This window comes from Papio anubis, chromosome 19, assembly GCF_008728515.1.
Source record: "Papio anubis isolate 15944 chromosome 19, Panubis1.0, whole genome shotgun sequence".
In the NCBI taxonomy this organism is placed as follows: Eukaryota; Metazoa; Chordata; class Mammalia; order Primates; family Cercopithecidae; genus Papio; species Papio anubis.
The window spans coordinates 21929030-22073208 of NC_044994.1; the positions used below are offsets into that span (position 1 = coordinate 21929030).

The window sequence follows — 144179 nt, forward strand, 5'->3', positions numbered from 1 at the left end:
CAAGTCAAGATTGACTCCTTAAAGGGAAGCATACCCTTCCAGTCAAAGCCTTGGTAAAATAACCACTTTCTCCAATTGTGTCCTGTTGCAAAGGAAAAAAATAAATGGATTCTTACTGCACTCATACAAACAACTACACTGCCATAAATTAAGAATACTCACATATTTTCCAAATTCTAGAGGAACCAAGCAGAGAGATATAAACATGCCCCAAATCTTGTGCATAGGAGTCTACCTTAATTAATTATTAAAGGCCATAAATAGCTCAAAGTAAGTTTCCTTGACTCTGAAAAACAAAACAAGGACCAGCAATATTCCAAACAAAAGTCAAAAAGGCTTAAATTTTCTGAGTTCAGTCCATTCGGTTAACTCTGGTTTTGTTTAGTATCCATGAAAATTTCAACTCTTCATGAGTCTTGCACATTTTCCTTTATTCCAATATCACAAACTTCAAAGTTATCAGAAACCTGATTGTCTCAAATACAATCAGAAGTTGTATCTGAGAGCACCTGTCAGAGTCTTATAGTCTATTATAAACTATCTTTTGAAAAGGATCAAAACGAGACAATTGTCTATGAAAGCAAAATATCCAGGATGGTTACAGTTAGAAACACGATTGACAAAGAAGTTTGTTTATCTCTGTGGTTTACAATAACTTAACATAAAAATCTTAATTATGATTTATAGCATATACTCGGACATTAGAATTTTACAAGTCCTGTACAATTTTGGAACATATATGAGCATTATTCACCAAGATATAACCTAAAGAAGACTGAGCATCATTTTGGCAATCCCATGACCTAAAAAATGTCAAATAATTCTGTTTACCTCTCTTTTCTGGACATTTCAGGGGCCCCCTGAAGTATTCAAAAATCCAGGTGTCAGGAAAGACAATTTTGAAACTAAAGTTTTATTTTGGGAAGGCTGTCAAATGTTTGAGGTTTAAAACACTTGATACTGTGAAATAGAATTCCAGATTATGATTAGTTATTTGTTTTGCCAAAATGATGACTCAGAAATTTTAAAAGAGCAAAACCTTTTATAAATTTTGCCTAAGAGCAGATTAGCATTTTAAGAATACCTTGTTGTGCTTTTATTTTCATGCTAAATTTACAGGAAAAAAAAGAAAACTTATAATACCATTTTCTGAATTTAGTCAGTATGTTCACACAGAGAACTTCTGCAAGATTAATTTCTACAATTCTTCCCTCACTTATTTGAATCTTCAGCTTTTTCCTAGTTTAAAACAATTCTTTAATCCTAGGCAAAAGTTTACTTTTTCATGCTTTCTTATAATCTTTTACTAAAAATCAAATTTTACTGTTCTTACACACCTTGCAAGTAAATCTAGTTTAAGTCGTTTCAATTACACATTATGATGGTAACTCCCTGCAATTTTTAACTTTAAGGTAAAACTTTGTAGGTTGCTTTAATTGTGTGCTAAGTGCAGCCAAGGCTTGCCTTCTTTATTAAGGGTGTGGTTAGTTCCATATGTACCCAGGCATTACCAATTGTGAAGCAGGCAAGTCAGACAGTTCTCAAAACCCAAAAAGCAGTTTGTAACCTCAAAACACTTAGCAAATCTTGCATCTGACCTGCATTTTACCAATAGTCTTTAAGGCTGTTTTTATTTCTCAAAGATTAAAGTCATGTGAACAAAAAGGTACCACAGCTTGTATCTTCCCTTTAAAAAATATTACATCCAAGCACTTGTCTTTCTTTAGGCCAAATTAATTAGAGCTCTCTTTACAGACATCACACACAATGCACACACAGACAGGCAGAATAAAACCCAGTCACTAGGTGGGATTCTATAAGAGACAGGGCTAGGAGAACATGCAGATATCTAACCTGAGGGGCTACCCCCTATGGCAGTATTGCTAACCGAAGCCTTGTCAAGCAGATACCAGCCATGCCCCCAGGATGTCAAACAAGATGGAGGCTAGATTTCACAACCAAACCTTTGCAGGGAATACTGTGATAGTTGGTGTGTGGAGGGGAGATCTAGCCTAGTAAAAGATCTTCTAAATGAAAAAACATTAAACGTTAATTTGCTGATGGGGTACAGAAGGGGAAAGAAAAGAAACAGTTTAAAAATGGCTGGAGAAGAACCTCTTATTCTTGGGCAAGTGGTTCCTCCACCAGGGAGACAAGTTTAAGCTTAATTACTGTCCCATAGAGTTAAACCCCTTGGCCAGGTAAGGGGAAGGCTGTGTCAGCAGCATGTGGCTGGAAACCAGCCAGCCAGCTGTGCAGGAACCTTGGGCCATGCATCCTAGCCCCTGCATGGAGGGACAGGGTAGCAAGGCGTCCCTGCTTGCCTGTCCTTCTTAAAAAAAGAAGGAAAGTGCCTTTCCTTCAACCCCTGGGAGTAACAGGGTTTGGGGCATGTTTCCCCCACCCTCAGATGTCCAAAGATGAAAATACTTAGGAGCAACAGTGGAGAGGTTTTGAGTCCCCATTTCACTCACTGCTTCTAGGGCCCCATATTGGGTGCCAAAAATGTTGCAGGACTCTTCCTTAGTTCAGCTGAAGATGGGGGTCCTTGTCCATCCCACGGCCATGAAAATTTAGGCTCACAGATGGTTTGAACACTGAGTAAAGCAGGGTTTTATTGGGTGAAAAGGAAGAAAAGGGGAAAACAGGGACTCTTGCTAGACCAGAGGCCCTGCTAGAGCACTTCCTGCCCACATTCTGAATCTCAGGTTCCACACAGGAAAAGGAGGGGCCAGCCTCAGGCTTCTCCCTGCTGCAAGCGTCATGAACTTCCAGAGGCTCCATCTCAGGGGGCAGGCTGGTTGGAGTTTTCTCCAGGGACTCCCCTCCCACCTGGATGTCTCAGTGGCATAACTGGATTTTTAATTAAAAACAAAATACAGCAGTAATTATAATAGCTTATATTTATTAAATGATTACAATGTGGCAAATCTTATTCTGAGCACTAAACATCCATATGAGGCTAGTGCTATTATGATTTTTATTTTGTAAATAAAGATACTAAATAGGAATGCAGTTGCTCTAGATGACATACAGTAAGTAATGAGGTAAAGATTTGAAACTAGATCTCTTATAGAGAACAGATGAATATGTGCGCAAGATTGAAGGTAGGGAGACATTTATATAACTGTAGAAGTTATTCAGACAAGAAACAATCAAACAAAATAATAATAATAATGAAGAAAAACATTCTAAAGCTTAAACCTGATGAATAGATGCTTAATTGCGTAAGTAAAGAGAAGAAAAATAGTATAAATTGTATTTCACGGGTCTCTAACTGAATAATGTGTCAGATTTAACATCCATTTTAAAATTTTGTCAGTTACACAATGGTATTTTCAATTTGAATGTGAAAATATTCAAAATTATCAGAAATTACATAAATTTATTGATATCATTAACAATTTAGGAGGTTTTTAAAATTGGTATGTTGAACTTACTACAGATCTCTCCATTAAAAACTGCAAACATAATTTAATATAATTTAATTTGAAAATATTGCCTGATAGAGCTTCACAGTGAAAAATGAAAGGAAAAAAATAGAAAAGACTGTTAAATTTGGATTTAGCTCAATCGTTAAATTAATAAAGTTGGGGTACATGGTACTGGGCATTTGTGATAGCTGCCTTATTAGATCTGTGTCATTTAAGTATTTTAAAAGCTAATTAAAGTAGCTACTGTACCTTGTTATCTCCATCACCATTTTACCAATTTTGTAGGACAATCCTATTTTCATCCTCAGCATTAAATGCTTAGCTAGCTCTTGCCTTCCTCTGAGGCAATCTAGGATTTTTTTGTTGTAATAAAATTAAAATGGGTTGTTAATGAATACTTTAAAAAGTTTTAACTTTTAGAGTATTTCTTTTTTTCTACTCCTTTTCCTCCATATGGTGGCATGCAAACTGATTTACCCAAAGATTGCCTAAATATTTATTATTAGACCTGAAAAAGCTCATTCTTTCTTGTTTTTTCCAGTTGAGAATACTACTTGCTCTTCATACTCACATATCATTAAAAAATCATGTACTCCAAATAGGTACTATTTTAAATTTAGATACTACTTGAAGGCCAATAGTGTATACACTCTTTCTTCTTTCTTTCTAGAACTCCAATGATAAAAATGTTGAATAATTTGTTATTGGTCATTGGGTTATATTCTCTGTTGGTTTTCAGTCACTTTTTTCTCTGTTGTGATTATTAAATTATATTGCACTCTCTTAAAATTTACTGATTCTGTTTTCTATTATCCCCACTCTACTAATGAGCTCATCCAGTGATAATTTTTTAATATATTTTCCAGTTCTGTGATTTCAATTTGTTATTTTATATAAAAATTTTCTACTGACATTTTCCTTTATTTAAACATAATTTGTCATTTTTTCTATTATTATATATAATGGCTGCTTTAAAATCTGTGTCAGAAAATTCCAACATCTGATTCACTTCAGTTTTGTTGTCAGCAGATTGTCTTTTCTCATTCAAGTTGTAAATTTCTGTTTTTAGTATGATGGGCATTGTATTCTAGACATTTGTTTCTATTGTTAGAAAACTCATGATCCTATTTAAATTGGGTATTTTAGCCAGTAGTAGCCGAATTTAGATTTAGCACAGGAGTCTTGCTTTACTTTTCTGGACTCCTTTGGTTCTAATACTTGTTTACAATTTTCAGAATCTTTGTGGTGTTATGTTGTTCTGCTTGTTTTATTTGGTTCAACTAAGCCTCTCATGATTCCATACTGGTGTTGCTCAAGGGGGCACAAGTCATTTACCCAGGATGGACTACCTGTTTCCTCCAAGTGGGAGAAGGGAATTTCTGGCCCATGGGAAAGAAGAGTGCTTTATGAGTTGGATCAGTTGTCATGATTGGATCCCATTTGTCAGTGCTATTTGGTGTTCCTTCCTTACATTCTCACTAAAGAAGATATTTGAGACTTATTTTAAACCTCTTGTGACCAGTCCTAAAACCAACAATCTCTCCAAAACTTTCCTTTTCTTTTCAAGGGTTTTAGACATCAACATCTGAGCAACAGCTGTGTTCATTGCTATTCAGGTTTCTTTGCTCTTGAACCTTTCAACAGATGGAATTGGAAAGTAATACTTTTATATACATAGCTACATATACACATTCGTAATACAGATTCATACCTATATGACACAAATTCTTGCATACAAATGTGACAATAAGGTTATATATGTGTGTGTATACACACACATATACATATGGATAAATAGATATATAGATGCATAAATCAACAACTATAGAGAGATCCTAGACAGGTTATTAATTGTCTCTGTCTCTGTTTTTCTCTGTCTCTCTCTCCATGTGTATTATATATATAATTGTATATACTATAGGCATATCAGAAATAATGAATTTATATGCATAACTTCATTCATAATTGCAACAGAAAATTCAGTGTTCTTTCTTGCCCTCTACTCCATATTTGTGTTTCTCTTCTTCTATAGTGCAAACTCCTAACCACCTCAATACATTTGCTCATTTTCTCAGTTAATTATTACACTTACTATAGTTTCAGAATTGCCGGAACCATCCTAATACAAATAAATAAGCATAATAAAAAGAAAGTTCATGTTTCTTTGCAGGTCTCTCCCATCCCCAAATCTTCTTAGGAGTTAGAGTATACACTTAAACACTATGTTCTGTTTTACTTTGCACTTCTTTCAGTGGGTATAAAAATAGACCTTATCTTATCTTATAATAAGATAAAAACAGCTTCCTGTAGAGTTTCTTTTTAAAATTTTATCAGAACAGTTTCTCTCACTTCGTTCATCTTTTTAAAAGGATCCACAGTTTCAAGTCTCTAATTATTTCAGTATTTTATTTGAATTATTTATCTTTTTCATGTAGTGGTAAACCAATATGTATCACTTACAGAAAAAATAAAAGCATAACACTTAATTTTCTATTCAGCATAAAGTCACTCAATTGCATTTATTCAAAGGGACCATTGGAGAGTTAATTTAAATGTTTTTGCCCATAAATTTAGATTACAGCTTACAGGACTTCTGATTTTCAAATTACCATGACAGTCTTCTAATCTCTCACCATGTTGACCTTCCTTCTTTCTGTCCTCCTCTGTTCTTAAAATTGAATGGTTGATTTCAAGTTCAACTGGAGCAGTGATTCTATTTTTTCATTTGGATGTAGTGTGGTTAGAGGAAAAAAATAAAAGCCCTTCAGATGGACACAGTCACAAAATCTGGAAAAGTGCACTTAGGACTCTGATGTGTGATGAGGAAATAGCATGGAGGAAAGAACCAATCTTGCTAAGTACTATAAAGCGTAATTTTTACCTTCTTCTCACACCTCCTTCCAATTTTGCCACTACACCTTGATTACTGAATTAAAAATTGTGGGTGAAAACCAAGTTGATGTCGATTTGATTCATGCAGCTTACAGAGAAGCTTTGGAAGCATGCAGTGAGCTATGAGTGTGAGATATGAAAAGTTTTCAATCAGAGCTGATTCATAGACATTTGACTGATCCGTGCCATTCCACAAGACCTTGTGCTATGATGTGCCCTGCACTTGATTTAGCGTTATGCTGTTGTCATCCTAAAATTTTTAATCGTTTTTGAACAAAGAGACCCACATTCTCAATTTGCTCTAGGCCAAAATATTATATAGCGGGTCCTGCTTTCAGTGATACCAAATTTTGGTGAATATTAAAATATAATTTCTGCATGTGATCTATTATAGGTGTTTGATCTATGGATTACAATCTAACAAAGAATCATAATTATAAAATTAATTATATTTGCAAATTCTCTTTTGCCGTGTAATATAACATATTCACAGTTTATAGTATTAAAACTTGGAATTATTTTCATGGGATATGGAAATAAATAAATTAATCTACGTACCACAACTAGTCTAATTTTTTTCAGATGTTTTATCAATATTAAAATTTCCAGTCACTTGAAATTTATAATTTCTACTTCTACACAGAATTTTCCTATCCTTTTATTTATCATGATCACACTTTACATTATAGCACTGATGATAATTAGGATTGCTACTTTAAAATTATTTTCTGGTAAAAATTCTCATGATCAATTTCTGTTACTTGAATTTCCTTTTGTGGATGGTCCTACATATAACTGGAAATTCTAATTGTATCTTTGACAATGTAATGGAAATACTGGCAAAATATTAAATTCTGCTTTAATCTTTCAAAATTGCTAGATTGTTTTTGTTTAGCAGGCAATCTTCTTGGTTGAACGTAAATTATATTGGCCCATAGCTTATATTTTTGTTCAATTTCTGTAGCTCTGATTCACGTGCTGGCTGTTTGCTAGAAGAATACATGTTTCAGGATTTAGTCAGACAGCGAAATATGCAATATTTCTGTATCAGTTTATACAGAGATTTGGTGTTCTCTTTCTTTGTCTCTTTATTATTATTATGTAAGTAATAATAATACATAAGTAATATTGTTGTATAAATTACAACATTAAATAAGTAACATCTATTATTTTTGTCCCTTTATTAATGGCTGTGATAACCACAAATTTCATTCCATTCTTTTTTTGGACCTGAAAGATTGCAGATTTTCTACCAAAGTTTTCAGTCACAGAAAAGAGCAATGGCTGTGATCTATCCTCTGACTAAAAGATAAAATAGAAAATAGGAATCTCTGCCAATGCCGAATCTGTCTGATTTCTTCTGCTTTGCATTCAGGTAAATTTTTGTTTTGTTTTTGCATGTCACTTAGATTTTACGGTTGTTACATATGTGAATGTGTGAAGGTCTTTTTTTTTCTTTTTTTTTTGTAAGAGTATTCTCTGGCAGGCCAGTAAAAGAACTCCCGTATGGTTAGGTTTCTTGTATTAATTGTATTCATGTATGATTCAGGTAAATTAATCTACATTCATTTAAAGTGTCTGATTCAATGCCATTGGAAAGATATACACACCCATAAGCCACCACTGGAAACTAAATAATATACAAAAAATTTCCATTAACTCCAAAGGATTTCCCATGCCTCACTGGATTACATTCTTATCCCCATACCCGGCATAAAGCAAACACAGATCTTCCTGATATAACTAGAATTTAGTTTGCATTTACTAGAACTTTCTTTTTCTAATATTTGCTTATTCACTTATCATTATTTTGGATCTGTCTTCTTGCATATATCAAAATGATTTTTATCCATTCATGTTGTTTTCTGTATTAGGATTATTATTGCCTAGTAATTTTATTCCATGGTCAATTATGTGTCATTTGTTTATCCATTCATCTGTCAGTGTTTATTTGAGTTGTGTTCAGTTTTATGCTATTATGAATAAAGTTATCATGAACATGTGTATAGAATTCTTTATTGGATATATGTTTTATTTCTCTTAATATAGCTATAAATGGAGTACAGAAATTAAAACATAGGTGTACACAGGTTTTTTTAAGAACTTGAAACTTTTTCAAAATCATTGCACCATTTTGTTTTCCCATCAGCAGTGTATGAGAACTCTAGTCCAACACCTCCTCAGAGTTTGATATGATCCAACGTTTTAATGTTAGTCATTGTAGTGGTTATGTAGTGGTATCTCACTGAGATTTTAATTTGCAATTCAAGAGTGACTAACAATATTGAAAATGTTTATGCGTTCATTGGCTATTTGTTGGTCTTCTGTTCAAATATTTTGTTCATTTTTAATTGGGTAGGTTGTCTTCTTTTTTTATTTTTATTTATTTATTTATTTATTTACCTTCAGCCAACTCACACCAGGTTATCTTTTTATTAATGAGTTTAGAAGCTTATTATCTAATACTATATATGATCTCAAAATGATATACATATGATCTTTCCCCATTCTGTAGTTTGAGTTTCACTTTCCAAATGATGTCTTTCAAAGAGCAATATTTTTTTAAGTTTCTATAAAGTTTAATGTTGCACTTTTTTTTTTCTTTAAGGTTTGTGTTTTTCTGTGAGCTACATAAGAAATCTTTGTATACTCCAAGTTTGTAAATGTTTTCTTCTAGGTGTTTTGTAGTTTAAGCTCAGGTTAATTTTTATGATGATAGCTGAGTTCTTTAAAATGCAGTGGGATATATATATATATACACTTGTTATATCACTATTTATTTTTAAAATATTTCATTTTCCTTTTATTTGTCTTGGAAGCTTTGGTGAAATTTTATTACTTTTATATACGCAGGTCTATTTCTGGAGTCTGTATTCTGTTCCACAGAATTGTAGGTCTATTATTATACCAACACTGTCGTGATAATTGCACCTATATAGTAATTCTCAGAATCAATATTCTAACTTTTTATATTTATACTTTTAAAAATTATGTTTCTCTCATAATTTGTAAACATTTATATGAATAATATAATAGGAATAATATTCATATTTGGAGGAAACATGATTTCTTATCATGTTTGTGTACTACTATATTTTAAGTTTTCTTTCATCAAACACTGTGCTTAATTGGACAGCTGAGCAGTGATGGCCTTGGAGAGGGGAGGGGGTCTTTCAGAGAAGTAGGAAGTATATTCATTTTTCCCAATAAAAATAGTAAGAATTGTGCTTCTGTGGAGGAGTATGGAAGATACTCAAGGAGTGGATGCAGACAGCTTGAAAACAATCTCTCTGTCCTTAATTATACTATAATTTAAAAAATTATCATCTTAAAAGCAAAATATTGTTCTATTTTCCAAACAAATATTGTCTATTATACATAATGTCTTTAATATTGTATTATGATTGCCTGATATGTGATTACTAAAAGTAGACATTTCTTGCAGACAGACAAAGTTCCATCTATTTTGGCAGAGTGTTTGTGTCATGCTTCTATGACAAATCAAGGTTATGTTTACAGACTTTCAATGTACTTATTAGTGCTGTTGATTCCTGAGTTGCTCTTCACTCACCCTTGCCTTCTAGCCCCCTATTTAATTGAGATAAACATAGAATCCCTTGAGTATTTGATTGCAGCAATTAGAATGGGAAGTTTAATGTAAATAAAGAAAAGATAATAACTATAAGTACAAAAATGTTCCCTAGAGACCCTTTTAGTGTTTTTGTAATGCCGAGGGATATAATTAATCAGTGCATACTTCCAGTAGAAGGAAGAGAGAGGTTAGAAAGAGGCAATCTCTTCATATATCAGTCAGGGTTCTATCTTCTCTTATCTCTTTCTTTCTCTTGCTCAAGATTCTTCAGGCACAGATGTATTTTATTTTTCCTTTAACAATGTAAAGTTCATACTTTCAGCCAAGGAATATGTATATCAGATATTTTGTAGAGATCCTTATATTTCATTGAAGTCTCAACTAAAATGATAACTATAACTGCTTGTAGAGAGAGGCCTTTTAAAATAACTCAGTATAACATAACCGGAAAGTGAACAGAAGTCAAGAATTGGGGTTTGGAAACCTCCACCTAGATTTCACAGGACGTATGGAAATGCTTGGATGTCCAGGCAGTAGTTTGCTGCAAGAGTAGAGCCCTCATAGAGAACCTCTGCTAGGGTAGTGCAGAAGGAAAATGTGGGATGGGAGCCCCTACACAGAGTCCCTACTGGGGTACCACCTAGTGGAGCTGTGAGAAGAGGGCCATAATCCTCCAGATCCCAGAATGGTAACCGTACCGACAGCTTGGACCGTCCACCTGGAAGAACCACAGACACTCAATGTCAGCCCATGAAAGCAGACAAGAGGGAGGCTATACCATGCAAAGCCACAGGGTTGGAATTGTCCAAGGCTGTGGGAGCCCACCTCTTGCATTAGCGTGACCCACATATGAGACATGAAGTCAAAGGAGATCATTTTGGAACTTTAAGATTTGATGCCCTGATGGAATTCAGACTTGCATGGTGCCTGTACCCCCTTTGTTTGGGCCAATTTCTTCCATTTGGAATGACTGTATTTACCCATACCTGTACCCTCACTGGATCTAGAAGTACCCACATTGTATCTAGAAGTAACTAACTTTCTTTTGATTTTACGGGCTCATAGGTGGAAGGGATTTGCTTTGTCTCAATGAGATGGGCTGTGGACTTTTGAGTTAATACTGAAATGAGCTAAGACTTTAGAAGACTGTTGGGAAGACATGATTGATTTTGAAATGTGAGGACATGATATTTGCAAGGGGCCAGGGGTAGAACGATACAGTCTGGCTATCTCCCCACCCAAATCTCATCTTGAACTGTAGCTCTCACAATTCCCACGTGTAGCGGGAGGTACGTGGTTGGAGGTAATTGAATCACGAGGGCGGGTCTTTCTCTTCCTATTCTCATGATAGTGAATAAGTCTCATTAGATCTGGTGCATTTATAAAGGGGAGTTTCCCTGCACAAGTTCTCTCCATTTGTCTGTCGCCATGTGGGATGTACCTTTCACCCTTTGCCATCATTGGGAAGCCTCCCCAGCTAATGTAAGTCAATTAAACCATTTTTTTTTTCTTTTTGAGACGAAGCCTCACTGTGTCACCCAGCATGGAGTGCAGTGGTGCAATCTCGGCTCACTGCAAGCTCTGCCTCCTGAGTTCACACCATTCTCCTGCCTCAGCCTCCTGAGTAGCTGGGACTACAGGCACCTGCCACCATGCCTGGCTAATTTTTTTCTTTTTCTTTAATTTTAACATGTTAGCCAGGATTTTGTATTTTAACATGGGGTTTCACCATGTTAGCCATGATGGTCTCGATCTCCTGACCTTGTGATCCACCTGCCTCAGCCTCCCAAAGTGCTGAGATTACAGACGTGAGTCACTGTGCCTGGCCCATTAAACCGCTTTCTTTCGTAAATTGTCCAGGCTTGGTTGTACCTTTATCAGCAGTGTGAAAGTGGACTAATACAGTGCTCAAAAAGTTTCAGATTTGGGGGCACTTTGAGTTTCAGATTTGCAGATTAAAAAGCAGAAGTACCCCATTGTAACATGAGGGAAGATTTAAAAGTCATTTTAAAAAAGTAAATATAGGCAATATCTGTTTATCCTTGTTATATTTATATTCTCCCTTTAAAAATCTTACATTAATTTATCTTTAAATATACAAAATAATATAGTCTACATATTATAAATGTTTTACAAAATATTAAAATAATTTTTTGTCAGAACACAAACATTATTAAAATATTTTAATATTTTTCTTACACACATTTTAAAATAGTCCTGATATTTATTACTACCATTGCAACTGTAGTTTTATTTTTTCTGTTTAAACAGTAGAATTTATATAACAGAAGAAAACTAATATATAATTTTAAAAACACTTTTTTTTTCTTTTTTTTTTTTTTGGAGACAGAGACTTACTCTATGACCCAGGCTGGAGTGTGATCTTGGCTCACTGCAATGCAACCTCCACCTCCCAGGTTCAAACAATTCTTGTGCCTCAGCATGCCAAATAGCTGGGATTAGAAGAGTCTACCACCACATCCAGCTAATTTTTTTATAATTTTAGTAGAGACAGGGTTTCACCATGTTGGCCTGGCTGGCCTCAGATCCCTGTCCTCATGTGATCCACTCACCTCAGCCTCCCAAAGTGCTAGGATTACAGGTGTGAGCCACTGCACCTAGCAAAAAAAAATACAAAGAAAACACATATTTTCCTATGTGTTATATTTTGTACACATTTATATGTGTTACATATGAAAATATGTGTTTTTGAAATTATATATGAATCCCTTCTATTACATAAATTATCTTTATATATTCTACTATTTATTACACATTAAAACTATACAACAAATAATTACATGTATATGTGCATAATGAATAAAAATCCAGGCCTGGCATGGTGGCTCACGCCTGTAATCCCAGCACTTTGGGGGCCAAGGTGGGTGGATCATGAGGTCAGGAGTTCAAGACCATCCTGGCTAACATGGTGAAACCCCGTCTCTACTAAAAATACAAAAAAATTAGCCGGGCATGGTGGCGAGTGCCTGTAGTCCCAGCTACTCAGGAGGCTGAGACAGGAGAATGGCATGAACCTGGGAGATGGAGCTGGCAGTGAACCAAAATTGTGCCACTACACTCCAGCCTGGGCGACAGAGTGAAACTCTGTGTCCAAAAAAAAAAATCCATTATACATTAATAATATATAATCTGTTATCATAGATAATTATATTTTAATACATAATAATATATATTAAAATATAGTAAATAAATATATAAAATATGAAAGAAAACTCATTATACATGCATATATAATTATTTGTTACATATTATAGTGTTAATATATGATAAATAGTACATTTATTTTACTATTTATTATATAAAATTACATTTTTATTATATATAAAGTATATATAATACACAGTAAATTTATTTTACTATTTATATTAAAAATCAAAAATATACAAAATAAAAATTTATCATATACATATATATAAGTATTTATTATACATTATATTATTGTTTGTTGGGCAAGGTTAAAGCATGACTTTGTCCCAGTTTGGAATCTAGAAAGTTGGTCACCCTACTTGAAATTGACACTGCAATCAGAGTAGCTCTTTTTCTCCTCTTTTTGGACTTGGTAATATTCATTCAAATGTCCTAAGAGCAGAATTTTTCACTTTTATAGATATTTATATTTTGCATGTCATTATGACTTGTGATGGTTAATATATGTATCAATTGACTTTGTTCAGGGCTACCCAGATAGGTGGCAAAACATTCCTGGGTGTGTCTGTGTGGGTGTCACCATAAGCAATTAACATTTGAATCAGTAGACTGAGTAAAGATCTGCTCTCACCGACATGAACCAGTATCATTCTATCCACTGAGGATCCTACTCAACAAAAAGGCTAAGGAAGTGCAAATTCATTCCCTCTTCTTCAGCTGAAACATCCATCTTCTCCTGCCCTGGGACATCAGTATTCCTAGTTCTCATGCCTTCAGACTCTACTGAATCATATCACACGGTTTGCTGGCTCTAATTTGCAAAATGCAGGTGGTGGAACTTCTCAGCTTCCATAACAATGTGAACCAATTTCTATGAAAATATCTTATATATTATAGATATATCCTATTTATTCTGTTTCTCTGAAGAACTCTTGTATAAGACTCTTGAGGTCGAAAATTCTCCAAACATACTAAGGTTCCAAATGCTAGGCAACCTAAACAATATTAATAACATATACTACAGAAACCATTTTCAGGTTTGGTAAAGAACCATTTATCAGAAAAGTTCACCAAATTCTTCAATTTCACATTTTTAATTACTTATTTCAGGTAAAATTCAAGTTAATAGTTTTAAATTAAGCATAATATATAAAATGTTACCATTTTAAATAATTTGTATCTAGTCTATTACTTTTTTTTAATGTATGAAATGAGTGAAATTAGAAATATCTGAAATAATACTTGCTATGTATTTAAACCAATTATTTCTAAGTGAAGGAACTTGGGGCAGGTTTCTTTTTCTCGTACTCTTTGCATTTTTTATAATGAATATAGATCATAGTTATGATAAAAGTCATGAAAATCAATGATATTAAATAAAAATTTTGAAAAGCACTAGAGTCACAAATGTTGAGATTTGCTAGAACTAGAACTGCTATAAGTAGTAATGTTGACATAAATTAAAATATTGTTATCCTTGACTCAATCTCACTTGTAGGAATGTAGCCTGCAGAATTTAACAGAAGTACATTTTAAAAATTCAAATATACATTCACAACCCCATGGTTTGCAAAAGCAAAATATTGGAAAATTCCTTTATGTCATTCAACTAGAGAACAAATGTATTAAATATGATAATTTCCTACTCTGGGATACTCTGCAGTCATTAAAAATAATGAAGTAGATCTATGTGTACTGATTTGGAAGACTATGATAGATTAAAGAAAGAAAAAATAGAAGAGGATGAATTTATTAAATATTTCAAGTGTGCTAGAAATTGTTCTACCGCTTTGCATGTATAAATGTAGGAACTTCTTACTGCATTCTGATTAGTTTGATTGATTTTTAACCGCCATTTGCAGATGAGCACAGTGAGTCACGGAGGGCTTGACTTATTGCTTGACTGAAATGCTATGAGTTTTCAGACTCCATTGCTGTTCTTTGTACACTTTGATGTATCACTTTTCACATTAGGGCTAGTGAGTACAGCATAATTCCGTTTTTGTACAAGAAAGAAATCGGGGGGCATGTTTAGAAAGACACAGAGATAGAGAAACATACATCAAGAGCCAGGTCCAGTACATCTACAAGAGAATCATTCAGTATTTGCCTCCAGTGGTAAAGATAATTATCTTAACTGGAGAATAATTTTACTTCTTTCTATAGGATAATTTTTTTTTTTTTACTTTTCTTCAATTTCCAAATGAGAATAAATCATTAAATAAGGATTAAAAATATCTTTTCAGGGGTTTTACTATCCACCTGAAGTTAAAACTATTTGGTTAGTAGTATAGCAGCTTCTGGCTGATTGATAGATGATGTGTGTGTGTGTGTGTGTGTGTGTGTGTGTGTGTGTGTGTGTAACACAGTTGGCAAGTAATGCCTTGCTTAATCCTTCAACTATGTTGAGTAAGAAACAATGTGTATTTTCTTTAGATTTTATTTACAGTGTCTCAGTCTTAGCTCTGAGCATTTTCTGTCTCATTTAGATAAGGCCTTAATGCATAATAGTGAACTACCTCTACCTTCACTCAGTCTCAAATGAACTTCAGAGGAAAGACTTTTAATATATTTGCCTTCCTGAAAACAATACTTAATTTTTTCTAAAGTACTCTTAGGAATTTTGAAAATATTTTATTGGGATAGGTTTCACACATTCTACAAAGGCATTTAAAGTTATGGCTCATAATCCATCCCAAACCGCTCAAAAAGTCAAAACTTTTTCAGAAGAACATTGTGCTCATTTATATGACATTGTAAGTTTTCAAAACATAGGTTGTTCTAATCATATAAACTTTCATTTGAGTCGCTAATTAAAAAGCTCTTTAAAGAAAAGGCTAATTCAGCGTCAAAAAGTAAGGACGTGATAAAAATAAACCTGCATAAATGATGGGAGAATATCAAAGGGATACAAGAGCCAATTGAAAAAGCTCACAATGGCCATATCTGGAGCATTTGTGGAACAAAATAAATAACAGTATTGGTTTATAACCCACAGTATTAAATAAATACCCATTCATTCATGCTGATATGAATACAGATTAAATAAATAATTAGGAGAGAATATACAAATCTCCCTGAATAAGAGTTCAAAACTTTTTAAGTGGATACTCTTCCTTCAGGGAAATAGAGCATCATTCTTAACCCTTAAACGTGGGCTTTGTAGAGGGACTGCCCTCCAAATAGTACAGTATGTAAAGGGAGAAAAAAATAACTACACAATGAAGAAACCTGACAAGCACTACCTCAGAAAGGTGATCAAGGTCACATGGACCATTTTAAGCCATCTTGAGTACATGTTACCTTTATATGATATAATGAAAATGGCAGTGTACATTTGTCATTTCCTCCTCCCTCCCCTCCCAAAAAGCAATAACCCTAGTCTCATCATAAAGAAAACATCAGAAAAAAAATACCACCTAAGCTACAGTCTCCAAATTATTTGACCAGTATTGCTTCAAATTTTCATGATCATCAAAAATGTGGAAAGACTAAAAAACTGTCACAGCCAAGGGAAGTGTGAGGAGACATGACAACTAAATGTAATGTGATATTGTGGATGGGATCCTAGAATTATAAAAGGAAATTAAGGAAGACTAAAAAAATACTAAATAAAATATGGACTTTAGTTAATAATGATGTATTGATACTGATTTTGCACAGAATGTACCATACTAATGCAAGGTGTTAATAATAGGAAGAAATGGGTGCAAGGTATATAATAATTCTACTATCTATCTCTTTCATATGAATCTAAATCAATTCTAAAGTAAGATAGTTATTCAGTAATAAGAAAATATATAGAGAGAAATTATATATAATTAAATGTAAATTATATTTTATAAATATATAAATTAAGTTATATATAATATATATAAATGTATATATTTTATACACACAGAGACACATATGCAAACCTTCAAAATGAAAGATAGGAAGATCAGACTTCATTCCTGTATTTTTCTTTTGTTTCATCATCTCAGAGCAACCATAAGCCCAGTACTGGCAGACAACCAGTTTTGAAAGAGATTCAACAGCAGAGCTCCAGCTCCAGCTCAGAGCAGGAAAGATCCCTCTGGTTGCAGTTATGTAGTTTTTCTTCCCAACCCTTTGGATCAAATAGTCAAGCAGATGATCATTTGAACCTCAGGGGATGTTGTCACATGCTGGTACAGGCTCACGACTTACCATTAGAAATTATTTTTTTCTAACGACAATGACACAACAAACTGTGATTCTCATTCAGGAAATGCTTGACTGTACTCAAATATCACCTGAATAAACAACTTGTGATTATAAAGATTGTGATCATTAACATAGTGATTTATACATACAATGTATTGACAAATTGGCAAAAGTAAGAATTTAATGGGTCACTTAATTTGGCTTCAGTGATCTATATGCTACTTTAAAATATTTTTTAAAGCACTGCTTTTTTCTTCTTAGTCAGTCAATATTTAATAAAATTATGTATTTTTCAATGGTAAAAAGAAAAAGTAACATGGTTGCAGGAGAAAGAGCTAAAATAAGAAGCAGTGTAATACAGTGGCTCACAGCTTGGACTCTGACCATGAGCATGCTTGCAAGCCAGCTCCAGCCCTGGTCTCATTAGCCATGAGACTTTAGGCAATTTACATAACATTTCTGTCTCAGTTTCCTCATCCTTGAAATAGACATAATAGATTATCTCCATTAGTTTTTTGTGGAGCTTAAATGAGATTATTAAATGTCTCAGTGCAGTCATTAGCTTTATTAATGATTTTCTTCATACAAAGATGATGATGCACAAATCATTTATCTATAAGCGTCTCTACCCCCTCTCACCCCGACCACACATACATAATTAAGAGATTATGTCTAAAAGGAAGCAGCGTAGTGCAGCATGTTCAATCATTCCTTCACTCAACAGCTTCTGCTAGTTACTGGAGGAGCTCCCAGAGCTGTGAGTGACATCACCAATAAAGAGACATATGCAAAACACTGTTAAGTGTGTTAATAGGGTCATGTTTAGAGCAGAACCAAGGAAGGGACCACCCTAGACGGGAGTGGTTAGAAAAGACCTCTTGGGGCTGCCAGTTGCAGACAGCCTCAGAACAAGCAGAACTCTAAAGCAGGGAAAGAGGCATTTCACACAAAGGAAGCAAAGATGAGAAAGGGCATGAATGCTCAGGAAACTGGACATAATTTGGTTTGACTGGAAAGTAAGAATACCTCTCGGAAAGATGCAAGGGAAGAGGCAGGAAAAGTAGACTTAGGCCAGAAGGCCAAGGGGCACTAAGCAACATTGTTATTCCCATTGTTTCTATTAGGCTATGGCGGGCCGGGGTAGTTCCACAAAAGCCAAACATATCCTAGCACTCTGTGAGGCCCAGGCGGATGGATCAGTTGAGGTCAGGAGTCAAGACCAGGCTGACCAACATGACGAAGCCCTGTCTCTACCAAAAAATACAAAAATTAGACATACGTGGTGGCATGTGCCTGTAGTCGTAGCTATTTGGGAGGCTGAGGTGGGAGAATCTCTTGAACCCAGGAGGTGGAGGTTGCAGTGAGCCGAGATTGTGCTGCTGCACTCCAGTCTGGGTGACAAAGCAAGACTCCATCAAACAAAACAAAACAAAGCAAAACAATTAGCAAAATATTTTAAGTAATTAACTAGATACTTACATTGGAAGGGTCTCTGAGGAATAGTTGCAGAGGTCATACTGAGATCTTAAAATCCACTGGGGAAACAAGAGGATTCAGAAGTCTAAGGGGTCAACTTCTAGTCCTGGTTTACACACTTTCCAGTTGCATAAACTTGACCAAGTTTTTCTCTTTTTTCTCACTCAGTTTCATGAAACTCTGAGAGAATATTGAACAGTTTACAAATTCTCTTAAGCATTAATTTTTGTATGTACTGTTGTAAAACAAAATTATTTTTTCTAATGGAAAATTCGTAATTCAACTAGCATTTCCTTAGTTATTCGGGGTGTTAGTTGTGTTACTTTTATATCATGTTATTTTCTAATGTTGAAAAGCAATAAAATCAGTTTTGACAAAACTCAGCTAGCTTGAGAAGAATCAGTGAATCCAGTTCAAGTTTATGTAACTAGAAACACTCAAAGAAGAAATTCAGAATAATCAGATGGAATAAACCTGTCATAAATAGGGTCTATTTATTTCAAGGCGTGTTTTCAAAAGTAGATAGGAAAAATGCTCTTTTTTTTACATTAAAATGTAAATATTCCATTTACACTGAGTTGCAAAATATTAAAGTATCAATGAATATGTACACAATGAATTTTCATTTATTATAGATTTTATTTTTGTTTTTCCTTTGTTAAAGGAAAAATTTCAGCTTAATTAATTTTAAAGAAGTTTAATTGAGCAATGAACAATTTGCAAATTGGGCAGCCCCCAGAATTACAGCAGATTCAGAAAAATTCCATTGCAGCCATGTGGGGGATGATTTATGGGCAGCTTAAGGAAAGTGATGTACAAAAAATGGAAGTGAGGTACAGAAACAACTGGATTGGTTACAGCTCGGTGTTTGCCTTATTTGAATACAGTTGACTACATTTCATTGGACAAAACTCAGTGATTGGCATAGGCATTGGCAACTATCAGTTTACACCTCCACGTGTTATAGTTCACGATGTACAGAAAAGCCTGTAGGCCGAACTTAAATATGTAAGGAGGCAGCTTTAGGCTAAACTTGATTTAACACTTTTTAAATATCTGAAATGGTACATAATCATCATCAGAAATTTGTGACTAGTATCTTTTATTAAGTACTGAAATAGTGTACTGTTAGATATATATTTATAGAGAATAATGATTTGTGGAATTATAATTAACATGTTTAGGATATCAGCACTTTTTAGTTAATTGACAGTAGCCCAAATTCTGTATGTCATCAGTTTCATAAAATATCATTAATTTATATATGTAGTTTCACTGTGAAACAATAATTCAGCATAAATTTCTGATTTGTAAGTTATCAAATAATTAATGAAAAAAGTTTACCTCATGGAATTTTTAGCATACAAAAGCCTGTATTGCATTATTCAAAAACAACAGTATTATGAATTTCCTTTAACTTTTACTTGTTAAATTTTTGCACAGAGAAAGTCAGGCGAAGCCATAAAAAGCCTTATTGTTTTATATTAAATGCATGTGGTTCATATCTGGCTGGCACAAAAAGGAGATCCCTGATTTGGGAGTCAGATCTTTGTTTTGGAGCTTCTGTCTTATACTCTAATAATCAGTGATCTATGTGAAGGCAGTAAATTTCTGAGGTTTCAAATTTTTCCAAGTAAAATAAGCATTGACTGCATTTTTCCCTAATTATGCAAGGTTTATTTTAAGGATCAAATGCAATAATATGCTTTATAAATGCTAGAAATTATATATCACTCTTTGAATACATGCAATTATTTTTTCTGAGTTATATATTTTAATTGATATATTTTGGTTTTGTATTATGGTATGTTAATATTGAGGTAGAGTTAATACTGCCAATGCCAAATGATTTAAGTATTTTCAAAAAGTAGAAAATATTCTGGACACCTAAGAAAATAATTCAATAGAGATATCAACCAATGGAGGAGAACAAAGCCCTCAGAAATAATACCGCACATCTACAACCACCTGATCTTTGTCAAACCTGACAAAAACAAGAAATGGGGAAAGGATTCCCTATTTAATAGATGGTGCTGGGAAAACTGGCTAGCCATATGTAGAAAGCTGAAACTGGATCCCTTCCTTACACCTTATACAAAAATTAATTCAAGATGGATTAAAGACTTAAATTTTAGACTAAAACCATAAAAACCCTAGAAGAAAACCTAGGAAATACCATTCAGGACATAAGCATGGGCAAGGACTTCATGACTAAAACACCAAAAGCAATGGCAACAAAAGTCAAAATTGACAAATGGGATCTAATTAAACTGAAGAGCTTCTGCACAGCAAAAGAAACTAGCATCAGAGTGAACAGGCAACCTACAGAATGGGAGAAAATTTTTACAATCTATCCATCTGACAAACGGCTAATATCCAGAATCTACAAAGAACTTAAACAAATTTACAAGAAAAAAAATCAAGCAACCCCATCAAAAGTGGGCAAAGGATATGAACAGACATTTCTCAAAAGAAGACATTTATGCAGCCAACAGACACATGCAAAAATGCTCATCATCACTGGCCATCAGAGAAATGCAAATCAAAACCACAATGAGATACCATCTCATACCTCTTAGAATGGTGATATTAAAAAGTCAGAAAACAACAGATGCTGGAGAGGATGTGGAGAAATAGAAATGCTTTTACACTGTTGGTGCAAGTGTAAATTAGTTCAACCATTGTGGAAGACAGTGTGGCAATTCCTCAAGCATCTAGAACTAGAAATACCATTTGACCCAGCAATCCCATTACTGGGTATATATCCAATGATGCTACTATAAAGACATATGCACATGTATATTTATTGCAGCACTATTCACAATAGCAAAGACTTGGCACCAACTCAGATGTCCATCAATGATAAACTGGATTAAGAAAATGTGGCACATAGACACCATGGAATATTATGCAGCCATAAAAAAGGATGAGTTCATGTCCTTTGTAGAGACATGGATGAAGCTAGAAACTATCATTCTCAGCAAACTATCGCAAGGACAGAAAACCAAACACTGAATGTTCTCACTCATAGGTGGGAATTGAACAATGAGAACGACTGGACACAGGTTGGGGAACATCACACACTGTGGCCTGTTGTGGGGTGAGGGGAAGGGGGAGGGATAGCATTAGGAGATATACCTAATGTAAATGATGAGTTAATGGGTGCAGCACACCAACATGGCACATGTACATATGTAACAAACCTGCACATTGTGCACATGTGCCCTAGAACTTAAAGTATAATTAATAATAATAATAATTCTTAATTTTATCTAGTTAGATATCCTCAGTAACATTGCAAAATTGTGAAAGTAGCCATCAGGTGGCAATAAACTAGCAAATTAAAATTAATTATGAGTCAGTCGATGTCAACCTGATCAGAATGAAATGAACTTTGAGATCATAATAATGTTTAGGGAAAAAAATTTGTCTCCAGCTACTCTTAGATAAGTTCAATATTAAAGAACTTTTCTTAAAAATTTTAATTTGATATGATAATGATTTGGGCCAAACAGTATTACATACTTATGCTTTGTATTTTAATGTTTATTATTTTTAGAATGTATATAATATGGAAAGCACTAAACCATCAAATAAAAATGAATTAGAAATGTATAACTAAATACATATATATAACAACCACTTTGCATATTTATCTGCAAACTTATAACATGCAGATATTTACCCAATCTTAAAATAAAAACATGTGCTCATTATCTTGTGATAATTTGAGAAATTCAGGATTGTTCTAAAGAGAAAATAATAATTAATATCATTATGATGTCTCTTTGAAAGCTTTTCTAAATTAATGTTGAAATAACTAATATTTAACTATAGTTTATATACAGTGTTAGGAATACTAAACTGGTAACAGGATATGTAATGCAGAGTTTGATTTGCTGTTTTAGATTGTATGTTTATGATCAAAGGATTGTTGATAGAAATGCATTATCTAACTATAAGCAATTATAATTTACCAAGTCAAATATATTAGTCCATTTATGTTAGAGCTAGTAATAAATGAGGAATCTATCATTCTAAATAACTAATACAGCACATGGGCAATTTTAGCACTCAATAATTGAGATTCAGTAAAATCAACTTGCCATTTGGATAGAGATAGATGAACAGCATGGAGTTTATGTTTTAATTACTTCAATATCTCACTGACATAAAATCCTGTTGGCAAAGAATAAGGCTTTATAGTGCATTTGTAGTAGCAGTCCGTGAGTTGCAGAGCCAGTGTTTGGACTGAGTCTAGTTTACAAGAATGAATGCTATAGTACTTTTCAACAAGGAAGCAAAGATATTCTTACTTAACTACTTTCCCATCTGCTAGACGCTTGCCAAAGTTGAATTATGTATTTTTTGATGAAGAGACTATCTTCTTTAGAGATTTTGCTCTTTGAATAGAAAGGGAACAGACACTTTATGTATCCATTCGTTAGAGAAAACATTGCTAACCACGGAGTGTTGATAAAGTGCCGGTCTTACACTATTCTCACCAAAGGCCTCCTGCGTACATCCTATGAGCACTCACTGCAGTGTTTCATTTGAGCGTTAACTCTTATAATTAATTATAGGAGTGATTATAAGAGTTAATTGTGAAACAATTTGGCAATGATGTTTGACTTGCTATTCACCATGTATTATGTCAAAATATTAATAAAAGTTTATCACAAAAGTTTTAGCATAGAAAATTTTGCATAGACAAGTATTTGTACAGGATAAATTTACTGTACATTTTTATACATTTCACAATAAAATTAAAGGACAGAAACAAACAACTCAAGTTATTAAATGGGAAAAAGATATATAGAGACAGAAGATACATACTGGCAATAGACAGAAAATGAAATAGTAATATAAAAAGATAACCTCACACATAGTAAGACAAACGAAATCTGGTAAAACACCATTTTTACACATCATGTTAGAAAAAACTCAGAAGTTTTTATTATGCATTTGGAATCGCATAGTATATATTCTTTTGAGTTTGGCTTCTTTCCTGTCTCATAATATTTTTGAGCTGCATCCATGTTGTTGCCTGTGTCAGCAGCACATTCATATTTTTCCAAATAATATCCCATTATGTGAGGTACCACAATTTGATTAATCACCAAACGTTTAACTTTGTGCCATTTGCAAATTCTAGAAGTTACTTTAAAAATCTGATAAAAACATTCAAGTACAATTTTTTCGTATGGACATATGCACAAATACTCATGAATGGGATGGCTGGGTTGAATACTAAATGTGTATTTAACTTTGTAAAAACCTGCTGACCTGTTTTTCAACTCTTTTCAAAGTGACTGTGCTATTTTGCATATTATTTGAGCATTAAACAAGAGCAATGTAGGAGAACAACTGATGCACTGCATACTTGACAGATATTGTAAGATTTTGTTGTGATGTTGCATTTATATGTAAAGAACTTGTAGTAAAATCTAATTTTTTAGATTGTACTGTTTCTTTAATGACTAAAGGCTGTGTGTATCTCTTTATGTACTTATTTGCCATCAGTAACTATTCAGTAGTGAAGTGTCTATTCAAATCTTTTGGTCGTTTATTTATTGGGTTGTTGATTTTGTTATAATTGAGTTGTGAGTGTTCTTATATTTAGAACATGGCTACCTGTGTGTTTTATTACATTTCTCCTAGTCTCTGTTCTGTCTTTCCATTTTCGTTTTAGTGTCTTTTAAAGAGGAAAATGTTAAATTTTTATACAGCTCGATTTATTTTTAAATAATTATTTATAATATTTGAATCCTATATAAAAAATCTTGACCTAATATAAAGTCACAAATATTTTCTACTTTGTTTTATTCTACAAACTTTATAGTTCATGTTTTATATTCAGATCTATAATACATTTGGAATTAATATTTATGTAGGGTGTGAGGTGTGAGTCAAAGATTTATTTCTGGCATATGGATATCCAATTGTCTCAATGGCATTTTTTGAAAATGGAACCAAAATAAACAAAATGAAAAAAGGGTCTTTTTTTCCATTTAATTTTCTTTGCAAGTTAATAGAAATTTAATTTCCAAAACAATTTTCTTTTTGCTCTTATAACTTAAGTCTGAAGAAAGTATGTGATTTTGTAGTTTTTCTATAATTTCCTCTGTTCTTTGGTAGGAGTCATGCTCCTTCCAGCTTTCTGCACCCTAGGCAGAATCAGATCCTCCTCCGTGTTTTATTTTCTTAATATTTGTTCCTACCTTCTGAAAGAATTCTGATCGTTCTTCCAGCTTATCAATTTGCTCTTCCACTGTGTCCAGTCTGCTATTCACCCTAGTTGTTGAAAATGTTTTAAAGTATTATTTTTATTTTAAGGTATCTAGCTTCTGTTTGGTAATATGAGTTCAATATCCATTCCTTTTCTGTTTTTCTACAAATGCTTAAAATTTTGTTTCACTACCTTTGGTTCTTATTATACTCTATTTCATGTGTAGAGTACTCCATAAATATCTGGTGATTTTATAAATCAATTCAGTTTTAGAGTTAAGCTAGCCTACATAATCATATAAGCTATGACAGAAAGAGAATCAATGCTTGATGTTTATGATATATCCCTTGATATTCAAAGCGTTGTCTATGAGCTGGCATTAACATCACCTCAGAGAGTTCTAGAAATGCAGAATCTCAGTCCCTGGCCTAGACCCACCAAAAACAGAATATATGTTTTAGCAAGTTCCCAGTTGATTCATACACACATTAGTGACTGAGAAGTACCAGTCTATCCTATTTTCAATAAAAGTTGAAAATGGGAGAAATATGTGAAATTTGCAAACTCTTCTTGGAGGTTTATCTCCTAATCTTTTCCTTTTTTCATCATTGACTCAGAAATCAATGCAATAACCTCAGTTTAAGGTCATTGAACTTCATAACTCCAGGAAGTCGTATTTGTATTTCAGTCTTGGGGTAGTGTTTCAGAAGGTACACAAAGAAAAATGTATTGTAAAGTTGTGAAATGTGGAGACATTGAGCTTTTCTGTAGCATTATACCTTTACAATAATTAGTGACTTTTATGAGATGGGAATTACATCAAGATTGCTGCTGCCTTAATAATCTACCTAATCTAATGATCTGCTCCTTGGCATTTTATTCCCATATTCTTCCAACTCCAGCTGCAACATACCTTTGGAGTTTGCCACCTACATTTTAAGTGTGCTCTTTTGCACATCTTGAGTTATAAATCTTCCTCTTGAGTGTGACCATTTCTGCTCTTAGTTGATTTCTCTAGGAATTTTCCTTCTCTTAAAAAATAATTAAAATTTTATTTTTTTGTATTTAATATATATTTTTAACTTCACTAATCATGAATTTTTGTTCAAGAGAACTATAGTGTAGCAGATCCATTTTCAAACCAAATGCAGAGCTACATCTTTCCTTTAAATCTTTACAGACAAGTCTTGCTGATTCTTAACACCTTTAAGGAACAAGGGGAGCATTTGTTTCTAGATTTTTCATGATGATTTTATTTATACGTGGTTTTTCATGCCCATTAAGTTCATTATGATCTCATTCTTGTTCTTGTTTTCTTCTTTTCTCCCCCTTCTTTGTCTCTTCCTTCTTGTTCATTTGTTTTTGTTTTTCTTTTTTCTTTCAGTACTGATGGATAGATCTAGATATGCTGGTTCCTTTCTGATTATTGTTAATGCCATCCTGCTACTTGCCTTCATATTTAATCTCTCTAATTAGTTATCGCTATATAAGCAATTAGAAAAGTGTCAATTTTCTTTAGAAAAATCTCTAACATTTTCCAGAACCGAGAGGGCGTGTTTATCTTTCTCACTTCCATTATTGATTAAATGCTAGATTGATAGAACATATTTCTCTACATTTGCACATTTGTGACTTGTGACTTTGCTCTTTTTAAATTAAAAATGGATACTTTTTCTTTTTTTTTTGGTAATATTCAATATTCTCAGTGGTTTAGAATAAGAGGAAAGTAAAATTGCCTTATTCTGTCATCTTTAAAAAAAACCTCCATCAGTATCTTTTGAAGACTCACATAAATATATATGTAAGATACTCACTGAAAAGAGACCCATTGTCTTTATATTCAAACATGGCCAGTAAGACAAAGAAACTAATTTTTTGTGGATTTATTTTTGAAATGCTTTAATTGCTTAACATTAAAACTGTAAGATATATTTCTAATTCTTAGGACAACTACAATAATTTTAATATGCATAATAATTGAATTATTTGTATAATTCAATATAAAAATAGTAACTGTAAATGTATTGTAGTAATCTAATTGTTTTTATTTTTATTTTATTTTTATTTATTTATTTATTTTTTGAGACGGAGTCTCGTTCTGTCGCCCAGTGGCGTGATCTTGGCTCACTGCAAGCTCTGCTTCCCGGATTCACGCCATTCTCCTGCCTCAGCCTCCAGAGTAGCTGGAACCACAGGTGCCTGCCACCACTCCCAGCTAATATTTTGTGTGTGTTTTTAGTAGAGATGGGATTTCACCATGTTAGTCAGGATGGTCTTGATCTCCTGACCTCGTGATCTGTCCGTCTTGGCCTCCCAAAGTGCTGGAATTACAGGCATGAGCCACGGGCCCAGCCAGTAATCTAATTGTTTTATGCTATTTAAACATCAGCAATTTAGAAGTCTCAAATAACATGTGAACGATGTGAATATAAGGTATATAGAAAATAAAGTATTTTCTTCCTTAATAATATCATAAGAGAATGAAAAGAAATGGAAATGGTTTCCTTTTCAGAAAATTAGGAGTAACAATATAGAAGTTTAAATAAGTAGCAAGATGAAATAGTATCTTATACCTAGAAACTACTTTCTGACTGTATTTTTCTCAAAATATTGATTTTTCTAAGGTGAACTAGAATTACAGAACAGTCCTCCCTTAGTATTTGTGGGGAATGAGTTCTAGGACTCCCCCACAGATATCAAAGTCTTCAGACGCTCCATTCTCTGACATAAAATGATATAGTATTTGCATAGAACATATACACATTCTCCCATATACTTTAAATTATCTCTAGATGTTGATGGTACCTAACACAATGTAAATGCTATGCACACAGTTGTTATATTGCATTTTTTCATTCATTTGTATTATTTTTACTGTTACATTGTTATTTTTTATTTTATTTTCTCCAAATTCCACAGATGTGGAACTCACAGATACCAACAGATATAGAGAGAAGACTGTAGTTATTTGCAATTTGTTCATCTAACTTAATACTTCCACTAATAGAGGAATTCACATTTTAAATATGCCATATCACAAAATATTTGTATAAGTATAGAAAATTAATATAAGTATATAAAGTTATCAGTAAAGAGTGAGTCAATTTAAATGTAAATGCTTTATATGCTTTGACTCTTTTAGGTACTATTTTTCAGAATTGCCAAACATATGGATACACTGAAACAGCACTGGGGAATATATAAATGAGTACAAAATGTATGAAGTGCAATTGGCCTTCTTTTATCAAATTCATTAAAATGTGTATATCTATTGGCTGAGAAACTGGTCTTCCAGGAATTTAATCACGGAGAAATACTTACAGCTTTATACAAAGATTTGTCTACAAATATGTTTATTACAGCATTGTTTAGACTAGCGATAAATTGTAAACAAAGTATCTATAAATAATTAATTGGCTAATCATTATAGAATACATATAAGATGCAATACTTTTCAACCATTATAATATTGTAGAAAGGAAGCATACTTAAATATATTATTAGATTATAAAATATTTTGCTTGTCAGGATTTCATTTTATAATGAAATTATAAGTTAAAGATATTAATTGAGCACATAAAAAACACCAGAAACTATCTTTAGTGATAGGGATACAGGATGCAAAACAATTAATAATAATAATAAAAACTACAATGAAAATGAAATTTTTGCATGCTTTCATATCACATATTTTTGCATTTTTTGAGAAGACAACTATTAATAAAATAATCTAAAGAAGGTATCTATAAACAGATATTGAATTTATAAGGAAGTGAATAATATCCCCCTCTCATATAAGAGAATCTTAACTATGACCAACCTAAATCCATATTTTCAGTCATACATAGCCACAAAGAAGCAATATGATATTTTCAGATTGAATGTTTTTTGCAAAATCTATGTAATAACCTTAAGGGTGAAGGACATGCCCTCATCTCTCCCTATTTCCCAATTTCTGGCGCAAACAGCAGGATGGGAGGGTAACCTCTCCAGTACCATTAAAATAAGAGCAACCCTGTAGATATGAACAGAAGTAGGCTAAAAGGTCTTTGGCCTGACGAGTGGTTTAAACATCCAGCCATTAACTTCTGATATCTGGACTGATATGTGAGAAAGACAAGCTTTTCTCTTGTTTAGGTCCTGTCAGTTCTGCTTTCCATCAAACAGTCAAACTTCCATGTTAAGAAATTTAACATACAGATTATCTGTTGCAAAATAGAGCATTCCTCATTTGAAGTACTAGAAGGACACCCTGGCGGAGACCAAAGGGGAGAACATAAGCACTGCATTAAAACTCAACAGGTAAAAAATTTTCCCAGAATCCCATCTAGGAGTGTCTGATCATTTGAACAAGACCTAATACCAAGTATTTCACTGAGTCAGGAAAACAGAAATAATTCCATTTTTTAGGTTTCATTTTGAAATAATTTTAGTTATGCAAAAATGGTAATGATAGTACAAAGAGTTTTTGTTTATTCTTCACCCAACTTCTTCTCATGTTAACATCTATGTAACCCTCGTGTGTTGATCAAAATTAAGAAATTAATATTGATACAAAACACTGTTACCTAACTACCGACTATTTTTAAATTTCATTAGTTTTGTTCCCTGCCCACCACTGACGTCATTTTTTTTTTTTCTCTTCCATGATCCTATGCAAAATACCACATGGTCCTTAGCCATGGATCCTTAATCTCTTTCAACTTTTAACATGTTGTCAGTGTTTCCTTGTTTTCATGACCTTGACACTTTTGAGGAGTACTGGTCAGTTATTGTGTAAAATGTTCCTCAATTTGGGTTTGTCTGACATTTCCTCATGATTAGATTGGGGTCATGATTTTTGGAAGGATACAAATTGTTACGGACCTTTTTACAGCTTTTTAACAGGGATACATGATATCAACACAGTCTGATGATGTTAATCTTGATCATTTCGTAAGGTAATGTCCACTAGGATCGTGCACTGTAAAATTACCATTTTCCCCTTCCATAATCTCTTAATATATAATAAAAGGAGTTCAACTGAGAATCAAAAAGACGGGAATTAAACCTCACCTGCTAAAACAAGAATGTTAAAGAATTTGTAAAACTATGTTAAAAGCAATCACAGTCATTAATAAATAAGCATCTTGAATGTAACAAGCATTGCAGTAGATTTCTAAAGATGATTTTCTAGTCTTTCTACATTTTTAGGAGAATTTTCTGTAAGAAAGATTTGTTCTTTCTCACATTTGCTAATTTATTCATATCAATGTGAACTCATAAATATTTATTTTTGCTCAAGTAGTTCAAATATTGTTAATTGTGATCTCTTTCAGTTTGCCATCCATGCCTTTCAGGCATGCCCCTTTATGTATGTATGTATTATTTTATCATGTCCTTATTTTTTACTGCTATAAGATGTTTCATTCTTATATTGTGTTTTTCGGCTGCAGTCCTAGATCCAGCTATTTCTCCTTGGAAGCATGGTTTTTAAAACTCCTTTTATTCCATTTTTTTATTTGGTAGAAGCTGTTAGGTTTATGTATATATTTAAGTCTATGATTTATTTGGGGTTTACTTTTGTATAATATGTGAGATATATATTGTGTTTGATTTTTTATATATTTGTTTATTTTTGCTAATTTCCCTTTCTTAGGCTAAAGATATTTCCATTCATTCCTAATTTGCTGAGATTTTTTTTTAAATCAATGATCGTTTAATTTTGCCAAATCCTTTTTCTTCATCAATTGAAATGTGTGTGTGATTATTTTTAGTCTGTTAAAATGGTGAACTATCATCAGAGGAATGACTCATCTGATTTTCAAATGTTGAAGTTGTTTTGCATTCTGCAAATAAAACCCAAGTGGTTGTAATATATTATTTAGTTTATGTTTTGCTGAATTTGATTTAATAACATTTAAAATATTATGTTAAAATATGTTGATATTAATGTATTATAAAATACATTAATATGAAAAAATAAAAAATATTTAATATTTTTAAAATATTTGAATTTTTTTGAAAGTTAAAAATCTTTGGTGTTGAAGATTTGTCTGTTTTCATTTGTTTAATTGTATAAGTCTTTTCAAATTTTCTCTTATTTCTTGAATGTCATTTTGGAAGTGAATGTGTTCAAAGTTTTGGTATATTTCATCCAGCTTCTCAGGTTTACCAGCATGGAGCTGAGTTGTTCATTATATCTCCTTATCATGTATTTGCATATTTGGGATCAGTAGTGCTTTTTCTTCTGTCAAATCTGATACCATAAAATACATATTTGTTGGTGATGGTGGTGGTGGTTGTGGTAGTGGTCGTGTTGGTATTGTTAGTCAGCCTCACTAGATGTATATCAATTTTATTTGTCTTTTCTAATAATTAGTTTTCTGTTAATTTTCTCTATTTCTTTCTGTTGTCAGTTTTATCTATTTCTACTCTAATTTTTATCCTCTTCCTTCTGCTTCCTTTGGGATTAATTTGTTCTCCCTTTTCTCATTTTTTAAGGAGAAAGTTTTGTTTAGTAATTGGAAATCTTTCTTGTTTCCTAACATAAAGCACTTAATGTTATAAATCACTTTTTAAGCACTGATTCATACAATGTGTTTCAATATGCTGTGTGTTTATTTTTATTTAATTCAAAGCATTTTGTAGTTTTCATTAGATATCCTTCTTGACCTTGGGTTGTTTAAAGTGTATTGTTTAATTGCCAAATATTTTGGAATATTTCAGGTATTTTTAATTTCTAGTTTAATTATTTCATATTCTGATAAATTATTTCATTGATTTTTATAATTTAATACATATCCCGTTTTCATGGCCCAGAAAAATCTTGGTTATGATTACACATACACTTAAAAATAATATATATTCAGCTGCTATGGGGTACAGTCCTTTATTCATGTCAATTCAACATATTGGTTGATAATCTTATACAATTTATCTCTAGCTGTACCTATGTTTTGCCATGTATTTTATCAACTGCTCAGAGAGATGTGCTCATGTTTTGAGCTAGGATTATCCATTTGCATGTTTCTTTATCAGATATATTAGCTTTAGTCTCATATATTTCGAATCTTTCCTGTTAAGTGTATAGAGATTTCGCTAGGTTGACCCTTTTATCAGTATGAAATATACCTTAATATTCCTGATAATATTACTTGTCTGTCTTCTTTTTATGACATCAATATAGCTACCCAAGATTTCTTCAATTAGTGCTTGCTTGGTGTATCTTTCCCCATCTTTTGCATTTAACATCTCTATGTCTTTATAGTTGAAATGTATTTCTAGTAGATTGCATACACGTGAGTCTTACATTTTTATTTAATCTCAAAATATCTGTGTTTCAACTAATGTATTTAGAGCATGCACATTTAAGGTACTCTTTAGCATAATTATATTGAAATGTAGCATTGATATGGACAGGAGGAGGTAAAATATTGGGTAGAAGAGGGGAGTCCCCAGCAAGGGCCACACCCTCAAGCCTGGACCCACAGCCCAAACTGAGAACATGCATTCCTGTTTTCCCTCACAAATGTTGCCTTTTCCAAAACCACCCCGGCCTGTTCCAACCCCATCCTGTACCCATAAAAACCCCAGGCCCTCTTTTCCAAGAGACAGGTCTGACACTTTTCCAAGAGACAGATCTCTCTTTCTGCCACTTCTGTCTTTCTTTTAGGTGAAAGGAGTGTTGACTTGGTTTCCCTTCACAAAGCTTTAGCCATCATGTATGACCAGGACAAGGTCCTAGGGCAACTGGAACAATTGGCCAGGACTCCCAGATTTTCCTATAGTACCTTTCCTTCCTTCCCTCATAGTTTGCAGTGGCTCCTATCCATTCTTTATAATGTTAAGGGATTTGCTGCAAACTGCAGAGGTATTAAGTAGAATGAGTGCTTCAGCAATCAGATATGCAACTCAGAACAATGTGATTTTCATTTGTTTTTAGAGGTGCCATCCCCACAGCCACCCCAACAGCCATAGGTGCACAGGGCAGACAGCGGCTCCCTTTCTCATCCCCTCCCCTCCCAACTTGGGTGCCAGGGCATGTCTGCCACACATGTGCACTGTGCCCAACGGCCAAGTGGGGTGGGTGTAAGCTGCACATGCTGCCCAGGCCCCAGGGCAATCTCGGAGGCTGGATCACCCGTGCGGACAGTTGGTCGGTGTCTCCCACACACCACCCCCTCCTGCTACATGCACACAGAGCTTTTCCTCCCCAGGCCAAGGAGTTCAACTAGGTCTGAACTGGGAGAAGGATACAGTGATTAAAGAAACCCATTTGGACAGAGCTATGGGTTCTTCCCACAGCATCCCCCAAACTTTTTGCACTATAAGCTTTCTTTTTCCTTTTCTAAGTGGGAGGGTTCTTTTTCTACCTCAGCACTCTGCTTATGATGGGAAGGCAACAGAGGAGAGACCCCTGCTTGCTCATGACTGCAAATTTGGAAAGCCCTGTCTGGGACTTAATCTAAACGAATCCATGAACCCCCTTGAGCCAACTTTTTGTCCCAAACTCAATTCTAAACTTCAGATTGCAGCCCTAGAAAGGAAAACCAGATCTCAGGGATTCAAAGCCAGGCAACAGGCACAATGTAAATGGGCAGGACTACTTCCTGCCAACTCAAACCTCACTTCATGAAAGGAGACCATGCTCCATGGCATAGATAAGGCCCAGGGAACTCAAAAGTTGTTAACAGTAGGGAGGATGGAGGCATAATATTAATACAGATAATTCCTTTTCTCTAGTCCGTTCCTGCTTCATGGGTGCAAGCCGCATTGACACTCATGGGTGGCACCTGTCAAGGCTGCTGAGACTCAGGGACAAAAAGACAGAAGAGAAAGTGGGGACTCCTGCCTTCTCATTCCCTTGCACCCCTAGTTTTCACTGAGAGAAGGAAGGGAAATGAGGAATGCCTGTTTCCCTGTCTTTCAGAATGTGCAACCAGCTATCTTCACCACCCCCAGTTTATACTCCTCTGAAGTGTATTGAATCACTGAGACTGCTTTGGCCCTGAGACTCTGGAGGAAACATGCTTCATAGCCCTCTGCACAAAGGTTTTGCCAAAGTATGAAAGATTGGCTTGGCCTCAGGATGAAACCATTTATTTCAATACCATCCAGCAGTTGCACCTTCTCTGTAAACGCAAACACAAATGGTCTGATGCCCCATATGTACAGGCTTTCATTACCTTGCAGGGCAGTCTAGACCTTTACTGAAAATGTAGAATTGATGCAGCCCTTCTGCTGGCCATCTCAGGAGAGGCTGCAAGGTGCAATCTTAAGGAACTAAAGAAAAAAAAAAACCCCAGAGGCACCTCTGGTGGGTGAGCCATGTCCCTCTAGCCCTGCTCCTCCAAGTTCACCCTGTCCTCCCTATCTAGTTTCTCTCTCTTGCTTGCCCCTTCCTGGAAATCCTCACCCTAGGTAAGACCCAGTCTGACTCTTGCCCCTCCAACAGATGCCTGGTGAATTTGACCTCAATGACATCCAATTCCCTTTTCCTCTACAGGACTTAAGACAAATTAAGAGGGATCTTGGCAAGTTTTCAGATGACCCTGTCAGATATATAGAGGCTTTTCAGAATTTAACTCAAGTATTTAAACTCTCCCGGAAAGATATGTTACTTTTGAATCAGACCCTGAGTAACACTGAGAAGCAGACCTCTCTGCAAATGGCAGAGAGATTTGGGGATGAGCTTTGTATCATATATAGTATCGGGGAAGGGGCCAAACTTTATCTAACTGGAAGAGAAGCAGCACCAGTGGATGACCCTAAATGGGATCCCAATGATGAGGTGGAAAAATGGAAGAGGAGACACTTTTAAGTTGCATAATGGAGGGCTTACGTAGGACTAGGACCATGCCTCTCAATTATACCAAGCTATCCATGATAAACCCAGGGATTGGATGAGAATCCCACTGCCTTCCTGGAAAGTCTGAGAGAGGCCTTGTTAAAGCACACCTCTCTATCTCCTGATTCAGTCGGAGGACAATTAAGCTCAAAAAATAAATGTATTACTCAGGCAGGCCCTGATATTAGGAGGGAGCTGTGGAAATAGGCCCTGGAACCAGGTAGTACTTTAGAGAACCTCCTGAAATTGGCCACTTTGGTCTTTTATAATAGAGATAGAGAGGCAGAAGCTTTCATGGGCACCTTGCAAGTCCTCAAACCCCAGAATTCCCAGGGTATACCTGTTGACTGATATAGATGTGGCAAGAACAGTTATCACTCTTCTAAAGCTTAACTGCTCCCATATCAGTTTTAATTTCTTTCACCAGGGTGAAACATCTTGGGGTACAATGTTGTTAGTATATTTCAATTCTTATTTTGGTAATCTTTGGCACTAGATTCTTCCCTTGTTTAATACACACTTAACCCATGCATATTTAACCTTGTAAAACTTATTTTTTTCCTATCTTGCCTAGAGGTCATCAAATTCCAAAAGGTCAGACAACCAGAGCCTTGGACGATGGCTCCCTTTGCCAGGGACCAGTAGAGTAGATCTCTGGGAGGAATCTGACTGCCATTTTCCCCAAAACAATATGACCTTGTCAGCAGGAAGTAGCTAATAGTGGTTGTCATCCATATTCCAATAGCAGTTAGATGTGCCTTTTTAAAAGAGTTAAAGAGACAAACAGGAGGCAGGGAAATATGGGTAGAATAGAGTGGTCCTCATCAAGAGCCAAATCCTTAAGCCTGGACTGGTGGCCCAAAGTGAGAACATGCATTCCTGTTTTCCTGCCCGGATGTTGCCTTTTCTAAAACCACTCTGGCCCATCCTGCTCCCCATCCTTTACCCGAAAAAAACCCAGATTCCAGTGACAGAGCAGCAGAGTGGCAGAGCAACAGAGGGGAGAAGACAAGAGGCAGCTGGGTGTCAGAGAGAAGCAGCTTGACTTCAGAAGGATGACTTGACGGTGGGACCTTAGAGAAGAGTTCAGCTGGGGACAGCCCAACTCCAGGGGAAGACCAACTTCCCACTCTGTCCCCTTTCCAGCTCCCCATCCTGCTGACAGCCACTTCCACCACTCAGTAAAATCCTTCACATTCAACACCTTTCAGTGCTTGACTTGATTCTTCCCAGATGCAGAACAAGGACCCAGTGTGGGTGCAAGAGACTGTAACATTGACACACTGACCCTCCACTGTTTAACTCTTAACTCCATGGATGGCAAAGCTAAGAAAGCACGCTGTAACACATATCCTCTTGGGCTCTTGGGGTTGCAGGCAACCCATAGATGCTGCTGCAGGTCCACGTTGAGTTCTGCTCCTGAGGGTTGCCCTGAAGCACTCCTCCTAGTCTCTGCACTCATTCACCTGCATGCTCCTTCTCCTGCAAGGGGTTGAGAGCTGTGAGCTGAGGAAATGAGTCAAGATTTTTGTGAGTCCCATAAAGGGGTCAAAGGAACTATCCCATTTCAGCATCTTGCCAGGCATTTTTTTCTTTGCTTCCAACTGTTCTTTGTTTTATCTTCTTTGTCTGCCTTCTCTGGGTTTACATGAACATTTTTTATTATTCAATTTTCTCTTCTCTATTGATGTATTAATATTTTCTCTTTTAGAAAACCGTTTAGTGGTTGCCCCTGGCTTACAATATACATTTTTAAATAATCTGTGTCTATACTTCATCAGTAAGGTAAGATCTTTATAAAAATATATTCTCTTTTCCTCTCTCCTCTTTAAAATTTTTCATACTTTTCACTTTTACATATGCTATAAACACAAAATATACTGCTATAATTTTTGTTTTAAACAGTTATCAAAAAATAATAAGCCCTTGGACCCCAAAATCACTAAGCCAAAGAGAAGAGTCAAGCTGGGAGCTGCTTAGGGCAAACCTGCCTCCCATTCTATTCCTAAAAAAGATAACTACTAAGATAAAAAAAAGCAACATACCTTCCTCATGAGGAATTTCCTTGTGGACAAAGGACAGACAGAACTCAAAGTCATCCCTCTGCTCACTGAGATAAATGAATATCTGATTGCCTCCTTTGGAAAGGCTAATCCGAAACTCAGAAGAATGCAACCATTTGTCTCTCACCGACCTATGGCTTAGAAGCCCCCCACAATTTCACTTCCAGTTGTACCACCTTTTCAGATGGAACCAATATTCATGTTACATATATTGATTGATGTCTCATGTATCCCTAAAATGTATAAAACTAAGTTGTGCCCTGATCACCTTGGACACATGTCATCAGGACCTCTTGAGGCTGTGTCATGGGTGTGCATCTTTAACTTTGGCAAAATAAACTTCCTAAATTGATGGAGACCTGTCTCAGATATTTATGGTTCACACAGTATTTGCTTAGAAAAATTTCAAAAAATTAAGAAAAATAATCATATTTTATAATCCAGTTTTCTGAATATATTGTTCTTTTTTTTTTTTTTTTTTTTTTGGTCCAAGGAACTTCCTTCTACTCTTGTAGTAAAAGGTATCCTTCTGCTGCCAATAGATTTCCTCAGTTTTTGCTTGTCTGAGAAAATCTTTATTTCTCCATCTTTTTTTTGTTCAAAATATTTTCACTAAGTATGCAATTCTGGATTGCAGGGTTTTTTTCTTAAGCACTTAAACTTGTTACTTTGTCATCTTACTTGAGTGATTCCTGAACAAGAAGACTGCTGTAGTCCTAAGCTTATGTAAACCAAAGAGAAAACCCTAAGCCTCCCAACTGACTGAACAGACACCCTCTTGGCCAAAAGAACCATGCAGTAGCCTGAAAAACTGAATTCCTGGCCAGGACTGAAAGGCAGGTTAGATACACTTCATTACACTCCCCTCTTTTCAGAGTTTAGGCACAACTGACAAACATTACAATTAAAATAGAGATCATAAGACTGACAAAACAGACTGTTTGTGACAGTAATATATCAAAATTATAAACATGACCTAAAGTCATGCAAGGCATGGGTTCAGTCATGCTTTACAAACTGTAAAATTTCATAAAAGGTTTTTGTTGTTACTGTTGTCCTTTTTTGTTTTTTGTTTTAATTAGCATGGTATAATGTGGCTTACTTTTCAACCTGACCCCAGTATAGCATCACATGACAGACAGCAGACCCTGAAAGAAATTAAAATATGTTACTCCAAAACATATTTATTTGAAATAGCCCTGTAAAACTGCTATTTGTGGGGGAAGTTTGCATTTGAATCTGTAGAGACTCTCCAATAATGCAACGAGGTCTTCCTTTTCTAGAGCTTTCTGGGATCTAGGAAAGATTAACTGAGAACCTGACACTTTCAAGGTCTGAAAAGAGACATTTATCTCTGCTCTCCCTGAGGGCTGTTACCTATAAGGCTTCATCTACATAACAAGTGCCTTGACCCCCACAACTTGCCTTATCTCAACTCAAGCATTCCTTTCTACTGACTTCAAGTCTTTTTTTTTTTTTTTTTTTTTTTTTGAGACAGAGTCTCGCTCTTTCACCTCGGCTGGAGTGCAGTGGTGTGATCTTGGCTCACTGCAAGCTCTGCCTCCCGGGTTCACGCCATTCTCCTGCCTCAGCCCCCCAAGTAGCTGGGACTACTGCCCACCACCATGCCTGGATAATTTTCTGTATTTTTAGTAGACACAGGGTTTCACCATGTTAGTCAGGATGGTCTCGATTACCTGGCCTCATGATCCACTGCCTCAGCCTCCCAAAGTGCTGGGATTACAGGGGTGAGCCACCCCGCCCAGCCCTGACTTCAAGTCTTTAAACAAAAGCTCAACTTTCTCAACCAATTAGCAGCTAAAGAATCCCCAAACCCACCTTTGACTTGTAAGTTCTCCACTTTGAGATGAGATGTCACACCTTTTCAGGTCCAACCAATCTATACTTACCATGTATGTATTTATGTCTTTGCCTGTAACTCCTGTCTCCTAAAATGTATGGAACCTTGGACTGCCTTGGAACCTCTTGCTCAAGGCTTCTTGGGTTTGTATTTGGATTTGTTTCATTAACATTTATTTTTCTCTGGGTAATATGTTTTTCTTTCTTTGTTTGCCTTCAGTATTTTCTTTTGTTGATTTTCATCTGATTGAAAGTGACATGCTTAGGTTTTAGTTTGTTTATTTCTGTTTATGTTTTTTTTGAAATTTTTCTTCTTTGGTGTTTTCTGACATTTAAACATATAATCTGAAATACATCAATAATTTAGAAAACATTTTTGGCCACTATTTATTAAACATTTTTTCTGCTCACATTTCTTCTTTTCTGGAGTTCCAATTATACATATATTATACAGTTTGATATACATATCTTGAATGTGTTGTTTTTTTTCCCACTTTTTTTTCATTTTATCTGTTTGTGTAATTTCTGTTGATCTAACTTTCATATCTCTAATATTTTTCTCCATGATGTCAAATCCTCTAATGATCCTGTCAAAAATGTTCTTTATTTTCAATCTTGTGCAGTTTCTTTGTGTTTGTTTGTTTTTATTTCTGACATTCCCATTTGATTCATTTTTTAAATTTCCTTCTCTATGATAAAAATACGTCTCTGATGTTGCATGTTGTCTACTTTTTTGTTTTATAGCTTTTAGCATATTAATCTTGACTATTTTAATTTCTCTCTCTGATAGTTCAGATTTGTATCATCTTTCAGTCTGGTTTGATGAATGCTTTGTCTCTTCAGACTGTGCTTTATGTGCCTTGCTTTTTTTTCTTGGAAGTCAAATATTTTTTATGAAACAGTCTAACGTAAACATTGTTGAGACTTAAAAACAAGCATAGCTTTTCCCTTGCATGGACATTTTTGGGGGAAATTGTATTAATGCAGAGAGAAAGTGTCTTGCTTGTCTTCTTTTAGAGGAATAATTTTTCGTTTCATGCAGGGAAGACCGTAATGGCCAAGATTGCCTTAAGCTCTCCTCAGTTTGTCTAAACTTTAAACAGTTCTCTTTCTGACTGTAGGTCCCTGACCACCCCCCCTTTTTTTAGAGAATTTAGTTTAGAAAACTTGCAACTGTAAATTCTTTTTTTCTCCTTTGAGATCTAAATCTCCCAGACTCTTGCCAGTTTTATAACCCAGGAACATGTTTTCAAGGATCTAGAAGGCATTTCTTTGAAATGTAACCATCAACAAAGGTAGTAACTTTATCCCCCAGTTTCTCTTGGAGGTTAGGAGCCTAACTTCTGTAAGCACCAATTAGCAATCAAAAATAACACAATCACATTGAGCAACCTTCCCTCTAAAATCCTCCAGATCTTTTCTATTTGCTTATCCAATGTTTAAAAATCCTTCCACTTTTGTTTCAGTGGAGACGAATTCTTTTGTTCTCTCTTGTTTTAATAGTCCTGATAAAGTCTTAATAAATAGCTCCGAATAAAGACTTTCTTGTCATTTTTGACAAGGATCATAGCAATTTTCTTTTTGACAGCAGGGAATATGAGTCTGGGTAGAGTTCTGATAGTGGCAATGTTTTGCTTCCTTAGCCAGAGCTAAGCTTTCTGGAGAAATGTTACTAGGATTTCATGATTATTTCTGTGAAAACCTGGAAAATTTCTTAGGGGAAGAGTTTGCAAGAGCATGTAAATCCCCTAGAAATATGACCCCTAGCAACTTCGCATTTTTACGCTAATCCACACCTAATATTTAGCAACTTATTAATCATCTCTTCCTGAATCTTTTTATCAATTCATGTGGTGTCCAGTGACTGGCTGTCTGAGATTATCCTATGCTCTTAATATGTTTTTCTTTACAAGCATCTCTCTCCCTGCAGATTTCAGCATTGTTTTTTGCCCTACAACCTCAGTTCTCCCATGTGTCCAGAGAAGTCTCTGTAGCTCAGCTTGTTCAGCCATCGCCTGTTACAAGGGCTGGAGAGACTCTCTTTCCAACTCTCTACAAATCCAGTCAGACATAGAAAATAATGTAGATAGAAAATAATATGATAATTTTAAAAATTGAAATTAAAGAAAAGCAAGTAGAAACGTTGAGGCAACAAAAGGCAATGACTTCAGAAAATAGCTTGTGCATCTAGGGTTCAGGGAACAAAAGGAAGAGACTGGGGTTATTAGAATCTAGATTCTAAATTGGGAAAGTGGTCTAACAGTTACAGGTCTCAGAGCTAGGAGTAGAAAACAGCAAGTGCTGTTTTCTGAGCAGCTGAGAGGAGTGCCCATGTGGAGACTGAACTTAAACCTCTCAGGACAAGGACCTTGCTCACTAGTGCTAATGCAGAAAAAGGGTTGTACTGAGGCTGGCTAGAAGTACAGGAAAAAATAAACAGAAAGCTGAAAAAAACTGCTGCCATTTTTACTAACTATTCATGGCACTAGGGTGAAGCTAAGAGAGTAGTGAGCAAATGTTATGGTCACTCAAACCCTCCAGATTTTCTGTCTCTGTCAATAGCAAAAAAAAAAGAAAAGAAAAAAAAAGAATCCTCACCTCAGCATCAACAGTGTTAACAGACGGGCATTACACAGAAAGAAAATAGCTCAATAATCAGCACAAAAATGTCTTTGTATTACTTTGAAAAGTAGATTTTATGCTATGCCAAATTATTATATACATATATTAATTTTTTTTTTTTTTTTTTTTTTTTTTTTTTGAGACGGAGTCTCGCTCTGTAGCCCAGGCTGGAGTGCAGTGGCCGGATCTCAGCTCACTGCAAGCTCCGCCTCCCGGGTTCACGCCATTTTCCGGCCTCAGCCTCCCGAGTAGCTGGGACTACAGGCGCCCGCCACCTCGCCCGGCTAGTTTTTTGTATTTCTTAGTAGAGACGGGGTTTCACCGTGTTAGCCAGGATGGTCTCGATCTCCTGACCTCGTGATCCGCCCATCTCGGCCTCCCAAAGTGCTGGGATTACAGACATATATTAATTTTATATGTATTTAAAATATTTAAAATAATGCATCATATTATGTAATGAATATAGCTATTTTTAATTGTAAAAGTACATGAGAAAGATAAAGAGACACAGAGAGAAATGACTAGTTCTATTGTAAATGCTGTTTTTTTTCTTGCTGCTTAGTTTTATTGTTTGTTTGTTTCAGCTTGATAGAGGAGATGTATTAATATTACCACTATAATCTACAAATCTAAAATTTGAAGGCTATTAGAATGACCTATCCACTTCCACAGATGCATTCTCTAAGAGCAGGACTCTCCATGGCATAATAAAGACAGCTTGGAAAAGCATATCATTAGAAATGTAATAACATATTTTCAGTACATCATGTCATATTATGGGCACATTATCCTTCTGCTGTATGAGTTTGATTTCCAATACCACAAAGAGAAAAAAAAAAAAAAGAAAATGAAACGTTAAGAGTTGGCTTTGCTATAGAATTTATGAGTGATCATCGCTAACAATTTTTAATCAATATTACATGGAAAGAAAAGATAGAAATTGTGTGTTATCTATTACTTTTAGATTTTTCTATACACAATGGATTTGTAATAGTTATTTCTATAATTATTTTATTAGAATTTTCTTTTTCCCTTATGAATAGTTTGTTCCTATAACAGATCATTTAAATGTTGCTATATAAAAAGTGATAAACTTTCCCAAAATTAATACTGTGAAAGTCTGTCTATGATGGTACTTAATGTTTAAAAAAAAAAAAAAGACAAATACACACTTACCCAGGAAATACATAGTTCTTGAGTTGCATAGCCAGGTGGTACTTTAATAGCTGCTTTTGCTCAGGACTTTAAGATACTTGTAGATTATTTACAATTTGTTTGATACATAAAACCAGTCCACACTGTCTTTAAGCCACATCCATGACTAGGTGAGTAATTAGATTGCTAAAAAATGGACATAAAGGAGATACAAATAAGGGATTTTAACCAAAAGTTGTAATATCACAGTTGGAAATCCAACTGTGCTTATATTCATATATCTGTTTATTATACCTTAAAAATTACCATCTGTGTGAATTCTTATGTTTCTATATGCACGTAAACCTGCATACTAGATGTGTATAAGCCGGCATTTGTAATTCGAAGACAAAAACACAATAAAAAACAAAACCTCTTTGAATATTTTGTTCTGGTGGTGTTGGTGTGGATGAGTAATTTTGTTTGCATTTTACATATATAAGCTTGATTACTTTAAGTTTTGTGAAATAATTTTAGTGACACAACATTAATAATGAAAGAAAAGACAAATCAGTTTTTTCTCAATTCAAGTGGAAAAAAGTAAAATAACTTTGAATTATTTTATAAAGTATGGTGAACTTTCTTTTAAATGATATGAGATCTTAGATTTGCTTTTGGAGTTGGGAAGAGTTAAATAGAGATATTCATTGTGTTAAACATGTCATTACACACAATTCATTAATTATAGTATGAAAGGGATCAAAGATTGTGTGTAAGTGTGGATGTGTGTAACAGTGAAGTACCTTTCTTGTATTACAAAAGTCTCATTAACTGATCTATTACCCAAGAGATTAACTTCTCAGAAATGCAGAGTATATACATACGTTTTAAATTCTAAGTAAATGGTAAGTTTAAATGGGTTAAAAATGCTAAAATTATTTTAAAATATATATGATAAAATGTAGAATAAAACAAAAATTTTGAAATAAAAGAATAAATAAAAATATTTTCACGCATATAGAAAAAATCATGTGTTACAGTTTTAAAATTGCTTTCCAATATATCCAATATATGCTGTGTATTTTAAGATGTATTATTCTACATTGTTGAGTACACAGTATGCATTCAACACATGCTTCATATTTTGTGGTCGGGTGTGGTGGCTCATGCCTGTAATCACAGCACATTAGGAGGCCAAGGCAGGCAGATTACTTGAGCCAAGGAGTTTGAGACCACCCTGGGCAACATAGTGAGACCCCATCTGTACAGAAAATTTAAAAAATTAGCCAGCCTGTGGCATGCGCCTGTAGTCCCAGCTACTGAAGTGGCTGGGGTGGGACGATCACTTGAACACAAGAGGTCAAGGTTGCAGTGAGCCCTGAGCAGGCCACTGCACTCCAGCCTGTGTAACATAGGAAGACACTGTCTCAAAGATAAAATTGGATATTTTTACACAAGAACAATAATGAAATTGCAATATCTAATAGGATGTGTTTCAAAAGAGTAAAACAGTTAATATTAGAAAATAATGGTGGGGCCGGGCGCGGTGGCTCAAGCCTGTAATCCCAGCACTTTGGGAGGCCGAGGCGGGCGGATCACGAGGTCAGGAGATCGAGACCATCCTGGCTAACACGGTGAAACCCCGTCTCTACTAAAAATACAAAAAAACTAGCCGGGCGTGGTGGCGGGCGCCTGTAGTCCCAGCTACTCGGAGGCTGAGGCAGGAGAATGGCCTGAACCTGGGAGGCGGAGCTTGCAGTGAGCCGAGAACGCGCCACTGCACTCCAGCCTGTGTGACACAGCGCGAGACTCCGTCTCAAAAAAAAAAAAAAAAAAAAAAAAAAAAAAAAGAAAATAATGGTAATTTTATTTCTGGCATAATGGTTTTGAACCCTCATTTGAAACATTCTCATTGAAAGTTAATTTAGCAGAGAAGTTTATGTTAAGACTGCCAGGTGAGGTAGAAGGGGAGGGAGAGGCAATATATGCTGAACCTCTAAGAAAATTTCAATGCAATACAGTTATATTAATGTATGTATTATCTTCCATATTTTCATAATTACTGTTGTAAAAAACCTTCACTTAGCTTTATTCTTGCTCTGAAACGTTGGAGATAATAGAATTAGAGAAGATCTCTGGCCAGTATACTCAGAAAGTTATAAGAAAGCGGCACATTCATCACATTATATGATAACAATTGTCACTAAATGCTTGATAGCTATTTCATAATCATGGTCAGCCCTGCACTGTGTAATAATGAAACAAATGTTAACAAAATGATGAATACATTTTCTCATACAGCATATAAATGGATTTTGCATTTAATATTAATTTTTGATATCCATTGAAAATAATCAGTGATCATATGGAGTACTAAATTTGAAGTGTTTTTCTCTTGTGTTTCGAAAATCAGCTTTAAACAAAGTCTATTGGTTGGGACCAAATTTCCCCACATATTCTAGTTTTCCAGCATACTCCTTGTGCCCCAAGTACGTAAAATATTAGAGACCCTGTATCACAGACCACTTCTTCCAAAGTCAACTAATACCACCTGACTTCTACTCGGCAACTGAAATCTAGTACCTTGCTTTTCTGCCATGTGAAACTAATTATATATAACCATCCTTGCTATTTTAAAATATGGCTTCAGTATCTACATGCATGATATCTTTGTGCCTTTTCTTCTTGTCCTCTGGGTTATATCTCTAAAACTATGTATCTTCCTGCAACCACTGCCCATATAAAGTGAGATGTGTTGCCTTGTTTCAGTTAGTCCCCATTCAAAACTAATGTTTCCCGTTTCCTGTGAAAGACCTTTATGCCATTCTTCTCTTCCCTGCCATTATGAAAAGCAGGAAATATTCCGTTTAAGTAAAAGTAAGATATTTTTGAAGAAAAATTGCATAACTCAAGTGTCTATTGCCTGTGGAAGTTGTTCAGCTGCAAGATAGCAAAAGTGTGGTCCCTGGAAAACCAATGACTTCAAAAAGTAAGTTGGGTAGAGTGAAGGGCATGGATTTCAAAACAGAAAGTTTAGGAATTTGAGTATTAGTCATATATATCTTTAGATTAGAGATATTGTTGGATGATGATTTTAATGTTATAGCTTGTTTTAATTCTTATACGTTAACTCAGTATACAGAGGAAAACCTACTCATTTTAAGAATTATATATTGACAAATTATAGTATGTATGTTTACAGGGTACAAAGTGTGTTATGACTTTGAAATACAATGTGAAGATATTAAACTAATTACATTAACATATCACCTCAAATATTTAATATTTTTGTGAGGACACTACAGGTTTACTCTCTTTGTGATATTGAAATGTACAGAACCCCATTCTCAGCAATATTCACCATTGGTAATAGCCATTCTAATAAATGTGAAGTGATATCTCATTGTAGTTTCAATTTACATTTCCCTCATTATTAATAAGGATGAGCACTTCATTTTTTCACATATCTGCCATTGAGCTTTTATCCTATTTTCTTCCAGTACCTTTAAAGTTAAAAGTCTCACTCATAAACTTTTAATCCATTTTGAATTGATTCTTGTATATGGTGAGAGATATCCAATTGGATATCCATATGCAGAAGAATGAAATTGGACCCTTTTACTGAAGAGGGTCCAATTAAAGAGACTGTCTTTTCTGCATTACATGTTCTTGGCATCTCTGTCTAAAATCAATGGATTGTAAATTTGTGGCTTTATTTCTGGGCTCTCTATGCTATTCCATTGGTCAGTGTGTCTGTTTTAATGTTAGTAGCATGCTGTTTTGATTACCTTGGTTTTGTAATATGTTTTGAAGTCAGATAAGTTGGTGCCTCAAGCTTTGTTCTTTTGACTCGAGATTGGTTTGGATACTATGGGTCTTTTGTGGTTCTAGATAAGTTTTAGAATTGTTTTTCTCCATTCCTATTAAAAATGACCTTGGAATTTTGAATGAGATTACATTCAATCTATAAATTGCTTTGCTTTGGGTATTATAAATACTTCATATATATACACACACACACACATATATATATGTGTGTGTGTGTGTATATATGTGTGTGTGTGTGTGTGTGTGTGTATATATATATATATATATGAATGTGTTAAGTTCTGGGATACCTGTGCAGAACGTGCAGGTTTGTTACATCGGTATACACGTGCCATGGTGGTTTGCTGCACCCATCAACCCATCATCTACATTAGGTATTTCTCCTAATGCTATCCCTCCACTAGCCCCCTACCCTGCAAAAGGCCTCAGTGTGTGATATACTCCTCCCTGTGTCCATGTGTTCTCATTGTTCAACTGTCACTTAGGAGTGAGAACATGCAGTGTTTTGTTTTCTGTTCCTGTTAGTTTGCTGAGAATGATGGTTTCCAGCTTCCTCCATGTCCCTGCAAAGGACATGAACTCATCCTTTTTTATGGCTGCATAGTATTCAACTTTTCACTGTTGAGGGTTGTGTTAGCTGTGGACTTCTCATATATGGCCTTTATTGTATTGAGGACTATTTCTTTTATACTTCATTTGTTGAGTGTTTTTATTATGAAATGTTGAATTTTGTCAAATGCTTCATTTTCAAGATGATGACATAATTGTCTAGAAGTTGCAATGGAAAGCAAAGAGTAGATAAACTAATGTCACTCAAAGATGCACATTTCATAATCTCCAGGGTCTGTGAATACATCATCTTAGGAGACTAAACTGATTTTGCAGATGTACTAATTAAGGATCTTGAAATGGGTAAGTTTTCCCAAATTATTGTGGTGGGCCAAGTCACAGAGGTCCTCATAAGGGAGACAGGAATGTCAGAGCCTATGAAGGAGATATGATAACAGAAGCAAAGGTCAGAGTGATGAAGCCAGAGTGAAGTGGTGGTGAGTTAAGGAGGGCAAATTGGCCTTCTAAAAAATAAACACATTTGTCTATGGAGTCTTAGAGGCAAACCGGGGTGGGCGAAGGGAGGGTGCTGTTAAATGGGACATCCAGAACTCTCAGGTTTTCTTCTTATTACTCAACTATGAAAAACTCTGGGACTTTATCTTCATATCTGCCAGTAGAGGGCATAAAAAATAAAAGAGAAATGATAAAATAAGCAATGCATAGGTGCCAGAATCTGAGGAGCATAGCCTTAGCGTCTGAGTTTCCAAAGCATCAGCTTAACCTTAACATTTGAGTTTAAAAGAAAATTAAGAGATGTTGTGGGTTTGGGGAGAAAAAAGCATGCTTGAAGAATGGCATGTCGTATTGAGTCTTATATGTGGGCAGCCTCTAGAAGCTGTAGAAAAAGAAAGAAACTCTCTCCTTGAGCCTCAAGAAGGGATCCAAACTTGCCAACCCCTTTTTAGACTTCTGACCTGCAAAACTACAAGATAACAACTTTGGGTTGGTTTAAGCCACTAATTTTGTCGTGATTCATCATAACAGCAGTAGGAAACTAGTACAGCCCCACATCCAAATACAATGGAAAACAATGTGAGGGAGAAAACAGCAACTGTCTGCAAAAGAGTTATTGGGCTTCAGTGAGAGCTACTTCTCAGTTAGAGCAACAACATGAAGGTTGAGGTTATAGAGCACATGGGGAGAATGTTGGGAAAATATTTCAGGAGCTTGCAAAGAAAGGGAGAGGGGCTCACGAGGATATACAGACCTCTATAGGAGAAATAACTCTGGAGGAAGAGAGATGAACTGGAGCCCTGGGCTTCTAATAATTTCTCACCAAATGAAGAATAGAGGGTACATGAAATTAGTATTGAGGGTCACAAGACACTCAGTGGTGGTGAGTTATGGAAGGCAAATTGTCCTAAAAAATAATTACATTTGTCTGTGGAGTCTTAGACACAAAGGGAGGGTGCTGTTAAATGGGACATCCAAAACTCTCAGGTTTTCTTCTTATTACTCAACTATGAAGAATTCTTGGACTTTCTCTTCATACGTGCCAGTAGAGAGGATAAAAAATAAAAGAGGAAATGATAAAATAAGCAATGCATAGATGCCAGAATCTGAGGGGCATAACCTTAGCATCTGAATTTCCAAACATCAACTTAACCTTAACATTTGAGTTTGAAAAGGAGAATTAAGAGATTTTGTGGGTTTGGGGAGAAAAAGGTTTGCTTGAAGAATAGCATGTCATGTTGAGTCTTGTAAGAAGTGATAGATATTTCACATTTATATTAAATGTATCTGTCTGAATTTAGGAGAGAAAAAAGATTATATGAGGTGTTGTCCATAAGGATAATATGAAATGGTAATTATCCATAGTAACGAGAAACTATGGTTTTTCCTTTCCATCTTTAGAGTCAGAACTTTGGTAAAAGTTGAGGTGTTTCTCCTTGACTTTTTGGAAGCTTCAAATAAAAGATAGTGTTAAAAGAGATTTAAGTGACCAGACATGGTGGCTCATGCCTGTAATCCCAGCACTTTGGGAGGCCGAGGCAGGCGGATCACCTGAGGTTGGGTGTTCGAGACCAGCCTGACCAACATGGAGAAACCCCGTCTCTACAAAAAATACAAAATTAGCTGGGCGTGGTGGCGCAGGCCTGTAATCCCAGGTACTGGGGATGCTGAGGCGGGTGAGGCAGGAGAATCACTTGAACCTGGGAAGTGGAGGTTGCTGTGAGCCAAGATTGCACAATTGCACTCTAGCCTGGGCAACAAGAGCAAAACTCCGTCTCAAAAAAGTAAATAAATAAATAAATAAGAGCTTTAAGTAAAAAACCAAATAGGTTAAAGTAAAATTGCACTTTTTACAATAATGATGAAACAAGAAAAATTATGTCTGATGATATCTCATATTCTTTTCTATTGAAAAATGAGTGCCTTATTTTACTGTGTGCTTTCAGGACAATATGTTAGTCCATGAATTTTGCAGAAGATGAATCCATAGGAAATTATCAGAGCAGCAATATAAGTCCCAAAGCCTAAATTCAACAGCAGTTGTACATGTATTAGTTCAGCGAGCAGTACTGGATTTTCACAAACATGCTGACTTATGATGACCAAAATGAGAAATGAATAACCAGCAATGGAGCCTGAATAGCAATAAGTGGAAGTCGGCAGATGGTGTGTGAATATCACACTGGTGCTGGAAAATAGCAGAACAGACAGCCATGCTTACTATGATGACAGATTGACTTGACTAGAAAAAGCTTGAATGCACTCGTGGCGTTTTCTCTAGAGTTTTAATTGGAGACATAAAAGTTCAAAGTCAGCTTCATACCAGATAGAAATGATAAGTCAAATTCAACTTCGTGTAGCCTTGGTGTATCTGTTCAATCTTTTTTTTTTTTCTGTAAGGAATCTACATACTGACTAATTAGCAGAGAAAAATGAATTATGTTTCCATTATTAATAGATACTAATGGTTTTGGAGGACATTCTTCAAAATAAAACAAAGTGTCCACAGAAGAGCATGAACGTTATACTACTTACTTCATATGATGTACTGCTTATGACAAAGTTGATGTTTAATTATTTTCAAAGAAATTATAGCCACTCAGGTTGTTTAGGGAAAAGCATAGCTCACCTCTACCTTACTTCAAAAGGTTGTACAATATCATCAAAACAGTATCTATCTTTATAGTTAATGAAGTGTCAACTTGTTTATAAATTTGTAGGTGAGTCAAAGGTGAATTAAGAAATGTAGGCTTCCCGGGTAAGTACGTGTCATGGTGCTTGAATTTAAATAATCAATGACAAAACAACATATATTAGAAACTTGAGGTAACACTCATTTAGGGAATACGTTAATAAGATGATTTGAAGATATGATATTCAAAGATGGAAACAATCTCTCTTAAGAGTTTTTAAATATTGTCATTTATATTCAAAACTATTCAAATAATTGTGAAATAAATGTTTAGCATTATACATTTATTGTTTAAGGTCTTTTCTGAACTACATGTATGAACAAACTAAAAAAAAGAAAGAGAAAAGCAGACCTTCAAATGCGATCAGATTAAGTTAACAGAATGTCAATATTATATATAATGTGTTGTTACAGTGTAAGATCTTGCCTATATGAGATAGTAACCAAGTTACTGCTCTTCAGCTTCTTGATCTATTCACAAGTCACAGAAATAATTATTTTCAATAATTATGTTCTAATTTACTTTGATAGATGTATATTTAATAAAATTTAAAAAATATTTCTAAAGAAAATCATATAATCAAACTCTAAGTGAGTTTTTAAAATCGTTTATCTCATAATCGATTGCTAATCTGGTACTTTTTATTCCTTTGAAGAGTGTGCGCAATGCTTCAAATTTCAGCAAAAAACGTGTGTTGAGTTTACTGTTCTCCTGGGAAAAAATATGGTTTTGAAAAGGTTTGAGATTATTTAACAAGATTTTCATCTTTCACGGTAAAAAATATGAAATCTAGTTTATAACAAGGGATCTATATTAAATTGACTAGTTTCTTTGACTAGCATGTTGTTCATCATTTTTCTGGATCCCAAATACTGAATTATGTGCTCATAGGCTTGGATAAATCAACAAAATCAATTTAGAAATATAATAAAGGGATTTAGTAGTTGACCATATCTCTGTGATATGGTTTGGTTCTGTATCCCCACTCACATCTCACCTTGAATTGTAATAATCCCCACGAATTAAAGATGGGATTGGGTGGAGATAATTTAATTATGGGGCAGTTTCCCCCATGCTATTCCCATGTGGTAGTGAGATCTCACGAGATGTGATGGTTTTATAAGGGGCTTCCCCCACTTTGCTCCGTACTTCTTTCTCCTATTGCACCATGATTGTAAGTCTCCTGAGGCCTCACCAACTATGCAGAACTGTGAGTAAATTAAACCTCTTTTCTTTATAAACAACCCAGTCTCGGGTATTTCTTCATAGCAGCAAGAGAACAGACTAATACACTGGTCTTTCTGTTTTTAAAGACCTTTGTATCTGCAATCTGTAGATAACATCCAATATACTTGAACTGGCTATGCAAGAGCTGCCTTTTTGTTGTTGTTGTTTCTTTTAGCAATTTAGAAAGAGAATGTTTAACAAAGCAAATTTAAAAAAGGAAAAGAATTAATTTTATAGAGCAAGAATCAAAGTGGTATGAACTGCTCACTATTTACTTGTGGAGAGATAAAAGTTGTAACCAAATATGCTTGTCATCTTATCACCCTCACAGTTTAAAAAAAGGATGTTTTGCCAACAGTACCTCCTGTAGAATCCATCTGTCCAATTGTCTTTCTGTGAGTTGCAGTTTCCAAAAGATATTCATCTATGTCACTTTTACTAACTGAATAATCATAGTTAAGGCAGCAGCTACATGTATTTTAGTTAATTTTAAAGTAATATCTGGTATCACTTAGCTTTTATGTATTTGGGACATGTCTTATAAAGAATCAGTGCAATAAAATACTCAAAGCTTTCCCAGATAGAAAAAGTGGTCAGATGAGTTACTATAAAGATGTGCTAAATGTGAGGTGGAAGAATGTCTCTTTTGATTATAAGGCTTTTAAAGTAGCAACGAGATCAAGGAAATACCCTCTAAACTGAAATCAAGTGACTAAAGTTTCCGAGGAGCAGAGAGAGATGCCTTTCAGGAAATATCTGAGAATTAACTATCAATCAATTCTCAAATCAAAAGTAATTTCTGTCTTCATTAAATAGAAAAGGTAATTTTAAAAAAGGAAAAGAAATGGAAGAAATGGAAAGGGGAATGAAGAAGTAATGCTGTATCAAGTATTTTAGTAAAATTATATCTTATTATGTCGTTAGTAAATTTTGTCTTAACTGAATAAAAATAAAACAATATAAAATATAAAATATATTGGCTTACACTTTGATTGTACCTATATATAATATTTTACATAGATATATAATATTTTACATATATAGATACGAACTAGGAGAGCTAGTTTCTTCCCTTAGATTAGGAAGATAAATCTAGAGATGATTTTTAACATATTTAATGAGCTCTTTCAGAGTTCTTCAAGAACACCGGAAAACAGAATATACAGGGAAGCAGGATGCAGAATTACCCATGCTGATGGAGGAATAAACTTCATTTGCCTGATGTTCAGGTGGGTCCCAGGGAGGCACAGGAGTGACAAGGGTGATAAATTGTAGCTATTCATCTAAGTGTATGGAAATGCTTCAGTATTTTTACAACTGGTCCTGTCAATTAAACCCAAAAGGGAGAAAAAGTTTATGTTCTTCTCCACTTGAAGAAATGTCCATATGTATAACTTGGGAGTTGCTTTCCCGGAGTCATGTTTTTGGGTATCTGACAAACGCCGTGTGCTCTAAACGGGAATAAATAAGGAGAAAGTAGATAATGATAAATTTATGATGCATGCCCATGCTTGTTTATAGTTGTTCCTGTAGCTCAACTGCATTCCTACCTTTCTTTGGGGTTTCTGTATTGACTCTCTCCTTCAGTCACATAATGTATGCAAAAGTCCTTTCAAAATGAGGACAAACTAGAGCCTAGGAGACTGGCTAAAGTATATTTGTTAAAAGAGAGGATGAGGCCAGGCGAGGTTGCTCATGCCTGTAATCCCAGCACTTTGGGAGGCCGAGGTGGGCAGATCACTAGGACCGGAGATGGAGACCATCCTGGCTAACACGGTGAAACCCTGTCTCTACTAAAAATACAAAAAAATTAGCCGGGCATGGTGGCACGTGCCTGTAGTCCCAGCTACTCGGGAGGCTGAGGCAGAAGAATCACTTGAACCTGGGAGGCAGAGGTTGCAGTGAGCCGAGATGGTGCCACTGTACTCCAGCCTGGGCGACAGAGTGAGACTCCATCTAAAAAAAAAAAAAGAGGATGATGATAAAATAGTCTTAGACAAATGAATAAGTGAATAGGCTAGCAGCATTTGAAACAAAGAAATGGAGGATATACTGAAGTTATTTTGAACATGGAAGCAGAAGAATTCTCAACCAAATTGATATCAGGGAAGGAGTTGAGTAGATATTAATATTTGCTTGGTCACCAAAAGAACAATGAGATACAAAAGCACTTGCCTTATTACAAAACAAGTCATTGGGGTAGTTAACAAATACCACTGTATTAAAACAGGATAATACCAGTTGTGAAAAAGAACAAGAAAAAGGTGTGGTACAGTTAAGTCAGAGGTAATAATATAGATATAATGTATAAACCAATTTCTTGTATTGCTTAAAACTGATCAAAATTAACATGTATTTGAGCAATCAAATAAACAAATTATTTGATTTTAAAGGTCTGAGTATGGAAAGAAAGAAAACAGATTGTTTACTTTTCTAATGAAGCATTTTAACAGCCTAAGGTGTTGGGAGCAAGCCCCCCAAAATCTGGCCATAAACTGGTCCCAAAACAAGCCATAAACAAAATGTCTGCTGCACTGTAACATGTTCATAATGGCCTTAATGCCCATGCTGGAAGGTTGTGGGTTTACCGGAATGAGGGCAAGGAACACCTGGCCTGCCCAGAGTGGAAAACCGCTTAAAGGCATTCTTAAGCCACAAACAATAGCAAAACCGCTTAAAGGCATTCTTAAGCCACAAACAATAGCACTAGCGATCTGTGCCTTAAGGACATGTTCCTTGATGCAGTTAAATAGCCCAACCTATTCCTTTAATTCGGCCCATCCCTTCATTTCCCATAAGGAATACTTTTAATTTAATATCTATAGAAACAATGCTAATGACTTGTTTGCTGTTAATAAATACATAGGTAAACCTCTGTTCGAGCCTCTCAGCTCTGAAGGCTGTGAGAGCCCTGATTTCCCACTTCCCACCTCTATATTTCTGTGTGTGTCTTTAATTCCTCTAGCATGGCTGGGTTAGGGTCTCCCCCACCGAGCTGGTCTCCGCACTAAGGAGCCAACAGGTCATGGGAGAGTGAAAAGGAATTTTGCAAGAGCTCTTACCTCAGATCTTATAAACATTTTGAGGGTATGAGGCGTATGTGATACTTTTTGATGTGTGATAGATTGCATAAAATGTAATCACTAGGTAGAGCACAGTGGCTCATTCCTGTAATCCCAGAACTTTGGGAGGCCGAGGTGGGCAGATCACCTGAGGTAGGAGTTCAAGACCAGCCTGGCCAACGTGGTGGAAACTCATCTCTACTAAAAGTACAAAAAAATTAACCAGCTGTGGTGGTGTGCGCCTGTAGTCCCAGCTATTTGGGAAGCTGAGGCACAAGAATCACTTGAACCCGGAAGGCGGAGGTTGTAGTGAGCCAAGATAATGCCACTGCACTCCAGCGTGGGTGACAGAGTGAGGCTCCATCTCAAAATAAATAAATAAATAAATAAATAAATAAATAAACAAACAAATAAAATATAATCATTTCTATTAGAGACAAAGAATAGCAAAGTAGCAAAGTAGGTGCCAAGTATCCCCACATCCTCAAATCAAATGTTGGATCACTTAAGTAGTATATCCTCAAAGAATATAAAAAACAATTTGACATGTATTAATTAGCTTATTCATCACCTCTTATCTTCTTTACAACAAAGTTAAAGATGCTTTAAGGAGAAAAAAATAAGTCATGAGAGAATTGTTGTGGTGTTATATATTTCTGTGTAATCTATGTCTATGTGATAAAGAGGTTTCCCTTCACCTTATAACAAGTGTGTATGAGTAGGGCATGCACATAAATCATCCAGAGAGCTTGGCATGTGCGCCCGGGAATAATTTGGGGGAAATGAAGAAACATCTAAAGGGAAGAGACTCTGGCAGGGTTAGTCTCTGTCTAGCTACTTAACAAGGACAGGGCTACAGTGGGAATGGCTAGTGGTTAATATATATTTGCTATTAAACACACCAAAAAGGAAAATAAGACAGGGAAATTAATGTCAAATCTTAAACAAGCATAACGAGCAAATCTTTAAAAAGTAATTTTAGCAAGTCAACTTTACTACTCTGATGACAGAAAAACATTATGACCAGTTTATTCTTGGACCATGGGGCCAGTTCATTGTTAGAAAGTTGATTAATGTAAATTTACAAACCATTTCTATAGAAACGAAGTAGATAGAACTCTTTCAATACATGCAATAACACTTTCTGATAAGTTGAAACAAAATGTTATATTTGTCTTTCTGTGCTTGGCTTATTGAACTAACATAATGTCATCCAGTTTTATCCATGTTTCCACAAATGACAGGATTTCATTCATTTTTATGTCTAAATAGTATTCCTTTTTTTGCATATTCCAACCACATTTTCTTTTTCTGTTCATCTGTTGTTGGACACCTAAGTTGATCCCATACTCTAGCTATAGTTATAGTGCTGCAATAAACATTAAGGTGTAAATGTCTTTTTGATACACTGATTTTCTTTTTTAAATTTTGGATAAATGCACAGTGGTGGAATTACTGGATCACATCATAGTTTTATATCGTTTTTTAAGAAACCTCTATCATTCTATACAGTGACTATACAAGTTTATTCCTACCAACAGTATGTAAGGGTTCTGTTCTTTGTAAATTCTCTCTTTTTCTTCGTTATAATTAACCAGTTCCAACTGTTTTTCTTGTATAATCCATTCTTTCCATCATTGAATTGTATTTACCCGTGTATTAAATGTCAGATTTTCAAACACAAGTCTGTTTCTGGCTTTAAATATTCTATTGGTTAATTGTTTCTGCCCATTTAGTGGCACACTATCTTAATTTTCGTAATTTCCAAGGTAGTCTTTCTAGGCAGACTCTCTCAAATAATTTTTTAAAAAACAACTTGGCCCTTGTTAATCTTCTGCTTGTTCATATAAATTTTAGAATTAATCAATTTATAAGAAAATCCTGGCTGGGCGCAGTGGTTCATGCCTGTAATCCCAGCACTTTGGGAGGCCAAGACAGGTGGATCACAAGGCCAGGAGATTGAGACCATCCTGGCTAACACGGTGAAACCCCGTCTCTACTAAAAATACAAAATATTAGCCAGGTGTGGTGGTGGGCGCCTGTAGTCCCAGCTACTCGGGAGGCTGAGGCAGGAGAATGGCATGAACCCAGGAGGCAGAGCTTGCAGTGAGCCAAGATCGCACCACTGCACTCCAGCCTGGGTGACAGAGCGAGACTCTGTCTCAAAAAAAAAAAAAGAAAATCCTTATAACAATATATCAGAAATGATATTTTTTAATAATTGAAATTTTCTACCTGTCAATGTCAATATTATATTTCACTTATTGAATACTTTCAGAAAAGATAATTTTTTTCTCCTTAACAGTCATAAATTGTATTTTACTTATTTTCATGGGCATTGTGTTTTTGTCACTTCATAAATGGAATTTTAATTTTTTAAAAAATTTTGTGTATAGAAATGCAATAAACAAATTTTTATTTTTACTTTTTTATTTGTTGAGACAGGGTCTCACTATGTTGCTCAGGCTGGTCTTGAACTGCTGGGCTTAAACAACCTTCTTGACTTAGACTCCCCAGTAGGTGGGATTACAGACATGAGACACTGCACCTGATCAATAAATGACTTTTAATGTTGATTTTATGCTAGAAATATTGGTGAAATAACTCATTTTTTTCTTATTTCTTTTCTGTAGACATTTTAGTGATTCTCATCAGCATTTGTTATTGTTTTGATAATAACAAAAATTGTCTTTTTGTTAATAGCCATACTAACTAGGAGGGAAGATGATACCTCATTGTGGCTTTGATTTGCATTTCTCTGATGATTACTGACATTGAGCATTTTTTTCACATATTTGTTGGTCATTTCTATGTCTCCTTTGGCCTACTTTTTAAATCATATTACTTCTTCTTGTTTTTTTTTTTTTTTGGCTGTTGAAATGTTTGCCTTCCTTGCATATTCTGTATATTAATCCTCATTAGATGAATAATTTGCAAATATTTCCCCCATTCTGTAGGTTACCCTTTCATTCTGTTGATCGTTTCATTTTCTGTACAGAAGGTTTTTAGTTTGATAAAATCTCATTTGTTTATTTTTGCTTTTGTTGCCTGTGCTTTTGAGGTCTTATTCATAAAGTATTTTCCTGGAGCATCATCCTTATGTTCTAAGCATCACCCTTATGTTCTAAGCATCACCCTTATGGGGGGTTATTGGTCTCACTGACTTCTTGATTACATTTCTTACTAGGCATTTTTTTGTGTGTAGCTTTTGTCAGTGGGGTTGCTTTCTTGATTCTTTTTCAGCTAGTTTGTTGTTCATGTATAGAAATCTACTAATTTTTAAGTTGGTTTTGTATTCTGCAGTTTTATTGAATTTGTCAGTTCTAAGAGGTGTAATGTAGTCTTTTGGTTTTTTGATGTATAAGATGATGCCATCTGCAAACAGGAAAAATTTTACTTTTTTTCCTCTTTTCCACTTTGGATGCCCTTTATTTCTTCCTCTTGCCCAATACTGTCTAGGACTTCCAGTACTATGTTGAATAAGAGTGATACAGGTGGGCATTCTAGTCTTGTTGCTGTATTTAGAGAAAAACTTCCTAGCTGTGAGTTTGCCATTGACAGCCTTTATTTTGTTGAGGTACTTCCATAAATCAATAAGAAATAGACAATCCAATGGGCAAAACACATGAATTGGCATTGCCAAAAGAGGAAACAAGAATGGTCCACAAACATAACTAAGATGTTTAATCTCATTAATAGGGAAACACAAAATAGCTTAAAAATATAATTTTAATTATTTTATTTACCACATAGAAATAAATATTGGCAAAGATAGAGAGCAATCAGGATTCTCATCTACTTTTTGTAGGCATATAAATTTGTGCAAAACCTTCGGAAAATAATTTAGTTTTACCTATTAAAATTGAATACATGCAAACCTAACAATCAGCAATTCTCCTAAGCATATTCTTTATATAAATATTAATTCTCAATACAAATACACTATATAAATTCACCAGAAGGCATGACAAAATCATTAACATCAGTATTGTTGCTATGGTGAAATAAAGTAAAATAAAATAACACAAATGTTTATGAAGAAGACAATGACTAAATAATCATACCATGTTCAAATAGACAAACATTATATGATAGTGGAAGTGAATGAATATGATATTTATCAAAATAAAGTGGAAACAAATGTTAGAAGAGTATGTGCATTAATTCATTTATGAAACATTTAAGATAGGCAAAACTAAATATATATGTATATGTGTGTATATATCATATATCATGTTGAAGTCATATGTCATTACCATGTCATATAGGAATATAGATACAGACATGTTAAAATAGGTAAACATAGGAATCTTTGGGTTGGCCATGCAAGGATCAATATTTAATAAGTTTTCTATGTGATTCTGATGGCTTTCAGATTTTAGAGCCAGGCTGTTATTTTTATGGAAGTCTATATGTTTTTCTTTCTTATTAAATCATTATAATACTCCAAATCTAGTTGTTTGTCTGTCCTGGTCTTTGCTCATTTATAATTTCACCTAGAGAACTAAAAGTTAAGATTTCAAAAAAATATTTCTTTTAATAAGTAGCCATTACATAAAGACTCAAAAAAAGCATTAAAATTATTATCTTAACCATTGTTTATACAGCTATAATCTTAGATTTCAGAACTGTTTAGAGAATATTAAGAATATTATTAATAAACCAACAGTAGTCTTATTATTTCAGTTTTAAAATGTTATACCATATTGTGCTGCATATTGTTTACACAACAGCATTGATATTTGTAATGCACTTGTTTTATTTCAACAAATATTCTATATGATAATAATGCATAATAAAAATACTTTGTAAAGTAATTGCCTTCAAAATTACTCATTATTGGTTTTATCACATTACATGCATCAGAAGCCATAATCATTATCTCGATTTTCATTACAGAAATATATTCAGTTTATACCTTGGCATTATTCTGATTACACAGAGTCCTATTAAAATTAGTAATGGAGCAAAGCTAAAAATGTATATGTATATGTGTGACAACTTTCCTTAATGACAATGTATTCAAAATATGTAGCTCTTTCACCCAGGAAGTTGGTAAACATTTTCTGATTTGTGAAATAGGATTTTATATTTCAGTTTAGCTTGAGAGACAACTGTTATTTTACATAAAATGAGATTACTGGTGTATAAGAAATTGCAGTAATGCTAAGAAAAATCAAAGGGACGTTTTTATTAATGGACTATCAATCTCGAGAGTTTTTTATTATATTTATTATGTCACTATTTTTATATTGTATAAGAAAAGTTGGTTTCTCTAATTGTTTCCAAAATTCTTAAACCACCAGCTTATGTAGGCATTACATGAGAATAAGTTTAAGAATCATTTTACACTGCTCTGCTGTTGTCTAAGAAATCCAGAAATGTCTGAACAAATGAGTGTACACTCATAAATGTAAGAGCCATAGGGAATCCACAGATGCCTAGAGAATTTGTTTCTCATCTAGAGCTGCCTTCAGTCGCAGAATCATACTAGAAAGCATCAATTTTATTTCATCCCAAGACAATACACTCTAGTCTGGAAAATGAGTTAGGATCACATCACATTCAGATGTCAATGGCCAACTTTCAATAAACAATATATGAAGAAGCTCAGAAACCAAATGGAGAACATAATGAACTCTCCTGTTACATAACTCTACTTTTAGGACCAACTCAAAATCACACACACAAAAAAATATACAAAAAAACAAAACAAAAACCAAAACAACCCTGCCATCCCTCAAATTTTGTGTCTTCTCTCTCCAAGGTAAGAATTTTCAGAAAGGAAAGACAAAGCAGTATTAAGCACATTTTATATTCTAAGGAATTGAGCTGACACAGAGAAGAAAACAAAAGAAAACATTATATATTGAATGAAGGAATGATGAATGAATAGATAAATTAATCTAGTTGTTTAAAATTACACCCAAGTGTTATAGAGAATTCTTTGTCAAATGACTCTACTCTGAAGACAGTGTTACAGCTTCAATTAGTGGGAAATTAATGAAGCTTTAGAAAAAATATGTTTATATACACACACACACACATATAGCTTCAGTTTTTAATTTACCTTAATGACATTCCATTATATAACAAATCAAATTTGAAGAGAAAAAATAAGAGATCTTAGTGTTTTCTAGAAACGATCCTTGAAGTATAAAAATATGATAATTGTATAACAACATAAATGAGCAGAATTATATCTTTGTAAAATATCTTGAATATACACATTTGTAATTTACTATTACTTCTATTTTTTAGTTAATTAGAGTGAATGTTTCAAGCAATAACCTTGGTTTATCTTTTACCAGAATACCACATTATTGGGCATTGACTTCGATTTAGCATGTCTTCTAAAAGACAACGAACACTGAACAATTGCTGGTGAAATGAATAAATGGACAGGCACATGCTAAGCACACTCTTCCTTTAGACAGTACTGTAGGCAAGTTCTCCAAGATCAATTAGATTGACTGTTTACAAGTTTATCTTCAAGAAATCAATTCACTTGAAAACGAGGTGGGTGATTTACACCTTTTAAACTACGTAGATAACTGCTAATTGAATCAGACAGCAAACATGATTTAATACCTGAATATTATGATAGATTAGCTAACCAATTAGACATAAAAACTGATAAATCAACAATAACGTATGCTTATATATTTATATAGTTTATGAAAGGTTTACATCTATTATTCCACTTTTTCAAAATAAGTAACTAGAATTAAGCAAGCATGACTTACCTCTGTTAAGTCTGTAAAAATTAACAAAGTCAGAACTTAGAATTTATGTTTCTGTCTTATTTATTTATTTATGTCTACTTTATTTTTACCTTATGTGAATTTTTAATTCACAAATAAAAATTGTATATATTAATAATGTACACACAACGTTTTGAAATATGTATACAACGTGGACTGGTTCAGTTGAGTTAATTAACATATTACCTAACATACTTATTATTGTTTGTGGAAAGAACACTTAAATTCTACTTTCTTAGCAATTTTCAGAATACAATATATGTTATTAACCATAGATACCGTGTTGTACAATACATCTCTTGAACTTATTCCTCCTATGTAACTGAAATTTCATATACTCTGACCAACATTTCCCCAGCCCCTGATAACAAACATTCTAATTTCTGCTTTCGTGAGTTCGACTTTTTTAGACTCCACATATAAGTGGTAACATGTAGTATTTGTCTTTATGTGTGGCTTATTCCACTTCACATAATGCACTCCAGGTTCATCCATGTTATCTCAAATGGCAAGACTTCCTTCTTTTTGAAATTGTTTTAAAGCTGAGTAATACTCTTGCGTGTGTGTGTATCACATAGATATGTGTGATATGTGTGTGTATCACATATATATGTGTGATATGTGTTATATCTATAAATGTTATACATAACAATAAACATGAAAGTGCAAACATTTCTTCGATATACCGATTTCCTTTTCTTTGAATAAGTGCTCAGTCGTGGTTTTACTAAATTACATGATAGTTCTGTTTGTAGTTATTTGAGTTCTCCGTAGTGGCTGTTACTGGCTAATATTCCTACCAACAGGGTGTAAGAGTTCCCTTTTCTCTACATCCTAAACAGCATTTGTTCTTTTTTGTCTTTTTGATAACTGCCATTTCAATAAGTGCGAGGTGATACCTCATTGTTTTAATTTGCATTTCTCTAAAGATTAGTAATGTTGAGCATTTTTTCACATACATTTGTATGTCTTTTTTTGAGAAATGTCTATTTAAGTCTTTTGCCCAATTTTAATTGGGTTATTTATGTTTCCTATTGAGTTGATTAAGTTCCTTACAAATTTTTGATATTAATCCCTTATCAAATGATTTGCAAATTCTCCCATTCCATAGGTTGTCTCTTCACTCTGTCGATTGTTTCCTTTGCAGTGCAGAAGATTTTTAGTTTGATGTAAATCTATTTGTCTATTTTTGCTTTTGTTGCCTGTGCTTTTGGGGTCATATCCAAAAAGTTGTTGCCCAGACCAAATGTCAGAGAGCTTTTTTCTTATGTTTCTTCTAGTAGTTTTACAGTTTAATGTCTTATGTCTAAAATTTTAATCCATCTCGAGTTGATTTTTGTGTGTGGTGTGATATAAGGATCTAATTTCATTCTATATGTGGATTTTCACTTTTCTCAACACCAGTTGAGAAGAAACTATCCACTGTGTTTTCTTGGTATCTTGATAAAAAATAAACTGAACGTAAATATGTGAGTTTATTCTAGACTCGTTATCCTGTTTCATTGGTCCATTTGCCTGTTTTTATACCACTAATATGCTTTTTTAAGTTACTGTAGCTTTGTAGTATATTCTGAATTCAGGTAGAATGAAAACTTCAGATTTTTCTTTTCTCAAGATTTCTTTGGCTATTTGGGAGCTCTGTGGTTCCATGTGAATTTTTGGATTGCTTTTTATCAGGTTTTCATTTTCAAATTCAATGTGATTTTTACTACATGATAACCTATGAAATATTATTTCAGATATAGATAATAAAGCCATATACACACATGAATACACATATAGACAAAATTATATAGAATTACACTGAAATACTATGATACTTAATTTGCCATGTGTAATATTATAAAAATAGAAAATTTGTGTAACTGCTAACACTATTATTTTCTACATTTTACCTTTTAGCTATAAAGTAATCTCTCATTACACAGACCATATATTTGAAGATATTTCAATGGATTGAATTCTGACTTCCAGTAGAGTATTTTTTCTTTCAGATGAAATAGAACAACAATATCAAAAATAAGTAAAAAAAAAAAAAAAAAAACAAACTTCAGAAAACTTAAAAGGAGGAAAGACATAGGTAATTGGGGTAGCTGATTTCAAACATTTTTAAAACATTTACATGAACGAAAAGGAATTTGTTCTCTCTTTCATCAAATTCTGTCATTAAGATAAGTAGACTTCATGAGATGTCATGTTTTTTGTGCAAGCAAGGTTTATCTAGAGTTTTGGACAATACAGGACTGAGGGAATATAAGCAGATGCTTATGCCCCAAAGGAAAGTTGAGCCTTCATCTCTGTAGTTACATTTGATGTACTTATTGGAATGCTGTACTTTTCATCTCAAAAAATTCTAAGCTAAATAAGATAATTTGATCATCAGAAAGAAATAATTCCTTAGGACAGGCTGTTTTCTTAAAATCTGAGAATTCTAGTTTCAGAAATTGACATACGAGTACAAATAACTTGTGAGGGGTGACATATGTGAAAGGTAAAGGGAGGAAGCATGATTTGGTAGGGGGAACTATTGGACGTCATGATTTTAATTTGACAGTTGCTATCCACCAATAAGAAGATCCAGAGCAAATGATTAAGTCCCTGCACAATTGACTCAGTTTTTAACTGGGAGCTATTTTAAGTACAATGTGCCCATAGCAACATCATCTTACACAGCTATTGTTCTTACTTAGCTGGGGCTACGCTGACCTTGGCTTGAAAGCTGAAGCAAGCCCCAAAGGAACTAGCAGTTGGAAACCATAAACTAATTATATTTTTCAGAGGTGGGTTGGATTTATTTTCTTGAATAGAGACCCTAGAGCTTATATCTGTGCCTGCCAACTACTGATACCTCACTTTCATATCTCCTGTATGATTTATTAGTTAATTCTGTTGGTTCTACCTTCAGACTCTCTGTCTCACCATATCAGGGGAACCCACCCCCAATATTTCAACGTAAATTCTTTCTATTTTCCGTAAGTGTCAGCCTGTCTGAGAAATGAAGAGAAAGAGTACAAAGAGAGGAATTTTACAGCTGAGTAACTGGGGGTGATATCACATATCGGTAGGACCATGATACCCACCTGAGCAGCAAAACCAGCAGATTTGTATTAAGGATTTCAAAAGTGGAGGGGGTGTAAGAACAGGGAGTAGGTCACAAAGATCACATGCTTCATAGGGCAAAAAGGAGAACAAAGATCACATGCTTCTGAGGAAACAGGACAAGGGCAAAACAGAATTCCTGATAAGGGTCTATGTTCAGCTGTGCATATATTGTCTTGACAAACATCTTAAACAACAGAAAACAGGGTTCAAGAGCAGAGAACCAGTCTGACCTCAAATTTACCAGGGCTGGGTTTTTTTCCCCACCCTAATAAGCCTGAGGGTACTGCAGGAGACCAGGGCGTATTTCAGTCCTTACCTCAACCTCATACATTTATTCTTTACACATATATCAAATCACTGTTTTGTTCTCAAATTTTCTGTCCTTATCCCCAAGTCATCTCCTATCCTTCATATCTTTTAACTCTCTGGTGGATTACCATCTTACTGTTAAGTTTAAACAAACCCTACATTACCTAGTCCTCTCATTATTATTATTTTACTTTTGTCCTGAGTCGTGACCTTCCCTTTTTCTGTTCCAAGGTTATTATTACCTAAATATGACCTTCCGGCCTTAGGGCCTTGAATGTGCTATTCTCTCTTCCCTTCAGATATATACAGGTCTTTGATAAAGTGCCACCTTTTCAGAAAGCCTTTCTTTCATTATTTAAAAATGTAACCCAAAACAAAATTCCGCATTGGAACAAAGCACTACCCTTTCTCTCTTCCTGCTTTATTTTTCTTTATGTAATTTATCAACAATTGTTAATTACTATCTCCAGAGCCTAGACATCCCTTGGCATTTGGTAGGTTTTCAAATTAATACTTGTCGAATAAACAAACCATCAAAAATTATCAAATTTGTATTTTCAGTATCTGCTGGTAATGAGAACTGAGTTTTTACATGTTATTCTGTATGGAACAATGTGTAATATGGATACGTATTATACTAATATGGATATTATTGAAAGATTAGGTCAAACAGATAGAAAAATAGCCAGGAGATTATTGGTAACAAAACCAGTATAAAGTGATTGATAACATAAGAAATATTATTCAAAGTAACATTTATATTAAGTGCTTACATTGTGGCAGGCATATGACAATTACTTCATTTCTTTAATTCAGACTATGTCCTTAAATGGGCATTAGTATCATGTAGCTTATTAAAGGAAATAGATTTAGAAAAGTCAAGTATGTAATCAAGTTTTTGTTCACATGGAGAAGCAGGGATTGTCATTCTCAAGCCTTTATTATTTCCACTACATTGTAGGAATTAAGGATAAAAATATTTTATAGGAATTATGCAATGATTTAATAAATTTAACCAAAAATTATTAATTTCTCAGTCTCATGGATGTCCCACAGCTTGATATAATATTTATTCCAGCCTTGTATTAAAGGATGTTGTTGACCAGAAGTCTTATCAATTAGATAACCTGTCAATTAACACATATTTTGTATGACATATGGATTATATACTATATTCTAAAGTAAATGTTATTAAGAAAATTATAACAAAAGAGAAAATATATTTAGTATTCACTAAGTGGAAGTGGATTATCATGTCTCCATCCTTGTCATCTTCCCATTGAGTAGGCTAAGGGGAAAGAGGAGGAGCAGGGGTTGGACTTGTCTCAGGGGCATCATATGCTGAAGAAGTAGGAGATGTCAAAGGGAAGGTAGGAGGGACACAGTCAGTGTAATTAATGAAAATACATTGCAATTTCTGTCTTTTTTTTTTTTTTTTTGGTTTGCTTTTCTATTTCTCTAAAAATGTTTTTATATGATGGCCATCTTTCTTCCACTGTTTGCTTTAGGTTCAGTGCCCATATCATAGAAGGACTCATGTCATAAAAGAAGTCAAATGCAATCTTGAATGATTGGAACCCTTTTGCCAGATTACTGAATGTCAATTTCTTTTCCGGCCCTGCTGCTTCTACCTCTTCTTCCTCATTATCTGGCACTGGATTGGAAATGCCCATTTCCCTCAAGTCGCCTTCTGTTATTCTTCTAGTGTGCTGCCTACTAGCTCTTAGATTTCTCCAAGGTCCATATATTGAAACCCTTCACCATCCCCACACCACCTTTTGTGGGTTTTTTGTTTGTTTGTTTGTTTGTTTTGTCATATCGATGATCTCTTTTATGATTTCCTTAATTAGCTCTGTCATAAATCCTGTGAAGTCATGCACAACATCTGGACACAGTTTTTCCAGCAGGAATTTATTGTCTCAGGCCTAACGGCTTTTATGGCTTTTTGTATGACAATACTGGCATCTTCAATAATGTAATCCTTCCAGAATCTCATAACATTCTATCAGAGTTCTCTTTCACAGCACTGATAATCCTTTCCATAAAGTACGATGTGTAATGAGACTTAAAGGTCCTTATTACCACCTGATTTCAAGGCTGAAATATATATATATATATATTGGTGTGGGGCAAGTTGACCACTTTGACATCTTCAATATTGAGTTCACAGGGTTCTGTGTGCCCAGGGGCATTGTTCAATATCAAAAGCACTTTAAAATGCAGATCCTTAGTGGCAAGGTATTTTCTGAATTCGAGGACAAAGCAATGGAACCAATCCAGAAAAAAAGGGCTCTTGTCCAGGGCTTCTTTATGTGAAACCAAAAGACTGACAGCTGGTTATCTTTTCCCTTCAAGGCTCAGGGGTTAGCAGCTTTATAGATAAGATCTGTGCTGATGGTAAATTCAACTGCATTTGCACAAACTATCCCTTCCTCTGTTAAACTGTGATACTCCTTCTGTTTCTTACTAATAAATACCCTTTGTGGTGTTTTTGTTTGTTTGTTTTTTGTTTGTTTTTGTTTTTGTTTTTTTCAGGATAGGGCATTTTTGTCTGCAATTCAAAACCTCTTCAGGCGGATATCCTTTCTCCTCAATGATTTTCTTAATGGCATCTGGGAACTCTTTTACTCCCTCTTGGTTCTCCTGCTAACCTTGACATTTTTAAAGCCAAACCTCTTTCCAAAATTATCAAACCAGCCTTTGCTGGTATTGAATTCTCCAGCTTTAGATCTTTCACCTTCCTTTTGCTTTGTTATATAATGCATTTCTTTTTCTTGAATCATATTAGAGTTTGTAGGTATGCCTTACATATAGCAATAGTATACCCACATAAATATTGCATATTCAATATAAGACAAACAATTGTTTCACAAAAAGTGCAGGTTTTGTGCCTGCTGGTGTAGCAGCAGCAAGCCTTCACAAATTTCCTCTTCTTTGTTTTACAAAAGTGTATATGCTAGATTCACGTATTTTAAAATGATGGGGAACTGCCGTGGCAGACCTCAATCCATGGTACATGTCAAGCATTTCAACTTTTTCCTGCAACGTCATGATTTTGTTTCTTGAGGGCACTTCCAGGCAACACTAGGGGTACTTCATATGAGTCCCCTGGCATTATTCAAGGTTTGTGGTATTGGACAAAGCATGATAAAAATATGCAAAAACTATAAGAGTTCACTTTTTACTGTAATATGCAATTCATTGGAGAGATGAGCGGCTCTTGCAGAGATGATCAACATCACAGGGACTTTTAAGTGTATATTCACACTTGAAGTAATTGCAATAGCAACAGGCGCTGGCTACAAAATTATTACAGTGGTATGTTATATACTACAATTAATTATATGCAGTTATAATTAATACTGCATCTTAACATTTGTTTACATTTTTTTCTACTGTGAATGACACCATGTATGGTTTGTGTGTGTATGCATTCATTTTGATATATTCTAACTTCTTATAATAGAGTTGTGCATATTTTATGTTAACAAATGATAAACCATTATCTACATATATTTTATGCATTCATAATATATATTTTTTATATTTCTATGCCATGTGATTAATTTGCAAGTTTTTTCAAATTGTTGCAAATCTCAATAGAATTTTCCAATATATTTATTTTAAAAGTCTGCATACAGGTAGAACCCACACAGTTTGAACCAATGTTGTTCAAAACTCAACTGTGTAAACAATTAATATAAACTAAGTGGCAGGTATTAAAAATAAAATTTTAGAACCAATGGGTAAAAATACCATGAGTGTATTAGTCTATTTTCATGTTGCCGATAAAGACATACCTGGAACTGGGAAGAAAAGAGGTTTTATTGGACTTACAGTTCCACATGTCTAGGGAAGCCTCTGAATCATGGTGGGAGGCAAAAGGCACTTCTTACATGGCAGTGGCAAGAGAAAAATGAGGAAGATGCAAAAGTGGAATCCCCTGATAAAACCATCACATCTCGAGAGTTATTTACTGCCATGAGAACCGTATGGAGAAAACCAGCCCCGTGATTCAAATTCTCTCCCACTGGGTCCCTCCCACAACACTTTGGAATTATGGGAGTAAAATTCAAGATGAGATTTGGGTGGGGACACAGAGCCAAACCATATCAATGAGGATTTTTTCTAATTTAGAGATTAACACATGTACACACAAACATAACAACAGCAACATCTCTAAAGAATGTGGTGTTTTAACCAGAGTCTCCATGGAGAAAATGAACAAGAATTTAAGAATATTCAGCCCCAAAAGAATAGTATGCATGGAAGGCCAGAGTCAAGAAAGAATGAGGCATAGCTGAGTGGATGTATTTATGCTGAGCTTATTTTTCTAAGGTAAGTGGATCTTATCCTGAGAGTAATTGGAAGCCATTTAAGTATTTCAAGCAGGGGACTGAAGTGATCAGAATTGTAGTATCAGGAAATTCCTTTTTTGGTTATGTTGGAGGCCAAATTGACAAGGAGCATCTGCTGATATGTAGTCCCCCATGCCTTGATAGTTGACTGAAACTATTCTCACTAACGTTAGCAATCACCGGCTTGTTGCTAAATATAGTTTATATTTCTCGTCTGTTATTTTCCTTGACTTTCTACTATCATTACATATATATATATGTATATGTATGCACGTGTGTATATATAGGTATATATATGTGTGTGTATGTGTATATATAGTGATGGAAACTATCAATGACTTTATATTGACCCAGATCTGGATTATGTCATTTTGTCCTATTATTCTTAGCTAAACCAATCAGTTCAAGAGTCAACCCCTGGCCATGGAAATTTATATCACATTCTCGATAGACACGTACAAAGGAGGGATAAAAAGGTAAAAGAGTTTGGTGTACTGACAGAAGAGTGGCTGCCATTTGGGCCATAGCTCCTCATAAAGTGAAGAAGTATTTACAAGAGTTAAGTTGAAAATTATTGAATGGTAAATGTTGCTCTACGTGGCCATGTTTACATTCAACAAAGTGAGGCTAATAATGTTATCAAGTATGTATGTTTCAATCTTTTTTTGAAAGCAAAGTTATTTAACTAAATTTCTGAAATTATTAATTAACCTGTGCTTTAACTTTGTCATTCCAATTGTTTTCAGGCCTCATGGGCTAAATTCAGTCAACATACCTGTTTTTGTTAGGTTGACAGAATGCTCTAAAAAAAGTGTTCCAAGATATTTAGTTCCAATGCCTCCTACCAAACTATTGCTTCAAATAGCCTCTTTATCTATAAATGAAAACTGCCTAATCCTTAGTGGCATTTGAGTTTAAAGCTCAAATGAAAACAAACATATATGTAAAACATGAAGTATAAAAACTAAATATCAACCTACAGTGTTTTCATTCTTTAAATACCATTATTCATATAGCTCATAATCTTGTGAGATATATTTTCAGGCAAACATAAAGTATTGCTTTAAGCAAAACATTTTTTTAAGATTTGCAGGTTTTTGTGTTTAAACAAAGCAGTTTCTTAAATTATTAAGAAATAATACAAATGCAACTCTTTCTTAGGCATATGTAACCAATCCCTAAGGCCTGCTCTTAAGAATTTTGAGGTCTTCCAATGACATGGAAGTGAGAAATCTAAATATCGTAACTACTTAGTGCAAGTATGCCCTTGTGTTATATATTTGTCTTCTCCACCCACTCCAAACTTCACACCTCATTTCACACTACCCTATATACTTGAAATAGCATACTGATTAATGTTCACTCTTTTCCCTCTTTCTGAAATAATTTTTTCTTTTTCTCTGCACTCCTTCCCAAGCCCATCTGTTTAGTGGCAAACCCACCTGCTTCAACTGCTCCTTTGTCTTTCCCCCCCGCCCTTAGCAGTTTCTATAACTGCTGATAAAGACTTTCTCCTTTGGAATTGTGAACTCATTTGGGTGAGAATTCTAAGGGGCTTGACCTGTTTTCCTTTCTACCCATTTCCATATGAAAGCCGGACACTCATAAATAATGCTTGGGGTAATAATATAACTTGGAATATTAAAAGATTTATCTTCTCAAACCAGTAGAGATGCATAGAAATCTGAAATGTACACTTTTGATTTACAGCTTAGGTGGAAAATATATAAAGATTTAGCACTAGATATATAATAAAGATTTTACACAGCTTACCTAAAAAATAAGAGTAACATTTGTGTTTTCCTCTAAAGACAACTAGAAAAGAATTTCAGAGAATAATTTTTAAAATTCAATATTTACAATGTATACTGTCGACATATATATTCTGTTATGGATACAGATGGATTGATTTACAATATTTCCATTTTATGTTTGTTTGCAAATAATTTTTCTGTTAAAACTATAAAAATCGATCATCACTTAGAATACTGTCACTTTTTCTCCCCATAATTTATAAAAATTTTAATATAGCAACTCTTCCTTCCTGAACACATACACACATATCTTTTACTGAATATCAAAAAAGGTATTATTTTTAAAATAATAAAATCACCAGGGCCATTTATCATTGATACATATCACTCCAAAAGACTGATGTTTCTTAATGAGAACAATGCAGTTGATGATAGGGTAGCAATTTCTTCAAAAGTGGTTATTATACTTTCCAGTAGTTTTGTGTTTATAATATAGTACAAGTCTTATGTATATCCTAAAATTTCTATATCACAACCATCTGGAATAGGATATTTTGTTTTATAGGATCCATATAATTCTATTCTCATGATGTACAAATATAAAACATTTATTAAATTAGAGTACAAATAATATATAGATAACTTTATTTTTTCCATAGGGGGCCTACAAAAAGGAGGCTTCTTTGATAAATTTGTTTTATGTGGATATTACTTTTTCCCTTTTCTGTGCTCAAGTAGATGTTTGTGCTTCTATGATAACTCTTATCATCTTATTTCTTGTATTCAGATTATTTGTGCATTTATCTGCCCTTTAAAGTGTATTTTTAAAAACGAGAGGTAGAGGATTTTTTTTCACTTTCTCATAGGCTATAGCACCTACCAGACCATTTTTGTACATTGATACATATTTATTTAAGTAAATGCTTAAGAAATATATTAAATTTCAGTTTTATATAAACCTACCATATGGATTTTAAAATTCAATTTTATTGTGTTTTATGCTAAAGCTTTGTTGTATAGCAACCTAGTAGTGCAATACATTATTTAGATGTAAAATTGATGTAATTACTATGGAAAAATATTAATATCTATGGTAAACATAACTAATATATTAAAATGTGTAACATTTATATGTAAATATATATATATAATTTTTTTGAATTTTTCAGTAAGCTACTCAACTCAGCTATTTCAGCATTTTTCTATTAAAACAATCATTTCATATTTCAAAGGCCAAAACAGCCATTTAGATGGACATGTATTTAACTTACATCAAAATTCTGAAGCTCTCCTGGTAAGAAGTAAATCACAAAATGAGAAGAAAACTACACTCACACTCATTTTCCTTAGCCCATAACATAAGAGTTCAAAAGGAAAGAAGCACTTTTCATCAAGAATGGACTGTCAAATGCACCGGAGGTTGCTGTAGACTGTGCCAGGAAATTTGTAGAAGCAAGTACACAGAGCCTCACAACAATTAGTGGTTAATTCAGATGTGACCTAGATCAGCAGTGACTAAATGCCGTTAACATTACATCAGCAAAGCAAAGTGCAAAGATAGCCATCCTCCATTTTTCTGTGGAGAATGATTTCTGCTTAAAGAATATGATGTATAAAAGTCCTCATCATAGTAGTTGCTGCTTCAGAAGTAGGTGAAAGAACACTTGCTTATTTTTTACTGCAAAGAGTGCTGTGACAATTGTGAGGTCATCAGTTCAAAGGATAGCCTGAGATCAGTTTCCAGTCAAGAAAACAAGACAAAGAAGCAAACTACAAAATGTGTATAATATGAGTATGTGTATGTATACATATTATTATATATAATCTATATATATTATATTTTTCTCAATTATTGAAGCTGAAAAAATTGATCAACTTACATTTCATAATCTGTTGGCTATCACAAACTCAAAATAATACTTATGAGATTAGAAGTAATCCTTCAAATTTATGGTCAACATATTAGTGAAAACATTTGAAATTTTCATTTTTGTACCTTGAAAATGGTCACAGATATGCAATTTCATATGGATCATCATAGATGTATATAACTTCACAGAATTTCAGCTGCAGTCATTCATGCAATGTGAAGGAAAAAACTCATTAACTATATACAAAAATGTTATTCACAGCATTGACCACATATAAATACACAAATGGAATATTTGTTAGATATCATCAATGAAGTAAGTTGGTTATATTTTAAAGTTGCATAAAATAATCATTAGATTTATCAGTAAAAATATGGTTGCTACTCATCAAATTAGGCACTGTTAGTCTAATTTAATGAGGAGATTTTTAGAAAGATATTCTTGTTTATCACTAAAATATGAAAATCGACATCATTTAATAACTCACAGGGGTTAGGTTGTATGCCAGTATTTCAGAACCTGACCTCAAATGTCAATTAATTTTCAACATCAGTGTAACCTTCCATGTGGAACTTTCCACTACTGCACCATTACTCAGATCTTTGTGATTTTTACTTTATTCTTCATTCTTTAAGTGATTATCAGTTTATTACGTTTTATTACTATTAAAATTAAAACAGAAATTGATGAAAAAATAAAAAGTAGTTGACTAAGGAGAATTGTAGCATGTAGGCATGTTATTCAGTAATAACTAGTGAGTGCCTAACATGTGACTAGGCTCTGTGAGATGCTGAGGATAGAAGACAAAGTGTCTGCTCACTGGGTCAAATATAGTTAAACAAGAGCTAAAATTTTTTTACTTCATTTAAATTTTCTATTTTTAATTTTTGTGGGAACATAGGTATATATGTTTATTTGTGTACATGAATGCAATGAGCAATAATCACATTATGAAAAATTGGGCCTCCATCTCCTCAATCATTTATTACATTTATTAAAATATCACTAGTGCCAGTATTAAGGAGGGAAATTTAAATTCCACATGAAACCAAATAAAAATAAAAAATATCTTTTACCTGTAGACAATTCCCTTAAATGAATTAATTCACAAATGGAAATCTGGATAAACCTTCATAAGACACCATTGTTATGGTTTAAATTATGACATTTTGATATGACCAAGTACGATATCTGAGGGAAAAAAAACAAGTTGTAAAACTAGTTTATAAGCTTTCATTTTCAAGTTAATATTTTCAGTGGTATATTAAATCTACCACATGAGTAGATATGTGTCTTGAATGTTTAGATGTTTCTGCCATTAAGTGTATCCTCAGACTAGAAAATGAATGGATCAAAGGTACTCACGTTACCTCTACATACAGACTCAGGAGTTACTCTCTAAGTTATAAGTTATTAAATAGTTTCATGTGGCAAGCAGTCCACAGCATAACTGTGAAATCTGAAAAATCCCTTGAGAAGTTCACATTTAAATTTCTTGTTTTTACCAGAGCTGAAAGCAAACTATGTTCAGTAGAAAAATATTACCATTTATGTTTAAGGAAGGAATACGGTGGGCCGCTACATTGCAGAAATTCTATGCCAATTAAGTATTTGGTAAATTAAGCAAATAAGGATGTGAAAAATTAGTTTCACTTTGAAATTCATATGCATAGATTTATATGATACTAAAGATGGTAAAATTTGAAAATGGATGGGAAATTTTCCAATCATTGTCAGCAGTTTTGATCAGGAGAGAGGAAGTCTCAGTATGTGTTTATGTACATTATCATCCAAAACATTGTCTTCATCATCATCTTCATCATCATCCCCATACTCATTTTCATCATCACCGAAGCTAGTTGCCAAGTATTATTTTAATAATCACATGTATGCTAACTCAGATTTTCCAAATAATAAATTAGATTTTTATGGAAGAGGAAATCACTGTATGGAGATATTTCAAATGAATTGCCCAAGGTCACATAGCTGGGAAATGGCAGTTGGGATTTTAGCCTGTGCTGTCTGGTTTTATAGTTCTTCCCTTACATTGTTTAAAAAAAAAAAATTATATTATTACTTTAAAGTGTTGGAGTAACAAATTTTCTAGGGTTCTTATACATGAGAAGGTTTAAAAAAGAGACTCAGAAGACCAATTTTTCTTATAGTTGGATGGCCTTTTGCAGACACTATTTTAGAAGCAATGGTTCAGAGACAAAGGTGCTCCTAAGCATGGAGACACAATTAATGGGTTTTGACTGACTGACTGACCAACGGAGGTAGTAACACATCAGTGAAAGTAAACTGTTGTAACTGTTAACACTATTTGTTTACAGTGAACCATTCCCCTGATATTTATGCTTTATATGGTACCTTTATGCATTAACTTTAGGTTTAGTTATGTGGCTTTCTTTAGACAATTTAACAATCGTAAGCATTACACGAATAGAAATCTGATAAACACTTGCAAACTGGGCTTGTTCTCTTGCATTACAGTCTCCATTTAAGGAACCCAAGCTATCTATATACAGAAAACACAGGTAGAGATTGCAGTGCTGTACCCTCCCAGATATTTATAACAAGGCTCCAATCGTGTGCGTGGAAGTCTGTTTAGATTTTGTTTTAGTCCAGCTCAGCATTTGAGTGACCCAAATCACCCAAATCACCTCCCCATGGAGCAAAATTGTTCAGCTGAGTCCAGCCAACTCACCTAATTATTAGAAGTAATAAACTATTGCTATCACAAATCCTTACTTATTGGTATGGTTGTTACACAGCTACAGGCAATTAAAACACAGGGCATCTTGTTGACCAACTTTGCCAGGACTCTCCTTTCGGTGAAGAAAAATAATTTATAGGAACATACTGAAATCTCATCTGACACTGTGATTATTTTATACATATATTGAGTAGGCACTAGGACACAATATACCATCAAGGACCTTTGTAATTCTAAGCTATTTTGGTGGCAAATACGCCATATATTAAATTTTTCACTGAAATTTGATGCTACATTCTAGAAAACCATGATTTCTTTCGAAATATCTTCCATGGATATATATACATATGCATATGTATGTTGTATGTAACCTTGTATACATATATGTATATATGCAAATATACATGAAAAATATACATGAATTTTTTTGAGAAAAATAAAGGTTTTCTTGACTGAATGACCCAGTAGATATTTAAAGGAGAAAAAAATCACTAGGTTACCAAGATTACAGTGATTCTATTCATGGATAAAACAATAACTTTCCCCATGAGATTATCATACTTTCAGATGTCAGTGTTGCAGAGTCAGGGATAAAGTTGTTTACATTAGAGAGTTAGCCATTTACAGAAAAGGGTTCAAGGTCTGTCAATTTGGAATACTAATGCTAGGTAGAATCTTCTTCCTCATTTTTACCATACTACCTTCTTTCCTGTATAAACTATATCTTTGTGTATTTTTAAAACACTGCCATTAATAAAAAATAGCAATAATGTCATCAAATAATACTAGAATATAAATAGAATAATTTATTATAACTAATTTTTTCATTTTAACAGAAGTTACTAGTATTTTGGAAGTTTTTACTATTCACACATGCCACCTGTGCATTTATAAAAATAATAGTATGTGGAGACAATAGCATCTTTTTATTAATCTTATTTTAATGTTTCTAATTTTTTCAGAATCAACTTTTGCTATCTTAGTCATCTTGTTTTCATCAGAAAAAAAAAATGTCTCTTTTATGACTCTATGAATAGTCATTACAATTTTGGCTATTTAGATGATCAATGAGATGAAAATTTTATTCAATTTTAAAATATATAATAGTCCATTTCATTAAATTTCCACAGATTATTTATATAATCAATTATTAATGAATATAAAATTTGAAATAAATCCATTTCTATTCACAAAATTTAAGGACACAGATAGAAAGGAATACAGTTGGAGAGATTTTGTTTAATTCCAACCAAAGATTTTGAGAACTATATAAATATTTCCTAATTCTAACCAAAATCCATATATGCAATAAACAGTATAGGATATCTTTAAAACATGTTTACAAAAAATTATTGTATTTTTCTGCCTTTTAAAAATTGAACTCTTTAAAAATCACATCATATATTAAAAAAAGCTATGCAAACTTTTTTCATCAAATTCATTTTGTAAAATAAATATTCATTAATTTATTGATTTTTTTGATAGAGCATTTATTATTATTATTATACTTTAATTTCTAGGGCACATGTGCACAACGTGCAGGTTTGTTACATAGGTATACATGTGCCATGTTGGTTTGCTGCACCCATCAACTCTTCATTTACATTAGGTATTTCTCCTAATGTTGTCCTTCCCCCAGTCCACCACCCCCCGACAGGCCCCGGCGTGTGATATTCCCCATCCTGTGTCCATATGTTCTCATTGTTCAACTACCACCTATGAGTGAGAACATGTGGTGTTTGGTCTTCTATCCTTGTGATAGTTTGCTTAGAATGATGGTTTCCAGTTTTATCCATGTCCCTGCAAAGGACATGAACTCATCCTTTTTTGTGGCTGCAAAGTTTTCCATGGTGTCTATGTGCCACATTTTCTTTAATCCAGTCTATCATTGATGGACATTTGGGTTGGTTCCAAGTCTTTGCTATTGTGAATAGTGCCACAATAAATATACGTGTGTATGTGTCTTTATAGTAGCATGATTTATAATCCTTTGGATATATACCCAGTAATGTGATGCCTGGGTCATATGGTACTTCTAGTTCTAGATCCTTGGGGAATTGTCAGACTGTCTTCCACAATGGTTGAACTAATTTACACTCCCACCAACAGTGTAAAAGCATTTCTATTTCTCCACATCCTCTCCAGCATCTGTTGTTTCCTGACTTTTTAATGATTGCCATTCTAAGTGGTGTGAGATGATATCTCATTGTGGTTTTGATTTGCGTTTCTGTGATGACCAGTGATGATGAGCATTTTTTCATATGTCTGCTGGCTGCATAAATGTCTTCTTTTGAGAAGTGTCTGTTCATATCCTTTGCCCACTTTTTGATGGGATTGTTTGATTTTTTCTTGTAAATTTGTTTAAGTTCTTTGTAGATTCTGGATATTAGCCCTTTGTCAGATGTGTAGATTGCAAAAATTTTCTCCCATTCTGTAGGTTGCCTGTTCACTCTGATAATACTTTCTTTTGCTGCAAAGAACCTCTTTAGTTTAATTAAATCCCATTTGACTATTTTGGCTTTTGTTGTCATTGCTTTTGGTGTTTTAGTCATGAAGACTTTGCCCATGCCTATGTCCTGAATTGTATTGCCTAGGTTTTCTTCTAGGGTTTTTATGGTGTTTGGTCTTACATTTAAGTTGTTAATCCATCTTGAGTTAATTTTTGTATAGGGTGTAAGAAAAGGATCCAGTTTCAGCTTTGTACATATGGCTAGCCAGTTTTCCCAGCACCATTTATTATGATTGATTTATTGTGATTTATTATGATGATGATGATTTTATTTTTATGTTTAATATTTTAATGTTTTTATATTTTGTTTTATGCTTTATTTTGTTTTATGATTTATGATTTTAATGTTTTTCTGATATATTAAGAACATGTAAGATATCCAGCAAAGTTATAGATACATTACATACCTTCATAAACACTATGTCATTCTCTCATTTCCTACTGCCATGAGACATACAATTATATAGAATTGGCAAATACTTGTTGAAAGTATTATTGTAGCTCTTCTATTCTCAATGGAGATGAACAATAGGGAAAAGTAAATAAAATTATTGTATTTTGGAATTAGTTTAATAATATGGGGTAAGATTGATAATAATAGGCAATAATCTATTGTAAATTATTTTTAAAGTTTGGACTTTGGGGTAAACACACATATGTTTTCTTGTATTTTTACTCACGCATTTATTCATTCAGAAGCTACTCTGTGCAAGCCCTCTGGAAGAACTTGTTGGAAATAGCTATGATTCCTGCTATCAAGAGCCATGCAGCAATAAAGGGCAAGAAAAACAGGGACACAAACGTGTTTACAGGACAAGGTCCATGAAACATACATGAATGAAGTGATACATAATCGCTTTGCTTGCTTAGAGTCCAAAATGCTTTCCTGAATGGAAATTCTCTGCTAGATTTGTGGGTAATATAGTAAAGAACTAAGGGCAGAGCAAAACAACTTTCTGACAAATTTTTGTCAGAAAATTGTGATGTTTTTCAAAATATTGTTATGCATATATAAAGTGTTGATGATAGCAGGCAGGGAAGGAGTAATTTCCCTTTATTGTTCAGCAAATGGTTGCCCCTCATAGAGAACGAATAATAAGTGATTCTAGTGTCTGAAGAAACAGACGTTGTCATGGGGATAGACATAGCTTCTCAACAGTAGTTCATTTCTAGTACCGGAATTATAGTGAATTGAGAGTCTAATTCGAGTCTTGGGGCATCTTCTCTTTTCCCTCTGTATTAATTCTTCCAGATGAATTGTTTTTATTTTGGCCATCGGGGATGATTGTATCACTAGCATGCCTCACCGAAAGCAACTTGGAAAATTTGTACATGAAACATTTTTAGCTCCTTAGTTTTAATAGAAGTGGTACATAATATATTCAATATTCACTTAATGACAACAAAGTATTAATAGTCAGAGAGAATATAGAACATTCACATTTTGATGGAGAAAATTAAAAATATTTTATCTTGGAGGAACATGTTTCAGAAAGATTTTTTTCTTTTAGAACAGTGTTAATGCATACAAACTACAATTAAAGTAACTTTCATTGAGCAATGTTGCATAAAGTAAACAATAAGACTTCTTCATGGTATTTAAGGTTGTCTTTTTGAACTCTCACATTATGTTCTACACATAATGTGGTGTCATGTGGAGTGATCTGACATCAGAAAGCCCCAGTCTCTAGTAGGTGAACATTTTCCTCACTTTCATGCCTAAGAAAAAATGAGCTCATGTTGGGTTTTCAGAGACCAAAAAAAAAAAAATGGCAATGCGTTTTTCACTCAGTTTGTTCTAATTCCAAGAGACTAAAAGCTTAGTTTTGAAGAACTAGATATCAATTCTGCTAACACTCTAGGGTCCAACTTCCCAATCCTGAATGTAATGTTAACATCACTGAATTTGTTTATTTAGTTTTTATTGCACATTTGTGTTTTATGATTGAAGTCCTTTGAAACAACAATTTTAGCAATATAACTTAATTATTTAAACCTTAAAACATCCATATTCTTGTTATGATCATTCCAAACTCATATAAATTAAGTCATGTAATGATTTAATATGAAACTTCCCATGCACTTAAACAAATTGTTCTTGTGTTAAATTGATAGGGAAAAATGAAAATGTCATAGCTGATAAGATATTGATGTAACTATACTACATTCTGAGTGTCCTCATTCTCTCTCCATCTCTTGCTCTCTCATATGCGCTCTCTCTCACACACTATTTGTTTAAAACAGAAAACTGATTACTTCTGTTCCATATTCGCTCATGTAGTAACTCAGTAAAGCTGTGAATGTCAGTCTATCAGCTTAATTGGAGAAGATGAGAGATAAGAATATATGAATCACCTGTGGAGTTTGCTAAACTATGGAATTCCTTTTTCAAAGGTTCTAATGAAACTGAGCACCAACTCTGATGTAAATCGTGTGTGCACTGCCATTTATGACTTTTAAGCTATAAAAACAGTGGACACTTTATTTATACTTCAATGAAAGGAAAATCTGAAAAAATTATTCCTTACTGTGGCCTAAATCATTAAGTTAAAACACAGAAAAATAGAGGAACAAGACATGCAGTTTTAGCACCTTATGACATATATAAGACACGTAGGATAACTAATAGGCAATCAATTAGCCTAGATAAAATTATCAAAATCAAACCAGGCATAAATTTCTTCCAAGTTTAGATTGCATTAGGAAAATACATGGAAAGATTTTTAAAACTGTCATTAAGGCATTCACATTCTTAATCCTTAAATTTGAAAATCCTTTCTAATCTCAATTAAAATGTGTATGTTCATGAAAGTTATTATTTGTTCCAATGTTAACATGGTACATATAGTTGTTAAAGACATTCTTTTTTTTTTTTTTGAGATGGAGTCTCACTTTGTCGCCCAGGCTGGAGTGCAGTGGCACCATCTCGGCTCACTGCAAGCTCCGCCTCCCGGGTTCCCGCCATTCTCCTGCCTCAGCCTGCGAGTAGCTGGGACTACAGGCGTGCACCACCACGCCCGGCTAATCTTTTGTATTTTTAGTAGAGACGGGGTTTCACCGTGTAGCTAGGATGGTCTCCATCTCCCGACCTCGTGATCCGCCCGCCTCGGCCTCCCAAAGTGCTGGGATTACAGGCGTGAGCCACCGTTAATATATGTGTCTATTGATCTTTTCTTACGTTTCAATATTCTTTCATTATAATCAGGAGTAGTTGCCATTTATTGAGCATAAGCTATATGATACATTCTTCTCATATCCTGTCTCAGTTAATTTACACAAAACTCGAGATATTACTTTGTCAATTTTCAGTGAGGCTCAGTAACATTCTGAAGCCACATTCCTGGAAGGTATCAGAACAGAACATAATCCCACGATGTTTCTCGCTCGCTCGTCCTTTTTTTTTTTTTTTCCGGCAACATTACTTTCCTATCTACTTACGGGAAATCATTCTGCTGTCTCCATTGATATCAGTTTTGGCAATTAATTTTTTAAATGATAAGACAATGTTTACAACAATGAGATGAGTGCCCATTTCTGTATAAAGTGGCAAGAGAAATACATGTCTTTGAGACAGAAATATTTTTGTCGGCTTGCTTTGTTGTATTTGGCATTGGGGAAATATTAGAAGTAAGTGTCCATTTTCTTTTGGCAAGTCTTGTCACTGTCATTCACATGGTACTGCCTCGAGGAAGTAGTTAATTTCTTATCATAGTCTAATATGTCAGTAATATATTAATAAACTTTATACTTTGTACATAGTTTTAAAATGTTCATAAATATATGAAAATATTTAATGAGTATGCTGCTCTTCATTTAGAGGTTTTAACTTTTATAGGAAGATACAAGTAATCCAGAAATAGCCTATTATCTAGTGAGTAGACAAAGGAGTACCTGGAGAATGAGAGAATTTTAGAGTAGGAGAAATTAAATGGTATAGTGTTGTCCAAAACATATTTAATATGGGTAATTTGAACATTTATGGTAAGCCAGGCATCATCATGTAACTTCTTATGTGGAAAGTGTGTGAGGATGAATGGTATGGTGCACGTATGCTGTCTTATAGTCTAAAGAAAGAAGAAATGTCTTCACTAAGAAAGGTACTAGAAATGTATTTAGAATCATTTATTAGGAATGAGTGAGGTAGGATAGTAAAAAGAAAATTAACAAGTTTAAAACACAGACTTAAGCTAATTTTATTAAAAAAAAATGGTGAATGACCTTCAAAGAAGATAATTAAGGTGTAACTCTTTTAGGTATACAATGTGTTAGCAATATTTTTTCAAGAGGCATTTTGCCTTCTAGAATAGTCATGCAAAGTTTTTCCACCACTTGTGTATATTAGCTATATTAGTTCACCTTCTTTTATCTCATTATGCCGTATCCAAGATTGAAAGAGAAAATACAGTTTAGAGGTGTCCATGCCGAAGCAGAAGTTATATCCCAAGCTTTTACAAACCTGTCTACACTAATGTATATTTACGATCCAAATGGCTTATTTGCATTTTTGTAATTTGTTTTTCTTTTTTCCTGTTAAATGGAATTGACCAGAAATTAGCTTTTGACTTTAACGTGAACACAATTAGAATAATGTATACATGTAATCAATTTTGAAATAATCCATTGTCTGGAAATAGATTTAGTAATAACATACCTATTTTTAAAAATGGCAACATTTATCCATAACTCAACACTAAGATTCCACAGAGGAACTTATATACCAATAGATTATAAAAGATCACACAAATTGATAATACATTAAAAGTAACAATTTATGAGGCATTATAAATCTTATTTAAATATGATATTTGGCCATTCAAACTTTTTCATATAGTAAAATATGATACTAATGACAGTTTTAATAGTATTTTATTATCTAATATCTTAAAACACAAGGGCTAAAAAGTCTATATTTTGGAAAACAATTTTGAATGCTTAATGTTTTAATTTAAGTGGCTTTCCGATATTATTTTATTATGAAGTGAAACAAAATAAAACAAAAAAAGAACACACTAATGCCAGTCCAATTGCTAGGCAAAATATATATGACAAATTCCTGGGACTTCCTTATACTCTCTGTTAAGTTCTTGTAAGGCTGTCAGATGGTATTTTCTTATTACCGTCTTTTTACCTATCCGCCTCTATTAGACCTGGGCTCTTTAGGTAGGTCACATCTTCACTGATTTTAAGTTTTTGACAATATGCTTACTTGAAAACATAAAATCAATGGAAGTTAAAAATGAGTCTAACATGGTTCTGAAGGCTGTATCATTATGAAGTCCAAGAGAAAGACTTTTCAAATCTTTCTAAGAAAGCCATTTTAGAATTTAATAAATTTTATTGCTTAAATTTTAAAATATAATGTTCCAAATACATATTTCATTAAAAATCAGTGACTGTCCTTTCAATGTGTCAATATTTCTATTAGGGAAGGGAGGTGTTTACCTACATTTTCATTTTTCAAAGTATGTTCCACTTTGGATACTCTAACGTTGTATGCCTTACCTGATCTAGAATTTGTGGAATCTGGGATTGATTTCTTTCTTTAAAGTGCTGAGATTACAACCCATACTATAAAATGAGGCCAAAAGACAAAGTGCTTGTCATGTCTGTGTTAATAGGAAAAAAAAAAAAAAAAAAAAAAAGGAATGTAAGTGAATGGCTTTCTAATTTGTCTTCTTTCATTAAAAAAAAAAATACAAATTCTAACATTTGTAAACGTATTATTTCTTACATTTTTCTTAAATGGTGGTAGTTATCTGTTAAACAGAAGTGGTTTACTACCTTGAAAAAAAAAAAAACTAAAATGACAAATGTTAAATTTCTATAAAATCATTATATGGATATTTGTGACTTTATGTAGTTTACTTTCCCTTTGTAAATCTTACAGTACATTTGATATTGGAGCAATGAAAGGTTAAGTCTTAAATGCTCAAACACATATTCCAAAAAGTAAGAAGAGAAATAATATTTCTGTCAATCACAACATTAAAAATGAATGTATATTAGTGAACTCTGGTAAATGCAAAAATAGCAGCTGGAAATTATCCACTTTTCTTGTGTCTAGTTATTAAACCCAATTGCACAGTATAATCATCCTACAAGCTTACAAAAATACTGCTTCTTTGATACCATCACAAAACTATTAAAATATCTAGGGTTGAAGCTTGGAGGATAGTCATGTTTTAAAGCTACCCGTGTAATGCTAATGTGTGCTATTTGCCAAAAAAAAAAAAAAAATTGAGGTGAAGATGAATGGGTGGTGCATTTTTTCACCGTAGGGGGTACATTCTGGAAATAGAATGTATAGTGGCATAGAATACAATAGAATGTACATTATAGAATACAATAGAATTGTATTATATACTATATATAATATATATACAATATATACTATATATACTATATATACACAATATATACAATAGAATTGCATTATAGAATACAATAGAATGTATAGGTGGCATTATACATTCTGGAAATAGAATACAGAATACCATTTTTCCCTTGGCTCCAGCAGGGGCTCTATTTTGAAAATGGAGTCAATATGTCATGTCACAGTTTTTACCATATATATAAAATTTGTATTAAACTATTATAAATAATCAAATTATTAACTTTGTAAAGTGTCCAGAATAAGAAATACACATGTATCTTAAAGAAAACTAGGTTTCCCTAAAAAGACTCAAGAAATAAAAAATAAAACTTTTTATTAACATTTTACTGATATGTATAAAAGATATCTGTGACAGAATTTATATAGCAACCCATTTCCTCACTTATAAATTGCTCTAATAGACATCATTACATTGCAATTGCAACTTTCCAGCTCACATGTTGCATAGATTCCTTTCTGGAAAAAATATTAGTCAGGCAGACAAGTTTAATTTTTTTTTATAACAAAATGATCCTAGTTTCACTGGAATATCTGTTTACAAGTTAATTTTCAATTACTTAAAAGCCAAAAGAGAATTGGATTATTTCCCATTAATTGTAAAACCATGTTATTTATTTAAACTTTACTGAAAAAATGTCCAATATTTTTCAAACAATTCTGTAGAATTGGGCAAATAACTATCACTGAGTTTTATGGTTCGTATTTTATAAATTACATATGTGTTAATTTGTGAATAGCATATTAGGATGCTGTGGATTCACCAGGTTTTCATTTGAATTCATTTAGAATCTTCTTTGATAAGCTGTCCATTTTTTTTCAAGTATGTCTTAAATAGACAACCCATGGTTTAAGGTTTCCTTTTGACATTTAAATGAACTGATGTATTAATTTAGACATTTGACCTGTCTAAAGTTCTTTGCATAATAATACCTATAATTTAATCAATAAAAATAAATTATTAGAATTGAGGCAGGACCTTAAACATTTTCATAATTTGACAAATGAACTGCAGAGGTGAATAATAATGCCTTTGTCTCTATCCTTATCAGCTTAATTGTAGCTCAAACCCTGTGTCTTTTTCTAACTCAGAAATGTATAGAATCTTTCCAAAGGTGGAATTAGAAGGTGCACAATTCAAACACATTGTATTTATTAGTATTTATTATGTATCTACAGAAGACTAAATGGTAACTTTCCAAGAAAATATGATGAAAACTTTTTGTGTAAGTATCAATTGTAGGATCATTTGGAGATAGATAGATAGATAGATAGATAGATAGATAGATAGATAGATACACACAGATATATGCTTTTTTTTTTTTTTTTTTTTTTTTTTTGAGACGGAGTCTCGCTCTGTCACCCAGGCTGGACTGCAGTGGCCGGATCTCAGCTCACTGCAAGCTCCGCCTCCCGGGTTCACGCCATTCTCCGGCCTCAGCCTCCCGAGTAGCTGGGACTACAGGCGCCCGCCACCTCGCCTGGCTAGTTTTTTGTATTTCTTAATAGAGACGGGGTTTCACCGTGTTAGCCAGGATGGTCTCGATCTCCTGACCTCGTGATCCGCCCGTCTCGGCCTCCCAAAGTGCTGGGATTACAGGCTTGAGCCACCGCGCCCGGCCAGATATATGCTTTTAATAATTATTTGTAATATAATTGAATTTTAAAATTTGTCTTTAAGCAATACTATGCCTTTAATAAATATATTATGATTTAGTTCAAATGAAGAACTAAAAATAAATCATTTTTATTTGTGTAAAGGTAACCAGGCTAATATGTTTCTCAGCAGGTCAATGTCCAAGTACAGCTATTAGATGGCATCCAGAAATAAATACTTGCATCTATAAGTATAAAGGTGACAGGTGTGTTGAATTGGTGGCTCGGATAGTATGAGTGACCTTGTTATAAGATAAAAAATGTTCTAAAGTAGTCTATAACTCTGAATCCCTCATCCAAGGAATTTTAAATGCAAGTATGAGTAACTCGTATTCATAGTTTGTGTTCATGCATATGTATTTTTTTTCTTTTTCTTTTTTCTTTTTTTTTGAGGTAGAGTCTTGCTCTGTGTCCTAGACTGAAGTGAAGTGATGAGATCTTGGCTCACTGCAACCTCTGCCTCACGGGTTCAAGCAATTCTCCTGACTCAGCCTCCCAAGTAGCTGGGACTGCAGGAGTGTGCCACCACACCCGGCTAATTTTTATATTTTTAGTAGAGCCGGGGTTTCACCATATTGGCCAGGCTGGTCTTGAACTCCAGACCTTGTGATCCACCTGCCTCGGCCTCCCAAAGTGTTGGGATTACAGGCATGAGCCACCATTCCTGGCGATATTTTCTTTCTTACCAGTATAATGGAAATACTGCACAAAACTTGACTCCAGTCTTTTCATTTTGTCTTTTGATAATGCACACAGACTACCAATGTTCTCTACCTTAGGTTTACTAATGAATATAGAAGGACTAAAGGAAAAAAGAAATGGACTGGCTTCTTTCCCTTTCTTTCTATGTCATTTTCAGCATAAGATGTTCTGTTACTGAAACACCAGGGTTTCAGGCTAAGTCCAAAAAAGCCAGTGACTGAGATGATGAGCATTATCAAGGAAGAAGACTTTAATCGGATGCTGCAGCTGAGGAGATGGGAGCTCAGTCTCAAATCCATCTCCCTGACCAACTAAAACAGGGGTTTATATAATAGGGAAGAAATGAAACAATGTGTAAGTAAATGGGAATCATGATGAATGATGTGTCCAGCAGCTCTTTGTCTGGGTATCATGACCTGGTGAGATTCAGTTCTTTCATATTTTGTGGGGAGGCCTAAAGGCTGTTTCCTGAGGAAGGAACTCAGATGAAACACACAAGTTCCAAGCTTTCATACCAGAGGGGTGTGTTTCTATGTTTATACAAAAAAACTGTCTATGGGACTATTGAATTGGTTTTAGCTGGATTATACAGGAAAGTAACCTGAGTAAGGAAAGGTATGATTGAATCACTTGATCATTTGCGTTTCTTCGAATGCCATTGCTTTCTGTTTGTATTCAAAGCTAGTTGTGCTTTTAATATGAAATACTGCCTGCTAGGTGTGTTGGGACAGTTAGTGCCTCTACTTATTTAGTTGAAGGAATCCACATTTATCTGTACTCACTTTGAGCCTTGTTGAACTCCCATAAATCATAAGTCCATTGGAATTCTGTGTTCCTAAGCATGACAAATGCTATATGTAAGTTGGTGACAAGAAACAACCAGAGGATATACATGCAGTATATACACATATTACACAACATTATATAACATACACACATATGCCATTATATGCATATATTACATAGTATGGTACATAATATATATACCATATGTCAGACTTCACATTAAAAAATAACTTCAAAGAGACAATTAGCAAGGATATTAAGACAGTGATATCATTACATTAAATAAAACACAGGGTTCTTTTGAGCACCAGACCCTGAGCACTGAATATATCACATGCTGTAAGACTGGACCTGATTCCAGATGATAAGATTACTATAGAAAGGTCCAGTTGTAGATAAAACAAAGCAATGGTGTACAAGTCAAAGAAAACATTTCATTTAGAGAGTACAGAAGGATGGTTTTCCAAGAATAAAATTTCCAAAAGACCTAATTATTGTATTTAGGAGTGACAGGAGAGTTGGGAAAAAAAAAGTAGACATAAGTTTGTAAGAAGCAGATACAAAAAATAAAGGGTCTTAATATTTGATAATTAACAAATGATGAGAGGATACAAGAAGCCGGTCTAGTATTTCAAAATGAAAACCAGATACCAAGTTCATGAACACTCACCGAGCAATGCAGCTTTGTAAGGGAAGTGTCTGGGAAGGCAGACATTGAGTGGAGTCTTTACAGTCTGGGGAGATGCTTCATTTGTGTGGAATTCTACAGTAGAGGATTCTGAACTCCTATTTCAGCATTCTGATCATTATGTGACTCTTATTTGAGACATTACAAAGAAGATAACTAGATCTAGACTTGGTAGAGTCCGCAGCAGAGGTCAATTCAAGTCTCATGAGGAAGTTCTTAAAAGAATACTTCAAAGATTAGCTTGTCTCAGGAAATATCCAGGATCACCAACTTTCTCTAAATGATGGTGTAATAGACACTTGGCGTTTTACCCTTTGAAAGCATTTTATCTACTTTGTAAGGCTTTGAAAAAGCTGAAAATGACTAAACTTTGTTCAACATTAAAGAACAATTCTGACAGTCTTAGTATGAGAAAGAATGTTAGCATTTTCTAAGTTATCAGCGATATCCACAACATATTAGGTAAAAAGAAAGAAAATAAGAATATCAGAATCTCCATGATTTCTCTGAATAAACAACTATCAACTTGCATTCTTGTACATTTAGAAAACCATCAACTATCTGTAAAGTTTATAGAGAGAGCTACAATTTTATTCACTGCTACGATACTATTGGGATAAATTTTAATAAGTTTGCTTGGTTTAACATTTTCTACCACTAGTTAAAAAGTTCTCAGTTCTCCCAGGTATTTGACAAAGTACAGTTCAAAGGAAAATTCCAAATTGTTTATATTTCCTCTTCTCTTCAATCTAAAAATAAACCTAGTGTGCGCCTCCTATAGAAAGGGATAATACCTGTTTGGTTAATATATCATTTGGTTGTTTTGAATATAGTGAGTACCTATATATTTATTCAGTACAGATTTATAATTTCTTAACCATAGTGTTGAAATAGGAAAGGTTCCCTTGTCTTCCTCGCAGGGCATGTGTCACAGGAAGTGACTCCCTTCTTCAGTGCCGCAGGCTGTGGGGCTCCAACCGCACAACAGTGTCTAGGGGTGAATGTTTAGAGCTCCTCAAGTCCCAGTGGGCACGTGCTACACGGTGCACTTTTAGTTTTGCTATCTATAGGCTTGTGTTAACCAGCTCAATTAGACCCTCTACCTTGTCGCAAGGACAGAGGGCTTTCTGTATCCCGGGTTCTTGCTTGGTGCACTGGAAGAATCCCATAACGCCTGGGCTTGGAGAATGAGTGCAAGGTTTCATTGAGTGGAAGTCGCTCTCAGCAGATGGCGGAGCCAGAAAGGAGATGGTTTCCCCCTGGAGTCGGGCCGCTTCGCAGCCGGGCTCTCCTCTGACTGCCCTGGCCAAACTCCACGTTCTGCCGGTGAGTGGCTTGCGGGCATGCCAGTGCCTGTCGGTGAGTTCCTATAGACGTCCAGCAGCCTGTGTGTTCCTCCGCTGATGTGCTTCTCTCTATGTGAAGCTGCCTCTGTGTGTTTTGTTTGTTTGTTTGTTTGTTTGTTTGAGACGGAGTCTGGCTCAGCTGCCCAGGCTGGAGTGCAGTGGGGTGATCTTGGCTCAGTGCAACCACCATCTCCCGGGTTCAAGGGATTCTCCCGTCTCAGCCTCCCTAGTAGCTGGGATTACAGGCATGTACCACCACACCCAACTAATTTTTGTATTTTAGTAGAGATGGGGTTTCACCATGTTGGCCAGGCTGGTCTCGAACTCCTGACCTCAGATGATCCATCCACTTAGTCCTCCCAAAGTGCTAGTATTACAGACGTCAGCCACCCCACCCGGCTTGCCTCTATGTCTTCTTTAGCGGATCAGCTCCTCTTGACGTCCAGCCACAGTGACATCTGCCTACTAGGGTCTCTGGGGGTTTTACAGGCACAGGATGGGGCATGGCAGGCGAGGGTGGTCTTGGGAAATGCAACATTTGGGCACGAAGACAGGAGCACCCGTCGTCACCTAGGTTCCTAGGAACAAGCCCTGCGGTGGAGCCCTAGCCAGGGACCACCCCTCCTCTATCCAGCACTTCTCCCCTGCTCTGTATCATTTAAAGGGACCCTGACCTTCCCCTCCCAGCAATTCCCTTCCATATCGATGTCATAGTTAAAGCAAATTGTATTTGTTCTTTAGGCATTTTCATATAATTTTTTATAATTTGTGTTCAGTATTAAGAAAAAAACTTGCTTCTGTTTGATTAGTGTATTTTGTTTTGTTTGACATTAAAAAAGTTATGCATTATAGAAGAGAAGCCATTGGAAAACTAGATACGTGAGAATGTGTAGAGCTCTAAATACATTGTTAAAAACATAGAATGTACAGCTTTTAGAGAAAAAGCAATGTGTGACTGTTAAAAGAAATAACAGGGAAATAATGGGATAAAGAAAAATATATAAATATAAACATACATATGAATCAACTGTGTCACTTCTATCAAATAAGTTCTATATATGTTTAAGACAAACTAAATAGAAAAATACACAAGAAAGGGAGAAGAATAAAATGGAAAATAACTAAAAAATAAGAATTAAAATTAAAAATATGACACAACGTAAAGGCGGAAATGTAAAAAGGGAATTGTAGAAGTGAATCCGAAGTAAAAGATCAGGGACGTATGTTGCAAACCTTTGAAATGCTAGCAAATAATTTAGTAAAATATGAGGAAGCTATTATATATGCATTTTATCAGTTCCAAAAGGAAAACAAGAAAAATATACCAGGAAGAAGAAGTACTTACCTAGCAGTATGTGGTAGAAAGTGGGGCTAAGAAAAATAATAAGTACACTAAAAACAGAAGGAGATCACCAACTGACCTCAATTTTGTAGGCATGAGCACCTAGTTTTGAAGATAGTGTGAAATACTACTACTACTTCTACTACCATTAGCAGCTATATTAGTTAGAATGCTGTAAGAAAGACAATATTTATTTAAATTTAATATAAGCAATAAACCTTTTGTTTTTTCTTCTCCACAGGAGTTTAGGAGGGTTTAATGAGTCTGGTTCCACGGTTCAGTGAGGTTGTCCAGGACCCAGGCACTTTCCAGGTGTAGGCTCTGCCACAGTGTTCCTCCAATGATGGTAAGAGGACTCCAGGCCATCAAGTTCTCAGACAGCCATGCCCAAAGGCAGGAAAATATGATAAATATTTTGTTTATGATATTATTCCTCTTTCTGTTAGGAATAGCAATAGTTCTTAAAACTCCAAGCAGCATTTCTTTATATTCCAAAGGCCAAACTAGTTCATATTCACAACCCTAAGTGAATCTAGGGCAAAAATGGGATGAAACTCCACAAGCAGCCATAACCAATTCTGATTCATCCCCTTGAGGTTTTATTAGTAAGGGGGGTAGGTAGAGTGAAGTGGAAATGACTTTGTGTTCCAGTAGTAAATACTGATGGAGATTTTTTCATTTATCAGGTACACTATACACATTTAAGTTTCTTCCAAACTTGGTATGTAGTTTACGCAGTTATTATCCCTATTTCACATGTGAACAAAAAAAAAAAAAAGGCTGCAAGATCAAGTAACTAACTTAAGAAAACAGCAAAATGATGCTGGCTATGTATAAAATTTTCTTTATATCTCCAGTTTACAATTAGAATACAAAACATATGAAGCATAAAAGTATGTATCATAATGAAATATGAATATTTTGCATAACGCATTATTATATCATGAATTAAGCATTTAAACACTATTAGAAATATATACCCTTATAAATTATGACATAAGAAAAGTTTAACTCATTTTATAGATATCTGCTAGCACTAGTATTCCCTCAAGGGATTCATTGTCTATGGGAAATTGGATATTAAGATGTAAGTGTCATTTGTGTGTATATGTGTGCTTACATATTGATTTTAAAGATAGAGAAAAATATTCTTGCTAGAATAAGGAAAAAATGAAAAATTCTAATGTTTATATTTAAAAATTTAAAAGTGTATGTATTAAGAGTTGACACAGACATCAAAGAGAGGTAATAGGTTTAAAGTTCACCCTTGGGATAAATAAAAGATAAACTTTCATATTGGGACAGAGAATGCAAAGAAGTAATTAAGAATTTATTTTTGGTTACCTCTATTCCACTAAGGTATAAACTCTGCTGACCTAAAGGCCTGTAATCACAACCTTGTTCTGTAGGGAATGTAACAGGAAAAGGCATATAATATGTTTATTTCCTCCTAATTAATCCAAACTAGCCAATAATAACTCAAGGTAAATATAGAGTTTTCCTATGCATTTCAAAGCAGAAGTATTCATTTCTCAAAAGCAAAGGTTCTTTCTCACATATTTTTACCTAGGTATTCCAGATGAAGGAGGGCCTTATTGGTAAGTCTCATTTCCCAAGCAATCAAGACGTCTGGAATCCAGGATACCAGAAGAGATAACAGTTTTGCAAAAAAGGAAAGGTCCTCATCAATGAAGATCCAAAGAAAGAAGGCCCGTGTGTGGGATGTAGATGTTTTAAGTAGGTAGGTGTTATAAAAAAGAGCTAGGATGGCCTTCGTGTGTTGATCTCAAAGTTGTTTACTTCTTCACAGCAAGCTCAGACCTGTTAGCTCAAAAGCCTGCTCATGCCAAACTCAGATTTTTATACATCCAATTGTTTTAGCATTGCTAAAATGAGCATATTTTTAGCTATCTAGAGCCTGCCTGCTTTGCATAACCCACAAATTTGTGCCCAACATCTGCTAACAATAGATAATGTAAAACCCAGGGTTATAAAGATACAAGCTACTGCATCACATTGGAGCTCTCTCACCCAAAGACTTCCCATCATGCTGCTAAAAAGCATTATGTAGACACATAACCTTCCTCTCCAATCCCCTTCTCCTCCAGGACTCCCTCTGTGCCCCTTCCATTCTGGATGGCGGCCCCCATGTTGCCATAGTATCTAGAGTTTCATGCTCTGAGGGACTCTCCTCACATGCAAGCTTTTCAAACAGTCCCCCAAATCAAGCTTGTGTGATCTACTGCAACTTCTTGTTTACATCTTTCTTTCTCACTCATCTCCCAAATCCCTTGAAGTCCCAACAGTAGGACAACAACTGAATATGTGTTCTGGCTATACTTGTCTCTGCTGTTTCACAAAGCTAATATACTTGCAGAAAGAAGTAAAAAATCTTAAGAAGAGTCAGAAAAGATTTAGAATAACTTGACTGTGGAGAACGTGATGGGGGCCTAATTATATGTGTTTTCAGGCTGATCAAGTGAAAATGAAAACGATGAATTTATTGTAGTTCACTCCACATCATTTTTGTTTATTTCTGATTTTTTAATTGCATTGTTCAGCATTTGTGTGGCAAATAAAAGATGGAAGTTTAGGTTGATACAATGTTTGACATTTTTATAAATGGTGAAATGAATAGCAGAAGGAGTCAAGAGGTTAAAAGTGTAGGTACAACTCTATAATGTGGGTCTATATCTCAGCTATAGAAAAGTAAATGATGGTAAAAAATAGATTGTGATAAATTTTAAAAATATATTAGAGCAGCTCTGTCCAATAGAACTTTCTGTAAAGATGGGAATGTTCTATAATATTGGTGTTTAATATAATGTTTACTAGCTGCTTGTGACTACTGAACACTTGAAATGTGGCTAGAGTGTCTGAAAAACAAAATCTAATTGTATTTTTATTTTTTAATTTTATTTATTATTTGTTCTTTAGTGATGAATTCTCACTGTGCTGCCCAGGTTGGTCTCGATCTCTTGGTCTTGGGCTCAAGCAATCCTCCTGCTCTGTCTCATGAGTAGGTGGGACTACAGGTGCACACCATCATGCCCAGCTAATTGTATTTAATTTTAATTACTTATAATTAAAGTTTAAATAGCATCATGCAGGTAGTGGCTACAACACACAACAGCACAGTTCTAGAGATTGGATAAATCAATACACCTAGCACTTGTGGACAGATTTGAGTTTAATGTTTTAAAAGGCTGAGCTCATTTATAGTATGTTAATATAGGAAATATAAAGATCATTTGACAAAGCTGAATTGATTTTTCTTAAATTGTTTTAATAGGCTTATGAGGATGTACTATAATAAAAGCCTACTTACGCTCAGACCTGGAGGGATTAGGCAAGGTTTTCGCAGCGACAGGCCTATTTGAGCTGTGTTTTCTCCTCTGCTTTGGAAGGCAGTAAGTCAATTCTAATATAGGTGTTGATCTGTTGACAAGCAATGAGTTACCATTTAACATGGAAATTTGTTTATATTTGTAGGATACAGTAAACTATGAGGAAACAGTAAGTCGTGCCAGAAATTTATCCTCGTGTTTGATGAAAAAACAAGCAAACAAACAAACTCTGAAGGAAATGAGAGGAAAGGAAGAAGCGAGGAATAAACCAAGAGAAAATTGAGGCATATGTTCTTAATAGAAGATGTGATGTGATATGGTTTGGTTCTGTGTCCTCCCCCAAATGTCATTTTGAATTGTAATCCCCATGATCCCCACTTGTCAAGGGAGGGAGCTGGTGGGAGGTGATTGGATCATAGGGGCAGTTTCATGAGATAGTGAGTTCTCACGAGATCTGATGGTTTTATAAGCATCTGGCATTTCCCCTGCTTCTCTCACCTGCCGCCATTTAAGACCCGCCTTTGTTTCTCCTTTGCCTTCTGTTCTGACTGTAAGTTTCCTAAAGCCTCCCAACTATTCATAACTGTGAGTCAATTAAACCTCCTTCCTTTATAAAGTACCCCGTATTGGGTATTTCTTTACAGCAGTGTGTAAAGGGACTAATACACTGTGCAATTCCATATCTTGTTTATTGTCTTTTATAAACTCGATTTTTTCCCAAGTGATTTCTGGTTTGTAACCTTGGGTTTTTCAAGCTGATACTTCCAGTTTCTTCTAAAAGATCCAGTTTGTTGATCTGTTATCCATTTGGTCTAAAAATTATTATATTAAACTCCACCTTAATTGGCTCCTTCAAACTGTTTTAGAGGCTACATTCACTATGAAAAGAAGAACGACAAAATATGGCAACCAGATTCTCAATGAATATTTGATAAGTTTTGATGTATGAAGATTTTGATAGTCTGCAGTATGTGTATTTATTGTACTAAAATGAAATCTGGAAAACTCTCTGATTTACAAATTCCAAAGTTGCCTTTCTTCCTACAATCTCACCTAGACTTACATGCTCATAATATAAGCCCATTTTCTTTTGTGCATTTTAATGCAGAGGGTAAGAGATGATCACATGCAATCACCTTATGCTTTGCTTTCTTTTCTATATAGTACAGAGAAAATGCAATTTTTAAATTCCCATGTTATCTCTATAGTGTCTTTTAAAAAGTGGTTATTTTTGAAAGCAGCAAGATAATTTTTTGTTTCAACATATGGTACTTAGTTGTTTCTCAGCTGAGGAGGAAGAAAAAAAGTATTTTATTCAGGCAAATCATTTATATGACTTGCAAATTATCTAAAGTTGCTGACTACTGACATTATAGTTTTCTAAACTATGCCACCCTATTTGGAAGTTTTGATTTTCTATTATGCCTGGACTTTTAATTGTTTTTATTTAGTCAATTTATCAGAATAGCATTTAGGTAGTGTTGATGTTCATTTTCATCCTTGTAAAGGAAAAATTTTACAACAGGCAGCCCATTTCAGTGGCAGTAACAAAATATGTACCTATATTTCTATTTATATGTATAAGTATATTAATGTATCCAAGGTCAGCAAGAATTTTTATATGAAATTAAAGAGGTTATGTGCTCTGTTTATTTCCTAATGATTTCAGCATATCATGGACGCATTCTCACTTACCGGTATTATTGTCCAAGAATCACAGACAGGATCCTATAAATGCACGAGGGTTCTTTAGTTGTAACTAATTCACATTCTCATGCATAGAAGAATATTTGGTTTAGTTCGGCATACTAATTATAACATTTCCGTAGGGTAGAAAAATAGAGCAGAGTCAAAACTACTTGTAAGTAGAACACTTTAAACAAAGATATAAATATCACCTACTTAAGCACCTTATTATGCCCTAAATTAGACTGGAGATCAGACATTCAAGGTATTAATACTCTAACCCTTTTTCCTAAGGTGTAAAAGGGAAGCTAGTGTCATAGCCAGAACTAGTACTAATATCTTGGATGCCTGATCACCAGCCAGTTGTAATTTCTGTGCGTATGTGTTTACATCATTGAATGAGGACATTCTATTTGTAGTTAAGCCTTTGTCTTACTGCTTTTTTTCAAATAAAAAAATACAATAGGTTACATAGTATATTAATAAGCATTCAGGAAAGAATGCATCAACTAATTTTAAAAAATGAGGGTCAACATCAATTGTTTATATTCCTTTAAAATTAAAGCAAAAAAAGCACAGAAGCAGAGAGAAAATTAAGGTTAAAATAAATATTCATGGGGGAAACTTCCAAACCCCAGAAAGGGGGTACTTCATACCAATGTCCCTAACCCACTCATGCGTCCTCTTTGATATCTGATAATCCTTAAGAATAATGTTTAAAAATGCAACATCTGGACTCAATTTTGCCTGGGTTCAAATTGCAGCTCTGCCATTTAGTATCTGTATAAACTGAACCGAAATTACTTGTGCCTCAGTTTATTTTATGTTAAATGGGTGAGACATTATATAAGGACAGCTCCCTGAAAATACAATTAATGTTTGTAATTGTTGTTGTTATTATTTGTTTTTTACTTTGATTTTGACTTCTCTGATATAGTGGCATCTTTAAGCATAGATGAATATTTCCTGGTCAAAACAACTCAGCCAGGTCCCCTGAACATCAGCAACTTACTGAGGGCACAGAGAGTTTCCTCCTAATGATTTCACTAGTTTCCTAAAATACTTTTATAAATTCTACTTTATAATAAAAAATCAAAGACAGATAGTTATTAAAAGACAATTACTCTAAATACACGTATTAAAATATAAAGTCATATATTGTCCACTGATATGATTCTTTTTTTTTTTAAGTGCCACCGGGAAGCCAGTTGTCAGAACTATAGAAAAAATATTTTATGTTTCTTTATGCTTACGGCTTTCTGAGCATCCTTAAGCATAGAGAAAATAAAATATTTTTATAATACCACAACTGGATTTAACCTTTAAAAATAAGGCAACAGAAAAGATGAATTGAATTAGTGGACAATATATGACCAGAACAGATACTTGGACTTCCTGAGATTTGCTGGCTTGGAAAATAATTTGTCAGTCAACTAGAACTGATTCATTCTGAAGTCTACGGACGTTTGGACTTGGTTTGAAAAGAAGTACAGGCAGTAATTTTTAAATTGCTTGAAATAAAGTTGTTGAAAAACCTGAAACGTATCCCGAAAATGTGGTTCACTAAACAATAAAAAGCAATTATTGAACAGTTAGTTCTTTAGAGAATAAATTTTATGAAAAAAATCTGATCTGAAATATTAATATAATTATTTTCCACAGAGAGTATGACTGAAAGCTAAAATAATTGCTTTTTTCATGAATTTGCACATTATAATACATAGGATAAAACTACAGCTTATAAATGAGTAAGCACTAAAAACATATTAAACAAAAACAGAAACAAAAGTGCATTGAAGCCAATTGGAACAGAGCTTCCTAAGATAAATTTACAGAAATAGCAGTAGGCTACAACATTCTTATTTAGAGATGGAGAGATTAAAATTTCATACATTTATTATTACAGGAATTATATTTCTGTTCATTATTTGGTTTTTGCAAACAAATAAATTATACTTGTGTTTGTTTAATGAAGTTTATTCAAAAAATAACTTCTATAGAGATTCATAAATAATATTCATAAGTGGAATTCATGAGAGCAGCATTAAATATCCTGCAATTTGAGTGCAGGATATTTTTATTCTCAAAATAATTCTGGCATATTCCTTTTGTAGTATTCAATTTCTCTATGATAATGTACAAAAAGACTTATGTAAAGTGGAAATTTAAGAGAGACTTAACTAATAGCTTGGGGGAAGTCCGTTTATTTTAGTACTTTTGTCTGTAAAACTGAAATGGGCAAAAAAAAAAAAAATGGAAACATTAAATTTCATTATTAAAAAGTAAAACTTTCTCTACAGCACTGCTGTTTATTAATGCTTTGTCTAGTACAACTGTAGGGAAAAATATAAATGGTTCCTTTTTCATTTAAGTTTCACCTTTGTATCTTGTTGCTAAATGTGTAAGCATTTTGAGTCTCTGAAACAAATAGCAGCAATCTACATATTTGCTTTAATGGCATTAATAGTTAATGAAGACTTCTGTACATGCAACCGTTAAAATCATATTCTTAGTTTTCTCTATTACTGGCCTCAAAAAGGGCTTAAATATTCTCAGGGAAATAAAGAAGTTCTAGTGTTAAGATAATAGTTATTTGTCCAGGTGAATTATTATTGACATTCAGGCAATTTTATCATAGAGTGGTTTCTGACTTGAACTTCAATAGAATTATTATTACCTTTCCTCTTATGTGCACATTACTAATTCTATTAACTATAAGAGAAAAGAAATGCTTCACTTCAATACTTGGAGACTTAATCCTTGCATTTGATTGAACTCTCCATGTGGAAAAAGTGAACCTGAGTGTGCAACTTAAGTTTTGTGCAGTTCGAGTAAATGAAAAAGCCCTAGGCCTGACACTAATCTTTTGAATTTATAGATTTCTTATTTGACAGCACAAACTGCTTGGCTTACTTTGCTGTAGTTTTAAAATGAGCTACTACCTAAATTCTAGCAGGAGAGTCTGACCCGTGAGAGTATTTCACTGCTGAAACAAGCAATTGCTTAAATCTAAATTTTGTATTAAAATTAAAATTAATAAAAATAAATTATTTGGTCACTACTTATATTATGCCCTCATGGTTCTCCTTATTTCTATCATAACACTTTCAGTAATTTCTTCAGTGTTTATGTCTTTGAGGAATGGATAAAACCTGATTTATTTGTAATTCTTCAGAACCTTGGATAGTGCTTGCTCATAGAAATAGTAATTTATTTGTTGAATCAATGATTGCAATTATGTGCTTAGGTACCTGGGGCAATTGATAATAAAAGAACAGGCAGCATGACCAGAGGTGGCTATTTTTCAAACATTTATGTGATTATATATCTTAATACTTTTATTATACTTTTTTTTCTATTAGTTCAATGGAGCCACAGAAATGATCTAATATTTCCACCAGGTCACATTATAAATTTAATAACAGATTTAGCCATATGTGTATGGAATAATATTCTAGATTTCAAACCAAGAAACATCTAAAAACACGAATATTTCCAGCTTTCGTATTCAAAGGGCAATATAGTGAATGTACTCATAATGTAGCATGTTAAGTTTGGCCAGACTCATACCTTTGCTTAAGTTGGTGTTCATAGGTTCACTACAAAACTAGAAACCAAGTAATACAAACATTATATGACATAAGAACTACATAGATCCTCGAATTCTTCTTTTTTCCACAAAGTGAAAAAGCAGGACAGATCAAAAGAGCCAAGACTCTGAGGTTTAAACCGTTATGCCAGAAGAAAACATATTAGCAATTAGCCCATGAGGAAAACATATCAGCAATCAGGGCATGAAGAAAACATGTCAGCAACCTGGGGTCTTTCTAATGCTAAAGTTACTTGCAGACTTTTATTTTTGATTTCTTACTATATGAACAGTCCTGAAAATGGCTTATTCATGGCCTTAAATCAACTGGATAATCCTTGAGACATCTACCTCTTGAACTGAAGTATACCAACTGCTTGTCCCTTTCTTTTTGTTCTGTGCTGTGCGTGTATGTGCTACAACTAATCTGTAGAGTAAGGGTGAGTTTTCCCTGGAAAATTGATTTTTCATTTAATTTCCTTTCATGGCAAGATTAGATTGCAAGGCTCAGCGGCCCTTTATGATTTCTTTTACTTTTAAGAAATTCACTTGAGTGCTACTTTATCATTAGATGAGATATAATCCTTCATGAAAAATTTTGAATTGTTCTTCACACCTGTTTTCTTGAGAAAATAGTAATTTTTTTTCTTGAGAAAATAGTAATTTTTTGAGGCAGAGAAGCAGTTAAGAGATATAATTTTGACTTTTTCCAGCTTCAATTCAAATCAAGTAAAAATTTGCATACTCATATTTATACATAAAGCAAAATACACAGAAATATATTATCTTGATATAAATAAAATTAAGGCTTGCTTTAAGCAACTTGGATTGCCTGTAGATTACCTATATTTTCTACCTTTTTAAAACATCTCTCTTCACCTGCACGACCTCCCTTACTGAAGAATACAGGTGAGTTATATTATCATTTGGGGTCACCCTTCTTTAATCAAACTACACTGGACTCACTCTTATTCCTACTGTTATGATCTCTGATTTCACATGGCCCAAGGCCATGTGTTACTGAGTACACATTTCTCTAATTCCCTTATAGCCAGTTTCACACACACACACACACACACACACACACACACACACACATAACCCAGAAACAAAACAAAAACAAAAACCTTCTGATATTGTGTTTTATCCTTTTTTAGCCAGGGCTACTGGCTGTCCCTCTAATAAGGAAGACAAAAAGGAAGGCCTTTTAAGAAAGAGGGTTATGGGTTATTTGCTTGCTAGATTAATAGTAATGGTGAAGTAACTTAACAGGCATGCTCAGTAAGTATTTATAGATAGGAAACTACGTATCAGGAAGACTCTAATTAGAGATATAGATTTGCAAGCCATTTACATTGAGATTGAAGCCATGATTATTCTCAACAAACGGCATCTTGTAATTGCTACAGCCTAATGTATACATATCCAATCCTGAGGAAGGATGGATTCTATTAAGTTGGAAAAATGGTACATAAAAATGCAATCAGAGAACAAAAGACAGATATATTAAATCAATTTCAAGCATATGAAGTCTGAAATAAAATAATTTTAAGTATGTATTTGTGTTATACTTGTAAAAATCTAGAGTTGGTTTAAATGACGTAATTATTTGTTCCCCCAATACTACATTAAAATTAATGGTGAATTGGAAATAAGTTTGAATTTATACATGAAACAATAAATATATTTTCTTCTGCTCCTAATTTTGCCACACAAAACACATATTTTTACTTTGTTCATTCACATAGTAACTTGATAATTACCTAATATACATTTTTTAGCAAATTACAGTCATCCCTCAGTATCCCCTGGGGATTGCTTCCAGGACCTCCAGCTATCAAAATTTGCAGATATTCAAGTTCCTGACATGAATGATGTAGTGTTTGTGTGTAACTTATGCACATCCTCCAATATATACTAATCATCCCTAGATTACTTATAATACCACACACAATGTAAATGCTATGTAAATGTTTGTTATGTAGTGTTGTTTAGGACATAGTGACAAGAAAATCTATACATATTCTGTACAGATGCAGTATACTTAAATATTGTTGGTCTGTGGTTGATTGAATCTATGGATGTGGAACCCATTAATAATTAGGGCAATTTTTACATATCTTGGCTTATTTTCTCATCTGTAGAAAGTAAAAATGTTCATATACCAATTGTGGTGATTGCGTGACATGCCGTGTGATAGCAGATAGCAACCATTATATCACCTGCCAAATACTAATTTATTCATTTCCTTTATTTAATTTTGGTATAATTTATATTCATTGTTTAAATAACTTATTGTTTTCTATCATTGAGCCAAATATGTTACTCCGTGTTTTTCCACCTTCTATTTGTTCGTCAACCAAATATAAAATTTTCAGGTGGTGCTGAGTGCCCACAGCCATTGCCAGAAGCATAGAGGCAATTGATTTGATAGTTGTTGTTTTTGGATCACTGTGAGTCTGGCACTTCTAAGGATCTTCTGCAGCCAACTCAGCTTGGCTCATGGGGCAATATCAACTCCCAGGCCAATATGAGAGACCTGCTGAGTAAAATAAATTACTTGAAGTGGTACAAAAGCAAGATTTTATTTTATTCTTATTTTTCAGTCCCCAAATGTGTTGATCTTCTTTCACCAAAAACATCCTCTATCTAGAGACCACAGGTGGCAGAAGGATCTTTAAAGGATCCAGTGAGAGAATAAACAACCACCTATTTATTAATATTAGAATGTAATATCATTCTAATATTGAATGTAATATCAAATAAAGAGAATATCAAATAAATATCAAATATCAAATAAAAAATATTTTTTAAGATTAAACAATGACATCATATTTTAAGCTTAATGATATCTGCTCTAATTTAATTCACGTTCCATCTCTATCAGTCTAGGTAGAAATATTCATAAGCTCCCTGAGATTTTTTTCCTAAAGTTAACTTCAATAATATGTTTTAGAATGATAAATATTTAAGAAATTACTTCTCCTTATTACTAGTTGGAGTATCACCATTGCTTTTGATAAAAATTATTATTTTTTTATTCTGAAAATGAGTGAAGAATATGTATTTGAAGCTGTGTTTCTTTAAAAGTTTGCTAGGTTTTAACATGCTTGTTGGTTCCTGTTCTGATATGTTAGTGGAATTAGAAAAGTCAAAGTTTCTGAAAGGGCCAAAAATCCTCTCTTTCATTGTTAAGGGTATTACGGTTTACTGAATACTATGCAGAGTTACCTCTTTTCCTAAAAGATTGAGTTATTTCAAAACACTTAATTGTGTGCAACTTAATTCCTGAGACAGATTTATGTTTAGAGCACAGGCTCATTCAAATACTGTTGAGCAAATTAATGTATTATTTTTATTTTATACAAGATTTTTTGTTAAATTATATCAATTTTGCTAATTGAAAAATTTTGCCAGTTTTTTACAGTGAGCAAATGATTATAACAATTGCCTATGTAACTGCTATTAGAGTAGAAAAGATCAACATTTAGAAGCAGAAATTCTCCTCCACAATAGTTCTGTGTCTTTGTAAGAGCCAGCTGTCCTCAACCACAATTGTTTTCTTCTGTGTAGTTGTAATGATGATACGTCCTCTATCACTCATCAAGATTATTATGGTTATAATCCTTGATGGGATTTTGAGCTCTTGGATTGAATGTTAACACAAAGATAATGTAGTTCTGTTTCAAAACTATTGTAAAACCCCCTTTATACTTCTTTAGCAGTTCATTTTATAGCACTATTTATTTTTATATATTTGTTAATTTATTTACCTCTTACTCATTGTTACCAACCTCTTTGGGAACCGCTCCAGACATTTATATACAACTCTTAAATGCTTTGACAAAGATATAGACATAATGCTAATCTAAAATACATGAAAAAGTTAGACTCTTCTATATGGGAAAAAGATTATCTCAGAACAGTTCTTAATATTGCCATCTTTATATTTTAATATCATAATATCATAACCAAAAAACCTCATACCTTTTAACAGCATGGTGTTAAGGTTTGTATCCTTTTGCTCTTCTGGTATAGTGATAGTTGTACATTTACATTAGTTATGGGGACAACACTAAAATGTTTTTTTTTTTAATTGGGCTTATGATTGTACAATTTTGGAAAGGCATTTTTTTTTTTTTATGAGAAGGTTTACACATTACATCATATACTCTTGGAGTAGAATTATAAGTATCAGTGAAAGTCGTTGTAGTGATGACCAGCTTGGGAAATTACAAATAGGCACAATTGCAAGAATAGCCTATGTGCTATGTAATGGTTCGAGTTGATAGATTGTGATGTCATTTCATTAATTGGAACTTGGAGAGGTTCACTTCTCGTAGGAATAAAACAAGTTCAAACTTAAATATATGGAGGATGAGGGATATTTATGACATCAGAAAGGTGGTGTCAATCAGACTGAAAAGTGCTGGGAGCGTGGAGTTCATAGTTGTGGCCTGAACATTAGTATCATCTGCAATTGAGGGAGAGGGAGGGGCACTGGAATCTAGATTTGTGGATTATGTCTCTCCGAAAAAGGGTAGCAAGCAGAACAGAAAAAGACTGAGATCAAACTTTTAGAAATCTCTAACACATAGAAGACAGACATGAGAGTGTCAGCTAAGGTGACAGAAAGTAATAACAAGAGGTTAAGCAAAAATCAAGAGTGTATTCTGTTACAGTAGTTTTTAAAAAATGATTCAGGAAGGAGAGTGATCAACAAAGAGAAACACATTTTAGACATTAAATACAAGTGGATAAATGTCTTGTTACAAATGCAAACAAACATATGCATTCAATTGAGAATGTAGGATAATCCCTGTGTTCATGGCAGGTGTGCTAGGTGATTGGGATTTGAAAGCTATATTTTAAATGTGTGAGTAGGGGGCGCCTCTAGAATGGATGAGTAGGGAGCTTGTAAATACTATCTCCAAAAAGTAATAACATAGACAAAATTGTCAAAAACAATTACATTAGCATTGTGGACATTGACAAAAGACATACAAAAACTGAGAAATGTTTACTCAAGATGAAGTGCTGAACAGTGGGAGTCTGTAGTGTTTTAGCTGGTGTGGTAACCATCTTTCCCACTGTATCTTCAGTGCATGGAGAAAGTGCAGACCACAAGAACTTGCATCCTTATTGACAAAAAGACCTGATTTGATTTGATATGAGACCATGGAAAAGTCCACACAAGGAAAGACAGTTGAAACCATAAGGAAACAATTCCAGAAGAATAGTAAACATTCTGAGAGGGCCAACATCACATTTAGACTTTGCCATGATAGTTTGGGGCACAGACCATCAGAAGAGTCAAAAGTTAACAGGAAGTTCTGGGTAACCAGACTGGTATAAAGAGCCCTGATAAGATTTTATATAACCCTGGTAGTATAGAATTCTGTGTACCTGTGCAAGGTTCTTTGCACAATCAGGAAACAAAAACAGAGACAGCTTTATTCATCTATTTGTATGTGGATGTACCTATGAGGCCATAAGCATACAGAAACAAAAGACTGGGGAAGAATTGCAAAAACACTGAAATTTTAAAGTGTTCCTAATTCACGTACAAATCTATCAGCAAATGGTAAAAGACTACTTGCACAATAATTTTAAGTATAACCACTCACCAATCATTGGCTGATGACTAAGCTATGCTGATTTAAAGGAACTCCTAGGAAGGCAGCATGAAAATTGTCTTAAATAAAATAAGCCAGTCATAGAAAGACAATACTCCATGTTTTCACTTACAGGTGGAAACGTAAAATGTTTATCTTACTGACGTGGAAAATACGAAAGTGGTTACTAGAGACTGGGAGGTACAGAGGGAGGGGAAATATGGAAAGGTCAGTTAATGAATGAAAAATTGCAGCTAGATAGGAATAATAAGTTCTAGTGTTCTATAGCACTGTAGGGTAACCATAGTTAACTAATTTACTGTATACTTTCAAATAGCTAGAAGATAGATTTTTGATTGATCTCAGTACAAGAAAATGATCAATGCTTGAGGTGATGGATATAGCAATTACCCTGATTTTATCAGTACACATTGTATACATGTCTTGAAATATCACCTTGTATCCCTTAAATATGTACAATTACCATGTGCCAATTAAAAATATAATAATTAAAATTTTGAAACTGAGCAGAGACTTCAGTGGCAATTCATTTGGGACAGACTTACTCTATTGAATTAGTTGAAACAAACAAAATCAGCACTGATTAGAATCTAGGGTTGCAACAATATTTTAGCTAAAATATGCAATTTTGAACAAAATATAATGAGATACACAAAGAAACAGAAAACTGTAACTTATGCACTCAGGGAACAAAACTAACAAGAAATGGTCTTGAAGTGTCACTGATGAAGGATTTAGCAGATAAAAATTTCAAACATGCTGCGATAAATATGGTTAGAGAACTAAAGGAGACTGTGTGCAAAGAATGAAGGTATCAATGGGAAATAAGAACCTATCAAATGCAGAACAACAATTAGTACAAATTATAAAGAACAGCCAACCAAACTCTTGGAGTTAAAAAGCTAAATAATTGAAATAAAAATTCACTAGAGATTAACAGCAAATGTGGCATGCCAAAAATAATCAGTGAAGGTGAAGATAAAGTAAAATAGATAATCCAGGCTGAGAAACAGAAAAGAATAAAGAAATATAAACAGAGCCTTAGAAGCCTGTAATACACCATCAAGTTTACCAACACATGTACAGTGGGAGTCCTGGAAAATGAATAGAAAGAGAAACGGTTGAAAAAACATTTGAAATGATGGCCAAACACTTCCTATATTTGATGAAAAAGTTGATCCACAAATTCAATAACTAAACAGATTCTAAGTATTACACTGTTTATTTCCCATTGAAAGCCATTCCACTCTCACGCAGTTGCAGAAATTGGCTAAGATGTCTAGTAAGCAAAATTAAGACTAAAAAATATCAATGAATGATTTTTTTGGGAGACGTTAATCCAGTGTAATGTCCTCTACAAAAAGCACTCACTAATCCTGTCATCTCCTCTAGTTAAGTAGTCTATTATTGGTTTTTCTTACAGGACCTTCTGTTGTCAGCGTATTACTTACCTTTGGAATATAAAACAACTGTAACTAGCTGTTAGAGCCCAATAGAATAGACACTGGTAATACTAAAGCAAATTTTGGAGTCCAGAAACCTTTATGGCCTGGGTTGCCTCAACCCAAATCAGAAAATGAATTTTACCTGGAAAGTAGTTAGCTGACACTCCCCAGCACCCAATATGGTTAGGTGAGTTGTAAGAATTCTAGAGTACAGATGCTTAGAATATTGTCAGCTTACAAGTTCATGATTTGCCATTCACTAGTATCCAGGTTTTTACATGAAGCCACAGGGCTCTAAAAGTGAGCACTCTGGTGAAAAAGGCAGGAAGTTCATGCATTTTAATGACTTGGATTCATAAGTCACAGAGTGTCACTTCTAATTTACTCTATTGGTTGAAGCAGTCACAAGTCCACCCAGATTCAAGGGGAAGGGACACAGACCCTACCACTCAATGAGAACAATGTCAAAAAATTACAATCCATGTTTTAAAACCACCATAGCCTGCCTTCTGACTTCAATGTATTTACTTTTCTCACATATATAAAATACAAATTTCCGCTTTCAACACCCAACACCCATTTTAAGTTGCTTTTAATTACAGAATCAGGCGTAAAGCCCAAGTTTTCATCATCTAAATTAGATTCAGCTGCAGATGAGGTTTCTTGAGTTTGGTTGCTGAAGTTTGATTTCTCTTAACCTGAAAAACTGTAAATTAAACAAATACACCGCACTTTGGGAGGCCAAGGTGGGTGGATTGCTTGAGGTCAGGAGTTCGAGACCAGCCTGGACAACATGGTGAAACCCAGTCTCTACTAAAAATACAGCAATTAGCTGGGCATTTTGCTATTTTAATGTGTTCCTAATTCACGTACAAATTTATCAGCAAATGGTAAAAGATTATTTGCACAATAATGTTAAATATTTTTTAATTTTGCTGGGTGAGTGCCTGTAATCCCAGCTACTCCAGAGGCTGAGGCAGGAGAATCGCTTGAACCTGGGAACCAGAGGTTGCAGTGAGCCAAGACTGCACCATTGCACTCCAGCCTGAGTGGCAAAGCGAACTCCATCTCAAAAAAAAAAAAAAAAAAAAAATTGAATAAGCCATATCTCTCTTCTATTCTCCCAACAAACAATGGTGGAATTGACATACTATAAGCTCAATAGACAAGCTATCCACAAAGGTAGGATGTGGGAGATGCAGCAGTCACTGGTCCATAGCAATTTTGAAGCCAGTCAGGCACAAACAACAGTTTTTTGCTTAGGCTTAGTACATTTCCATGAGATTGCATTTTCAATGTGTCATTATTCAGGGAGAGACGAAAGACTGACAAAAACTGTAGACTCAAACTAGATATCCCTTTGTTTAATAAAACAACTTAGTTGATATTTGAATACTCAAAATTACATATGAAGCTAACTAGGTTCATGTAATATGAGATAACAAAATGCAATGATTTTAAACAAGATGTAAATGTATTTCCCTCTCATATAATAGTCTGAGAAATAGGGCAGATCTTTGATAGTGGCTTGAGAAACTGAGAAACCAGCTCAAATCAGTTTCTTTAACTGACATCCTTAGCGTTGCATGCCCCAAGATGGATCAAAAATACTTACGAAAACATAGAAAACACAAAATTCACATATATAGTAGGCAGTAACCTTTTGTCAGATTCATGGAATATATAAAATGAATTTTTTTCCAAATAATATTTAATTTTATAGATAAGTACTTAACCTATTCAATTAAATATAAATAGTATTAATTTGCAATCAGAATATATTTCTTCCTAAATGTACACCCACACACCTGCAAGTACAAAATATAAATTCATTCAAATTTACATCTATTATATGTGGACTAGGAAACTACAGGGATTTGATGTTTTTAATTAAAAATACTAATTAAAAATATCATGGATGTTTTACTTCCCTATCTTTACAAGTCCCTTAGGTAAACATGGATGCTGATTTTAAGAGATATATATACTTTTGCTTAATTAATGCTTTAGTAGTGATATAACTAATTAGAAAAAATATTTTATAGATGCAACTTCAATTGAGTTATATATTTTTTCTTCCTTAGATAGATTCCTAGGATGCTCTGGTGATGAATTACTGGAAGCAAAGCCTCATTCCTGGTTGCAGATTTCTTTTACTCTATTGCTTTCTTGCCCTCTTTGTTTGGTCACTGCCACTTTTAGACTTGATTTCTAAATTAAGTCACTACATTACTGAATTAAATAGTGTTGAAAATTCATGTCCACCTGGAATCCATGAATGTAACCTTATTTGTAAATAGGATTTTTGCAGATGTAATTAGTTAAGATGAGATCATGCTTAATTGGGATGGGCCTTAAATCCAGTAAGTGACATCCTCATCGGAAGAGGACAGAAGCCACAGACACACACACACACAGGGAAGAAGGCCATGCGAAGACAGGGACAAAAACTGGAGAGTTATAGCTATAGGCCAAGGCCAGGATTGTTTAGAGACACCAACAGCTACAAAAAGGGAAGAAATAATTCCTCTTTTAAGACTTTAGAAAGTATATGGATCTACCAATACTTTGATATAAAACTTTCAGACTCCAAAATGGTGAGAAAATAATACATTTCTGGGTTTTTTGTTTGTTTGTTTTGTTTGTTTGTTTGAGATGGTGTCTCGCTCTGTTGCCCAGGCTGGAGTGCAGTGGTGCAATCTCGGCTCACTGCAAGCTCCGCCTCCCGGGTTCACTCCATTCTCCTGCCTCAGCCTCCCCAGCAGCCGGGACTACAGGTGCCCGCCACCACGACCGACTAATTTTTGTATTTTTAGTAGAGACGGGGTTTCATCATGTTAGCCAGGATGGTCTCAATCTCCTGACGTTTGATCCGCCCGCCTCGGCCTCCCAAAGTGCTGGGATTACAGGTAAGAACCACTGCGCCCGGCCATTTCTGTTGTTTTAAGGCCTACAGTTCGTGGCAATTTGTTATGGCAGCCCTGGGAAACTAATATTTTTACCTTCCAGAGAAAGAAACACATTGTATTAAAATAACTTGAAATAGGTAACAATATATGAGTATACAGATTTTTATATTATTCTCATAATGCCTAAGAAATAAAAGACTTTGAAATAGCACAAAGAGTGATAAAAAAGATTAATGTGATTTCTGACAAAAAGATAATATTTAGGAAAGTGTTTTGTTATAAACTGCTTTGTAAATGTTATTTGTACACTGGTTTATGCATTTTAGCTGCTACCTCCATATGCAATATAAATTAGAATCATTTCCTTTTTCCCACCCACATCCTAAAACTGATCATTAGCACAGATATAAATTATTCCATGCTCTTTACACAATTCATTTCAATGAAGGATAAAACCTAAAATTTCAAACTCATAAATCAAAGACAATGCAGGAAACATGCCACTGACTAAATATTTGATAGTTCAATATAATTTTCTCTTATCTAGATTTTTCCTGGGAATGTAGAATTAACTGTTAAGTTAAATAAATCCCAATTAATTTTGAATGCATATAATGTAAATAATTACAATCACAATTTGAATGCCAATGTTCTGTTGCAGAAAATTTATCTTTGCTTTTATTTAGTTACTAGAAAAAATACTGGAGTCCAAATAGTGTCTCCTACATGCTGTGAAACAAAATAAAAGCCTGAGAATTATTAAAATAATACTGTAAATCATAACAAATTTGAAATAATAAATATTTATTGAATTTGATTTAGTGTATGTAGCATCCCAGAATATGTAGTGAAAAAAGAACACCTATTTGAGTCTTCATTTTCAGCAAAATGAAAATAATAGCTTTCTGATGAGACTGAGATATAATTAAATGACACCAAAAGGGTGTCTGTGATTTGTTCAAACATATATTACCTTGCTTTCATCCAATCTACTAATTATTTCAGGGGCTAAACTTTTACAGCCTATGCTTCTCAGGCTTTCATGACCCGTGGCCTCCAGCATGGGCAGTGGCAGTCCTCGTGGAAAATTGGAAGTTGAGAGTAAAATATAAGCCAAGATATTTCTTTTTTTTTTTTTTCATCTCTACTTCATCATTATTAGAAGTGAATCTCCTCTCTGTTTCTAATTCTCACTACTAGGTAGCACTAGGTTCTATAGATCCTGATCAAAGAAATAACATTTAGGAAAGTGTCACTATGGTTATAAATTGCCATCCAAAGCATTAGTGATACAACATAAGGATTTTAGCTTTTAATTTCATCAACAATGTAAGTTGGAAATATTTTCCTCCCTCCTGAACGCACATTCTAAAACCAATTATTACTAATGTCGTATGTTTCCAGGCCATTTATTATCCTAATCACCCTCTCCTTATCTGTTAATGCTGTTTTTAGATTTAAATAATCATTATCAGAATTAAATTCAGTACTGCAGCATTAGTGTCAATACTTCCGCATCTCAACTAATTCCCAATATGATAAGTAGAAATAAAGTCATTAGCATTTAAACCATTTTTCTACCTTCCTGCTCCATGACTCCATCTGATTTGTTTCCACTTCCTGTTTCCATGTTTTGCTGTTCTTTCTCTTATTCTTCCATTTTTATTCCTTGCCTATAAACAAGAACTGTTGCCATCTGTACTGCCAACTTAACAGGGTTTCTGTGAAGGCAAAATAAGCATCTGCATCTTATAGTGTTTTGTAAGCTGTAAAGAATTATTCACATATTAGTGTATTATTTTGCACCAGCTCTTCTTTTTCTTTTCCTCATAGCACTGATTTTTGCCAAGCTTCATAATTCATGCTTCTTATTTCATCTTACAAAATGTCTTACAGAACATATTAGTTTTATTTGGATGGATCATGAATCTCTAATTCTGACACAGTTTGCTACTGTCTGCTCACAATTTTGACTTAAACTTTCTACCTACCATCGCTGCATTCTCATCAGGTCTAAAAATCAAACTCACAACTCTTACTCAAAAATTGAATTATTGGGTTCTATTGACTGTCTTTATGTTCTCTATCAATACATTTTTTAATCCCAAAGTCTAAAATATTGATATCACTTTTTACTCTCTATGTATTATACCCTTTATTCTTACTTCCTAACATCCAGACTGTTGATTCTTCTTTAATAATATGTCTTTTGCTTCCTTCTGCTATATTTAGAGTTTTGCTTCCTTGTAATTTATTTTTCCCTTTAACATTTATTTTAAGTTTTTGAATTTATATTAATCAGGATCAGTATGGAAGTCACAGTTGGTATTAGTTCTAAGTAAAATTTTAAAATGAGATAATAGAAGAGCTAAAAGAACAAATAGAAAATGTGACACAATCCAGGAATTAGCAGCAGCAGAAAGCTGCCATCATCCTGTGGTCTGGAGAAAAAAGGGGAGCAGGGTCCAGAATGGTTGTGTTAATATTGTAACAAAAATTATTGAATTAAATTTTAGGCACTGCACTAAAATAAGATACTAAAAATTAACAAGACGGCTACACTGATAGTAAAAAGCCCGGAAAGTATCAAATGAGTAATCACTGAGAGAACTATAATCATTTTTCCTAAATAATAGGTGAGTTGGTGGCAACAGGGAAGACATATTAATAGCAATAGTTATCTCCAAATACTGAAAGAATGAACAGAAATATATATTGTGCTTTTCATTATACCTAAGACAGCTTAGAAACTTGGGACACTGACTTTGTTCAATATGCGGCATGATTTTTCTAGTAATTAAGGCTGCTGAAAAAATACACTTTGCTTGAAAATAATGAGTTTGCTATCACAAATAAGACATTAGAATATCCATCCAAAGTTTGACTTTGAAGGTAAAGAAAAATTTGCATTTTGAAGGAGGATAAACATTATAACTTCCTAGTTTCTTGCCAGTTTAAGGTTTTACATTAGTTTGGAGAAGAATAGCAAATTAGTTTAATAATGAATGGTTAAGGTTTTCACATACTGCAGAAAATTAAAAATTAAGATGATCCAGTTTATGTGACAAATGAAAGTTTCACCAGTGACTTTCATGCATGCATTCATTTGTGCATTTATATGTACAAAACAAAGTTGTCAAATAGGGCCACTGCTGTGAATCACTAAAGTGAGGAGAAAAATAAATCAGTGTAGTGAAGAACCATCAGTGTTAAAAGAATTTTTGTAGGTTACAGAAGTAGCCAGTTACGCTTGCATGCTGTGGAGACACAGTATTGCATTAAAGAGAGAAACAAAGATTTTATTTAAAAATAGGATAATTAGATAATAGAAATGATGGAAACATGAATGTAGATAGAGACTTAGTCATGCCAGCCAAGAGAGCCTAGGGGAAAGGGATGTGACTCCGGCAGCAAGATTTGAGTCTCGTGGCCCTTGAAATTTCCCACCTTAAACTAGGCAAATCAGATGACACTTTCCTGCCCCATTGACATAAAAAAATCCCGCTACCATCTGGCTTCACTTCAGAGTGTTCTGCGGCTTTTCAACTTTATTCCACATCTTGTTGTGGCCTCCGTTAATCGTCAGGAATAGAGCCGATCTCCCACAGTGAGGATCTTAGTGGAAGAAGCAGGTTAGGGAGGACCAACATCTAGACAAATGAAGAAAAGATAAAGTATGGATATATACACTGACATGTTAGAAAGAGGAGGGAAAATGAACTTTAGTCTTCAATGAACAGAGTTTGTTTTCTGTTTCTGAGTATTGCAAAAGTAGATATGATTTTGGTTTTGAAGAGACCAGGGCTTCTGGAAATAAGCATAACGATACACTCTATATAGTTGTGTAAAGATTGCTGAGCATCACACAGGAAATTATTGAAGACAGAAATCATAACATGTAATAGGTGAAAGTTGCATGACTTACCATTTTCCCCTATTAAAATCTTACATGTTTGTGTAAGAGAGAAAAAATACAAATAAAAGTAACTGGTATGTTTAAAGCAATCAAATTTTTTATCAGTAAGAAAACTATTTCTTTAGATTGTATTTTAGGAAATAGTTGGGCAGAAGAGAGTTTAAGAGGTGTGGATGTGAAAGTAATGGAGTAGGAAAGAGACACAATATAGAGATGGACTAAGAATTTTTTTAACTGCACAATTCATGTTAAATGTCAGTTATAAGATATAGAGTCATATAAACACATTCAAAAATCTATTTAAATCAAACAAAGCATAAAACCTTAATCTAAGGTAAATATGAAAATATACTGGGAACTCCATGCCTGCATACCCCTTCAATTCCGTGAGTTTATTATAATTAAATTGAAAAATAAACTTATAGATCGCTTTATATAAGCATTGGGGCTGAAAGAGAAAATGTAAAAAGGTTAATAAGGAAGAGTTTTTGGATATTCCTATCAACTCCAATAAACATGATTTTGATAACTTACTTTGTTCGTATTTTATAAGCCTCAGGTACATTTCAAATAGATATAGGTGTGCTCATCAGACTTGTTTACATTAATTAAATATTCTTTCTAAAAGTATATGTCCCAGTGGTATATTCTGATGCCCTTTATGTATGCTCTGAAAAAAAAAAGACTATAAAAAATAAAAATCTTAATATTTGCTAGATTTAAATTGGTTGGATTTGGAATTTAAAATATTTTATACCGTCTGTATTTTCCAAGTTATTCATTGCACATATATGCTCTTAAAATTGATATTTTAATGTGTAAATATATGTAACATATGTATATAATGTGGTCTCTCTATACATATATCTGTGAGTGTATGTATATATGTAAAAATGAATGTGAATGATGGAAGAAATTTTAAAGTGTAGACTGCTTCAGTAAGACATGCAAAAAATGGTAAGCGTTCCCATGGTTTTAATGTGCCATAATGTAACCCTAATCTGGATGAGATGTGAAGTGCAGTCAAAACCAGGCTAATGTACAGAATAATGTGAAGTGATCTGGCCACAATTTAAATAAGTATGGGGAAGGTGGGTAGAGTAAGATGGCCGAATCGAAGCCACCACTAATCATCTACCCCACAGGAACACCAACCTGAACAATTATCGACACAAAAAAGCATCTTCGTAAGAATAAAAAATCAGGTGAATGATCACAGTACCTGGTTTTAGCTTCATATCACTGAACGTGGCACTGAAGAGGGTAGTATAGACAGCCTTGAATTGCCAATGCCAACCCTCCCCCATATGCCAGCAGCAGCTGCGTGGCACCGAGAATCTGTGTGCTTAGGGGAAGGAGAGCATAGTGACTGTGGGACTTTGCATTGGAATTTAGTGCTGCCCTGACACAGTGGAAAACCCTGCAGAACTCAGCTGATGCCTGTGGAGGGAACATTTAGACCAGCCCTAGCCAGAGGGGAGTCATCCATCCCAGTGATTGGAACCTAAGTTCTGATAAGCTTTGCCACTTGGGGCTAAAGTGTTCTGGGGTTCTAAATAAACTTGAAAGACAGTCTAGGCCAAAAGGACTAGACTGTGCAGTTCCTGCACAAGCGCTAATGCTGTGCTGGGCTCAGAGCCACTGGACTTGGGGAGCATGCAACCTAGTGACATAACAGCTGAAGCAGCCAGTGGAGTGCTTGTGCCACCCTTCCCTCAAATCTAGGCAGTGCAGCTTGCAGCTCCAAAAAAGACCCCTTCCTTCCACTTGAGGAAAGAAGAGGAAAAAGCAAACAGGACTTTGTCTTGCAACTTGGATACTAGATCAGCCACAGTAGGATAGGCCAGTCTAGACTCATTATCAATCTCAATCATAATAAAGCACAGTGATTAGAAGTAGAATTCAAGGTAGATTTTAAAAAATGGATGTGAATCAGGTTTAGCTACTGTAAATACAATTTGTTTTTTTTTTCCTTACACTTGAGTTTGTCTTCAAAAATGAGACAACTTTAAAACTTTTGGAAACTGATACTTATTTTATATTGACCCGGAATAACTGATCTCTATAGTTACAGTAACAAGCACAATTGAATTAGAAGATGTGGCAATGTATGTTTTATATTTAAGTGATATTCGTTTATGCTTGAAAATGTGTGATTATTATGATTATATAGAATGATGTCATGCACCAAAAGTAAGAAGATAAATGATTTTAACCAACAATTATTATTTACTTGATGGAATGATTGCGGAAAGTGTAGACTACATAGAGGAAAGCCCTGTTTGAAATTCATTTTTAAAATAGTGTAATTAAAGTAACTTCTATTTAGAACACAAAGGAAAATTTCAAAGATCCAAAAATGTCCTGTTGAAATGTATCTTGAAAATTTCAGACAATCTGTTAGGAAACAATATGGTTGCCTGCATGAAGAAATATGTTCATGCCAAATCAGCTAGTAGGCAGATCATTAACAAACAGTATAAACAGAGAAGGAAAAGATGGATCCCCTAAAGAGATAAAGTATTTATGTATCTTGGCTCAGAAACTCACTTGTGTTCAGCCTAACAGGTAGTCCCATACAAAGACACCATCTGCTAAGTGAAGTAAAACAAATTTGGAGTTTCAACTAATATATAGCACAACAATTCAAATTTATGTAAATTTATAATCTTCTCTTACAAACTTTAAAGAGAGAAAATGTATTTTCATTAGGTCAATTAGTTATGACAAATGCAGACTTGTTCAGACTTAATAGGCTGTTATCACTTGTTAGAACATGTGTGTGTGTAAGGGAGGTCATTGAATGAGATTAACTAAATAGTCCCTCCTTTCCAGCTAATCTGCCAAGTCCAGTTAGAGGACAATGTAAAGAGCTACGTTAATCATATCCTCAGTTCATGACATGATATCATCATACGCACTGACTTTGACCCTCCCTTGACTATTAATTTGGTTTTATTCCAATATAACTCTCCTATTTATCTCCCATCTTACTGACCACTAGGCACATAGAATGCATTTGTTCACAGAAAATGACTTTTGTGATATTGTCAAAACGCAATAATGGTAATCTTCCATATATTTCAGTGTTTCTTTTTATTTCACACAGACGTGTGTTTTTAAAGTTTAATCTACATAGCTAATGTTTTGTCTCAGGAATTCTTTTTAGTGTGGTTGTATACTCTGATGTCCATACACTACATTTTGCCTGGTGTCATTCCCAATGATGGATACCCTACCCAGATTCCTTCCACACTCTAAATCCCCATCACAAACATCAGTGCAGGAAACACCCTTTTGCATATCCCCTTAACAGATCTACGTGAGAAAAAACAAAACAAACATATACTCTATATGTTGTGTTATATGTGTTATGTATTATATATGTAGAAAGCATAAAATGTTCTCTCTTTCTCTCTCTCTGTCTACGAATTCACTCTTTTTCTTATTACTACCAAATATGAGATCCGTTTTATATGCCAGATAACCTTGTGGGTTTTTACTCTTTAGTAAAACACCTATTTACCAAATATTAAATTGATTTCAGCATATTTTGGAAATGCAAACCTTTAATAATAATTTTAAGGAAAGGTTGAAAATAACAGCAGATTTCAAAGAGATCATCATTATTCAAAACAAAAATAACGTATTGCCTAATAGTGAAGAGTGACTCTGCCCAAGGTTGGATACCTACTCTGTGAGGATAGTGCCAGTGGGTGGCATCATTTTACTGCTTACACCATAGAGTACTTGGGAGATTAATAAAATAATACACAGAAGAGACAAAAAGCAAAGTCTAGCCATATAAGCACTCAATATTCCATTAATATGTTTAGATTTCTCTAATTTTGCATAGGCAATTTTGCTTCCCATACAATATTATTGAATACATTCAATATTAATGAAAGGACATAAATTGCATTCAAATAAGCTTCAAATAGTCACATCATTCTCCTTTCCACATTTTGCTGTACATATATTCTGCCTTTTTTTTTTTTATTTCAGTTGAACAAAGCTCACATCAGGACATGAATGGAGAAGCCAAAAACGTGTTCACTCAGCATCCTCCCTACATTCGTGAGATGTTCTGATTAGATGCTTTAAAAGGTTACCAAGAAAACAGATGCTGTCTTACAAGTTAACTAAATAATGTACTTCAGAAAGGCAAGCCACTCACCATCCATTTATAAATTCAGGTATCTCATTCCCTCACCACCTCTGCTTCATTTGTCTTTAGTCATTTTTTTTTCATCCATAAGCAAAATCTTAGTCACAAATGTTAATATCACTCATTTCTAATTAGATTAAATTTGCCACCTCTAACTATGAATTTTGTGCAAATATCTCACATCTTATATTGCCCATAAATAAAATATGTTCAGGAAAAAATGATACAGAATTATGAGCACTCTTCCAAAACCTGTCTATGTAATTTTATGAGCAGCTTATTAAATTCTATAAAAATGTGTATTTTTAATACGGATTAAGGCTTTGTTCTCAACATTACTAGGAAAAAAAAGAATTCACAAAACTTCACCAAAGAAACATATTTTAAGGCCAACAGCTTAAATGGAAGTGAAATATAATCTGCTCTCTCAATAACAAGGATTTTATGTTAGGATTTTTGTTTTACTAAAAAGACAAGTTGTTAAACATTTAACATAGTTGCTTCTGACATGTTAAGTCTTATCATAAAAATAGAATTAATTCATTCCTCAAAAATGGGAAGGAAATTAGAAAAAGCATTTATGTAATTATATAAATAAAGGTATTATGACTGGACAAAAACTATGATTTAATTGAATGACTGTACAAAATACCTTGCTGGATTTCAGTATCTGATCAATTTGACACTGGTTTAAAAAAGTTGAATAACATTGTTTAAAAATATGTTTCTGCAATTTATATTGCATTTCAGTTCTGGATATCAAGGAATATTTTGAGATTGTGTGTTTGTTTCTCACTATTTTTATTCTTATTTATTTGTTGCTCCTTTATAACTATCATCTTCTTCTATTAGCCACAGTTAACCATTCCCTATTAATTATTTGCATATTCTGCCTTTGTTCATATAGATTTAGTGTCATGTAGATATCTAAGCATATGGGCTTATGCATATATGGAGAGTGAAATAAGTATAATTCAGCAAGATAAAACATTTGAATTAGGTGATAATGAAATAAATGAAAAAAGTAAGAGTGAGTTTACTAGGAAAAACAATCTATTCAAGGTAGGATAATATAAAATTGTGGATAAGAGCACAAATTTAAACTAAAACAGGTTTGAATTCCTTTTTGCAAACTTACCTGACTTTGGAAAGATTGCTTTAACTCTCTAAGATTCAATACTCTCAAATATAAATTGGTATATTGGTACTTGCTTAATGGAGATTGTATAAAAATCAAATTATAAAATGCCCCAAAGCATGTAAACCTGTTCATGAAGTATAATAAACACTATCTGTGATCATGATGATAATGTCTTATACTCTTCATAAAGGGTTTGGCTTTAAATTTTATTGTGGCAATCACCTAAAAATAGTTACATTTTTTTTTCACTAAATTAAATGCAAACATAGCTATGGAGAAACACAAATCTGTTAAATAAAACAAGATTCTCTAATACCTCCTCACAAATAAAAACAGTGACAAGTTTTAGAGGATTTATTATCACATAATCTCATGCTACATGTTGATGGCTGAAAGACAACTTGCAATTTTTTAAGAGGATGGGAGTAGGTTTGGAGGAAATAATTGAAAGACTAAAGTATCTTAAAAATATTCCAATTTAACAGATTGAATAAATCCAGAGAGTCATCATAGCATATGTGAAAGAATGGGTAGCCTGCTTTTTGCCTGTATTAGTGATACTAGGTAAATAACAAGTGACGATATTTTGGAGATTATAATATTCCAATAATAAATGAAACTATGAGATGATGACTTATAATTCCTAGGCATTTGCTTTAAGTGTTAATCAAAAAGAAGGTAAGCCTAATACTCTCCTAATATTTACACAAATACCAGTTTGTATAAAATAAAAAATAAGCTACAAGACCTACATATCCCCACCTCCCTCCCTCCTGTCACTAAATTCTTATTAACCAACCGTCTTCTTTTCCATTCTTCTCCTTGCACTTTATTTTCCTTTTTGTGGAGAGAAAAATGAAACAGGAACAAAAATTGTCTAATTAGATGCTCACAGAGGAGTGGAATGTACTCAGAGGTACAAATAAAACCCGTTAGACTTCCTACCCTTGTAAGCTCTGTGAACCACCAAAATCCATTGAAAGAAAGGATAATGGGATTTGACCTAATCTGTTCTTCCAAGGTGCTTTGTGGTTGCTCTGAAATAGCACAAGTGTTTCACAGGTACCTGATGTCAAATTGAAGCCATTTTCAGTGCCAAAGAAAATATCTTAGTGGCATCTGGAGAAATATTAAACCATTTAGGCTGTCCTAGGGAAGAGTAAGGAAATCAGCATTCCTGAATTCCATTGAGGGTTATGAATTATTTTATAAGAATTTGGAGTAGTAATAGCAAATGTTCATGGTTTACACTGAATTTTTTAGGAAGACTATGGAAAGTTTGGAAACCTTTGATTCCTGTCAAGAGCAGGAATGAAATTCAAAAGACAAAAATGCAAAAAAAAAAAAAAAAATGTAAAGGCTAGACAGAGATTAGACATTATTGAAAGCATGGATTCTGGAGCTCTTCTTCCTGGGTTTGAGTCATGATATACCCATTCATCAGCTGTGAGACCCCAATTATCTAAGCTCTATTTCCCCTGATCTTCTTATCTGTAAAATGAAACTTATATCATAATTTATGTAAAACACATATAATAATACTTAACATACATAAATTTCATGTGCTTGTTTGTTAACTGAATGTATGCTGGGTACTGTGGTATGTATTTTTATGTATTATCTTGTTTGATTATTCTAAAATCCTTGCTTATATAGCTATTTTTTTTCAAAATGGAAACATTTCTCCTTTTGAGACATTAAGAATATTGCCTAAACTCTCAGTAAACTGAGATTTGAACTCAGACTATGTTGAGTCTGTGTCCAGTGCATTTACTGTTGTTGTTAAATCTGAAAAAGATATTTCATGGAGTCTGATTTTATATTTATTTTGTACTTTATAAAGAACAACCATCTTTTCTCCAACAATACACAGACACAGGCTGCTGAACTTGATAGCCAAGATACTCCCAAATAAGTGGGGCTTGGGCGGGGAGGAAACAGTGAGGCAGACAGTCAATTCACTTGTGCATAAAGAAGTAAATGTTATAGCTGTTTTATTCTTGCAGGCATATCAGATCTCTTGGCTAATACCTGCCTCATGTGGTTGTAACATTACAAACATATCTTAGTTACAAGTTCTGGCCTATAATGATGACTTTGTCAGCATTTCTCACAAAGACATTTAGTAACGCTTATATTAAAACCACATCGGCGACGATTTCATGATGGCTTTTCTAACACTTAAAATGCTAGGAGTTCATACATTTAAAAGGAATTTCCAAAAAAAATCACCAAGAGCAGAACATCAGAGAAATAATTGTCTTTCGCTGCCTCAGGCATGCTCTCACCAATCCAATTTTAACGTAGAAACAAAACACAGAGCACAGGGATAATAACAGCTATGTTTTAGAAGATAAAGCAGAAACGATAGAGGATTTGAGGAAAGTACTATAGGTTGAGTATTTTTAGCTGGTCCCAAGGGGTGGGGCATGAACAGAAAAAAAAAATACAAGATTAATATAAGCAAACATCCTCTCAATAATTGGAAGCCCAGCACTAGAATAAACTGTGTAACAATAAAAAGCATGATAAGTAAATAAAATGAGTGGCTGCCTAGATGGCGATATAAAAGAAACATCACTATGCACGTGGAATAACTTGTATATAAGGAAACTCTGATAACAAATGAATTCCCAGGATGCGGAAGCTAGAAGAAGTGTTCGTCTGAATTCAGCCTAAGCCTAATCTCCTACTTTGATTTAAGATGTGATGAACAGCACACTTTTGAAATGTATCCCTGCTGTAGGTAGATGTTTACATTTTTCTTTCTTTTGAAGGGAGAGAATAGAGCATAGGATCTGGCAGTCAGTTGTAGTGATAATAATCTTATATATAGATAACAAGCTCACCACGTTTTTTGTATGTAGTCTGATCTGAGCCTTTTCCCTAAGCAAGGGCTCTCCTCAAAGCAATGTATAAAGCATCAATTTCTTATATTTATTTATTTATTTATTTATTTATTTATTGAGACAGAGTCTCATTCTGTTGCCCAGGCTGGAGTGCAGTGGCGCCATCTCGGCGCACTGCAACTTCTGCCTCCTGGGTTTAAGTGACTGATGCCTCAGCCTCCCAAGTAGCTGGGATTACAGGCGTCTGCCACCATGCTTAGCTAATATTTGTATTTTTAGTAGAGATGGAGTTTCACCATATTGGCCAAGCTGGTCTTGAACTCCTGACCTCAAGTGATCCACCTGCCTCGGCCTCCCAAAGTGCTGGGATTACAGGCATGAGCCACTGTGCCGGGCTAACACATCAATTACTAAGCTTGTCTGCTAAAATGACTCCCGTGAGCTGCACTGATACTGGAGCTTCTTATTCTTGGTCATTGCCACTGCTGGATAAATATGGTTGATGAACCTGGAGGGTGGGAGAAAGACATAGACATTCCCTCCCAGAACTAAACGACAGGATCCAGCACTCTGAACAGATTTTTTAAAACTGTAGGACAGTACTTAACGTATTTCTCTATTTTCCCATTTGTAGTGACAAATTACAATCCAAAGATAACAAAATAGTTGTTTTGGAATTCTATTGAACCATACATTGAATGCTAGGGAACTGTACCTGTAGTAAACAATATTAAAGTGTCTATTAATAATGAGTATTAATATAATAAATTTTACCTGTGAAATGCTTTTGAACTATTTATTTGTTGTCATATCAGTTAATGTTCTCCCCATAGTTCCCTTTATCCCTTTATAGATAACTTGATGTATTCTATTTAAAGAAGTTCATAAAGAGGTGTCAGCTTTATTCAGTATGATTCCTTTTTTTTTTTTTGAGACGAGTTTCGCCCAGGCCGGAGTACAGTGGTACAATGTCAGCTCACTGCAACTTCCGCCTCACAGGTTCAAGCAGTTCTCCTGCCTCAGTCTCCCGAGTAGCTGGGATTACAGGCATGTACCACCACACCTGACTAATTTTTGTATTTTTGTGGAGTAGGAGTTTCACCATGTTGCCCAGGCTGGTCTTGAATTCCTGACCTCAAGTGTTCCACCAGCCTCAACCTCCCAAAGTGCTGGGATTACAGGCATGAGCCACTGTGCCTGGCCTTAGATTCTCTTTTGAATATTTTCTATTTATAAAATGATTAACTGGAAGTATATTTGTATACTTGCTTTTACTTAAGTGACAGGTATTTGCTCTCTGAAGCTGCAAACCAATGTACAATATACTAGAAAGCAAATTAAGACTAAAACATCTATCTGTGCAAAACTGAATATTTAGAGACATATTTTATCTAACAGATGATTTCATTCTATGTAAAAACCAAAATGCTTAATATCTGCCAAAAGATGTCTAAATATGATAGAGTTGTAGATTTCACACAGATAACATACTATCTGCCAGCCTGGGTCAGAGCTGTATTTGCAGTGAATGGCACCCCACCATCTTCATTACTGAGATGTATGGGGAATTTTTTCTGTGCTTTATTTTGGAAGAGAGGAAACGGGAAGGTTGGTGAATAGGTGACTGGCCCAGAAACAAAGGGTGTGAGTTTTAAAAATACGTTTTCTTCTTCACATGGGCTTGAACGCCTTACAAGAACAAAGATCCGAAGCTAAAAGAGTCATTTATTTTTACAAGATATGGGTGATTCTGGGAAGATGTATTGGTCAAGAGAGACTGAAAGAGGCCGTAAATCCAAGGAGAGCAGGTTTTGAGTCGGATGAGAAAGAATGTTGCAGAGTTGCTGAGAAGGCACACATCTGCCAATCTGTATGTGGGACAAAAATATTCTGGTACCCGAAATACAGAACACTTATGTATTGAATTCTAGAAATCTCAGTGCCTTAACGTCCAAAAGAGAATAATGATAATAGAAACACTCAGTTTACAGTGTTGCCCTAAACATTAAACTGGAACATTCTAGGTAAAATGCTTAGAAGATTATCTGCTCCATTGTATGCACTGAGTAAATTTCAAGTATTATTTTTTAATATTATTATTTTTTGTTAATGTTAAATTTGTGAAAATGCTCACACTTTACCAAAAGTATTTGCAGAATCCCCTAAAATATAAAGATGTTGATTTTAAAAAATAACAAAATTCCTGTGACTGTGTGGGCTATAGTAATTTAATGATGAAAATTTAGAATAATGGATAGAGAAGAGATTGTTATGTATTTGCTTACTGTCTAATCAGTGCATGTGAAGATTCTTGTAGTGTCGAGAAAAATATCTCTTCTCGTTCTTTATTTTTAAATATGTTGCGACTAGCTAATTTCACTTGTCTCAGGAGGAGGAAAAGGTGGCAACACTGCTATTACAACTACATGGGTTTTAAAAAATGTGTTTATATGACAACAATATAGATCTGGCCTCCACAGTTTGCTAATGCTATTTATTTATTTAATTCACATTACATTATTATTCATAATGCTGCATCATTCAATAAATTACACACAGATCCTGGATTCCAGTGAATCTCTCAAAGGTCATTAATGTGTTTCATTGATAATAAGCACAAATGCAAGTCTCATCTAGAAATTGAAATATCATTTATAAATAATTACTTGGTTTTTGGTTATATTGCACTATTTTGATTAGGGTCATCATTGTTTAGAAGTCAGAGTCTCTTCCATTTCCAACTTCTTACCACCTCTGTTCAGGTTCCCTCAGTAACCCATTGAATTTTTTTTCTCTTTCTTATGAATTCCAGTAACATTCTTATACCACATTTCCAGTATCTTGTAAATACTTTCTTGAATATAGTACTTTATCAAGATAGTTTCCCTCAGGAATTTTAAGTTTTAGCATGTATTCTATATCTTATATATTTTCCCCCAACTTATTTTCTTACATGCATTAGGATGTTATTCAGTAAATGATCACTGAATTATAAGACATAGTTTATTTTACCCCACTGTTAAGCAAGGTTAAACAACAATCAGATTATGGCATTTCTTGTTTTATTCATGTATATTCACTAACTGCTGAGATAGCCCATTGTCATATTTAACCTGTGTCTGACAAAGACCTATTATACATAGAGCAGCATATGCCTCAGTACTTTTTCCTGGGACCTTCAATATGTCTGCTATTTGCTCTGATCAATTTCACTATTAAAACTTTATCCATTTAGGGCAGCCTCCGTGACTCACGTCTGTAATCTCAGCATCTTAGGAGGCCGAGGCTGGCAGATGACTTGAGCTCAGGAGTTCCAGACCAGCCTGGCCAACATGGTGAAACCCTGTCTGTACTAAAAATACAAAAAAAAAAAAAAAAAGAAAGAAAGAAACAGCCAAATGTGGTTGCTCGTGCCTGTAATCCCAGCTACTTGGGAGGCTGAGGCAGGAAAATTGCTTGAACCTGGAAGGCAGTGGTTGCAGTGAGCCAAGATCAAACAACTGCACTCCAGCCTGTGTAAAATAAATAAAATTAAATAAATAAATAAATAAATAAATAAGAAATGTATCCATTTAGATTAAGATGTTAATCCATGTTAAATTATAATTAATTTTATTTTGAACTCATGTTACCTCTTCAGACATTGCTAGTAATAAATCTGAGATAACTTATGATAGCAATATTTGATACAGACAAGTAAGAAAGTAAGATGAAAATATTAGGGAACTAGGGTCCAGAGGAAAAGAGAAACATTTTGTATAATGTGCATACTGAGGTGCTAGAGCTAAACTTTGGCCTCACTTTTAAAGATTATTATTTCGATCTACTATTTAGAGAGTTTTATGTCTTCCCTACACCACTCATAATCTTCAATCCTAATTATTTTATAAATCTGAATAGTAAAAGCAAATTAATAAAGAAGCTTGAAAATTTTCTTTGTAAAACCCCCAAGATTTAAGAATTTTTTAAATGTTAAATAAAAGAGAAAGAATTCACACATCTTAAATAATGTAAACCGTAAATACATTGTTGAGATAAGTGGCAAATCACTTCTCTTTTAACATAAGCTGTATTCTCTTTACTCATAAATCAAACTGTTTGCCATATCTAATAATGTGCTGATTGAGCTTCTAGATCACTCAGGACAGTTGACTATTTCTCTGTGTTATAGAAATCTAAATAATATTAGAATCCTCAAAAACATAACCAGATTATTATACACATACATATATAATTACATATATACATAATATGCACACAAGGATAAATCTATCTACTCTTTTTAATGAAAATATCCTATGAAGATCCAGCACGTTTCCCAATAACTCTGTGACATGTTCACCATTATTCATGTAGATCTTTCTCCACTCAATTTTTGCAAGAAAAAAGGAAAGATTCCTATACCCCAAGGGTTAAAACTATTATGAAACATAGAGAAAGCAAATTAGTGCATGTCAGGGGCAGGGAGTAAGGGAAATGGGGAGTGATTGCTTAATAGATTTGGGGTTTCATTTTGGGATGATGAAAATAATATTTTGGATATAGTTAAAGGTAATGGTTACAACATATTGTGAATGTATCCACTTTAAAATGGTTAATTTTGTGGTATATGAATTTTACCTCAATAAATTGTTTTAAAGTTGTTTTATGGAAATCCAAAACTTTCACACTTTCTAACAAAAGTTAATGATTCACAGATGTATGGCTCTGAGGGAGACCACTACAAAAGTAATATTTCAATATCTTTTTGTCCAAATCTGGTCCTAATTATATATTTTCTTTTCTAGTTACTCAATCACCAACCCACTCCTCTGTCATAATCTTCCTCTTCTTTTTGTTCTCTCTCCATGTTATGTTAGTCATAACGTCCTACCATTTCTAATTCTCTTCTTATCTATCTCAGGGAACATAATTTTTACTTTCCTTGTCTCAGATTTTCCAGTTCAGAAATAAGTATCTCACCTTTGACCTTTTTCTTTCTGTGGTACACAGAATAATGGCCATCAAGGATATCCATATCTTAACTTAATATCCAGAACCTGTGAAATTGTTGCTTTCTATGGCAATGGAACTGCAAAGACATAATTAAATCAGTAATCCTAAGAGGAGGAGATTACTTTGCACTAGCTAAGTGGACCCAATCTAACTCAGTCCTTAAAATCCTCTACTCTTTCCCAACTGTTGTAAGAGAGGACAATGTTACTATAAAAGCATGACTTGAAAGATGCAGCATTAATGGCTTTGAAGGTGGAGGAAGGTGTCAGGAAGCCAAGAATGAAGACTATTTCTCAAGTTGGAAAAGGGAAGGAAACAGATTATCCCATAGGCCTTAGAGAAAACTATTCAACCCTGCTGACAACTTGATTTTAGCTTGGTGAGACCTGTGACAAAGTTCTAATCTACTGAACTATGAAACAGCAGTTTTGTGGGTTTTTTTTTTGTTTTGTTTTTTTTTTTTTTTTGATGGAGTCTCACTCTGTCACCCAGACTGGAGTGCAGTGGCCCAATTTTGGTTCACTGCAAGTTCCATCTCCCGGGTTCAAATGTTTCTCCTGCCTCAGCCTCCCAAGTAGCTGGGTCTACAGGTGCGTGCCACCACGCCTGGCCAATTTTTTGTGTTTTCAGTACAGATGGGGTTTCACCATGTTAGCCAGGATGGTCTCGATCTCCTGACCTCGTGATCCGCCTGCCTCGGCCTCCCAAAGTGCTAGGATTACAGGCGTGAGCCATCGAGCCCAGCCGTGGTTTTAAGCTACTGAATTGCTGGTGATTTATTATGGCTTCAATAGGAAACTAATACGTTTTACTTTACCCCCACATCATGTAATTTGTGGTAACTTTTTTCTTATCTTTGAAATCGATCTACTTTTCCCCACTTACACTTTTACTTCCTCATTATGATTCATTACATTTTTGGATGATAGCAATAAATTCATAAATACTTCCTCTTTATTTTGAAGTGACTTCACTCAATTCATTTTCCGCACTGCAGTCAGCATTGTCATACTAAGAGACAAATCTGACAATAGTTACTATCAAATCCTTTCAATCATTCCTATTACCTTCAGCATAAAGTCCAACCTCCTCATGTTTCACCAGGGCCTTCATAATCTATTTCCTGATTTCTCTCCATTTATCCTCTAGTGATTTATGACATAGATAGACATGAAGTTCCTGGAGAAGACAATATTTTCTTTTGCGTTTGGATATATAGGAATTTTCCCTCGTTTATATGTCACCTCTCCCTAGTTACTATGTACTTATTGTTTATCCATCAACATAAATATCACTTTTTTGGAAGTATTTCCTGAATCCAAAATTTAGGTTTCTTATCAATATTATGTTCTTACTTCCATAGACTCTTTGATAATCTCAATCATTGTATTAATCAGTCTAATAAAATATTTTGGTTTAGTTTTGACATGTAAGTAATGTACATTTTCTTCCTCGTTATATTAGTTATTAACTATTCAAAATAATATATGTCAATAAATAAATATAACTTTATCTTTTGCAGTATGTATGTGTAAGTGCGTGTATATCAGTGTTTTAATGATTACTTAATATAATATCTACCTTTTGTAACTTTAACTTGATAGTTGCTTGTTATAGTATTGGTTTAATCAAAATTATAACCCTATAGTAAAAGCAATGCTTACTAAAGGTTGTAAAGAGTCTTCTTAAAGAGTACTTCCAGTATAAGTTGAAGGAATTCATTTATGGCTACCCATTGCATCCAAAATAATGCACTAATTGGCTCCTATATAAATTGTAGGCATACTGCCTAGGAGGAATTAACCAGCTTTTAAAAGTTTGATTTGCAAATTCAAACTTGTTAAATGACACAAAATGTCTCAGCATGTATACAGTAAAGCAATTATCACTGACATTAATTATTACATTCTAAATTGCCCTTTTAATCATATCTTAAAAGAGGAAATTATGATTACTTTTTGCTCTCTATCATTTATCTCTTCTTACTCTATTTGAAGAAGCAGTGTCTAGGTCCAAAAGAATAGTTGTATAAAGCCATAAATAAATATTTTAGTTAATAATACCTTTAAAGTTCTCAAAAAAAAGCCATATAATATTTAAATGTGAGTCATGCTAGCCACTTCTTGGTACTGGTGCTAGTTAATTACTTAATCAATTCAAATGCCATTATATATTATCTTAACATGAAAAAGTTTAAAATATTTTATTTTAAATATAAGTTGGAAATTCTTTGTATAATTATTTAACATGGAAAATATGTAAAAATGCAAGCAGAATTTTGTTGCTGAAAAAGGCCCTTTAGGTATTCAGTGATATACTATATAGTATAATATTCAAATTCAGCAGGCTACAGGTCCAAATAACTTGGTTCTAATTCTAATTTAAATTATTCATGGACTAATTATTTGCTTTTGGGTACATTTTGGGGTATAGTTTATTAATCCATAAAAATAGGTTAATATTAAGTTGGTGAAAACATAATTGTGGTTTTCATAATACTGAAATTTGCCATTTGATATTGAAATACATTCTTAAATAAATGTGGTTATATTATACATTATTTTAATGTACATTTCTTGCTTTATTTTTTTTTGCTAATGACTTATTACTTGCTGTTTATTTTATGTTTATTTTAGATTATGAAAATGATATTAGACAGAAAGTAAATTTGGGTGATTTTCCTATTCAAGTTCAAAATAGGTCATAAAGCAGTGGAGACAACTCATAAGATCAACAACACATTTGGCCCAGGAACTGCTAACAAACATACAGTGCAGTGGTCATTAAAGAAGTTTTCAAAGGAGACAGGAGACTTGAAGATGAGAAGCATGGTGGCTGGCCATTAAAAGTTGACAACAACCAAATGAGAGCAATCATGGAAGCTGATCCTCTTACAACTACATTCTGAAGAACTCAACATCGACCATTCTATGATCGTTTGGCATTTGAAGCAAATAGGAAAGGTGAAAAAGCTCTATAAGTGGGTGCCTCATGAGCTGAGTGAAAATTAAAAGAAAAAAAACACACAAAACAAAAAAAATCCGTCATTTTAAAGCATTGTCTTCTCTTATTCTACACAACAACAACAAACCATTTCTCGATTGGACTGTGATGGGTATCAAGAAGTGGATTTTATACAACAACTGGTGATTATCAGCTCAGTGACTGAGAAGAAGCTTCAAAGCACTTCCCAAAGCCAAACTTGCACCAAAAACAATAGTGGTTACTGTTTGGTGGTCTGCTGCTGGTCTGCTCCACTATACAACTTTTTGAATCCCGGCAAAACCATTACATCTGAGAAGTATGCTCGGCAAATCAATGAGATGCACCGAAAACTGCAATGCCTGCAGCTGGCATTAGTCAACGGAAAGAGCCCAATTCTTCTCCGCTACAATGCCTGACCGCACGTTGCAAAACTGAGGCTTAAAAGTTAAACAAATTGGGCTATGAAGTTTTACCTCATCCGCCATATTCACCTGATCTCTTACCAACTGACTACCACTTCTTCAAGGATCTTGACAACTTTTTGCAGGGAAAACACGTCCACAACCAGCAGGATGCAGAAAATGCTTTCCAAGAGTTCATCAAATCCTGAAGCACAAAATTTTACACTACGGGAATAAACAAACTTATTTCTCATTGGCAAAAATGTGTTGATTGTAATGGTTCCTATTTTGAAAAATAAATATGTGTTTGAGCCTAGGTATAATGATTTAAAATTCACGGTCCAAATTCGCAATTACTTTTGCAACCTAATATTTATTCTTCCTCCTTATGTCATAGAATTGAGAGTAAATCAAACATGATAGAATATTATAAAAACTTAAAATCATAATAATTTAACATTATTACTAAAATGAAAAATATTTAGCTACGTCCAGGGTGAACACTTATTATACTAAATGGGTAATATAAATAATTTTAGAATTAACAATTTACCATTTTTTCAATGTTCTCTGACAGTCACTAAATTAAAACATTTTATCTCCCATTGAAGCTATTCTACATGGTAAATTCATTATGTTGTTATGAATTGTTGCTAACTTCTATTAAAATAACACTTCAAAGTACTAAAATCATAAAACTAGATTGTTCGTATTGAGTGTTGGATGGTGCTGAGGATACAAAATATGTTTGATGCTGTTGTCCATGTAATTTGCATTAAATAAAGAGCAATAACTTGCATCAAAGACAAATAAAGACAAGGATCTTGCTCTAAAAGAGATTCTAATAAGGGCAAAGTCAGATCTTTAATTCCAAATATCTTATTAGTTATAAATCTTGTATTTGTTATTTTATAAGGCTTGTCATGACATATAAAATACTAAATAGTGCAACTGAATATTCCATGTATGCAGTGGATATCACATAATTTCATATATACCACAATTCATTAATTAAACTTAATTATTAAAGATCAGAGAAATTAATCAGCTTGCATCCATAGCTATGACATTAAAAATTTCAAGTTTATGGAATAGTATTTAAATTGAGAGGTGACAAAATCTCTAATACCGTTGAAAAATATAGAACAGAGCTGTGTTCTAATAAGAAAAGCCCATTTGCTTAAGGAACAAAGGATGTGTGTTTGAACCCTGTTTCCCAAATATTTAATTGTATGACTTCTGGTAATTGATGGAATTTCTCTGAGTCTTAGGTTTCTGTGAAATAAAAATTTTAGGTCTACTCCACTGAGGTACAAAGCTTAACTAAAACCAATAACTTAATATATCAACTATGTAGAAGTCTGTATGTATGGTACTTAATGATAGAAAACTGTAATAATAAAGGAAAAACATTTATTGAAACTAATGGGAGATTAAAAATTACACATAAATACACGATTTACAATGAGGAAAAGTGCAGATACCTACCCTGCGAAGTTTTAAAATAAAATAAAATACAGGTAGCCTTTTAAAATAATATATAACATATCAAGGATAAGAAAAAATTAGAGGATATTGTATTAAGGCAAAACAGTAGTTAAAGGAATTAATGGAGCAAGTCACACAAATATTTCTATCCCTTTTAGGCACACAGAGCAGACAGTTCAAGATCACAAAGTGGGTTCATATGTAACCTATTCAAGAAATAGCATGAAAGCAAGTATGTTTGTTTAGAGAGGAAGAGACTTGCAAGATATAAAATCAGAGTTAGCCTGTGGCCAGATCAAGTAAGATTTTCAAGGTCCTTGTAAGGATTTGGGCTTTTATTCAAAAGAGATGGGCTGCTTTTGGGAAATCTGAATAGAGCAAAGACATAATCTTTCTAAAATATCTCTTTTTCTGAGTGAAAACAGTCATTCAGAGTCTATTACAATAAATCAGTTGCTGAAGGTCGAAGTGGGGTAAGAAGTCAGGAGGCTATTGCAAAAGCGGCAAGAGATGATGAGATTTTTGATCAAAGAAGTAACAAATTAAATTATAAGTTATGGTCAGATTTCAAAAAAATTCTGAATTTAGAACTAGTAGAATTTGCTTGTAGACATAAAATAGACTGTACAAAATACTCAAAAATTACTCCAAATCTTTTCTATTTTATTTTATTTTTTTCGCTTGCATAGCTGGCAGAAGGAAGTGGCATTTGCCAATATGAAGATGATTATAGGAGCAATGCATTTAGGATATGAGGAATCTGAAGCTAAGTTGGGATGTTTACTACTAAACAGCTCCAGTGAAGGTATCACATAGGCCATTTGGCATACATGCCTTGCATTCCGAAAATTTGCATGCATGCCTGGAGATTTAAATTTGAGTTAGTTAGCATACAGATAATATCTAAAGTGCTGAGTCACTTGGAATCGATTATTGATTGTAAAGAGCAGAGGTTCCAAGATTCCTAAAAACTTCAGAGACCGAAGACACAGAGAAAAGGGAACCACTAATAGAAATTAAGGAAGGTGTTGTGGTGAGGTAGAATGTAACTGAAGAAAGTAGTGTCCTGGAAGTCACCTTCTGCCACTACAGAAATAACAATAACAACTACGCATAAAATATTAATGCAATAGTGACATAAAATTAATCTACAAGACATGATGAGATTTTTTCATCAAAGAACAGAAATGTTTGAATCCATTCTGCTAAAATATTTGTAAACATAAAACCTTATTTAGATCTACTATATTGTTCATGATTATTTGGATTAGAAGTTACAGAAATTGAACTGTAACTCACTTAGAAAAACAGCAAATTCAAAAAGAAAAATAGATTGAATAATCAAAATATAAAGTAAGAAAAGAATATTTTTATACCTTAAAACCAACACACACAAAACGAAACCACCCTAGAGCCAGGGGCTTGAATGCCATTTGACCTCCCTTTCAGTTTTCCAATGATATTTTCCCCTGCTTGTATGTTTTATTTTCTCTCACTGCAAGCTTATTTCTCATGGGAAGACACTTGACTTCTCATAGATCTCAAGCCTCTTATAGATATTATTATATCCGATAACATCTGCTACCAGAAAGTCTGAATATTTTGAAAACTCCCGGGGAAAATCTCTGTATGGGTTAAGCTCTCTCCTGAACTAATCAGCCTTGGGTAGAGAGATGGATTCATATGAATAATAGGAGTTTTCAATGAAAACAAAAGCATGAGGAAGGGAAAATACAAGTTTCAAAAAGAAAAGGAAAGACTCTATGATTATTGTTAAGGAAAGGAACAGAATAAAGAGAAAAATAAGCTCTGTTAAACCTCGAGGCCTCATACATGTGCACGCATCATGATCAAACATTTTTTTCAGAAATTGTTTGATCTGATTGAGTTTTGCTAAGTGTCAAAGGGTCAAAAATATTAATGATGAAGTTGGTGTAAATTATAATTGCACTACATAAAATTAGGATTAAATTGAATCTAAACTTCTTGGAATTATAATTAATTTTTAAAATTTCAGCACAATTTTAATTCAAACAACCAAAGAAACTAATACTACTTGCACTATTATTGGAAACAGTCTTTTGAGGATCCCTGTAAAGATCTATGAGGTACATACAATTCTTCAGCAAAATCTAAGTTCTCAAGAAAAGATCTATGAGGTACATACAATTCGTCAAAACTCAAGTTCTAAAGAATTCAAGAGAGGGGATCATTTTTGGAGTAATAAAATTTTGACTAGATTTTTATTAAGGTAAATTTATATCAAGCTGGCTTTAAGTTTTAGAGTCAAGTTCTATTACAATGCTATGCATAGTTCCTCCGAACACACATATGATGTATATTTAATTTCAGAACAAATTATCTCACATAATACTCATTATGTAATGAAGTACAAATCTGATTGTAGCTAAAAAATGTATCCATAACTCATGAATTATGATAATGAAAATAATTAAAATTCTATACTCCTTAGCTTTTATAAAATATTCATGTTAATAATCAAAACGATAATAGCACATTTATTCTCTAGAACAATCTCTTCATGATGCTTCTGCATCTTTTGATTGCTTTTTTGCCTTTCAACCTTATTTCAGATTGTAGAGAAAAAAATAAATATATTATTTTCCATTTATTTAATGGATCTTAATTCTGTTTTACCAGTTCCCTGTGGAGCTTAATTTTATGTTATAACAACTCAACCTCACATAAGCACAACATTAGGTATTTAAAATCTTACGTACAATGACCTCACATCATCTTTCAAGAGCTGGTAAACTCATATACTTAAATATTGTGTATATTTTGTCCACCTACTTTTGTGTATCCCAAAATATTCTTAATTTAAAAAAAATAAGTTCAAAGCTTTTTTTTTTTTTTTCTTTTTGAAGGCAGAGTTTTGCTCTTGTTGCCCAGGCTGTAGTGCAATGGGTAGATCTCAGCTCACCACAACCTCTGCTTCCTGGGATCAAGCAATTCTCCTGCCTCAGCCTCCTGAGTAGCTGGGATTATAGGCATGCACCGCCACGCCTACCTAATTTTTATTTTTAGTAGAGACAGGATTTCTCCATGTTGGTCAGGCTGGTCTCTAACTCCTGACCTCAGGTGATCCGCTGGCCTTGGCTTCCCAAAGTTCTGGGATTACAGGCGTGAGCTACCACCCCCAGCCTTTTCAATGCTTTTTAATACATATTAGATGTAAACTATTTAGAGGCCTAGTGATTGATATCTCTTCATCATCAGAAACACACCCTACATTGGCCATATACCAGGCACTCTTCTAGTATGTATGTTTCTGATCACAGTGCATGTATAGTTTTTTCCAATATGTCAACTGTATTTTTTAAATTATCTGAATTTCACATCAATAAGCAATAAAAATAGGAAAATAAACATATTCCTCCAATGCCTTTCATTTTATTTCAAGTTGATATACCAGGGCTTGACGTTCAGTAAAAAATTCTAAACATTTAAAAACAAGATTAAACATTTATGTTTTTATTTTCTATCCTTGCAAGTCTTCAGGGAAAACACAAGTAACACACTGACCTGGTGTTTCTTAATAATACTTTAGTCCTTTTCACAAAATATAATTCACAAAATATCACAAAAAAATGATATTTTTATTATACTTTTATATTTTAAGATTGAAATTCATGTACATGTATATATTGTTAGTCAATAAAATGAGTATATAGAGAGATAATTAAACATAAGTATATTGGTGGTAACTTATATAGAGGTACTATTTTTGTACTTTTCTAAATAATTGTATACAATTAAGATAGTAATTTTGTCATTAGTGTAATGAAGTGAATTTTTTATAGAACTCAAGAGAAAAAAACAATACATATTATCTATAGTGCTGAAATAGAATTATGAGTTAATTGTCTGTTTAAAACAGTGGGATACTCTGGTGAAAAAAATCACTTTCGTTCTGACAATATTCAAGGTATTAGCTACCTGAAATAGATTATTTCCGCTTTCCTTTGCTAATATTTTGTTTGAGGCTGTGACTGCAAACTTACTGTCCATATTCTGTTCCAGGTAATCAACATTCCAAGCCATCTTTTTTCTCTCACATCATTATAGAGATGAGATTTTTTCCCTGCAAAGTTTCAAAATTGAGTTTCTACTTCCACAGAAAGATATTTTCATGGCACAACCCATTCGCTCTCACCATCAACTGTGTTTGCACTGTCCCAAATTCTGGAAAACAAGAAAGCAGTGGAACACATTCAAAAGATACTAGAAGACAGTAGACCAGAGGTTTTGTCCCGTTTTACTAATTTTCTTTGTGACCTTAGATAAGCCAGTTAATCTGCTTGGATCTCAGTTTTCTAAATTGTAAAATCATACATTATAGCAAAACAGCATCTACTATCTTCTTTATATTTTTATATTTATTATTTGTAGCTAATCAATTTGCTGATTTACTAAGAAACTTTCCCTTGCCATTTGTGATGCATTGAACAAAAATTAGACTCTAATAAAGTGTTCCTCAGAGTCCGTTGAATAAAGCTGCATTTTTAGTTGATGATCCATGATCCTCTCAGTTATCTGTAGTCAGAAATGAAAACCCAAACAAATCAAAACCAAATAAACAAAATTAAAAAACATGTCTGTCTAATGTCTTTTTCTTTGTTAATCTCCTCTCTGTTCACCAGTCAGTGTTGACATGAGAATATACACACAGTGGGCAGGAAGACCCATGCAAGTGAGTTATTTTTCTGGATTTCCTATTTTATATGGCATAATTTCTACAAAGAACAATGAGATCTTTTCTCACTTTACATGGTAATGATCTAGCTATGGAAACACCAATTAATCAATATTGGAGCATGCCAAAGTCTTACCAAAGCACCATAAGGTCTGTCACATAGTTCCAACATGACATGAAGAATATGCAACAATCGATGTGACCACACAGTCCTGGACACCGAAAGTTGTGTGAGTCTCTAATTAAAGCGCTCACTATGTGCTCCTTCTTTCTCTCTGAAATACGTCTATACTCTAGGCAGACACAATCATGACGGGAGGCCTGATTGCAGGATATAGTCCAACAGACTAATTCGTTCAAAAGAATTGACGGTGAGGCACCCAGTTACTATATGCTGGAAACTCTTGATTAATCCACTCTTTGTCCAGTATCAGTGAACACTTCTGAAGATCACATGAGCCACAGAACTCAGAGAAGCATAAGATTCATGTCTAAAAGTAAACTCATATCAATAACAGATTTTCCATAAGTAACACCAGAATGAAACTTTTAAAAATTACTTTGTAGTCTTCAGTTTTTTCCAGAAAATAACCTGTAATAAACAAAGACAATTTAGAACAGTGCAAAGTGACTCAACTTGGGATATCACTTACGTATAACAGCTCAGCCTATTTAGTTACAGATTGCTAATTCTCACACAGAGATTCTCATCTGGTAGGTCTGTGTGGTGCCTAGAAATCTGCCCTTTGAGCAATATCACCAAGTGTTGTTGCAAATGATACATGTGTAAGATCTGAAAGAACAAGGCTTCAGATAAATTTACCACATCTGGGCTATCAGAGCCTTGCTTTTTATAGACAATTCAAAATTACCTATCTTGCAAATACTGTGTGTACAAAGTGGTGGAGTAATATGAGCAATAAAGTTACACAGTTTGTTTTTTACTTAAGAAGTGATTCTTAAGATAAAAATTCAGTCCTAATTATGCTGACCAAGTTCACAGTAATTGAAGCCAATAACCCAAATCTTTTTTTTTTTCTCTCTCTTTTTTAATATGCTTTAAGTTCTAGGGTACATGTGCACAACGTGCAGGGTTGTTACATATGTATATATGTGCGATGTTGGTGTGCTGCACCCATTAACTCGTTATTTACGGGCGGGGTGGCATTAAGAGATATAACCCAAATCTTTTAATTTTAAACTAATAAATGAACTAATTGTCCTGTGGTTGAGTTACACAGAGGATTTAGTTTATAAACAGGTTGATCATGAGTTTCTCATGATCATGTGTTTCTCATCTTTGTAGCTAAGGAATCAGAGTCTCATGTACTCTGCTTAGCACACCTGCTTCTAACACCTTAAGGACTCACATTTCCTGTGGCCCTCTTTTCTGTTAAAACAACTTCTTTCTCTGTGATGTAGGAATGCCACCAGCTGTGTTTGAGCTAATAGTTGGAATTTTGACTACAAGCTATATTTCTTTAGGAAAATCTTCAGGTTACCTGCAAAATTTATGGTGTTTTTTCTTTAAAAAAGGAAGTGCAACTTATTTATTTGAAACCCAGTGAAAACTGTGGCACTTTCCTCGGGAAATTAATATATCCTCCCAATCATAATAGGTTGCCAAAATTGTATGAAGGAGGAGAGTTCTGAGACTACTTTAAGTCAATCATTAGACACCCTTAAAACTTGTAGACTGCATGTGGGCTGGATCGAGTAATTTACGTAAAATGGCTCTTCCTGTCAAGTATGTTTAGTTTAATATCTCAGTCTGGTAGTTTCACATCTCAAAGTCTCAGTGGTTTACCAGAGAAAACACCAACCTATTGACTGCATTCAATACAAAAATGAGTACGAGAGGGTCCTGTCCTCAAGAATTTGTGTTAATATTACTTATAATATTACTTTATACTCTATTTGAAAATATGCAAGTAAGATCCTTTTGCTTTCCATTTCTTCATTTATTTACAGCATGCCTTCTATAATCTGGTGAAGTAAACAATATTAGTAGAAAGAAAGAAATAATGAGACATGTCAAGATAATTTTCTTCTTACTTAAAAAATGTAGAGAGATTCAATCTCTAATGACTTCCCTGATGTATATAGAAAATATAAATTGTGTCATAAAACTTCAAAACAGTATCTGGACCCCTCCCGTGAGACAATGTACATAGCTGTGAGCCGAGCACCTGTATTTCTGCCTCATGTTGCTAGAAGTTTCCGAACACTAGATGGGTGATGTATTATGAATATGTACTGAGTTTGTTGTCCTGTTGGCTCTAATTCATTGGTAAATTTTGGAAGGCCAATCTTATACAACTATCCCTCTGCAACAAAGTTCATTTTTGTTTCTCTAAATGTTTCTTCATTTTTATTTACTTTGTTAGTTTTTAATCTGCATTTAATACATGTAGGTAGGTTGTCAGATATACTCATTATTTACAAAAGAGTTCCACATGTTTACCTCTTAAAAAGGTTTTCCTAGTATATTTAAGATGTGATAGACGAAACTAACAACCTATTTTTATGACTAAGTATAATTTTTTAATTAATGCATGATTAAGAATAAATATCTTTGACAACTGGTAAAATGAGCTGAAATAAGCATGAGGCAAAAGCTTTACAAAATGTAAGTAATGAGTAAAAATGTTAGTGTTTACAATAACAGTTAAGTTTAACTAGAACCTCATATGATCATCATCATGGAAGGGAGTCAACTAGAAATGTACTGAAGTGTCACAGTGGGTTTCATAATAATAAGTAAATGGAATATATATATATATATATATATATATAGAGAGAGAGAGAGAGAGAGAGAGAGAGAAAGAAAGAAAGAGAAAATCATATTTTATATTGTGAAGTACAGGCCAGCACAATTTGAGATTTTAAAAATAATGTAGTTTATTCCATTTATCTATTAAAAACTGACTTGTACTTTTCAGAAAAAAAAATCTTACCTTCTAAGACATGTTCTAAACCCCCAATGGGAGAGAAAAAAACCCTTATGTTCTCCTTAGGAAAAAAATGTTTCTAAAAGTTGAGAAAATTAATATTAATATTTGAAAAACAAATACACCCTGTACTCAACACACATTTAAAATATGTGTTTAAAATTGAAAGTGTGGAAAATCCACAGCAATTTTAGTGGTAAAAATATTTTTTCAAAGTTCAGATACTACATTATTAAATATTTATTCCATAGAATAAATGATTAGATTTGTATTACTATGATACAGTTTGGATTATCATGAAAATATGTCAATAACTATAAAATATACCTGGAAGGTGAAGCTTTTTATGCTTGCCATGGATGTGTGAGAACTTACACATATTTTGTCATTTAAATATAGCCTAATATTCAGCTGTGGCTTGGCATCTTACTATCAAGTAAGGAAACAACAGAATTTGAGAGGTAGGGTAATATAATAATATTATCGTTTTCAGTAAGAAACCCTATGATTAAAACCTCTGAAAGGTCCTTTATTTTACCTAGTTTTCTTACATAATTTTTTTGGGTCTTCTTTTTGGGGATGAACCTTTTTTATAATGTATGCCTAGAGGTAAATTTTTTGAGGAAATTAGATCTAAATCAATTATGTACTTCAAAGTTAAGTTTATGACTGGAATAGAAATGCCTCGAAAACCATTCTTCATCAGACTTCACAATTGTATACATAGCAACTTTGGCTGCTATATACAGCAGTACCCCACTGTTAAGAGACACAGATGAAAACACTCTAGTCTTTTACATGACTTATTAATGAGATTATACACAGAGAATAAATGAAAGATTTAAACTCAGTATAGTATTTATTTTAAAGAATATTAAAAGATTTAGTAGTGCTTTTAAAATATTTAAATAACTATCATCTGGTTTTGGTGAGGTAGAATAGAAAAGTAAGGTCTCCAAACAAAGGTCCAAATTAAATCATTGTGTGCTGTCTTTTACTTAGAAAAAATTTTGTGGTTAATTTTTCTAATGCACACATAAATGTTTGCTAGAGCAAACCTCGTATTTGTTATACAATAAATGCAAGGGAAACAATAAGACACAGGATGTATCATGTTAATTATGTGTGTTGGGGTTAATTTGGGTATCGTGAAATTTATTTGTTAAGAAAAAGTAGCTGAGGAAGAGTAAAAATTACTAATTTCATGACAAAAAGAGGAAAAAAAGCTTAAAACAATGACATCAGTATGAACAAATGAAGAAAAAAAATAAGGCAGAGGAAAAAATTATCTATTTCCTCAATTCAATTTGTAGGCTAAGTGGGAAGGGGTTATATGTGACTCTCATATTCTGCTGGATTTAAAATAGATGAGCATGCACATATTGATATACAAGAAAAAACTATGCAATAAGGGCAGAAACTAGAGCTTTTCATTTTGTAGTTTTGTATGTTGGAGAAACATGACTACAGTTATGGTGAGAGTGTGCTGCACAAGAGATTGGTCTGAAAGAGGAGGTCTTCTAACATCCCAGGCAAGGAGAGCAAGCTGAGGAAATTTTAATATTTAACATTTAAACATTCAGTAATTTTAAAATATACAAACATCTGTTAATTAATAAGTCTATTCATGCCAGTAATCCCAGCACTTTGGGAGGCCAAGGTGGGCGGATCACCTGAGGTCAGGAGTTCGAGACCAGCTTGACCAGCTTGGAGAAATCCAATCTCTACTAAAAATACAAAATTAGCTGGTTGTGGTGGTGCACCCCTGTAATCCCAGCTACTCTGGAGGCTGAGGCAGGAGAATCACTTGAACCCGGGAAGTGGAGGTTGCAGTGAGCTGAGATCGTGCCACTGCACTCCAGCCTGGGCAACAAGAGCAAAACTCCAACTCAAAAAAGAAAAAAAGCCTATGCAAACAATACTTTCAAAATGTTGAAAAGAAGAAAGCAATAATAATTTATGATGTATAAAAGCTATCTTCAGGTTTTATCACATACAACTAAATTTTTTAAAATCTTGATCCAAATTCTGTATGACTAACAGTCAGCCTGAAGTTGGTATTAGAGTAATAATAAACTTCAACATATGCTTTTTAGTTTAACCTAATTTACCAAATGTCCCACTCTCTCATCATCACTAATATATATACAAGTCAGTTGTTACAGGGAAGTTTAAGACTTGAAATCTTTGGTTCTATCCTGCTGTGTTCTTTAATTTTATTTAAAAGTATAATGGAGATATACAAATAGTTATAAAAATTGATATACATTTCCCAAAAATTTGCTTAAAAAAGGTCTGTCGGCCAGGCGTGGTGTCTCACACCTGTGATCCTAGCACTTTGGGAGGCCGAGGTGGCAGATTGCCTGAGCTCAGGAGTTAAAGACCAGCCTGGGCAACATGGTGAAACCCCGTCCCTACTAAAATACAAAAAATTAGTCAGGCATGGCTGCATGCACTTGTAGTCCCAGCTACTCGGGAGGCTGGGGCAGGAAAATCGCTTGAACCTGGGAGATGGAGGTTGCAGTAAGCCGAGATCGTTCCACTGCACTCCAGTCTGGGTGACAGAGCAAAACTCTGACTCCAAAAATTAAAAATAATAATAATAATAATTTTAAAAAATGGTCCGTTAACAGTTCTCATGATTTACTCTTTGTCCCATGTGCTTGAGTCTTGCATATTGCATAATAGTATTCTTGGGTAGCTTGCCCTTAAATACAAGGTATTGTTGAGTAAAGAAAACACTAATGTCTGTGAAAAGGTAAACAAGATATCTGAATCACATACTCTACTATACGCACATTTTTTCTACAAACACGTGTTTAGAATTTACTTGGATAAAATCTCTCAGTTTAAAATATTCTGATAAATGAACCACATGATGTTAGATTTAAAATACTGTTACATAATTGTAGAATAGAGTAAGTTTGCATAAGAATATTAATGAGTAAATGGATCTATCAATCAAAAAGATTAAAGTAATTTATTCTATTTATATAGCAGGAAAAATTACTGAAGTTCCCACACTTAATTTTTTATTGTTGAAAAATTTTTTAGAACTAATTTTTTTAAAGAACTAATTTTTTAAATGTTGAAATTATTTTTATCTAATTTAAATTTACTCAGTTTTTCATTGCTCCAGGATAAAATGTTTGGCAAAAAAATAAATCTATGATTTTTCAAATAAAAAAGTCAAACTTTAATCTTCTGAAGATAAACTTTTATAATTTCAGATGTTCATTTTTAACTTTCCTTTGGGATTCACCTGAGAAAAAGCTAACCTGCTTTCTAAATATGAAAAGGTTGTATGCATTTAAAAAAAATTATAAATGCTTTCTCTGAAGTTAGCAAAACATACATAAATGTGTTGGATTGTTTCCAAAAATTCATCAAAAATAACCACTAAACACTCCAAATATAAATCTGGCTATTAATCTGTATTTAATACAAATTATAAAATTCATGTCTCATGCAGGGATTTAAAATCAAATTTGTGGTATTTTAGCATAATTATTTCTCAAGATTTAAGTGACCTGAAATTTTGCTTATAAAAATGATTTAATAAATTCAACTTATTAAAATCGTATATGAAGAATAGATGCTGACGCATGTGTAGGGAAAAGGAGAAATCACTATACAATTGAGTTGAAGAGATTAGTTTGTTATGAAGTATGATCTGCAAAAGGCGATGTCATAATATTACATTCTAAGTACTCCAATTTTAAGGTGGCATTTTTATTAAACATTTGCAGCCAAATGCAGATTATCAAATTTGGCTATTCCTCCTCTATAAAATACCTCATCCCAAATTATACTTAAAAATCTAAATGTGCAATCATTGATGTTCTTTTTAATGTTTCCTCATTTTAGTGGTTTTTAAAGCATGTGGATTTAATTGGATTATAATTTAATGTGGCCATGTTTCAATGCTTGTCTAAAATCTCTTTGTTTTTTACCAGACACTAAAATCACCATTAGCAGACACATTTCCACTTCCTTCCTCCCATTGTGGTAATTAAAGGATTGTATTTACAAGCCTCTTGAATCAAATATTTTCATGAAATATTTATTACATGCCCACGGGACACCTGATTTCATTCATTTGCTATTCTGAATTCGCTGATTATATCCTCTATAACAATGAATCTTTCATATTCCTACAGTACTATGAGCTATGCGAACATGAAGTTGTCTATTTGGCTTTGGATAATGGTACAATAAGTTGGTTCTATCTGTCTCTCGCCTTTCTCTAAACTGATTCTGTGCCCTTTGGGGAGACATGACTATGATTTGAATCATTTAGGTACCCTGAGCATACTTTCTGTGCTACATCCAATGCATTTTTACAAAGCTTTAAAAAGTTGAATTTAGAAGAAACATCATTGTTGTCTTCAACCAAATTATTCCATTGTTTATAATTGTGCATTAGATATTTCTATGTAGACATAGAGGAGGTAAATTTAAAAATCAAGATTAGTAGCCATTTTCTATTACTCGGAGATTTACTATTTACTCATCTAAGTTCACAAGTATTCCTGTCCCAATGGCCTGACCAAATCTACGTATTTTGATTTAGGAATCATAGCACAGTACAGTGGGGTTCTAGCTACAGGAATTGTAAACAGTGTGACAATTAGTAGCTGGATAAATTAATTACCTACCATGGTACAGCCAGGTGTTGATCAAATGTCTTTATAACCTGTTTTTGTTCAGTATATTTTCATCTTTCTATTCACAATATTGTGTTTCATTATTGTTAAATATAAAGATCATATTCTTTTTAACTCTTTTTTTTTTTTATTCTTCTAAAAATAATAGGATACATGTGCAGAACGTGCTAGGTTTGTTACTTAGGTATATACATGTGCCATGGTGGTTTGCTGCACCTATTGACCCATCTTCTAAGTTCCCTCCCCTCACCCCCACCTCCCAACAGGCCCTGGTGTGTGTTCCTCTCTCTGTGTCCATGTGCTCTCATTGTTCAACTCCCATTTATGAGTGAGAACATGCATGTTTGGTTTTCTGTCCCTGTGTTAGTTTGCTGAGGATAACCACTTCCAGCTTCATCCATGCTCCTGCAAAGGACATGATCTCATTCCTTGTTATGACTGCATGGTACTCCATGATGTATATGTACCACATTTTTTTTATCCAGTCTATCATTGATGGGCATTTGGGTTGGTTCCCAGCCTTTACTATTATAAATAGTGCTACAATGAACATACGTGTACATATATCTTTATAGTAGAATGATTTATATTCCTTTGGGTATATGTCCAGTAATGGGATTTCTGTGTCAAAAGGTA

The 144179-nt window shown here is 34.0% G+C and overlaps 1 long non-coding RNA gene across 2 annotated transcripts; it reads left to right on the forward strand.

Annotated features, from left to right (window-relative positions):
- Positions 1-50606: 50606 nt before the first annotated feature.
- Positions 50607-104212, forward strand: LOC103879647. Of its 2 annotated transcripts, XR_004180040.1 has the most exons (5): positions 50607-52526; positions 90895-90999; positions 92224-92394; positions 93946-94063; positions 94146-104212. It is a non-coding gene; the product is annotated as an uncharacterized LOC103879647 (long non-coding RNA). The 2 variants fall into 2 exon arrangements; XR_002518661.2 differs by lacking the exon at positions 93946-94063 and having other exon boundaries at positions 50612-52526; positions 94146-94157.
- The last annotated feature ends 39967 nt before the right edge of the window (positions 104213-144179 follow it).